At 44.2% G+C, this 142,408-nt stretch overlaps 5 protein-coding genes, 2 non-coding genes and 1 pseudogene across 13 annotated transcripts in view; 3 read left to right on the plus strand and 5 right to left on the minus strand.

Annotated features, from left to right (window-relative positions):
* Positions 1-1,411: 1,411 nt before the first annotated feature.
* Positions 1,412-16,798, plus strand: Tgif2 (TGFB induced factor homeobox 2). Of its 2 annotated transcripts, none has more exons than XM_020175269.2 (3): positions 1,412-1,655; positions 5,084-5,309; positions 14,155-16,798. In XM_020175269.2, the coding sequence occupies exons 2-3, from the start codon at positions 5,118-5,120 to the stop codon at positions 14,674-14,676; spliced, it is 714 nt and encodes a 237-aa protein (XP_020030858.1). In that variant the 5' UTR covers positions 1,412-1,655; positions 5,084-5,117; the 3' UTR covers positions 14,677-16,798. The 2 variants fall into 2 exon arrangements, with proteins under 2 accessions (XP_020030858.1, XP_073930806.1); XM_074074705.1 differs by lacking the exon at positions 1,412-1,655 and adding an exon at positions 2,352-2,474.
* Positions 16,799-23,786: 6,988 nt separating this feature from the next.
* Rab5if (RAB5 interacting factor) lies at positions 23,787-33,905 on the plus strand. The gene is made up of 4 exons (XM_020175270.2): positions 23,787-24,115; positions 25,663-25,766; positions 31,660-31,789; positions 33,367-33,905. Exons 1-4 carry the CDS (start codon positions 24,002-24,004, stop codon positions 33,406-33,408), a joined length of 390 nt encoding a protein of 129 aa, XP_020030859.1. The 5' UTR covers positions 23,787-24,001; the 3' UTR covers positions 33,409-33,905.
* Sla2 (Src like adaptor 2) lies at positions 33,366-53,508 on the minus strand. 3 transcript variants are annotated; one of them, XM_020175265.2, is made up of 8 exons: positions 53,205-53,508; positions 51,024-51,155; positions 46,846-46,945; positions 46,403-46,489; positions 45,583-45,686; positions 36,128-36,277; positions 35,328-35,460; positions 33,366-34,987 (listed from the first exon to the last, which is right to left on the minus strand). In XM_020175265.2, the coding sequence occupies exons 2-8, from the start codon at positions 51,112-51,114 to the stop codon at positions 34,798-34,800; spliced, it is 855 nt and encodes a 284-aa protein (XP_020030854.1). In that variant the 5' UTR covers positions 51,115-51,155; positions 53,205-53,508; the 3' UTR covers positions 33,366-34,797. The 3 variants fall into 3 exon arrangements, with proteins under 3 accessions (XP_020030854.1, XP_020030853.1, XP_020030855.1); XM_020175264.2 differs by having other exon boundaries at positions 53,194-53,508; XM_020175266.2 differs by lacking the exon at positions 46,846-46,945 and having other exon boundaries at positions 53,194-53,508.
* LOC109693740 (small ribosomal subunit protein uS17-like) lies at positions 42,917-43,393 on the plus strand (annotated as a pseudogene).
* A 2,444-nt stretch (positions 53,509-55,952) lies between the features above and the next one.
* Positions 55,953-88,887, minus strand: LOC109693734 (protein NDRG3-like). The gene is made up of 13 exons (XM_020175260.2): positions 88,807-88,887; positions 87,446-87,566; positions 85,714-85,776; positions 83,761-83,821; positions 83,198-83,284; positions 78,165-78,221; positions 69,900-70,003; positions 68,788-68,853; positions 68,623-68,674; positions 66,389-66,436; positions 62,655-62,690; positions 62,510-62,561; positions 55,953-57,589 (listed from the first exon to the last, which is right to left on the minus strand). The coding sequence occupies exons 2-13, from the start codon at positions 87,526-87,528 to the stop codon at positions 57,408-57,410; spliced, it is 891 nt and encodes a 296-aa protein (XP_020030849.2). The 5' UTR covers positions 87,529-87,566; positions 88,807-88,887; the 3' UTR covers positions 55,953-57,407.
* Trnaa-agc (transfer RNA alanine (anticodon AGC)) lies at positions 73,286-73,359 on the minus strand. The gene has a single exon. It is a non-coding gene; the product is annotated as a tRNA-Ala (tRNA).
* Positions 88,888-98,287: 9,400 nt separating the features above from the next.
* LOC141423700 (small nucleolar RNA SNORA57) lies at positions 98,288-98,436 on the minus strand. Its single transcript, XR_012448524.1, has one exon. It is a non-coding gene; the product is annotated as a small nucleolar RNA SNORA57 (small nucleolar RNA).
* A 438-nt stretch (positions 98,437-98,874) lies between these two features.
* The window catches only part of LOC109693737 (protein NDRG3), a 69,699-nt gene continuing 26,165 nt past the window's right edge, over positions 98,875-142,408 (minus strand). For 2 of the 4 annotated variants that reach the window (XM_074074706.1, XM_074074707.1), the window contains exons 3-17: positions 140,133-140,168; positions 130,850-130,955; positions 129,481-129,601; positions 127,746-127,808; positions 125,793-125,853; positions 125,230-125,316; positions 120,183-120,239; positions 112,016-112,119; positions 110,908-110,973; positions 110,735-110,786; positions 106,665-106,712; positions 102,931-102,966; positions 102,786-102,837; positions 101,604-101,642; positions 98,875-100,518 (exon numbers count right to left, since the gene is read on the minus strand). In XM_074074706.1, the coding sequence (XP_073930807.1) occupies positions 100,337-100,518; positions 101,604-101,642; positions 102,786-102,837; positions 102,931-102,966; positions 106,665-106,712; positions 110,735-110,786; positions 110,908-110,973; positions 112,016-112,119; positions 120,183-120,239; positions 125,230-125,316; positions 125,793-125,853; positions 127,746-127,808; positions 129,481-129,601; positions 130,850-130,955; positions 140,133-140,168 (1,110 nt within the window). In that variant the 3' untranslated portion in view covers positions 98,875-100,336. The remainder of the gene's footprint in view (positions 100,519-101,603; positions 101,643-102,785; positions 102,838-102,930; positions 102,967-106,664; positions 106,713-110,734; positions 110,787-110,907; positions 110,974-112,015; positions 112,120-120,182; positions 120,240-125,229; positions 125,317-125,792; positions 125,854-127,745; positions 127,809-129,480; positions 129,602-130,849; positions 130,956-140,132; positions 140,169-142,408) is intronic. The other 2 variants (XM_074074709.1, XM_074074708.1) reach the window with 2 other exon arrangements.

Raw genomic sequence — 142,408 nt, forward strand, 5'->3', positions numbered from 1 at the left:
AGCAACTTTATGTTTCTTACCTTAAACTACCAAGCCTCCCTTTTTCTTTCAGAGGGCTGTGGATAGAGCACCACTTGGCCAAGAAATGGTTTGTGGCTACCACTCTGGGTCTCAGGTTCCCCATCTCTGTAATAGAAAGCACTGGGCAATGTTAACTGACATTTTACATGCAAAGACATCTTGGTTCTAAGTATCTGCAAGGAAGTCTAGCAGCTACAAAGTCCCGGTGCACCTTAAGTAAGAGTCACTTCACTCAGTATTAGGCCTTTTGCAGGTGGGGGGGAGTGGATACTGTTCCCAGAGTTCTTTGCTACTAAAGTGCAATTAGAACTAAAAGCAGCGTGATGCCTGTAGTCTCAGCTATCAGCTACTTGGAAGGTTGAAACTGGAGGATAACAGCCCACGAGTCTGAGATCAGCCTGGACAACTTATCAAGACCCCAAGAAAACAACAAAAATAATAAAAGAAATAAAAGAAAGAATTAAAGAAGCAAAAAGACCAAAAGCTTTTGTTTTCAAGGCTGTTGATTTCAAAGCTCAAGGGCCCTAGATATGTGTGATGAGAAAAGAGGCCAGGAAAAGGCCTCCCCAGGCTTGGGTGAGTGTCGGCCCCTTCGTATTTCAGTGTGGTGGAGAGAGTTAGCCAGTATGTAGAGGCCAAGGAAAACCTCCAGGGGAAAATAAACCGGTCAAGACCGCTGGGAGCACCTAGACTGATCGGACTCTGCTCGGTCCAGGAGCAGCAAGCTCGGGCTCCCTGTCAGACCCACCTGGGCCAAACGACAATGGCAGACTGTGACAAAAGCAAACGCAGACCCTCTCTGCGGCTCCCAGATAAGCAAGCACTACCCGTCACCGAGGACTGGGTGGGATGGTAAAGTGCGGTGGGTATCACCACCGCTTCTTGAGCCCTGCCCCCTCGTGCGTGCTAGGCCTTAGCTACCTGCTTGGGGTTTTGTCCCACGAGGCCTTCTCCCCCACCTCACGAGCTGAGGCCTGAACAGGCGTTGCATTCTGGGCCAGGTCTCTTACCAGCTGGGGGTAAGTCTCCGGACTAAGTGGACCTCAGTTTCCCCCTCCGTGCAATGGGAACCATCCCCGCTCCGACTGCAGACCCGAAGGAGGGAATGAACTTCCAGAGGTCGGGGCTGGCACAGTTTGTCCCTCCGGTAGCGCCCCACCCCCGGCGAGGAGCACACAGTAGGCGCTCCGGAAACGCTCGCCAAGGAGGAGCGGGCTACTTCCTGCCCCCAAACGGACTCCCGGGGTCCGGCTCCCACCGCTCCCTCCCCAGACCATGTGGCATTCCTGAGGGGGGGTGGGCGCAGGAAGAAGGTGCCCGCGCCCGCCCCCTCCGGCGCGGTGGGCGGGGCGAAGCCCCCCGGCGCCTCGGGCCCGCCCCGCGGGGGTGGGCGTAGCTGGCCGCGCTCCGCACAAAGTTTGTTTCGGCCTCCGGGCGGTGGGGGAGGGCGCGGCGAGCGCGAGGGGAGGAGAGGGGATCTGACGTCAGGCCGCGAGGTGCTTTCCAGCCGCGAGCTGTCAGGCGGGTGTCAGGCCCGGCAGGTACGCGGCGCGCTCCCCCGGCGCACCCCGCCTCGGCCGGGACGCCCCCGCACTCCGCCCGAGGCCGCGTGGGCCGGAGAGTCGCCGGGAGAGGTCAGTGCGGGGCGCCGGAGGGGCGGAGAGGGGGGTGGGGGCGCGCGGACAACTTGGAAAGTTTCTTTTCGCGGCCGGGCGGGGGAGGGGGCGTCGTCCTGGCGCGTGCGATGGTGGGTGTGTGAGCCCGGGTGTGTTTGTGAGTCCCGACTGCGCCGCACTGGCGGGGGCCGGCGGGGGCCTCGCTCGGGGCCTCTCGGGGGGGCCCACTTTCCTAGGATCCCACCCTGGGAGACGGGCCGCCGGTGCCCCGGAGCGGGTGAGCGCGCGGGGGGCGGATTTGTTTGGTTTCAAAAGTGCACGTTGCTAACCGCCGGCAGGGCCCCCCCGCCCGCGGCCGAGCCGGGGAGGGGGCCGCAGAGAGTGACAGCTGGGGGTGGCGGCCGCGAGAAGGGCCGCGAGCGGGGAGGGCTGGGGAGCCCGCGCGAGTTCCCCTTTCCTTTGGAACAAAGGAAAGTCTGTCTCTGAGGCATCTGTCACTCCTGGGCGGGCCAAGGCAGCGGGGCGCGTGGGGCCGGCGACGCGGAGAAAGTTTGTGCGCGCCGGGACCCTGGGGCAGGCCGAGGGGGAGCCGAGCCTCCCGCGGGGGAGGCGCGCGTTCCGGGGGCAGGGGGCGGCCAATATGGAGTCCGGGCGCCGGACCGGAGGGGGGGGCGGTGCGGAGGTGGGAGCCCAGCCCCCTCCTCTCCCCTCCCCCTCCGGGCCGAGTTCGGAGCACAAAGCCGAGCGCGCACGCTCCGCGGGCCCCGCGCCCCGAGAGTCAGCGAGCGCCGGAGAAGGGGGTGGGAAGCAAACTTTTTCCTGCCCCGAGACGGACACGTGAGTTTTCTTTCTTCCGGAACCCTCGCCCCCCGCCCCGGGATGGCGGGCCCGCGGGAGAGCTGTTGCGCCCCTTCTGACCCTGGTGGGGGGTCGGGGGGTTGCGAGCGCTCCGAGCGCTGGCCGACTCCTCGCCGCCCCGGGAGCCATGTGCTCCGCTCCGCCTGGGCCGCGGAGGAGGAGGAGGTTGCGCGCTTTGTGTGAGCTACTGGGAACCGGAGCCCGAGTGGCGGCTCGGGGGAGTGTCGCCCCAACTGGGGAAGTTGTCAGAAAGTTCCTGCGGGAGTGGCTGCAGGTGGCCTGGTGGGAGTGTGTAGGAGAGTGCTTGTGTCCAAGGGGTGCCGTCGCGGGCCAGCCGGGGTGGGAACTGATCGTCCAGTTTTTTTTCCTGTCGAAGAGACGGTGGGCGGGTGCAGGAGTTGGGGCCAGTTGCGGGGGTCACGTTCGTTCGTGCCAAGCTGTGTGTGGTGCTCTTAAGTGTCGGTGAAAATCATGGGTGTGCAGGACGTGACCAGAGGGTCCTGCCGGTTATCCGAGAGCTGTTAAACTTGCGTGGCGTGGGGGGTGTGTCTTGGTGAGTAGGGGTGCCTATGTGAGGAAGTCGTTCACTGCAGGCGGGTCTGGAGTGGGCCGAGGTGGAAAGGTTTGTGCAGACTGAGGGGTCATCCCCAGAGCCCACGCCTGGAACCCTGCAGACTGGGTTCTGGCTGGCAGCCAGGGTGGAATTTGTACAGATAACCTTGAGTAAACTTCTCGCAGCCTGCCAGGGCTGCATCCCCGAGGCTGGATCCCAGCTGCCCTGGCGGCTGGAAATGCCTGACCGCAGCAAGCAACCTGCTTTTGGTGCGCTCTGACCAGTGACACCTCTAAACTGTGCTTGTCTCACTTCCAGGTGACCTGGCTGAGGGTAGACCCTTCCCTCGAAAGCCTGGCCTAGGCCGCCCAGAGATCTGGGCTCAGGCCCAACTAGAGGAAACAAAACCTGGGAGATGCCAGTCTGTGTTGGCCGGGCCTGCCAGGGAGCTTTTAAAAGGCTGAGAAGGGAGGAGCCTTGAGATTCAGTCATTGCCTTGGCCTAGAACTTTTTGTTTTTAAAATGTAAATTTTTTTTCTACTTGTGTGATCAGAACTTTGGAGGATAAGCAGCTGAGTTACATTATCTAGGGAAAAACCTTCTTTCAAGTGGAGGAGGAGGCTTCAAATCCACACAGGGGAAGACAGCACTTGCCGGGCTGAGGCAGGAGGATGGAGAGTTCCTGGCTGGCCTGGGGTCCATGGCAAGACCCTGTCTTTAAAAAAAAAAAAAAAAGTTTTATTGCAAAATGACTCACATACCATACAACTTACCCATTCAAAGTATACACATCAGGGGGAGTGGGGAAAGAAAAAATGTACATACATGAGTGGGTTTTAGTATATTTACAACCGTGTGCACCCATCACATCAGTCACTACAGTCCTTTTAGGACATTTTTATGACCTAAAAAAAAAACCACCATACATTTAGCTGTCATCTCTCTGTTCTCCCCAGCCCTAATTAACTGCTAATCTTCCATCTCTGTAAAGTCATCCATTCTGGATATTCCATTATAATGTAGTCTTTTGTGGCTGGCTTCTTATACTTACCATGATGTTTTCAAGGCCCATCGTGTTGTAGCAAACATGAGGATTTTATTCCTTTTTATGGCCAAATAATACTCCATTGAATAGCTCACATTTTGTTTTAATACATCTGTTGATGGACACTTGCTTCTTTCTACTTTTTGGCTATTTGAGTAATACTGTTAGAAGCATTTTCAGATGAAGATTTTTTTTGGGGGGTGGGGATTGGGGTTTGAACTCAGGGCCTCACGCTTGCTAGGCAGGCACTCTACCACTTGAGCCACTCTGCCAGGCCCTGTATGAGGTTTTGTGTGGACCCAGGTTTACATTTCTCTTGGGTAGAAAGCTAGGAGTGAAATTGCCTGGCTATGTGATAACTCTGTGCTTACCATTGTGGTACCTTCGGTAGCATTCTTTTTTGAAACAAGGACTCATTATATAGCTCCAGCTGGACTGGAACTTTTGGTCCTCCTGCCGCAGCTTCCTCAGTGCTGGGATCACAGCATGTACCACCATGCTAAGTCTGCCAGCTTTCTTAGTTCTATTTCTTCCTCTATAAAATGATAAGAATAGTTTCTCCCTCCCAGGGATTTTTGCAACAATTCGTTGAGGTCATAGCACTCAATACAGAGCATGGAAAATAGTAGGCTTCAAATCAGTCATTGTGGTACACCCCTGTAATGCCAGCATCAGAAGGCCATGGCAGGAGTATCTTGAGTTCCCGAATAGCGTGGACCACGTAGCAAGATCTTGTCTCAAATAATCAAAAAAAAAAAAAGGAAGACAGTAAACTTTGGTTGATGGTAGCTATAATTATTTCTAGTCCTGTTCCTACTTAAGAATTCATTTCCTTGAAATGGTGGCCTTTTGCTCAGGTAGTATTGTAGCCTGGGGCTTAGAATTGCAGCTCCTCCATTTCCGGTGTCCCAGGAGCGTTTGGAGACTAGGAACAGGGTGCCTGGCACTGCATGGTAATGCTGTTCTTGTCCCCTTTGTCACTTGTCCCAGGCTCACCTGTGCTCCAGCCTAGCCCCTAGACACGATGTCTGACAGCGATCTGGGCGAGGAAGAGGGCCTCCTGTCCCTGGCAGGCAAGAGGAAGCGCAGGGGGAACCTGCCCAAGGAGTCGGTGAAGATCCTCCGCGACTGGCTCTACCTGCACCGCTACAATGCCTACCCCTCAGAGCAGGAAAAGCTGAGCCTCTCTGGACAGACCAACCTCTCGGTGCTGCAGGTAGGAGGGTCTGGGCCTGGTTCTGTCAGGTGAGAACACACAACTGTCCCTGCTCCCTGCCTCAAGGGAAGACAGCGAGTGCAGTGAGGCATTGCAGACATTGCAGACGGGTTGCAGGCTTTGCAGCTTCTGAAGGGCAAGGGATTGTTAGTGGGTGTTACTATGGACTTTGGATGGTGTGGTAAGGGGAGAAGGCATTGAGTAGCCGGGCCTCTAGTCCTGTTTGGACAAGGACTTGGTTGCAAGGGCAGCCAGGATTCTGCAGTGTGGTTAAGAAATGAGTTGGGGGCTGAGAAAGTGGCTCACATGGTAGAGCCTAGCAAGAGCAAGTCCCTAAGTTCAAACTCCAGGACTGCCAAAAAAGTAGAAAGAAAAATTAGTTGGGGTGGGGCACAGTAGCTCACACGTATAATCCAAGCTAGTTGGGATATCAGGAGGATTGCAGTTTGAGGCCAGCCCTGGCAAAGTTAATGAGACCCCATCTTAACCAATAAAGCTGGGCATGATAGAGTATGCATCTGTTTTCCCAGCTATTGGGGTAGGGTATGTAGGATAATCACAGTCCAGGCCAGCCTGGGCAAAAAAAATGTGAGAAACTACCTGAAAAATAATTAAAGCAAAAAAGGAGGGTCAGTGGAATGGTTCAAGTGATAGAGCACTTGCCTAGCAAGTCTGAGGCTGTGAATTCAAATCCCATTACTACTTAATCAGTCAAGGAAAGCGCAGAAGTTAGAGACTCTGAGTTCAAATCCCAGTTCTGTCATGGAAGATTGTGAGCTGTCTTTATAGCTTTACACAGCTACAAAGTGAGGGTTAGGTTTCTCTCCTGCTTGGTGGAACTGTTACAGGAATAGATTCAGAACTGAATGGAAAAGTGCTTCGTAAACCATGCATGAGCACCATCAAAAGATGAGGTCAAGCCAGGCACCAGTGGCTCACTCCTGTGAGATCAGAAGGATTGCAGTTCGAGGCCACCCTGGGCAAATAGTTCACAAGAAAGACCCCCATCTCTAGAATAACCAGAACAAAACGGACTGGAGATATGGCTCAAGTGGTAGAGTTCCTGTTTTGCAAGTGTGAAGCCCTGAGTTTAAACCCCAATCCCACCAAAAAAGATGAGGTCAGACTCTACAGCAGCCTCTCCTTTGATTCTGCCTGCTTCCAATCTACAGGGGCCTTTGCTCTATACAGAGCAGGTTACCCTGCATCGCCATTGCCTTGTGTTCCATTTGGCTGTCATCTCCCTGGGGATGCATGATAGGCTCTACTGTAGCACTGGACACTCACTTCTACCCATCTGGCCTCCATTACTCCCCCTTTGTGAGCCATCCAGGCCGCTTCCCCCAAGCCTGCTGCCTCCCTTTTGCTTCTGCCCTTATATAGCCCAACCTATGAGCTGTCTCCCTCCTTTACTTTCCTCTGAACCTTCTTCCCAGGCTTCTCAGCTCCTGGCCCTCCTCCATGAGGGGTCACTAAGTATTTGGCCTGTGACTCCAGTCCGCTGGCTTTATACTCAACTGGGTGGTGGTTAACCCAAGTCTGTCTCAAGAAGGGGTCTATAGTTAGAGTTGCTGCCTCTCTGAGCCTCACTGTTTCCTTATCTGAAAACAGGGAGATGCATGTGGCACTCTCAGAGGGGGTGGGGAGGAGGGAGTGAGCACCTCACAGAGCTCACTGTGAGGTGCTTGGCACCAGTGGTGCTTCTGCTCTTCTCATTCTCCCCCTGCGACAAGAAGGCTTAGGGTACCTGGCAGAATAATAAGGAGTATTTCAGTGTGCCTCCGGAGCGAGCACCCACACAATAAGCTAGTCTGGACAGGAGTAGTGGGCAGAATTAGCCACTGGTGTTCACAAAAGTGATCACTGCTGGGACAGTGCAGCAGAGGTGCAGGGCAGGGCAGGGTCTGGGGCCTCAAACAGGCCTCCCAAGAGGGATAGCCTTGAACTTATAAAGCCTGAGAGCCAGCCTCTTTGCTGGTCTACCTGCCTCCAGCCTTTCTCCTTCAATACTTTTTTTTTAATACAAAAGCAAAATTCTGATCATGTCAGACACCCCTGTGAACCCCACTGTCCTCATTGTAGAGTCCACACTCCTTAGGAGCACCCCAGCCTCGTTCTTCCTTTCCTTTCCTTTCCTTTGAACCCTCAGGTCCCTCTTCTTTCAGATCTTCCTTACCTTTCTCACTGCATGTAAACACCTCTGTTGTAGGCACTCTGATCCGCAGCCTGGGTTTTGAGTCACTGCTGTCTGTATTCCCAGGTCACCTCATACCTGTCCTGTCAAACCACTTATCACACTGTGCACACTGTATTGAAAATACTTTTAGTCAAGGACACTATTCCTAAATCTGAGAAATATACCCCTGGGCAGGTGCTCCACCACTTGAGCCACACCCCCAGCCCTCCAACTCCTTTTTAAAAAGATCTTTTTCTTAGGCAGGGCATAATAATGCACACCTGTTATCCCATCACTGGGGAGGCTGCTGAGGCAGGAGGATCTTGAGTTTGAAGCCAGCCTGGGATACCTAGTGAGACCCCGTCTCAAAAAAAAACTCTCACAGACCTACGTTCCCGAAGATGTTAACGTGATCCATTTCTATTGTATTACTTAAGTTTGTACAAACATAAAACTGGGTTAAAAAAAAAAAACTTTATTTTTGGTTTTGCTTATACACGATTATAAAACCAATTTTCAAAGAAGATAAAATTACACCTAACTGTAGGGCACCAGTAGCTCATGTCTGTAATCCTAGCTACTTGAGAGGCTGAGATGGGGGAGGAATGGGATTTGAGGACAGTCTGAGCAAATAGTTCACGAAACCCCCATCTCCAAAAACAAAAATAGACTGGAGGTTTGTTTCAAACAGTAGAACATCTGCTCTGCAAGCTAGAAGTCCTGAGTTCAAACCCCAGTCCCACATTTAAAAAAAAAAAAAATTTCCACCTACCTGCTTTAAGTGGTGGCTGGTATTTTGCTGAGGGCCCTGGGCGGGTAGTAAGACAAAGGGCTGACCTGGGTGAGTGGATGGCTGCAGACCGCTAAGCTCCTACTTGTGGTCAGTGGCACTGGATCCCTCACCTTCCTGCTGCATGCTCTGCCCCCAGCACCTGACCAGGGTCTATTCACTGAGGCTTTTGACTGCTTTTTAGAGGCTCTGAATCCTGCAGGCATGGAGAACAGAGACCTACTTTGGTTTATTGTTGTAACCCAGGTGTTTAGCCCCGTGCTAGGTATCTGGTACATAGAGGCTCAGAAAATAAACTGTTGAAATGACAGACACCCATGATCTAGTGTTGGAAACGTAGAGGCTCCTCAGTCAGGAAAAAAGAAAATTGGTTTAAGTTCTTGGAGGCATCTTTTTTTCTGTCTTTATTTTTGAAATTTTCCTTTATTATTAAAGATGTTTTCAAAATAGCAAGCACTTTACCACTTAGTTACACCCTCAGCCCCAAAGTAAGAGAAAATAAGATGAACCAAGAACCATTGCTGCTGAAGGCATCCGGAATTTTGTAAGCAGGTTTTATCTCTCCCTGGGGGTATCACTTTTGATTGTCTCCTTTAACCGGCCCTGGAGCGGTTTCATTAGCAAGTCAATGAGTCATTTAACTAACTGGTTTGCTGGTACTTGCCCAGGGCAAGGCAGTTGGGAGGGTAAGACCAAAAAAAAAAAAAAAAGTCTCTTGTGAAGGATTTTCTCAGTTCCCTGTGACTCCTAAGCCAGTTTCCAGTCTACAGGGCTGCCTGAGAGGGTTCTGGGCTCCAGTCCTTCACAGTGCAGGACTGGCTACACTATGAGCCAGGTCCAGTGCTATGTGTGGAAGGCAGTAGCAGAACAGGTACCTCCAGGTCACGTCCTGAGAAGTTTTTCCCGGGCCCTGCTGGACAGGCTGCAATCCCTGTGGTAAGACCCTGGGGTGAGAAAGGAGCCTGGGCAGTGGTTGTGGTTGACTGTGTGGGAGGAGTGGCCTGGGGCAGCCAGGGACTATCTTTATGTCCTGGGCTCTCCTCTCTGGCTCCCACAGGCTACAACCTGTCTCCTCACCTCTAGGTCTTTCCAGATGTATTTTTTTCATTTTTTGAGCTTCTGTGTGAGCTTTTTTGCTTAAAGGGCTTGCCCCACAAGATAGGTTACACTGGCAAGGTAAACTGTTGGTTCCTAAGGGTAGTCACAAAGGCTTGTTTAAAAGCACATTCCCAACCCGGGTGCTGGAGGCTCACGCCTATAACCTCAGCTACTTGGGAGGCTGAGATCCAGAGGATCTGATTCGAGGCCAGTCCAGGCAAACAGACTCCATCTCCAAAATAATTAGAGCAAAATAGAGTGGAGGCGTGGCTCAAGTGGTAGAGCGCCTGCTTTGCAAGTGTGAAGCTCTGAGTTCAAACCCAGAGGGGCACATTCCCAGCTCCAGCTCCTCCCTGCACCTGCATGGATCTATGAGGTAGATGGGAAGTAGCTATTTTAAGCCAGGTGTGGGAGGCTCCAGGCCAGCCTGATCTACATAGCTACACCTTGTCTACAAACAAAAAAGCCCAATTTTTAAAAATCACCCAGGGTGATTCCAATCTAGTCAGCAACTTTTTTTTTTTGGCAGTACTGGGATTAAACTCAGGGCCTCAGTCAGGTGCTCCACCACTCCACCAGCCAAGCCCGAAGCTTTTAAGATCACCTGGGTCACCAGGTGTTTGGGAAAGGCTCTCCAGGCCTCCACTTCTGTCCTGTCAGCTCTGCTCTTTCACAGCTGAGAAAGACTCTCTGAGAAGGCACTCTGTCTGCATTCCTTACATGCCCGTTCCCATCCTCCAGGCCTGTGTCACTGGCTCCCTGGTGGTGTGTTTCCCCTGCCCACCCCTAGCCTGGTCCCTGTCCTTCATCTTTGTCCCTGCTCCTTTCACATGGAGTCCTGTTGGATAGCAGAGATCAACTTTCAGGCACCATCACAGAATTCACCTTGGCGTTCCTCTGCCCCCTTCCAGAGGTCCGTGGGCGAGGACAAGTCACCCACTCTTTTCCTGACATGAGTGAGGTGTCTAGTGGGGTACAACCCTTGCCTAATGCCCTCAGAGGTGCATGTTTTAAGGGACACAGACACACAGATGCTAAGCCACCAAGTTTTCTGTAGCAGGGTGAACACTTGGGGCATTGTTTGAAGGGGCTGTTTGTCCGTTCTCTTATCGTAAGCCAAAATGGAGGTGCATCTAGGGGCGAGATACTCAGCCTGGCTGCTGATCAGGCATCCTTCCCCAGCCACACTCCTCCACCCATGGCCTGCATCCAGGGCTGAGGTGTAGAGGTAGGTGCAAGGCCCTCACATAGCACAGGTAGCTGAGGAGGTGGCTGTGGGAGCAGGGAGGGATGTGGAAGGCACAGCTCCAGCCAGGAGGGAGGGAGGGCCTCAGGCTCAGGTCTTATTTATGCTGGCAGTGGTATATGTCTGTCTGGTCAAATTGCAGCCTGTATACTTGTGACCTGGAAGTTCTGGAACCTCCTTGTTCAGGACTTCTGTTTCTGTAGTGGAGCTCACTGCAGAATCCATCCCATAGGCTGCTGAAGGTTAAATGAGTATTCAGATCTAAGCTTGGTGTTTTGTGTTCAAGTGTTGCTGTTGAGCTTAGGTGACTGTCAACTGTCCTGTTCCCATCCTGTGATAGCAAAAGCACAAAGCAGTGGAGGCTACAGCCAGCTCTGCACTCAGAGACTGTGAGACTTCGGGCAAGTCCTTTATCTGTCTGAGCTCCAGCTTTGGGGACACTGTTCCCCACCTCCCAGGTTTGAATGCAGATTAAACATTGAGGTGGCTGGCATGACACCTGGTATCAAAGGTGCTTAGTAAGTTTGTTTCCTTCCTTCCCCCTGATTAACTGTTCAACACTACCTTTCTTTGGAGCTCCCTGGCACCTCTAGCCAGGATTCAGCTCAGCCAGTGCCTGTCGTTGTGTGTGTACCTGGCTACACTGAGAGGACCACACAGTGATGTGGGGCTGCAGAGTCCTTCCATGCTGGAATGGAAAAGAAAGAAGGGCCCCAGAAGCCTCTGGTCCTACCCTGCCTGACAGGGTTTGCCTGTAGAATGAATGCATCCAGCAGCAGCCAGCTAGGGAAGGAGCCACACAAACGAGGCACCAACTCCCATCACAGATGGCTGTCCCTCAGTAGGAAGATAGTAGGTACACAAGGCTTGCTCAGATATAGGCCAAGAAAGAAGTCTGGTGATAGCCAGGGACAGAAACTGATACCACAAGTCCTGGGCATTGCTATAGTCCACTCAGGAGATGGGGAGGGGGATCCTGTCCTTTCTCCTTAGCACAAGTTATAAATGTCTGCTGAACTAAGGAGAGGAGACCGTGGCAGAAGGACCTCGAGTCAAGCCACTGTACAGACCCCTTAGTGGTTTCCCATAGTGTTTTGGGCTAGTAAGGTCCACCCTGTCCAGTAATGAGCTCATCACCAACAATACCTCCTTCCATCAGCTCCTTTTTCTGAGCCATGGTCTTGCCATGTTACACAGGTTGGTCTCATACTTCTGGACTCAAGCAGTCCTGCTTCAGCCTTCCTTGTGGTTGGGACTACAGATGTACATCACTGCACCCAGCCCATTTCCATCTTTTTCCTTCCTTCCACTTACTGATGGTCAGTCATCTACTTGTTTTATTGTCAGTCTGCACCACTAGATGGACTGTCAGTCCCATGGGGCCGAGCGCTTGTTTATCTTTGTTTGCTTGCTTGTTTTCTTGAGACAGGGTCTCCCTGCACAGCCTAGGCTGCCCTTGAATTCACATTCCAGGTGCCTGGATCATAGACAAGCACCGCCAGGCCCAACTCAGTGCCTGTTCAAAAGGCAGCCAGCAAGCACCAAGAACTGGTCTGGCATATAGTAGGCACTCAGATACTTATTTGAATGAGCAAGAAGCCCTGAAAGGGAGAGCAGAGGACTGGGGTTTGAACTCAAGGCCTTGCACGAGACAAGCATTTTACTGCTGACCCATGCCTGCAGCCAAAAAAGGCTTTGGGTTATTTTTTTTGATGGGGTCTTGCTTTTTGCCTGGGCTAATCTGGGACTGAGATTACAACTGACCACCAGCTGAGCTTCAAAGTGTGCTCACTAGGAAAAGGAGTTGGTCAAATTCATCTCGCTAGTTGATGAAGAAAACTGTAGACACACAGTACATGGCAACTTTTGGCAAACTCTGCAGTGGAGGAGGCTCACGCCTGTAATCTTAGCTGTACTCAGGAGGATCATGGGTCGAAGCCAGCCAGGCAAATAGTTCAGGAGACCCTATCTTGATAAACCCTTTACAAAAATAGGGCTGCTGGAGGGGCTCAAGATGAAGTCCCTGAGTTCACGTCCCAGTACCGCATTTTCCAGGAGGAAAAGAGGGCACTCCAGAACAGAGGGATGTGGTAGGCAAAAGACATGGGGCATTTAACAAAGAACAGGAATAAGCACAGGCGAGTAGCTTCACATGCTGCCAGGCTTAGCGCAAGAGGGATGGCGTCAGGGGACTCACAAAGATAGGCTGGGCAGCAGAGGGCTTTAATGCCCAGCCTCTGGAGCCCGGACTGGATCCTGTAGGCAGGAGACAAACAGCAGCCACTGCATTTTAGAAAGACACTGACTACCCCTGAAGAAGCAGCTAGACAGAGCTAAGAAGCTGGGGGATATTCAAGAGTTCAGGGCTCAGGCGTGATGCATGCCTGTAATCTCAGCTAGGATCATGGTCTAAAGCTAGCCCAGGCAAAAACCAAAGCCCTGAATTCAATCCCCAATACTGCCCAAAAAAAAAAAAACGGGTTTAGGAGTACAACTAACTTAATGGTAGAGCACTTAGCTAGTACGAACACACACAAACACACACACACACAAAACATAAAAGAAATCTAGACAGATAAGGGGTAGGGTTCCAGACATGTGTCCCCCAAACCACAGGTACGTTGAGCTTTGTAGCATGCCACAGTGGTGAGGGTCATGCCTCTTCGTCCAAGTATTGCTACAAACAGTAATTTTTCTTCTCCCCAAAAGCTCCTTGGTGTCCCCTTGGCTCTTCCCCAGGTCTGTAGTAAAACTCTGCAGGTCTGGGAGTGAATCAGTCCTCCTCATCCATCCACACCCAGCAGGCAGCAGGTCCAGCACTTCCAGTTTCCTGAACAGATGAAACATTTGTCTTGGGGAGAATGGGGAGATTGAAACAAGGTTTTGCTGTATATGTATAAGCCAGGCTGGACTCACAGTTGCTCAGTAGCCCGGCTGGCCTCAGACTCAGGATCCTCCTAACTCAGCCTCCCTTACTGGAATCTGAACTCCCTGCTTCCAAGTCTCCTGTTTCCAGTCTATTCTGCACCAGGCAAGTAATTTGGGCTCCCTACTGCCCTAAGAGCCCAACCACATAGGCCTACCTTCTGCGTTTGTCACAGGTGCTCTGCTGCCCCCTGCCAGTCCTCCCTCCTCACTTCCTAGTCCAGCAGCTGCTTGTCCTTCAGATCCCTACTGAAGAGTGGCATCGTGAGTCCACTGGCCCTCCTCACCCTTGTCTCCACTAGCACCATGGTGCACAGGTGCAGTTTCCTATGCCACTCTACCAGCTCTTTTTTGTGTTGGATTTTTTTCAAGATAGGGTCTTGCGAACTGTTTACTGGGGCTGGCTTCAAACTGTGATCCTCCTGATCTCTGCCTCCTGAGTAGCTGAGATCACAGGTGTGAGTCACCGGTGCCCAGTGCGTTTGTGTGGTTTCTTCGCTGACTCTACTCCCATAGGAACCTCTGAGGGCTGGGCTGCTGCAGCCTGAAACGTGGGTGCTTCACAGTTGTTTTGGATGGGGTTAGCTGATCAGTCTCTTGCTCCTTCCAGATATGTAACTGGTTCATCAATGCCCGGCGGCGCCTGCTTCCAGACATGCTTCGGAAGGACGGCAAAGACCCTAACCAGTTCACCATTTCCCGCCGCGGGGGCAAAGCCTCCGATGTGGCCCTTCCCCGGGGCAGCAGCCCCTCAGTGCTGGCCATGTCTGTACCAGCCCCGACCAATGTGCTCTCCTTGTCTGTGTGCTCTGTGCCGCTCCACTCGGGCCAGGGTGAAAAGCCAGCAGCTGTCTTCCCACAGGGGGAGCTGGAGCCTCCAAAGCCCCTAGTCGCCCCTGGCAGCACACTTACCCTGCTGACCAGGGCTGAGGCTGGAAGCCCCACGGGTGGACTCTTTAACACGCCGCCGCCCACGCCCCCAGAACAGGACAAGGAGGACTTCAGCAGCTTCCAGCTGCTAGTGGAGGTGGCACTGCAGAGGGCGGCAGAGATGGAGCTCCAGAAGCAGCAGGACCCCGCACCCCCATTGCTGTGTGCTCCCATCCCTCTGGTCTCTGAGAACCCCAAGTAGGTGTCAGCCACCAGGCAGCTCAGGCCGAGCCCACTGTCCGGGGCTTCCAGTTCCTTCCCTTCCATACAGAGGGTTTTCCATGGATCACTGCCAGGCATCAGGATCATCTCCTCTGTCCAGAGGTCCCAGCAGGAAGACGCCAGCGTCACTGCACTGTGACGGGACCTCTCCTCTGCTGACTGCCGGTTCTCCAGGCCTCCTCGGTGAGGGGACCGAGGGATCGGAGACAGGTGTGCTGCTGCTGCTGCTGCTGCTGCTGCTGCTGCTTCTCCAGAGAAACCCGGGACGCCTGTCCCAGCTGCTTCCTGGGCTGGGCTCAGGAAACCTGCCAGGCTCAGACCTCAGTGGGTCCCAACTGCCCTTGAGCTGTGCCTTTGTCAAGCCAGGTGTGCACATTCCAAGTTCATAAGCAGGGACAAAAGAAAAGAACCCAACAGATGTCCCAGAACCGACTCCAGTTGAATGTTTCGATTTTGCTAAACTGTTATTTTTCCCTTTTTGCTGTGGTTTGCATTGATGGCAGTAGTTAGCCTAGGTGTGGGGCAGGAGACCACGTCACATGGTGGAGTCTAATAAAATGGAGATGGCCCACCACGCGACTGCCAATTGTTGTACAAGGAAGGAGGATTTTTATTTGGGGGACCAGCTAAATCTCTGCAGTAGTGAGAAGTTCCAAATGGTTGTTTTATTGTTGGTTTGGTTTACCAAATAAATGGGGGGAGTGTTTAAAAAAAGTATGGGCATTGGCTTTCTTTGCACCAGGCACAGAAGGGGGGGTAAAGCCACAGCCACAGGTGAGCCTGACACTCTGACGACAGCTTCTAGATGTACAGCAGAGAAAGATGATAAAAACCAGAGAGGTGTTTGTTTTTGTTTTTGTTTTTGCTTTTACTGTATTGGGGGGAAGTGGGGGGGAGTTAAAGCTAGACTGCTAGTTAAGCAGTGGATTTTTTTTTTCTTTCTTTCCTTCTTTTTATTGTTTCCCCTTCTTTGTTCTTGAAGGCTTTACCCGCAGCCTGAGTTTTGGATTCCTTTAGGAACTGGGGCTGGAATGTCCTGCTTGGAGGGAAGAGAGCCATCTGCTGGCCAGGAAGCCTTCTACTACTCCAGCAGGGGGTGCTTTTCCCTCCATCCTGGAAGGAGCCCTTCTTGGAGGCCCAGTGCCTGTGGCTGCCTCAGCAGCTGCCTTCACAGGGAGCTGAGCTGCAAATGGGGTAAAAGCTAGGGAGCTCGGAGTGTCTTTGTTTCATCTTCCTTTAAATTGGAGTTGCAAGGGCCATTCCTAAATTTTTCCAGTGAAACATAACCACAGGTGGTCATCATCCCCTCCCTCTCCCTGCTTTTTATTTTGCTGTTTTGTTGCTGATAATGTTCAACAGCAGTATATCTGCCCCATCTTTATATATCCTAAGAAACACTAATCCTAGGTTGTTATTAGCCAAAATATTTTTCTTCTCAGTAACAATGTTCCTGGGCCAAAAAATATGTTTCCCTGAAGTTACCAGGTTGGGCAAGGGAAGGGCTTCCTGGGTGTTGACTGACTTGGGTGAGCCTAGCCAGGAAAAAGGCAGAACACTGCTGTCTTTTCTAGAACCCCTGCCACCCGTGAGGGGCTCCCCACCTCTCCTGAGAAGCTTGGCCCATCCCTTGCTGTGGGAGTGGGAATAGCTATACTCTATAATAGGCAGGCATGTTTCCTACATTCTGCCTCCTCCTGGCCTCCTCCTCCTGAGGTCCAGCTGGGGAAGGATAAACACTGCAGCTTCAAGTTAGCTGAGGCTACTGTTTATCCCCACCTCCAACCCCCCGCAGTGTCTGAGTCCTGTGTGACTGTTACCACGGGATCCTGCAGTAGGTGACTTGGAGTATATCGGGCAGGGGTGAGATTTTCCCTCCCCACAGTGCACTGAGCAGGAAAGGTGGTCAGGGTTCTGGAAGCCATGCTGCTGAATTCTGTTTGGCATTGCCCCCCGGTGTGAAGTGGGGCTGCCTCTGCTTAGGTTTTTGTTGTAAGATAAATGTGGAGGAGCACAGTTACCCATTGAATTATTTGAGCAAAAAACTACTGTAAATAACTTTTGTTTTTGTCTTTTGTCAAATAAAGTTGTTTTGTTTTTGTTTATTTTTAAAGTAGAACTGAGTTCTTGGTTGATCCACCGTGGCTCTGGGGACAGCTGTTTGGGGTTTCAACTGCCTTGCCTCTTTCACTCTCTTGGTAGCTGTCTGTGAGTTTTGTATCCACTACCCAATCCCTTTCCATAGCCCATTTGGCATAGTCTAGGCTTCCTGGGACCAGGAGTTAAGCTTTGGTGTTGCTAAGTGACCAGGGTGTGGATTTGGAACTGGCAACTTCCTCCCTGTCCTCAGTGAGGGAGAGCCCACTGCGTCGGAAGTCAGCCCAGAGCAGCAGATGTGAGACTGATGCTCCAGCTACATCTGAAACCAGGACCCCTCTACTTCCCTGCTGTGTTGGCCAACAAAGTCCCTTTACTTAACCTAGCTGTGGATGCATTTCTGCCACACAAAAAAGTCAATACAGTAATTACAGCCCCAAGTACAAAACCAAAGGAGTGAATGGCTGTGCTGTGTGCCCACTGTGGGAAGTATTCACTCACATTCCGTACATACACATGCAGAAGAAAGATGTGTTACCTTGTAGGTAAAGTAACCAAGTGGAGGTTAGTTACCTAAGCTCAGCCGTTAAGTGTAGAGCAAGGGTTTGAATTCAAGTCTTCAACGTCACTCTGAAGTCTCCCCAAAACCTAGTTGTATTAATTATGAGCAGTGCCACCTATTGCCGTCCAATGGTATGGACTAGCACAAGTTGGCTTTATTGTGACCTTTCCCACAGGCTCCTCCGTTAGGAATTTGGAGAGAGAAGTCCCTGAGATTTCAAAGCCTTCACTCCTTTATCCACTCATCCTAAGTCCCAATCTTCCAGCTTCTGGGCTTCTCTGTCAGTAGCCCCCAAACTGGACACAGCCCTGGGGCTCGTGAAGAATAGAGAAACGCTGGAAGGGCTCTTTTGTTGGCATCTGAAAATGAGTATTAACGTTCTCTTGGTAATGGTTTGAATCTGAAGGCCAGCTGGTGGGCTTTGGGAAGTGACTGGGTGGTGGGGACTCTGACTTCATCAGTGGCTGAGTCCATTGATGAATTCACAGTTTGGGGGCATTATTAGGAGCTGGGACCTAGTAGAAGGGCAGGGGAGGAGGGGCTTGTTCCTGGCAACTTCCTATGTGTCTCCCCCATGCCCCGGGAAGCAGCTTTGCTCCACCGTACGCTAAGACTGAGCCAAAATACAAGCTTTATTCACTCTTTTAAATGGTTTCGCTCAGGAATTTGTTACAGCAATAGAAATTTGACTCGTGCACCCCAAAACAGAGAAGTGCTTCGGATGGTACAGAGGATGCCTAAGGAGAAAAGGCGTCTACAAATACTTTTCAAAGAACTAGAAGCAAAATTCTTGCATCAAATTTCAAACTGATGTGCCCTGGAGCAACTCAGAACAGTGTGACTAGCACTCCTCTGAGACTAGGAAGCGTCCTAACAGCCCCACGTAGGAAAGACTTTTTTTTTTTTTTTTTTTTTTTTTTTGGTGGTATTGGAGTTTGAGCCTCAAGCTTGCTAGCCAGGTGCTCTACCAGTTGAGCCACACCACAGCCCTTTTCATTTATTGCTTTAGTTATTTTTGAGCTAGGGCTTTGAATTTTTGTCCAGGGCAGGCCTCAGACCAGATGCTCCTACCTATGTCTCCCACATAGCTGGGATCACAGGTACACACAACTATGCCTGGCTTGTTGGTTGAGAATGGGGTTTCACTAACTTTTCCTGGGCTGGCCTTCTGGGTGGCTAGAATTACAAACATGCTACCATGCCTGGCCAGGAAAGACTTTTGTTTTTTGAGTCAGGGTCTCAATATGTAGCCCACTCTGGCCTCGAACTTGTGACCCTCTGCTTTGGCTTCCCAAGTGTAGGAGTACTGGCACGTGCCACCATTCCTGCCCAAGAAAGACCTTTTATAGTGCAGTCCCACCCCTAGACTTTTTTGGGTTTTCCTTTTTGTGGTACTGGGGATCAAACTCAGGCCCTCGCATGTACAAGGCAAGCACACTACCGCCAAGCAGCATCCCCAGCCCCCAATCTTTCAAGGTTACAAAGACAAGAAAGAGGGTCCTCCCTGAACCATTTAACTTCTTTGTTCCCAGCAATCTGGTGACCTAAAGGTCATAGGTATCCTCCCTCAGATTTTCAATTAATCACCCCAACCTCCTTATCCATGGGTCCCATATCAGACTCAACCAAAACTGTATCTGTACCAAACATATACAGACTTCTTTCTTGTCATTCTCTAAACAACACAGTATTGTTTTAGGAATTACAAGCATTTTAGAGATTCAAAATACGCAGGAGGACACGCATAGGTTGCATGCAAGTACTGCGCTGTTTGCTATGAGCCTTGAGTAGCTTCAGATTTTGGTATCCACAGGGGCCCGGGAATCAGTCGCCCACACATACCAAGAGACAACTTTAACTGACATTCACTGTACAAGCCTGGTGTGGTGGGGTACGTCTGTAATCCCAGCACTCTGGAGGCTGAGGCAGGAAGATCTGAATTTGAGGCCAGCCTGGACTACGTAGTGACACCCTATCTTAAAAAACAAAAAACAAAAATGCACATTCACTGTACAATAATTAAAAATAAAGGTAACAGAAGGGGCGTTAGGTGTAATGGAGAAGAGCGCAGCAGACATCTGGAGGGAAACGAATGAATAGAAAATACTTAGCAAAGACACTGGCACCTAGTTAGGGCTCACTCAGTACTAGTAAAACATTACTTGTAGGCAAAAATAGAAATGACCAGGATACAAAGACCTCTACTTCATGGCAGGCGCTCTTCGGAGATTTCTGTGATCCACCAACTGCATCATGGAACTGACTAACTTCTACCCCTCATAACAGCTTCCTCTCCACGCCCCACCATAAGCAGCTGGCAGTGACACAGAGCATTCAGCTTGAAGTACCATACCATGTGTTCAACTGGTGCTAGAAAACCTCACGACTCACAAAGAAATTGGTTCTACTTCCAAATCTGTCTTGCACTTCCAAATCTAACTCTTCCCCCTTAGAACACCCAAGATGTGTAGTCTAACCCACTGAATGCACCGGGATCCAGTGAGACTCCCACAGCCCAACATAGGGAAAGGCTTGGCAGAAAGGGAACCAGTGTAAGCCTCATAAATACCTTCTAGACAAAAGCTTACACCCAGCAGGGCTTCCTCTGCTTCTAGAAAGCCAAGAGGAGAGAGATTCAGGTCAGGTTTCAGGTGCCTATTTAACCTCACCTGATGTGACCTTGGATTGCACTGCAGGATCTGAGGACACTTCTAAGAAAAATGCTGACTTTCCCCACTCCTATGTGAACACAAATTTAAGAGCTTCTGAGTTAAGGTCAGACTTCACAATATAATACAAATACAACATACAAACAAGTAGTGTTTTTTTTTTCCCCTGTAGAAGTTACCTGAATTCAAATGTGATCATATATGCAGAAAACCCTACAGATGCCAAGTGCTGGGGCTTGCGCCTGTAATCTAGCTTCTCAGGAGGCAGAGATCAGGAGGATCATCGAGGTTCAAAGCCAGCCCAGGCAAATAGTTCATGAGACCCTATCTCAAAAAAACCCATCACAAAAGGGCTGGCAGGGTGGCTCAAGTGGTAGAGTGCCTTCCTAACAAACGTAAGGCCGAGTTCAAACCCCAGTACCACCAAAAAAAAAAAACTCTCTCTCTCTCTCTCTCTCTCTCTCTCTCTATATATATATATATATACATAAAATCAGTTTCTATAACAATGAACTACCTGAAAAGTTAAAACAATTTTATTTATAATAGCATCAGAAAGAATAAGATACTTAGGAACTAACCAAGCAGGTAAAATTGGAAAATGTAAGCTAAAATAAAAACCAGCTATGTGCCATTGGCTCAGGCCTGTAATCCTAGCTACTTGGGAGGCTGATATTGATTGGGAAGATGGAAGCATGAAGGCAGACTGGGCAAATAGTTTGTGAGATCCCCATCTGCAAAACAACCAGAACAAAAAGTACTGGAGATGTGGCTTAAGCCGTAGAGTGCCTGCTTTGCAAGTGTGAAGCCCTGAGTTCAAATCCCAATCTCACCCCAAAAAATTTAAAACAAAACAACTCACAGAAAGATATTAAAGACAACACAAATAAAAGGAAAGAAATCCCATATACACTTATTGTTAAGACTTAACAGTGTTTAAACATTAATACCACAGGAAGTTATCTACAGACTCATTAAGATCCTAATCCATTAAGATTTTTGGCAGAAACAGAAGAATTTACCTAGAATTTATATGGAAGCCAGGAATGGTAGCAATGACTGAGGCAGGAGGATTGCTTGAGCCCAAGAGTTCAAGGCCAGCCTGTAGGATATATTGAGACCCCTTTCCTAAACAAAATTTATATAGAATCTTAAGAAACTCTGAATAGCCAAAACAATCTTGAAAAAGAATAAACGGGCTGGTGGTATGGCTCTGTGTACCAAACCTGGTTCCAGTCCCCAAAAAGAACAAACTTGGGAGGACTCACACTTCCTGATCTCAAAACTCTACAAAGCTACAAGAATCAAAACAATGTGGTGTTGGCATAAAAACAGATGTACAGACCAACAGAATAGCATACAGAGCCCCAAATAAATACATGGATTGATATGCTCAAATGATTTTCAACAGAGGTGCCACAACCATTCAGTGGAGAAAAAACCAATCCTTTTCTTCTTTTTCCCTCCCTCTTTCCCTCCCTCCCTCTCTCCCTTGCCTCCCAGTTTCTTTTGGTGCTAGGATTTAGACAGTCTTCTCACTAATGGCTCTGGAAAAACTGAATATCCACATTCAAGAGAATGAAACTGGATCACATACAAAAACTAACTCAAGCCTACCACTGGTGGCTCATGCCAGTAAGCCTAGCTACTCAGGAGGCAGAGATTAGGAGGATCGAGGTTCGAAGCCAGCCCAGGCAAATAGTGCACGAGACCCTATTTTGAAAAAGTCCCTAACATAAATAGTGCTGGTGGAGTGGCTCAAGGTGTAGGCCCTAAAGTTCAAACTCCGGTACTGCCAAAAAAAAAAAACCTCAAAATGCATTGCTGAGAACGCAGCTCAGAAGTACAGCATTAACGTAGTGTACGCCAGGATCTGGGTTCAATCTCCAGCTCCAAAACAGAACAAAAAAAAGCTAAAGAGCTGGGGATGTGGCTCAACCAGTAGAGCACCTGCCTCGAAAGTGTGAGACCCTGAGTTCAAACTAGAGTACCACCAAAAAAAAAAAATAGGGTTGGAGGAGTGGCTCAAGTGGTAGAAGCCCTGGTTCAAACCCCAGTACTGAAAAGAAAAAAAAAAAAAAAAAACACCTTTTAGAACTGGGGGTGTGGCTCAAGTGGTGAGCACCTGCCTAAGCAACTGCTAGGCCCTGAGTTCAAACCCTCCAGTAGGAGGAGGGGACACAGTGGCAGCAGAGTCCCAGCTACTTGGGAGGGTGAGGCAGGAAGACTGTTTGGGTCCAGAAGTTAGGGACAACATACCAAGACATCCCTCTTTGTCTCAAAAAAAAATTAAATAAAAATTTTTATTCATCAAAGTACACTATCGGACTGGAGGTGTGGCTCAAGCAGTAGAGTAACTACCTGTCTTGCAAGTATGAAGGCCTGAGTTCAAAACCCCAGTACCACCAAAAAAAAAAAAAAAAAAAAAAGCGAAGTACACTAGTACACTATCAACAGATAAAGAAGCAACCACAGAATGGGGACAAATTGCAAATCACATATAGGCATTAGTATTTAGAATGGGAAACTCTTAAAAATTAGACAATAACCAAACAATCAGTCTCAAAGGTGGGCAACGATCTTGAATAGACATTTCTTCAAAGATATGCAAACGGTCAATATCCACATGGAAGATGCTGAAGTAGAGAACCGCTCATCAAAACCACCATGAGTACTACTGCACACCAGCAGAACTGGCTGTTACCAAAACAACACGCACAAACAGAACCCTGATGTTCTGCTGGTGGGAATGTGAAATGGTGCAGCAGCTCTGAAAAATGGTATGGAGGTTCCTCCAAAAATTAAAAACAAGCATAGTGTTGCGTACCTGTAATCCCAGCACAGGGAGGTGGTTGCAGGGGAATTGGGAGTTGGAGGCCAGCCTGGGAAATATAGGGAGAGATACTGTCTGAAAAAAATAAAGATCTTAGGAGGGGGACTGGAGTGGAAAACGCTAGGAGTGGTATCCTGGACAAAGGAGAATCTATTGCTCGCCTAAAGTGAAGGACTAACTTCACTTTAGTGGATGCTGAAAGGGATGTAGACGTTCTTTAAGACTTAAAATTTAAGCGTTAAGAGAAGAGCGATAGAAGGAGAGCTGCAGGGAGGAAGGGGAGGGATGCAGGAGAACGGCGAGATGGGGGGAGAAAGAAAGCCTGTGCAGAGGGGGACGGGAGGGGACAGCAGAGATTTCAGAGTCAGATAGACCCAGGTGCTAGTCCAACGATTCCAGGCAAGTTTCTTTGCCTCTATAAGCTCACCGCACAGTTGGTCTCTCAACTTACTACATAGCACAATGTGCACTGCACCTACTGGAGGGCTTTTTTTAAACAAAACAAAACAAAAACACATGGTCTCGGTATATAGGTCAGGCTGGCCTCAGCCTCCTGAGTGCCGCGATCCCAAAGTGTGGGATTGCATAACCCACATTTTGAACAAGGTCCTACAGAACTTGCAGGTTTAGGGAAGAACGAGCAGGGGCTAGCTTCCCTGGCGCAGTTTAGGGTTTCCGGGTCGCAAGGCCGCCTCCCAACACGCGGGGGCGCGCTGTGGCTCACTGGGCGACGCTCGCTTCCAACTCCTGCTTTCGACTCAGTTACGCCTCCTGGCGCTGGAGTCGCCACTCTGCCAATCTTGTCCCTTCCCTCTTACCCTACCGCGCACCTGGCGGAAGTTAACGTCACTTCCGTCACGAGGTGCCGCCGCGCTTCCGTTCTGACGGCTGCGTGTCCGTCGATTGGCTGCGCGGGCACGTCGGCCGGAGATGGGCTCATTGCGCTGCCCCGCCCTCCACGGCGCCTGCTCGGTGGAGCGAGCAGAGCCGGGCGGCTTCTCAGGGAAAGAGGACCTGCGGTACGTCTCAGAACCGGACCGCTGAGCCTGTGGCTGCCGCCGCGCGCTGTAACCTGACACCTCAGACTCCGACTCCCCTTGGCTCGGCCCGCGCGCCCCAGGCCCGGCCCGGGCGGCGCGACGGGAGGATGAGCGGCGGGCGGCGGAAGGAGGAGCCTCCTCAGCCGCAGCTGGCTAACGGGGCCCTCAAAGTCTCTGTCTGGAGCAAGGTGCTGCGGAGCGACGCGGCCTGGGAGGACAAGGTGCGGGGGACCTGACGAGGGCGCAGGTTCGAGGAGCCGCTGGAAGTCGGGAGACGCCGGGACGGGCCTGGGCCTGCCCGCGGTAGAGTGGGGCGGTGGGGCGGGTGGCCCAGGAGTACCGGGGCGAACTTGACGGGCACAGGCCTGCAATTCTAAGGGGATAGCCGCCTGGTCTCACGTGGAAGCGGCGAGGTAGGGGCCGAAGAGTTGACATGGGCGGGCTGGACGTGTGCCTGCACGGCGTGAGCGAGCTGAATTCGATTCGGTCGCCGCCTGTTCTTCCTGGCACGATCTGGAGGAAGTTAGCAAATCGGTAACGGTGCCAGGTTTCACCGATCGCTGCCTGTGTGCCAGGTGCTGGCTTTTCATGCACGATCCCCCTGAACCCGCAACCTGACCCTGTAGTGCGGTGCGGTAAAAGTGCTTTAGCACAGGGCGAGGGTCGCTAATGCTCAGCTGCCATGGCTTGAATGAGAAAGTCCACCTGCCTTAGCAAGTGTGAAAGAAAAGAGGGGAAGTCTGAGACCGCTTTTTTGGGGTAGGGGGTGAGGCAGAGGAAGAGGAGTCAGCAGACACGTGTCAGAAATGGTTGGGGCTTCAGGATGTACTTGTCGGTCACATTCCGAGGATCTGAGTGTAGACGCTTCCCACCTCTGCTCCATGATATGGATGGGCAGCTTGGTTCTAGGTGGCTTGAGAAAAATGTTACATTTGCAATCCTTGCTTTATTTCTTGGACTCCTGAAGTTGTGTTTTCCTTCCTCCAGTTCCGGTAAGGGGGGGATGGGAAGCACTTCCTGAAGGTGCCCTTGTCCTGCCCCCAGCCCGGCCCAGCTCTTGCAAAACCTGCAGTATCTGTGATCTGCTGTGTCATTTCTTTCCTAGTATAAGGACTGGTTTCTGGGATCCAGAAACCTAAGCCACCTATGTCCTATGAAATTTAGATTGGTGGCACCTGATCAAGCACTTTTGTTTCTAATTCTTTCTTTCCTCTGTGACTTACTCAAAAATTCAGTGACAGGAAGGTGGTACTGAGTAAGTTATTAGCTCTTCTGCCTGGGACTATCTAGGTCTCCCCTGGTCAGTTAAGAGTTATCTGTGGCTAGTAAGCACAGTTATTATAGCCATATCATTGCAAACTGCTTTGCTTGTGCAGCTTCAAAATAGTAATGATTTTCTAAAATATTTTTTGAAAATTTTAGCAAGGATTTGTTTTAGTATAACAGGATAAAGTATAGACAAGGTGAGGGGAGAAAAACAAACACTTCCTGCTTCCCACACAGGAAATGAGAGCAGAGACTCCTCATTCCTCTAAAATTTGGATTAGAGCACAGGCTCTGGAAGTAATCACTTAGGATGTTTAAATATGTTGTTTCCTACCATGTGTTAGCATCAGAGGCAATGCAAGAACTATATACCATTGCTTTTTGGGGAGAAATCCCTGGAAGATGTGTTCAGTAAAAGCTAAACTCTGTTTACCCCCCATCCCCATGGCTGTCCTGTGGCACCCACTCCAGATAATGCATGTATTATATGTCTTTTCTACAGGATGAATTTTTAGATGTGATCTACTGGTTCCGACAGATCATTGCTGTGGTCCTGGGTGTCATTTGGGGAGTTTTGCCATTGAGAGGTTTCTTGGGAATAGCAGGGTAAGTCTTGGATATTTGGAAAAAATATCCAATGGAAAACCATTTTTATGGTTTTCTCCTTTCTTCCTTTCTCCTTTCCTCCCTCCCTCCCTCCTTCCATCCTTCCCTTCCTTCCTCTCCTTTCCTTTCATCCTCCTTCCCCTCTTTTCCTTCCCTTTCTTCCCCTTTCTGGGAAGTCTATGTAGCCCAGGCTGACCTCACACAGCCCTCCTGTCTTTGTTTCCCACATTCTATTACAGGTATGTGCCACCACACCTGACTCATTTCTTTTTAAATTGAGGTTTTGGAGTGCCCGGCTAGCTCAGTCGGTAGAGCATGAGACTCTTTAAATTGAGGTTTTGTTTTCCTTGATTGGAAAGGGCCATTGCTACTTTGGGGCTGTGCAAAGAAGTGGTCTCAATGATGGTACCCCTGGGTCTGGTGCAGTGCTGCTCAGTTCATCAGGCCCAGGAGCATCTCATTCAGGCAGGCTGCCTTCCTGGTGGCTTGGCCTGTTCTGTTCATTCATGAGTCTAAAGTGACCTCCTACAAGAAGTTACCATATTACTTGTTGCCAACACATACTCTTAATTCTGGTGTAACTTCAGCCTTATGGAAGCCTGTGACATAGAGGAACTTCTAAATTTATGTGTGATGACTGTCTCCCTTGTGTCTGGCATAATGCTGGATGTTCTGAATCTTGGTTGTGGCAGAAGTTATTTCAGGTCCTTACATTCTAAAAGCAGCCAAAGTAGGAAGTTGGGCCTTACATGTTCTCCTTGGTTCCTCTGGTCAGTGCAGCACATTTCACACCAGCCTCTGATCACAGGTCAGTGTGTTAACAACCTACTGAAAGTGAGTCTGTTTCCATTGGATTGAATTAGAAAGATGGGTTGGAATTCTCTTAATATAGGAATAGTGAGCAAGCTGTTGTGGAAACAGAGAGCCTTGCCTTTCGTCTTTTCACCTGGGGAGTACAAGTGTCACACTTCCCCCTGTGGAAAACCACACTGGTTGTTTTAGGGGTGATCACCTCTCGTTCCTTTCTTGTGGGTGTAAGGGGTAAACACATATCAAACACCGAGTTGCCTGTTTTCTCAGAAGATAACCCAAAAGATATATACAGTATATCACCCTATCCATGGCGGGGTAGAGGACATATTCCAAGATCTTCAATGAATGCCTGAAACCACGGAAAGTGTCAGGCTTTGTATATACTGTTTTTTCCTATACTTACGTATCTATGATAGTTTAACTTATAAATTAGGCATATGAGATTAAAAACAATAATACTAAAGTAAGTTTAGCAATATACTGTAATAAAAGTTACCTGAATGTGGTCTCTGTGTCTCAAAATATCTTACTGTTTTATACTCTCCCTTTGGGCATATCTAAATTGCCAGCATCACTATTTTTGCATTTTGAGGCCATTACTAGATAAATAGGGTTACTTGAACACAAGCACTGTAATAGTGTCAGTCACTTTGATAAGCGAGACAACTACTAAGTGGCTAATGGACACGTAGTGTGTGGCAACAAAGGGATGAGACCCATCCTGGGTAGGTGGATTGGGACAGCAGGAGATATTACACGCAACCGGGATCAACATGCTGTTTTAAACTAATAAATTATTTCTGGTATTTCCCATTTATCTGTGGTTGACCATGGGTAACTGAAACAACGGAAAGCAAAATTATGGAAAAGGGGGAACTTTTCCTAAGCAAAAAGGACTCTTAGTTTATGATACTGAGTAAGATATTTGTGCAAGGAAGCAGTGGGCATTTATGCTCTCCCCGATCTTGACAGACTAGGCACTTGAAGAGTGGTTAAGGTGATGATAGTCAGGACCTGAGGTTCTTAGGAGTCTCAAGGTGGGAAATGCTATAGATACATTTTTAGTGTTGGTTGCCCCATTTGGGCTGTCTGTGAGAGAAAAGGTGGAAAGAAAGCTAGAGGAAGAGGAGGCTGACTTAAAGGCACGAGGGTATTTTTCGTCTTCCCAAGGCCACTAGTCTAGGAGAGGAACCATGCTAGTTGAAAGGCCTCTGCAGCTATCCACACTTGCAAGATTCTTAATGGATTTCTCTGAAGTCACCCACACTGGGGAAAAATCTAGTGAGTATCACTGTTAATTCGGTATTTTTCCTAGTGTCCAAACAAAGCTTTTTTGCTTTTTTTTTTTTTTTTTTTTTATAAACGAGAAAGTTCTGGATTCAGGTTCTACCTATGCCACTTTCAAGGTACATGATGCTGGGCTTACCTCTTGAAACAGTTTCCTCATCAGTAGAGTGACTGCTAAGTGAATTAGATGAGATGACAAGTAAATTACTAACTGTAGTGTATAGTACATCACAGGCATTCCATAAGTGGTTCACTGCTGTCCTTACATGGTTAGCTTTATAAGGAGTGGTGGAATATGACTGAGTGAGTAGGGAACAGGATACGTGGGAGTATACGCACTGTGGAGTGGCTCTCCTGTGATGTGTGGTGCACTTTTCCAGGACTGCCTGCCTGTTTTCTGGGATTTGGTCCCACACTGTCTGCCAGAGCCAGTTTCTCCTACTCCAAACAAATCCCTTCCCTCCTTTTGGTTGGCACCTTTTTCCTTGCTCTTGGAAAGGACCAAGGACATTGATGGCTTTGCACATAACTTGTCTCCATCTGTTTGACTCAGCTGTCTGATCTTCAGGCAGAACTGCCCAGGTACTCTTTTTCTGGTGACTTTCTCTACTTCTTGGTAGTTGTCCTCTGTCCAGACTGACCTCCCACCTGGCTTCTCTTTGTTTCATTTTGTTGTGGCTACCAGTTAGGGTTGGCTAAGGTAAAGACACTTCCTCAAGCCTCCTTATTTATAGTTTGCCTGAGAATTGACAGTTCTGCTCTGTCTGCTGAGGGTTTGCATTAGCTGGTGTCTGTCCCCTCCTGCCTCTGGGTTCTCTCAGAGATGAGCACACAATTAGCAGGTACTTAGTTTTAACTGGTGTTTTTTTGTTCTGAGACAGTGTCTTGCTGTGGTTCCTGGGCTGGCTTCAGACTCACAATCCCCATTTTAGCCTCCCAAGTAGCTGAGATTACAGGCACAAGCCACTGTGCAAGACTAAAAAAATTTTTTGAATGAATGTCATTGACCTTTTTTTTTTTTGCTTTTTTGTTCTCATTGACTCTTGAAACAAAGTCTTACGTTATAGTTGGCATGCTGCCTTCTAACTCTGAAAGCGGGTTATTTGTTAAGGATTCATTATCTGTTAAATTTCTGACTGCAGCTGGGTACCAGTGGCTCACACCTGTAATCCTAGCTACTTTGGAGGCTGAGATTGGGAGGATCAAGGTACAAGATCAACTTGGGCAAATAGTTCCCAAGACCCCATTTCCAAAACACCCACAGCAAAATGGACTGGAGGCATGGCTCAAGTGTAGAGCACCTGCTTTGCCAATGTGAAGCCCTGAGTTCAAACCCTAGTCTCTCAAAAGTAAAAATTCTGACCACAGTTTTAGGGTATGATTTTCCTTTCTTTCTTTTTTTTTTTTTTTTTTTTTTTTTGAGGTAGGGAGTGTTCTGGGGATCAAACCCAGGCCCTTGCATATGGTAGACAAGCACTGTCGTTGATTTTTTATTTATTTTATTTATTTATTTTTTTTTGAGACAGAGTCTTGCTTTTGTAGCCTGTGCTGGTTTCAAACTCTCCATTCTGCCTGTACCTCCCAAGTGCTATATACGGGCATGTACCACCATGCCTCAGTACAGCACACTACTTTCTTTGTCTACACATTTGCTGTGGGACTGTCTCCCTTTTTTTTTTCTCTGTGCGTGGCGGTGGGGGGGGTGTGGTTTGAACTCAGGGCTTCATACTTGCTTGGCAGGTACTTTACCATTTGAGGCATGCCTCCAATCCTTTTTGCTCTAGTTATTTTGGAGATAGGGTCTCACTTTTTGTCCAACTCAAAACCTTTTTTCCCAGGCTGGTCTGGAACTGAGATCCTGATCTCAGCCTCCCATGTAGCTTGGGATGACAGGCATGTGCCACTTTGCCCAGCTGCTGGTTGAGATGGAATCTCTTAAACTTTTTGCCCAGGCTGGCCTCAAACCACGAATCTCCCAGTCTCAGCCTTCCAAGTAGCTAGGGTTATAGGTGTGAATCACCATCGCCCAGTTGTCTCCCTCACTTTTATAAAATAGATTATGCCCATCCTTGAAGCTCAGTGTGAGCTTTTCCTGACCCTGCCCCCTAGACCACCTAACATTGGATTAAATGCCTTCATTTCTGTGACTTCTTTCTGCTTGCTATGTAACTTCTGGAGGGCACAGCCCATGTTGGCCCTTTTCTCTCTGTCATCCTGCTCTTTGATTCCATAGTCTTTCTGCTCAGCTCCTTATCTAGGCTTTAAGAGGGTCATTTTCAGCTCCCATCACATCACTCATCTCCATCTAGAGCCACTCAGTCAGCCTGTCCAGAATGAAACTCCTGTCAAGAGAGGCAGCCGGGTGTGGCTGGCAGGAGATAGGATGTGGCCACAATGTGTGAAAGCCAAGAAAAACCTTCTGTGCTTCCTGACTCCCTGCTGGTTACTGGACCCATTGAACTCTCAGGTCCTTAGCTGAAAGCCTTTGGTGCTTCTCACCTCCTCACTTAGCCACTTGCCCATCCCTCTTTTCAAGCTATATTTGTTGTCATGTGCTAAAACATGAGTGCAGGTGTAAACCAGTCTTCCCCACCCCTGCTCCTTTCACTCATGAGAAAGCCCATACTCTCACCACTCACAGACTAGACTCCCGATACCTGCATACCTACCCATTGCCTACCTCTCAGATGCTGGCATACACTCCCAACAGGCACCCTGCACTGCCTGCCACCAGCCCACACTTCAGCCATTGGAAGGAACCATGTGCTCTACCATCAAGCTATCCAATCTGCACTTTCCCAACTCTGCCTTTAGAAGGAATGTGGTGTAAGACACATGGTTCCTTACTAGATGAGATGCAGTAACTGGAAAAATCACAAGAAAGTCTTGATAACTTTATAAAAAGGAAAGGTGAGAGCAGGATGATATGTTTCTGCTCACTGCATTCTAATTCCTGCAGCAGCTAAATAAACACATTGTGGGGGTCTGAGACTTTTCCTGGGGGGCTTACAAACCACTGGTTTCAAACTCCACTCTTGGTGCTGTCCCCAAGGGCATGGATGTCATGTTCACCTGTGCATTGAGCACAGTAGCAGGTGGTAGACGTTCAGAAGTGGTCTCCCCTGGGCAGTTGTACAGGGGCATCGGCTGTTGCTCCCTCATCCAGGCCATGAGGAGGTAGAGAATGTTTGTGTCATAACCATCCCTCAGCTGGCGTATGTGGAGCTCTGTGGCCAGTATAGGTCCTATTTGGGATGGCTCAGCAGCCATTCTCTCTTACTTCAAGATGACTTGGAGAACTGTATTTTTTTTTGTATGGGTGTGGTGTTGGGGATGGAACCCAGAGCCTTGTGCATGCTAGGTAAGCACTCTGCTGCTGAGCTACTCCCCAGCCCCTACTTTACAGTTTTTTTTAATTTTGCTTTTGCTGGTTGACTGAAAATAGTTGTTCCCTTGTTAAATTTGGGTGGGTAGCTCTGTCAAGGGCCTCGACATTTTTGTGTATCGTATCATCTCATTTGCCTCTCCCACCATAATACTCTTTAGCTTCCCCGTTTTACAGATGAAGTGAGACCTATATTGAGACTTGCACAGGGTCTTGTAACAAACAAGTAAAAGTCACACTGAGCCTGTCTTCCTGAGCCTGGAGCTGCTTTCTCTCCAGGTCATATACACTGCCTGGTGGGGGAGACCTCATACACAGTGAGTGCTCTAACAACTGAACAGTGTTGGTGGTAGCTTGAGTCCCTGAAGCTTACGGTTTGTGTTTGGTGCTTGTCCTCCCTCACTCCAGATTCTGCCTGATCAATGCAGGAGTCCTGTACCTCTACTTCAGCAACTACCTACAGATCGATGAGGAGGAATATGGCGGCACATGGGAGCTCACCAAAGAAGGGTTTATGACATCTTTTGCCTTGTTCATGGTATGTGTAGCTGGGAGTTTTATAGCAGGTTCTGTTCATTTTATGTCATCTCATCTCTCTGGGAGCCCACTAATTGACTTACACGATGTGGTTGGAGTGCCATTTTTCAAGAGGCTCCTGTGGTTGAATCCAGGTGCCCAAAAGATGTGCCCTGAGATACTATACAGTCTCCCTGCGATATGCAAATCCAGGGGTGATAGGCAAATCAGATGTCTTCTACGTCTGATTCTCAACGTGGCTATTAGAAAGTAGGGAACATTATTCATAGTGGCTAAAATGTACAGACCATCCAAATGGCCGTCACCTGGTGTGTGGATAAAGTGTGAAGCATACCCACACAGTACATTGTTATTTAGCCATAAGAAGATGTGCTGGTGGCTCACACCTGCCATCCTAACTATTCCAGAGGCATAGGCCAGGAGGATTGCCATTCAAAGCCAGCCAGAGTAAATACTTTGTCAGATCTTATCTCAAAAATACTTCACACAAAAAAGGGTTATGGAGTAGCTTAAGTGGTAGAGAGCCTGCCTAGCAGGCGTGAGGCCCTGAGTTCAAACCCCAATACTACCACCAAAAAAAAAAGATACAAGTTCTGATGCATAATGCAACATGGATGAATCTTGAAAACATTATGCTAAGTAGAATAATCCAGACACAAAAGACCACATAAATCTATTTACATGAAATAATCCAAAATAGGCTTTTTGAAGTGATATTTTGAGACCAGTTAGTGGCGATGTTTGCACAATTTTTGTGAACATATTAAAAGCCCTAAATTGTATACTTTAAAAAAATGTAAACTTTAACAATGTGAAATTACATTTCAAAATTTGGGGGTTTTGTTTGTTTTGTTTTGGTGGAACTGGAGTTTGAACTCAGGCCTCACACTTGCTAAGGAGGTGATCTTATGCATCTCCACCAGCCCTTTTTTGTGATTTTTTGAGATTGGGTCTCACAAACTATTTTCCGAGGCTGCTTTCTAACTGCTATCCTCCTGATTTCCACCTCCTAAATAGCTAGGATTACAGGTGTGAGACATAGTACCCAGCCTCAAAGTTAGTTATTAAAAATTATACACATACACCTATGTGTCCAGACCCTAGCCCAAGCCAATCAAATCTCAGCAATGTGGCACAAGGGCATCTTTGTTTTTTGTTTTTTGTTTTTTTTAAAAAAAAAAAAAAAAAACACAATCCTAGGAGATTGCAGGAGGTTTGAGAACCTCTGCTTGGAAGGGAGCTGGCTAGGCATGCTGGTGCTTTCTTTTCACAACCTAACTCCTAACAGCAATACAGCTTCATTTCTATTGATTCTATGTCTATACCTCCCCTCCCTGGGGTTTGGGCTGCTGTTTGCTAAGGGGAGGGTGTGGGCAGGGGTCACTTGGCAAGCATGAGGTGGCAATCCTGGCCTCTGTTAGAGACAGCTTGATTTCATTGAGACAAAGTAGGCCTCCCAGCAGACTATGCACTGGATAGCCCCTGGGGAGTACTCTGTGTATGTATTATGTCATGTTTGTGCAGTGGAAGGCCTTTGTTGATCCAGGTGACCTATGAACGTTGCTTATCTCCCTCTAGGTCATTTGGATCATCTTCTACACTGCCATCCACTATGACTAATGGTGTACGGCTCCCACCTGCTTCCTGTCCAGTCTAAAGGACCTTCTTAGAGCACAGAAACATGATTGTTGAGGCATCCCTGCCACATGGAACCTGGAAGACCTGTGTTTCTTGGACCAAGAATCAATGTGTTGGGCGTCAGTGTTTTCTGCAAGGGTTGTGACCCGAAACTTTTTAAAGAACCATCTGCCTTTGGGGGAAACATTTCTGGATTTGTCCATCACCAACCATTTCTTCACGGAGACCATCATGTAACAGCCGTTTGCTGAGTGGCACTCTAATTAATTTGATGCACCTCTGGATCCGGATGAAACAAATTTTCTTCCTCAGTTCTCCATCAGGTGTACAGCTTTTAAACTATTGGTGGTATTTCAAGTTTTCTGAAAGCAGTATGGCAGTGTGTGCGTGGTCCATAGCACAGTACAAGCAGCATCTAATAACAGTTTTCATTGTAGAATGTTTTCAGATACTTGAATAAACAAGTCTTTAACTGAGAACCTGTTGATGATACCTGGCAAAGCCGAATTTCCATCCCCTGTTGCCTCAGAACCCAGTAGAAGTGCCAGGGGGGGTGCCTTCTACCCCCACCCTTTCTCTTTCTACTCCCTGTTTCCTTAGTGGCTTTAGCCAGGCCTTTCTTCTTATGGGCAGCAGGGAAATGGGGCTCGAGTTGGTATAGACTTTGGCCTTGGCCTTAGCATTGTGGGGGAAGGGCTTACTACCTTTCCAATACCCCTGTCCAGCATGGAGACAAGTGACTAGCCTACAGTGTATTAGGCTCAAAGGGCGTCATTTTGTATTTGGCCACAAGGTGGCAAAAACAGGGTGGTTGGGAGAGCTTGGTCAGGTCTAAATGAATGGTAAGCCACCAAATGAGGCAGATCTGGGAGCCAAGGCTGTCAAGAGAAGGGACTTGGGGACATTTGAGGACCTAGACTGCCAGCGGCCCTCCTTGCTCTGGGGTTCAAGTGCTGTGGTACGCCGTCAGCCACTCTGTCTTCACCCTCTGAATTGCACTGGTGTTCTGAGTGATACTTATGAATTTTCTGACGATGATTTTTTTCCTCCTTGATGCTAGTAGTGGTTTCTACCCTGTAGTAGGGTGATGAGCAGCTGGGATGCATGCTGAGCTCAGCAGGCCGAGCCTGAAGCTAGTGCTGGAAGTCTAACTCAGGAATGAACAGGGTCAGACCCCAGATATAGTTTATTCACTTGGGATCCCTGATCTTACTTTTAGTTGCCCTCACTTGGACTAGAGGTTGTAGGCAGGGAGGAGGTAAGTGACTTCTTAGCGCCAAAAAAGGAATTTGTAGAGGTTCCAAGTAGAACCCTGAACGCATCTGTATCTCGGCCCTCCCTCCCTGGGAGTACAGCTTTGCCTCTGGGTGCTCAGTCAGGTGGAGCTGAGTTGGGGTTCAAGGTGTCACAGCCTTGGTTCCCCTTTCGTCCTCTGCCTTTGGCCTTGGCATCGTTTAAGGAGACGTCCTCAGTCAGACTGATGTAGGAGCTGAGGGACTCCCGGAGCCCCTCGCTGAGAAGAGATGCCTCTCCTGTGGCAGGTTCTTCCAGAAACACGGAGCTGTGGACAGGAGATGCTTGGTGAGGGAGCCCCTCCTCCCTGTGCTCCTTGTGCACTGCACTCCTGCTGATAAACTCAGGCTCCCCATTCCCTGTCAGATTAAACCCCATCTTGACCTCTCTACTCAGGATTCTGTGCCCCACACCTCAACCTTCCTCTCACCCTGGCTGCGTTGGAGTCCGTGCCTGACAAATCCCCTGCACTCAACATTGCCACAGAGCCTGGGCCGAGCTCCAGGGACTGTCAGAGCTTTTGGTTCCCAGGTGTCCCTGAGCACGACAGGCCCATTCTGGGTCACAGGTTTTCAGGCAGGTCCTTCAACTCCTTTCAGTCCCCTCACCTGTCCAGTTGATTCCAATTGAGCGCTGTCATCTGCACAGTCACAGGTGGGGGTATATCCTTGCCAGGGAGTGGGCCAGCCCTCTGTAGGGCACAAGGCTCCTTGAGGAGGCAACAGATACCATCTGCCAACTCTGAGGAAGATACACAGAACCTTATCATTGCTGACACCTGCCCTGCTTCTTCCCAGCCTCTCCACCCTGGCAGCTTTCAACACTTGGCAGGTAGATGTATGGTCATCAAAGGGTAGTAGGACATGAGTCCCAAGCTGTAGGTCTCACATAGGCTGAGAGGCAGTAAAGGTCATTTGGGGAGACTTAGCTCATGGTATGACTTTGGGGAAGGTGATAGACTTCTTTGAGTTCTGGTTTCTGACTAGGAAAGTATTCTGGGGAGAAGAGGAAACTGGAACATTCAGTCTCTACCTGGAGCCCTGTCAAGAGTCTACTGCATGGAACAGCCCTGCAGAAACCCCTGGTCACATTTCCCTTCTGTCCCTGACCTCGTGCCTTGACTACGGGACAGGTGCCAGCTCAGCCAAATCCCTGTGCAGAGAACTCTGCCAGCTGCTGGGGGCTTTGCTTCAGAACTATGGTGCTGGGTGAAGTGCTGGCTGAGTTCACAGGTGGTCTATAGCTTCTGTCAGCATGGGACAAGGACAGGACACAAGGACTGCAGGAAGAAGGATAGAGGAGAGGCTCCTTTTCTGTCTGGATATTCTCCAGGTCAAGTGTCTAAGCACAACTGTTTACACTCCTGATCCCTCGTCCAGTCTATTATGCAGGCACAAAGAGGTCATACCTGAGTAATGGTCCACCAGGGCCTGGAGTGAGGGGAAGGTGAGGCACGGTGAGATGTACAGCCAGCCATTGTCAAGGCGGTGGATCCTGTAGTGTCTGATCCGATCCCATGATGTGGGGCGGCTGAGTCGGACTGACAGTGAGTAACAGCCTGAGGAGAGAGCAGTCCAAAGGTGGTTCTGAGGCTCTGCTGGGACTCAGCCCCACCCTGGTTGGAGGAAGGAAGAAATAAGCAATGGCCACAGCCCAGGCTTCAGGGAGACAAAGATGCTTTTGTGGTCATAAACGGCAGACTCTGAATAGATAAGGTCTTGTTAGGGCGAGAGATCATCACGCAGCCTCAGGTCAGGTAGGCACAGGGCAAACGAGCTTTAAATGTTGGCTCTTAGTATAAAGAAGGTGGCAGAAGCGTTAGAATGAAAATGTGCCAAGTAGATGTCAACAGAGATAGACAAACAGGAGCTCCTACCCTGCTGGTGGGAGGAGAAACTGTACCAGGTACTTTGGGAAAGTTTAGCTCATATAACCCAGTGAGGGATGGTACATACCTTAAAACCCAGCATGCCTTGACATAAGTGAGTAAGAATATTCACAGCACCATTGTTTGCAAATGGCCCATGGGTGCTCAGTGGTAGAATAAGGAGCTGGGGTGGAGCACAATGGTGGAGTGCACACCTAGCATGCATGAGGCCCTGGGTTCTATCCCCAGCAGCAGGTAGATTATAGAATGGAACACTGTAGCAGCAAACGATAACCGCTCTACACATAAGCATAAATTAAAGTAACAGGCAGAAGCAAGTTACACAGCATGTGTTCAGCATGATTAAATTTCAGAGCCCGCCAAGACTGCAGTGTGCTGCACAGGGGTGTTGTACAGCAAAGCTGTGGAGAAAAGCAATGGAGAGAGAGGAACAGTCAAGTGTGCAAGGGGCTTCGGAGGAATGGCTATGGAACAGTGTCAAGCTGGCCAGAGTACATGGATGTTAGCTTAATACTAGCTTTTTTTGTCACCCCCCTCCCCACCGACAGTATTGGAGTTTGAACTCGGCCTCATGCTTGCCCTTTTTTTAAAAAGAAAAATGTGCCAGGGATTGAACCAGGGCTCGGCACATGCTCCATCACTGAGCTATGTCCACAATCATTAGTTTCTTAAGCAAATGGGAAGAAGGTGCTGAGTGGAGTAATGGAAACCCACCATCACTGCCATCTCACGCCCTTGGCTATCTAGCTTTTCCATTCCAGTGTCCATGCTCTGTGAGATGGTAACAGTTATCCCCTCTACAGATGAGAAAACTGCAGCACAGAAGGCCTAAGGAAGAGGCAGTGACCCTGTTACTTAATCTCCCCATGGAATACCAACAAAGGCAAGAAAGTTTCCCAAACCAAAGGCACTGCTTGGCTTCAGGAAGTATTGGCTTTAGGGCAGAGGTCTAAACACTTCAACTAAAAGGCAGGAATTGGAGGCATGGGGAGAAGCTCAGTGGTAGAGTGCTCACCTAGCACGTGCCATGCTCTGGGTTCCTTTCCCAGAGTGTCCAAAACACCAAAAATTTCAAACTGGTTTTATAAAGCAAAACCTAATGATGTGATATACACACTTGAAATATTAAAACAGCCTAAAACAAAAAGATATTCCATGCAAACAATCACAATTAGAATAGCTATATTAATATCTGACAAAATATATTTCATGATCAAGAATATTACCAGAGATAAAGAGGGACACATCAAAAAGACAGGAAAATGTTAAATCCACATATACTCATTACAGACACTCAAAATAAATGAAGTGAAACTGAAGAACTGGCCAGAGAAATTAGACATCCCTAATTCTAATGGGGAATTTCAACACTCCTCTCACAGGAATTGATAGACCAGAAAACCAATCAGGATTTAGAAGACTTGAACAATGGAAGCGACGAATTTGACTTCATTGACATAGCACCCTGCACCCAACAATACATTCTCTTCTAAGCAAACATGAAATGTTCAAGATAAACTGTAGTCTTTTTTTTATAGTTTTAAAAACAAAAATATAAAAGGACTGAAATCATTGAAAGTATATTCTCTGTCCTCAACAGAAATAAATTTGAAAATTAATATCAAAAATATACTTGGGGGTGGGGGGAGGGGGGAGAAATGACCCAAACATTGTATGCACATATGAATAAAAATATATATATATACTTGGGGGTAAGCATGTTCAAAGTATGCTGTACACATGTATGGGATTATCACAATGAATCCCTTTGTATTATTAATGCATGCTAACTCAAAAATAATTTTTAAAAGATACTTGGTGGTCCAGGCATGGTGTTACAATCTGTAATCCCAGCTGTGTGGGAGGCAGAGATGGAAGGGTCTTAGTTCAAGAGGGCAAAAAGTTAGACTCAACAAATAAGCTGGATGTGGTGATGCTCCTCTGTGGTCAAGCTATTCAGGACGCATAGGTAGGAGAATTTGTAGTCCCAGGTTGTTTAGCCTGGGCAAAAACACAAGACCTTATTTGAAAAACAAACTAAAGCAAAAAACAAAAACAAAAAAGGCTGAGAGTGTGGCTCAAGTGGTAGAGCACCAGACCCTGAGTTTAATCCACAGTATGACAAAAAATATATATATGTACTTGGACTGCTGGGGGAGTACATGCTTAGCCTGAATGAAGCCCTGGGTTCAGCTCCAAGCACTGAAAGAGGGAGAGAGACAGACAGACAGACAGACTTGGAAATAGCACAGATATCAAAAAGAAACTACTAGCAAAATTAGAGTATATTTCTTGTGGGTTTTTTTTTTTTTTTTTTTTTGCAGTAGTGGGGTTTGAACTTAGGACATCATGCTTGATAGGAAGGTGCTTTACTGCTTTAGTCACACCTTCAGCCCTGGAAACTATTTCTAACTAAAATAATAAGCATGTGGCTGGAGATGTAGCCACTGGTAGAGCACTTGCCTAGTGTGACAGGCCCTGGGTTTGGTTCCCAGCACCACGGAAACAAACCAAAATCTACCACACTTTTAGATCAGTGCTTAAAGGCGCACATGTAGCTTTAGATGCTTACATCAGAAGAAAAAACTATTTAAGTTTCCACTTTAAGCTAGAAAGAGAAGAAATTTATGTAGAAGGAAGGAAATGAAATAAATGATACAAGAAATAGAAAGGAACTAATGAAACCAAATGTTGATACTTTGAGAAGAGCCTCAGCACTGGAGAAAAGCAGGTATGGCGGTGTTATTAATTATTACTGGAGATGGTCCTGCTCATGTTTAAAAACCATATTGGTTTCCATCAAAGCAGCACAAACATTTCCTTGCTTAAACTTCCAATGAATTCTTTGGTTGTGTGATACCCCACTGTCTATGACCTCACATGTTTTAAAGATTTGGTTCCCAGTTTGTCATTATTGGGATGTAATAGAACCTTTAGGAGGAGAGGCTTAGCGGGAGCTCTTTCAGTCACTGGGGCATGCTCTGAACCACTTCTTCCTCTCTTCTGCTCCCCCAGCCACTTTCACTATAACTGGCCCCCAAAGCAGTGGAGCCAATCGATAATGGGCTGAATGAAAACTATAAATCTGCGATTAATAAAATTGATAATCCTCCAAAAAGACTGATCAAGGGAAAAAGAAGAACACATATTACTCTATCAAGAATGAAGAGGGTTGGATATGGTGGTGCACACCTGTAATCTTAGTGCTCAGGAGGCTGAGGCAGGAGGATCTCAAATTTGAGGTCAGCCTGAGCTGCATAGCAAGACCCTGTCTAAAAAAAAAAAGAAAATGAGTGAAGAGGGATATCACTGCAGAACCCACATACATTAAAAGGGCAATATGGGTGAAATATGAGCAACTCTACACCTGTAAATCCCACAGGTGGATGAAGTGGTCAAATTCCTCAGCAGACACAGATGACCGAAACCGACACAAAGTAACCACCTCTTCCACACTCTCCTCTCAAGCAAGGGTCCCTGTGATTATAATATTGGGTAGATCTGGATAACTCAAGGTAATGTCCCCACCTCAAAATCCTTCACTTGGGGCTGGGGGTATGGCTCAGTGGTAGAGTGCTTGCCTAGCACATGCAAAGTCCTGGGTTGAGTCATTAAAAAAATATTTTTTTGAGACAGGGTCTTGCTATGTAGCCCAGGCTAGCCTCAAACTTTTGATCCTTCCGCCTCAGCCTGTGCTAGGATTACAGGTGGGTACCACCATGTCTAGTGCTACAAATGCTTAATCTTATGTGTACTCTCTTTTGTAATATAAGGGAACATAGTCACAGGTTCTGAGGGGTTAGGACTTGGACGTTTTGGTGTGGCCATTTTTCTGCCTACAATAGAAGGGTACCTCCTTTCAACCTGATACAGAGCATCTGTGAAAAACCTACGCCATGCCTAAAGGGAAAGATTGAATTTTTTCCTTTTTTGGGGGGGGAACAAAGCAATAACACCTCTACTCCGTGTTGTGCTAGAGGTCCTAGAAAGTTCAGCAGGAGAGTGAAAGGTATGGATGATTAGAAAACAAATGTAAATCTGTATTTGCAGAGAAGATGAATCTTCACAAACATCACTAGAACTGAAGAGAGAATTTAACAAGGTGACCCAAAGTCAATATATTTTGAGTATGAAGTCTGTTTTTTCACTTGTTCTCTTTGTCTGATTCTGAGAGCCCCTTGAACTCTGTACCTTTAAGAAGACTCCCTTCTTGGGCTGGCAGAGTGGTTCAAGAGGTAGAGTGCCTGTTTTGCAAGCATGAAACTCTGAGTTCAAACTTCAGTCCCACCAAAAAAAAAAAAGTCTTTTCTTGAGGTGGTTTGTGACCGTGAAAATGTTCTGTGGTTGAGAAAAGGCTGAATATCTGAAAATAGGCTCTGGAGGCTAACCAACCAGCTAACTAGTGATCAAGACCACATATCTTTTCCGTGGTTCTTCAGCCACCTGGCTCTGGCCACTGTCACTGCAGTTATTAGAGGCAGAAAGGGAGCTACACTAAGGATCTAGCCAGGGGCTCAGAAGAGGCCAGCTCTGCCAACCCCACTGTAAGGACAGCTTACCTGCCAAGGCCTCCTGCAACTGACCCTGATCTGACCCAGCTGCCTGGTGTACTGAAGTTCCTGCTGCATGCTCTAGCCAGTCCCAAAGAGCTACTGACCTCTCCCAGTTGCAGGACATCTGCTTTACAACTCAGACTGCCTGGGTCCCAGTCCCACACAGAGCCACTTTCTACTGTGCCCTGCTGTCTATGCTCACTAGCAGTGTTGCTGGGCACACCATCTGACCTCATGTGTCCATTTCCTCATCTGTAAGGTAGGTGACAATTGTCCTGATCGCTATGAGGATTTAGGTGGTGAGCAGGTGGAGCGTTGGCAAGGCTGGCATGTAGCCATTACCAGGCCTCTGGTCCTTCGCTCGTGCCATTTGTTTCATGGTAGTATTCTTCCATCGGCAAATCGCACACCTTCCTTCTAAGGACAACTCCTTCTAGAACAATCTTCCCTGCCTGGGAGAAACCTCAGTGCTGGGCTTGCCAGACATCAGTGACCCACTTTGCTCTTGTTTGTCTCTCACCTACCCCCAAACCCAATCATGAGTCCTAGGGATGGCACTGATCTACCTCCTGCCATCTGCCCATCTCTGTAGACAGTGCCACCTGCCATCCATCCATCCATCCATCCATCACTAAGCCCCAAACCCTGAAGTCCTCCCTGATTGCTTCCTCTCTTTGTCCTCCCAAAGCTCATGTAATTAAGGCTTGGTCCCCAATGCAGCAGTGTTCAGAGGTGAGGACTTTGGGAGGTAACTGGATCATGAAGGCTCTGAGCTGAGCAATGGATTAATCCATTTATGGATTCAGAGCTTAATAGGCTTTGGGAGAGGGTCTTTGTTATAAAAGTCACCCCCCCACACTGCTTTCTGCCTGCCATGAGGTGAGCTGCTTTCCTCCACTCCACCATGTACTTTCACCATGCTATGCCACTGTGTCACAGGCCTAAAAGCAGCTGTGCCAAGGGACCATGGACTGAAATCATCCCCTTTAAGTTGATTTCTCTCAGATATTTCGTCACAGTGACAGATGTGAGGTATAATGCATATACCTCACATCCAACCTGCCAGAAAGCCCTCTTGGCTACATCAGAGTGCATCCAGAGTCTGACCACGTCTCACCCACATGGAGCCAGTGACAACTTCCCACGTGACTTCATGCTTCCACCTTCCCACCTGCAATCCTCTCTGCAACAGTGGAGGGGTGAGACCATGTCACCCCTCTTTAGAACCCTCACTGTTACATTTAAAAGCAATCCAAAGTGCTCACCATTGAAGGGCTCTGCAGGGCCCCCCTTAGATCTGCCCCCGGCACCCTGGCCAGGCCTGAGATGCTGCTTCCCATGCATGTTCACTCACAGTCCTCCCCGCCCCATCCTGCTCTGTGGTCTCCTCCTGGCTCCTGCCACTGTGGACCCTTTATTTACTGCCCACCTTGACAACGGAACTGCGGCAGGGAGCTCACCTTTCCTACCGAGTCCCTGGGACTTAGAGGGGTGCCTGGTGCTCTTCTAATAAATGAATTCATTCTCTGATAAACCCTCAAACAGACATAACTCTAAGCAGTTTTAAGAAATGCTCATCAAGCCGGGCACTGGTGGCTCACACCTGTAATCCTAACTACTTGGGAGGCTGAGATCAGGAGGATGGCATTGAAAACCGCATTACAAAAAAAGGGCTGATAGCGTGGCTCAAATGTGAAGCCCTGAGTTCAGACTCCAGTACCACCAAAAGCAAAGCCTTTTTTCAGGCAGCTGAAAGATGGTAGACATTCAGACGGAGCAAGCCTACCAAAAACAGCTGACCATCTTTCAAAACAAGAAGAGGGTCTTTCTGGGAAAAACTGGCAAGGGGATGCCAGTTTTATTGCTAGATAAGACAAGAACATCAGTCTGGGCTTTGAGATGCCCAAAGAGGCTGTCAAAGGCACCTACGTTGACAAGAAATGCCCCTTCACTGGTACCATCTCCCTCTGAGGGTGGATCCTGTCTAATGTGGTGACCAAGATGAAGATGCAGAGGACCACTGTCACCCGCTGGGATATCTGCACTATATCCACAAGTACAATTGCTTTGAAAAGTGCCACAAGAACATGTTGGTGCACTTGTCCCCTGCTTCGGGGACATCCAGATCGGCAGCGCTGTGGGCAAGTGCTGGCCCCTGAGCAAGACAGTGTGCGTCAACACGCTCAAGGTCACCAAGGTCACTGGCACCAAGAAGCAATTCCAGAAGTTCTGAGCCTGGAGGAAGCCTGCCTATTCCCAAAACGAAATAAACTTACTTCCCCATTTACTTACAAAGAGAAAAAAAAAAAAAGCCCTCACCATCATTTGCATTCTTATTGCTGTCTGTGGCCACAGATGGTGTTGGATAGAAAAATAGCAAAGAGTAGAGCCCCCATAGCTGGGAGGGGTCCCAAGAGAGAGTTGCCCAGGACAGATTCTTGAAGACTTGTTAATCACTGCATCATTTGAAGCAAACACGATTTGCTAGCCCTGCTGGCCCTGGGTACAGAAGGCTTTCCTGGAACCTCTGGAAGGCAGAGTGCTGTAGTACACATGGACCCAGCTGCTTGACCATGGTTCTCCCCAGTCCTAGAACACGACCAGGTAAACCAGAGGGACTCTGGAAAGATGGGGCCCTCTTCCCACCCAAGCCTGCTTCTTGGGAGCTCAGGGCCCAGGCCTTACTCCTTGGTCCACACAGGCTCAACACCCCTGCAGGATATCATTTCCAGAGCTGCTGCCAGACTACCAGGCCCAAGAAAGTGGACTAGTTATCAGTCAGTCAACGGTTAATGTCGTGCATAATGTAAGCCTCTCCCTCTCTCTGTGCTGGGGACTGAACCCACGGCCTCCCACATGCTATGCAGGTGCTCTAGCATTGAGCCACACTCCAGCCTGACATTGTCTCCTTACTACTTTATTCTAGGTTCCCTAGATTAAAACTGTATTTTCAAATTTAAAAGAACAGAAGATCCACCTAGAGAGCTTGTAAAGGAAGCAGATTTCTGTCCTTTGGCCTCTCTCACCTGATCAGTAAGGTCTGTGGTGGGGCCCAAGAGCTAGCACCGTTGCAAGGTCCAAGCAGCCCAGTGATACTTGTGCACTCAGATCTGGGCCCCAACATTCTGTGATGTCATCAGGGACGATAGAACTTTGGTGTTAAACATTTTTTGACCACAAACCACAGAACAAAACTTTACGCTGTGACCCAGGACACGCTTAGTTATAAATATCTGAAGAGTTTCTTGCATGAGCGTTTGCCTGACCCCAGGTGTGCAGTGTTTCTGCTCAACTCACTATACAAACTACTGTCAGTGGGTCTCCACCCTGGTTGCACAGCAGAGTCACCTGGGGGAGTTGTCTCAGATTCCAGAGCCCAGGACACATTCCTGACGATTCCATCAGAAACTCTGCAGGTGGGGTGCAGGCATCCAGAAGATCTAAAGCTCCCCCAGGTGACTGTAACAGGCAGCCAAGGTCTCAAGCAGCACTTCTCAAAGTGAGGCAGGCGCCCAGGCAGCAGTGGAAGGGCAAGTTCACAGGCCCCGCCCATTCTACTGCTAGAGGACAGGGGAGGTAGGGGAGCATTCTGTGCTCAGCAGTCATACAGGTGATTCTACCGCACCCCCACATTGAGACCAACAGGTCGAGGACTGCTGAACTAAACTGATCTCTTGACCTACTCTTGGGTATAACCTGCAGCATAACAAGCTAGTCCCAAAAGGACCCTGGGGAGAGATCACAGTGGTGCAGTCTTCCCTTTGTGATGACAGCTGTATACAGACCCATCCCCTTTTGGTGTTGGTTATGGGGACCTTAATCCCAGCAATATGTGGATCCTTCCTTATGGCCCTGAAAGATGTTTACGTATCCCTACTGGCTTTCTTCATTATCTCCAGCCAGTTTCCCTTGTATCTGTGCTTGCTTGGGAAAGGGGTAGCAGAGTCTAGGGCTGGTCGCTAGACTCTTGGGCTGATGAGGCAGCTGAGCACCAAGCACTTCCTGTGGCTTCTTCCAGCTCACCAGGTCTTCTACAGGGCCCCTGTCCCAGTCAGCACCAGGGCTGTGGTTTCCTGTTTGTAGCTACTGCACTGGGACCTGTTCCCCCACTCCAGTCAGCCTGTAGGGTGAGGGTGCCAATGCTAACTGGAAATTGCAGGAGGGGCCAGGGTGGGGTCTTTCAGTCTCAGGGGGAGACTGAGCTAGAGAACTAAGGGCACAGGAGGTCTGCCCTCACTCCTGGGTACCTCCTCCCTAGGCTATCACTTGCAATTCCCACAGTATTGGCCCCTGAGGTCAATAATGAAATGAACACTGCTGATCAGAGTAAGTCCCAGTTGCCAAAGTGTTGGCTAATCCTGTCCTCCTCAGGCGTCTCTCCTGAGGCTGCCCTCTCTGGGCATGGGGTCTGAGTTTACCCACCTCTTCTGGTCTGGCTCTCCCGGACGAGAAATGCCCCTCCGGAGTTGCCAGGCAACAACAGCAGTTCCTCAGCTTTCTCCCGGCTCAGGCCCTCATACAGCCACCTGGAAAAGGAAGGGAGAGGGACAGGGGTCAGCCTGGGGTTAGCCTGAGATTAGCCTGGGGGTGGGGTGGGCCAAGACTTTACTTGAATCCCTCCACCCCTCTTCCTGACCTTGATAAGACCTGTCCTTCCTTGCTTTCTGGGCCTCAAAGTTCTCTCTGTACCATGAAGAGTAGGCCTCAGGCTCAGAGGTCCCATCCTGCTTTGTTCTCCTGACCCTGGCTTCAGGGGCTTTAGGGGACAGCCTCAGCTTTTTTTTTTTTTTTTTTTTTTGCTTGGAGAACTTATTCCTGGGTGGTCTGGGAGGGTTGCTTGAAGTGGTCCAGTCCCCTAGCACTTCTATGAATCCACTCACCTTCTGAAGCCTTTACCTCTCCAAGAACTGCCCCACCCCATTTTCTTACCTCAAGATGTTTACACAGACTGTGCCCATCTCCTACATGTCCCCTTCAGCATTTGCCACCTCTAGATCCTGGCCACCATCTAATGCCCGACGATGACACCTCCTCTTTAGACCTTCTCCAGCTCCCCCTGGGCACCCATCTCACAGCTAACCATGCTAGAATTGGCTGTTGTCTGCTCCTCAGGACAGCAGGACCTGAGCCTTCCTTTCCTTATTCCCCAGCTTTGCTTAGTATGGGACACAAACAAAACAAAAACTCTCCTGGGAGAGACAGCAGGAGGGTCCCTGAACGTGGGCCTGGGGCATGTACTCACCCATGGGAGACTTTGGCCACGTTCCCACTTGGGATGTTATACTCTCTGCCTGAGACTTCTGACAGCACCATCCACCAGTCTCCATCCCTGGGGAGAGAAGGCCAAGGGCCCCACCCTTCAGAAGTGCCAAGGCCCTGGGAACTACTGGATCCTGCAGTTTCCTGTTCACATATTTCCCGGGTTTCCTTGTGCCAGCCAATCTAGGACCTATTCAGGCCAGGGCCATGCACATGACAGATGGCATGATCCAAGGCTCCCTTTTACCAGGCCCTTGGCCCCTTGCCTCTCTCTGTAGGTGTGTCAAGCTATATGAAACTCACCATAGGGTCAGGGTCAGGGTCATGTGTGAGTGCTTCAAAAAAGGCCTGTCATTTCCTGCTGGTAGGGAAAGGACCCCTTCTCCCATTTGTGCATCTTCAGGAGCCCAGTGCCCATGGACTTACTCAGACACGATGGTCAGTGGCTCCCCCAGTCTCAGAGACAGCTCAGCCTGCCCGCCTGATGGGAAACTGCCCAGTGCCACGGCTGTGACCTTGCTCCTCTCTGGATGGAGGGACAGAGATAGTCACTCTCTTGGGCACTCTTCCCTTCAGATGTGAGGTCCAAAGCAGTCTGGCCTGGGCCTGGCCCAGATTTGCCCTTCCACAGATGCACTGCAGACAGGCTACCCTGGAACCTGAAGTCTGTCTAGCAGGCTCTGTAGGTCCCAGGGGAGCCAGACAGCTCTCGGGATCCCCAAGGAGGGCTGAAGCTCATGTGGCAAGAGGAATGGGGCTCCTGGCTATGATCCCCTCTTATGTACAGTTCTTTACAGGGATTTCCATGAGAAGATTCTGTGCTCAGAAACAAACCCAACAGCCCTGGGGCTCCAGTGGTGGAGCACTTGCCTAGTGTTGCAAGACCTTGGGTTCAAACCACAGTACCACAAAGCAAACAAACAAAAACAAACCTACAGCTAGCTCTAAGCTGGTATGTTTGTGGCCCTCTCAGCTTCTGTGAGGTACTGGTGGATGACGAGTGGGCTCATAGGCTCTTGGGCTGGGGAAGGAACTCAGGAAAGGTTTGCTGTGGGCCTGGGTCCACAGTGATGAGTGGCACTAGGGTAGACGTGGACAAGTACCAGCGCTGAGCATGCACTGTTGAAAGACAGGATAGCAGGCTCCAGAGGCTGAGGGTGATGTTCCTTTCCTGTCACACCCCTCATTCCTGGCCTGGCTTCTAGTGGAGCCAAGTCCAGCCTGCTGGAGGGGCTGTGAGATCAAGGACATGAATGGCTTTGTAACTCTAGAGGTGGAAAGTGGCTTTCCTGCAGCTTCTGTCCAAGGCAGCCAAGAAGAGGTGCCACCCCAGGCCCTGTTTCTGGCCCAGAGTGGATGCCCCAGTGATGTGTGTGGCACAGTCAAGGTCCAGGCTTCCACCTTGCCATGGCACCTGTGTGTCAGACCCTGCTGGGTCTCCATGCCTCATCTTACTCAGCCCTTACTGCTGCCCCAAGGTGGTCTTCCCTGGGCATCTACACTGTGTAGTGAGTCTCAAGACTCTGATGAGCGAGGCTGTCACAGGAAGTGAGTGACAAATTCCACTCCATACCACCCTGTCTTATAGGCTCAGGATGGAGGGCCAGGGCTGAGCAGCAGCAGCCCCTCTCTGGAAGTGCTCCGACTCTGGGAGACTGAGTCAGATGGGGGAAGGACTAGCCTGGGTCACAGAGCCAGAGAGAGACTAAGGCCCCAGCCACACCAGGAATAGTCCTGAGATTAGGTCAAGGGCAAACACAACAAGGGGATTGGACTTTGAGCACATGATAAAAGCGAGAGTACACAAGGGAGGGCTGAGGATAGGTAAGACGCCTAAAAAACTAGCTAGCATTTGTTGCCCTTAATGCAGAGAAACTAAAGCAGATACCTTAAAGCAACTGAGGCCAATAGGAAAAGGGGACCAGGTACTCGAGAAAAGGTTAGATCAAAAAGAATTAACCTAGAAGGTAACACCCACGCATAGGAAATCAATGTGAGTCAATGCCCTGTATAGCTATCCTTATCTCAACCAGCAAAACCCCTTGTTCCTTCCTATTATGGCTTATACTCTCTCTACAACAAAATTAGAGATAAGGGCAAAATAGTTTCTGCTGGGTATTGAGGGGGGGGAGCGGGAGGGGGTGGAGTGGGTGGTAAGGGAGGGGGTGGGGGCAGGGGGGAGAAATGAACCAAGCCTTGTATGCACATATGAATAATAAAAGAAAAATGAAAAAAAAAAAAAAAAAAAAAGGAATAGTCCTGAGGACATGGTGGCCAGTTTTGAGGCTGGGCATCAGGCGCCTAGCAGCTCTCTCAGCACAGGACTCACACCCTGCTCCCACCAGGGCTCAGCCTGCCCACTCTAACAAAGTCCTCCCTCTGCCTGCCGTGCTTTAGGGACCTGCAAAGCCAGCCTGCAATGACTGCTGAACGCCACATCATGTCCCCAGCCTCCTTTCCGTTCTCCCTTGTCCTTTCTCAGAGAGACTTGCAAGGACATGGATGCATAAGCTGAGAAGCAGTCAAGATCAACAAGAAAGGTCCATCTGTCTCTTAGGAGCTTCTGAAGGAGCCTAGAGGACTCCCTGACACCTCTAGATGGAGCTGAGACTCCAGGAGTGGGGGAGGGGAAAGCAGACAGGGCAGGCAAGAACCCAGAGGCTGGGTGGGGCTGAGGATCTCTGCTGTGGTGGACATGGGCAGAGTGAGGTTGATTCTGGTAATGAACTCGTTCCCACACATCCTCAGACATGCTCAAAGCCCAGGTTCTCTCCTTGACACCCTCTTTGCACACAAGGGCTGGCCCAAAAATGGTGGAGAGAAGTGCCGGATGGTTCAGTAACCAAGCAAACTTGTGGCGCTCACTCTCTAAGGAATATGGGACAAAGAGGCCTGAAAGAGCCCAGTCCCCTCCTGGAAGCCTTGGCCTTGCACCCCTAGGGGCGAGACCCTCTGAATGGTACCCACTCAGTCTGGCATCTCACTCACCTTTACCTCCTCAGAAAGATGCCCTGACTCTCCCCTCTGCATTCTCTCAGTCCCTTTATCACACTGTCACCAAACCTAACACAACAAGCACTCATTATTGGATTAGCTCCTATCTCTGTCCTCAAAGGCAGGGACTGAGCCTGTATTGCCCATTGCTGTGTCCCCAGGTCCTGTCACGTGGCCTGACACATGGCAGAGTATCCCCAGGCTTCAGATGGCAGCAAGGCTGATGGACTGACAGCTCCTGAAAGGAGTCCAAATTGCACACTCCTGCTAAGACAGGGCAGAGTCATCAAGATGCCTCTCTTTCCTGGAGACCAGGGGGAAGGGGGAGAAAAGCCCCTTTTGGCCTCTGTATACCTGCCAGGAGAAGTCACTATCCTCAGCCACCCTAGGCATGACTCACAACAGCCTAGAGACAGTCTGTGGCTAGATTCGCAGGAAACTAGGTAGAGGCTTGTGTGGTTTCCAGATCTGTTCTGAGGGGCCCAGAGTGTAAAGGCCGGTGGGGCCTATGGTGGCTGGTATTAGGGAGATAGGGTCTAGGGTGGAGAAGAGGGAGTTTTGAGGGACAATTCCTGTCAAAACACACACATTCAGACAACATACTCTGTCTCTAGTGTCATTTAGTTGTGTTTGTCTTCCTCCTAAAAGTGCTGCTGGGTTTGGAGTGATGTTGTCTGTGACAGTTAATCCTCTGAATTATTTGATTCAGCCAGAGTACCCAGAAAACATTTGGTCGAACACCAGATCTGTTGGCACACACCTGTAATCTCAGCAATCAGGAGGCAGGGGAAGAAGGAGGCCAGCCTGGGCTACAAGGTTAGACCCTATCTTAAAATGACAACAAAAAACAGTCACAGTCTAGATGTTGCTGTGAAAATGAAATTTTTTAGATGAGATTAATAACATTTTTTTAAAATGAGTAGTCTTTATGTAGTCTAAGTTGGCCTGGAAATATCTATATTGGCCAGGATGGCATCCAACTCCAGATTTCCTGCCTCAGCCTCCTTTTTTTTTTTTTTTTTTTTTTTTGGTATTGAGGTTGAATTTAGGGCCTACACCTTTAGCCATTCCACCTGCCCTTTTTTGTGATGGGTTTTTTGAGTAGGGTCTCACAAACTATTTACCCTAGCTGGCCTCAAACTAAGATTCTCCTGATCTCTGCCTCCCAAGTAGCTAGGATTATAGGTGTGAGCCACCGGCACCTGTCAACCTGTCATGCATCAGTCTCTTGAGTCCTGGGATTACAGGTGTACACCACCATCCTGACATGCAGGCATTCATTCACTCATTCATTCATGGTGCTAGAAATGAAGCAAAGGACCTGGGCATAATAAGCTGGTGCTTAACCACTGACAAACACCCCAACCTTCATATTCTCATATTTTCCTTTTGGTTTAATTTTTTTGCTGCTACTTAAGCTCCATGGGAGCAGGGAGGCTGCCTTTCTGGCTCACTGGAAAGGGCCTGGTATTCGGTAGACATTCATTGATGAATTGGGCTTTGCTGGTCAGTAGCCTCAGAGGTGGTAAAGTCAGGGCCCGTGCAACCTCCTGGAGCTTGGGAAGGGCCTGGCTCCCTTCATTTGCCCTCCCACAGGCCCCATAGCCTACCTGCTTGTGTGGCCAGAGGTCCCTGGTGTCTGACAGAGAGACTCAAGGTGGGGCTTGGCAGGGTTTTCTCTCTGCTGGGCAGACTTCCCATCGTCCCTCAGCAGACTCTCAAAGTACACCACTGGGAGAAATCTGAAAGAGAGGCTGCCATGGGAACAGAACCCATGGCTCCTAGCCTGGCCGCAGACCCCCAGCCCTCCCCAGCTGGGCCCTGATGATCTGTTCACAGACACGGGAATGACCCTCTCCAGTCAGGACCAAGCCCCAGCCCTTCCTCCAAGCTGCGACTCCCAAACACTGAATGCTGTTCCCTGCCCAGCCCATCACCCTCTGCCACGGCCTTGCCCATTCTCTGTGTCTGGGTCTGGGTTCCCTCCATTCCTCCCCCTTGGCCTGTCTGGATCCCACATTTCTCAGGAAGCTTCTATGGAATCTTCTGCCTTTACTGATCTTCACTCGAACTCCTACTACCCACTTGCAATTGTTTTTCTCACCTAGGCTCACATTCTGCCACTGGGGGGCAGGGGAAAATGGCAGGATGGTAAGTTCACTCCAGCCATGCCAGGAGCCAAGTTCAGGGACAGAGGAGGGGCTTGAACTGGAGTCACAGTAAGCAGAGGTGACACTGACACACTGTTCTTGGTGTCCCAGGGCAGATTGAGAAATCATGTAGGAGTCTGCCTACATGACATGGAGTGACTTGCAAGGCTCTGGGGGACTGTGGTGCACTTCCCCCCTCACTGCACTGTTCCCGGTCTGAAAAATGGGGGTAAAGACTCCCAGCAATTGGTCTGAGAGATAATGCCCTGAAAAGCCTGCCAGGGCCGTTTCCTTCTTCTTGTCCTGACCTTACTTCTCAGGCTCTTCCTGGAGGCCTCTTTCTCACTCGAACCATTTTAATTATACATTCATTTATTAAGCTGTTTGTTTTGTTTTGTTTTGTTTAGATGGAGTCTTATTATGTTGCCCAGGTGGGCCTCGAGCTCCTAGGCTCAAGTGATCCTCTTTCCTAAGCTTCCTGAGTAGCTGGGATTGTGGAAGGTCCTGGTCACCACTAAAGCTCCAGCATTTGTTTAATCTGTCATTATCCTGTGGATCCCAGCCCCTCTCTCAGCATTTACTGAGACCCCACAGAAGGTTGTGAGCACATTACTAGGGTGAACAAAGATTTTGATAATTAGTAGGGTGAGCAAAGGAGATGTTTTAGGTCTGTGCATGTTTTAGGTCTTGTCCTTAGAACAAGAGTTCCCAGGTTTTAGAGGAAGGCTGATTTTTCCAACACTACATGAAAGTGTTGGGGAGCAAGGGGGCTGAATTCTCCCTTTCTTTCCAGATGGTCCCATTCTTTTCATCAGAGACAAGGTATAATTACACCTGTCCTGCTCAGGGCCAGACACCTGCCAAGGGCTGGGGGTTGGGATGTGGCGCTCATAGGATGGCACCCATGGTGGCTCCTCCCTTGCCTTGAGCCGCACAATACCCAGATGAGGACAATGTCTATCATTCCCATGGGAAGACTTCTATGGACTCCTGGGCAGTGAAGATCTGGCTCTGCAGAACAGAAGACTCTTTTCTGGGCCAGACCCCCGTCCTCGGTATTCTCAGCCCCACATCCTCGATGGGATCCCAGCACCTGTCTGAGGCTGCCCTGCATGGGGAGCTCAGTGTTCACAGTCACAGAGCTCCGCCACACCAAATGGGCCCATCCCTGGCAAATGGCCCTGACAGCCATTTCCAGATGAGACTTGTGGGATCCTGCAGCTTTGGTGTGTGAGGTGGCAATGCCACCGCCTGAGGGTTTGTACCTCATTGCCAGAGCACCAGCAGTTCAGCTGGTACCTAGTCACACTGCACCTGGCCTTGTCTTGTCCTTTGTGTACAGGCCTATGGCTAAGTGCTGGTGTTTCTACCCACCTTGGGTAGCGTGGGTGATTAACTCAGACCTACTGGTCCCCAGCTATGTGGGGGAAGACTGCAGCTCTCTCTCTAGGAGGCAGGTAGAGGGGAGAGGTGGCTGGGTTCTCTGGGACCTCAGAGGCCACCTCTGTCAGTATGACCACTGCTCTCCTGGATCCCTGGTTCCTCACTAAAAAAGGCCACTCCCAGTCTCCAAGGGAACCATTCTTCCTCCCCGTCCCAAATTGGCAGAAAACAGAGCAAGTATACTCACTGGTTTCTTACCATCAGAGGACTGGGGAGTGAGCCCAGCTAGTTTGCATGCTTTGGCCCAAAAGGGTAGGGTCTGGAAGTCCTTCTGCATGCCAGTCAACAGCCTTGTTCTTAGGATAACCAGAACTCTCGGCTTGGGAGGATCTTCAGAGGCTCCTGGTTTTGAGCTGGGTAGCTCAGCCTCTAGTTCAGCAGTGTGGACACTGGGATGGGCCAGGAGCTCTGCTTCTCAGGGACCCCAGCCCAGTCAGTCTTTTCTAATATAACCGGGTCAGGGTTCTGAGCTGTATTTAGAGGCAAAAGTGCAGATCCTCTGACCTCCAGCTCTTATGTGAAGACTCTGTGGTTCTCACAACCCCCATTTCCTCTGACGGCATCGTGCACCATGGAGGAGCACCTTGTCAGAGTTCCTGTTTCTGGGGGAGCAGCTTCTCCTCAACCTGCTCCTAGAGCAGGAGCTTCTACCTGGCCTTGTGACTTGGTGTGTCCACGGGAGAGAGGCCTTAACATAGGACCGAACTTAATTTTAGCGATTTCTGAGATCCTCTCACACCTTCTGAATCCAGGGATTCAGCAGGGACGCATAGGAATCTAAACCTTATGCCCTCTGAGAGACTCCTTTGCCAAAGCTGGGAAACTCCGCCTTTTCCCTCTTTAATTTTATGGGGATCACTTGGGGATTTTGTTCAACTACAGATTGTGACTCAGGTCTGGCACAGGGTTCAAGACTGCTCTTCTAGCAAGCTCCAAGGCAATGTCCATGTTTCTGGTTTGGGAACTTCATTTTGAATATCCAATTTTGGGGGCTAGGGTACAGTTCAGTGGTACAGTGTGTGCCTAACATGCTTAAGGCTCCAGGTTCGATCCCAAGCACCAAACAATTCTGGACAGTGGTTCTTCAAGTGAGGGCCCTAGACCTGCAGCCTCAGCATAACCTGGAAATTAGTTAGACATGCAAATCCTCAGGTCCCATCTCACATCCTCTGAATCAGAAACACTGGGGAAAGGCTGGCACCTGTTCTCACACACACGCTGTGTGATTGACATATGGCCAAGCTAGAGAATCCCTGGTGCAGGACACAGAATCTGACAGAGCTGTCTTGACTATAGTGCACTAAAACCTAACATGCCCACCTGCTGCCTCCTCCTTGGGTATTTGGTATTCCTGGAGACAGCTGGCCTTGAACTCAAAATGGCCCATTGTGCTGACACTCCCAAATCCAGCTCAGGCTCACAGCTGTTCTTGTTCCTTGCCAGCTGGCACTTGCTCCTGCTCAGGCTCTCCATGCAGTACTGGTCTCCTGATCCTCCTTTGCTCTGGGAAAGGCTGGTTTGATATGTAACTCTGCAGGCCCTTGGCAGAGCTGAAGGAGTGACAGTGGAGACATATCCTCTGTAAGGAAGTTTTAAAAAAAATTTTTAAGCCGGGTGAGGGTGGCTCATGTTTATAATCCTAGTTACTCAGGAGGCTACTCAGAGATCAGGAGAATCACAGTTCTAGGCCAGCCTGGGCAAATAAGTTGCCAAACCTGATCTTGAAAATACCCAACACAGAACAGGTCTGGTGGAGTGGTTCAAGTGGTAGAGCACCTGTCTAGCAAAAACCCCAGTATTGACAAAAAATATATATATATTTTAAATCAGGTTGAGCATGGGCCTAAGGTTCTAAGACCACCTCATTTCCATCTTCTCATGTGAGTGGCAGACTTTCAAGGCTGGTCTTCAAGCGAGGCCAATGAACGAAGTAGGAATTGATCATAACCATCTTTGTTCTCCTCTTAAAAGATCCCACCATAGGGGCTGGGACTGTAGCTAAGTGGCACAGCATGTGTTTAGTATGCTTGAGTTCTTGGGTTCAATCCCCAGCGAGAGAGAAATGAAGGAAGGGAAAGAGAAAGAATCTAGTTGTAGCTGGAGAGGCACCTAAGACCTAGAAAGCTTAAAATCCTCCATCTGCCACAACGATTTAAGAAATATGCATTTGGTTTTCCTCCCTGGCTTCTGGCTGGACCTCCTAAAACCCTTGTAATTTTCTAACCAACAGGAGTGTTAGGGGCATATTTTGTTCTAATATTTGGTTTTTACATGGTTCCTCACACAGTCCTCCTAATCCTTTGGAATTTCCTGGATGATAGGAGTGTCTTTTGTTGTTGTAATGGGGCAACTCTTTTTTTGTGGGAAATTTGAACTCAGGGCTCTGGGCTTGCAAAGCAGGGGCTCTACCACTTGAATCATACCTCTACTTCATTTTACTATGGTTATTTTGGAGACTGAAGTCTCTCAAAGTACTTGCCCAGGCTGGCCTTGAACCTTAATCCTCCCTAATCTCAGCCTCCCAAATAACTAGGATTACAGGTGTTAGCCACCAGCACCCGGCCTTTTTTCTTTTTTTTTTTGAGACAAGGTCTTGCCATGTAGCATAGGCTGGCCTTGAAGTAGCAATCCTGTTGATAAGGTTCCACCCATTGAGAGCCCATGAGTGGCTACCAGAAAGACCAAACCATGATTATGAGCTTGGAGCTTTCAGCACCATCACCATTCTCAGGAAAGGAAGATTTATTTCTGTCTGAGCTTACAGGTTCTGTGACCTTGGACAAGTATTTTATTATGGGGCTTCATTTGTTCCCTATAAATGGCAGTGTCACTGGGGTGATAAGTGATCACAGACATGAAAATGCATAGCCCAGACCAGCTACAGAAACTCAGTTCCTCCCATAGCCCAAGGAAGTGCTTGAGAGAAATAACACTAGCAATCAGGTAACAATGAGACATATACAGCTTTATTTAGTAATTTGTAAAAAGTCACTCTGACAGAGTGCATTCCTCATCTGAGCAGAAAGCAAACAATGTGTCTGAAAAGTCTTTCCAAGATTCAGAACTGTGAAACTCTGAGCTCAACATCTCCGTGCTCCCAAGAGCTGGGTCCTTGCTGTGTGGCAGCTGGCCTCCAGGTCCTTTTACCCTCCTCCCAGCCACTCCCCCTGCCTGCTGGGACTCTCTCACCTACAGCAGATGGGGCTGAAAACCATTTTGCCTGGATGGGGCTGCCTTGCACATTGGCCCCTTCCCTCTTACAAAGGGACTTCTCAGGATTCAAACTTTCTCAGAAATAGGTTCCATATCAATTTAATGTAGCTTCCACTAAGTTGGCTGAAATCAAGGCTAGACTGTTCAAGATGAGATTGTGTAATGGCTCTTCCTCTGCCCCCACTCATATCCTCACAGTAGATGTGATTTTTAGGTCATACCTCTCTCTGTCCTGGGACTCCCTTTTTTGAGAGCCATTCTCTGTCACAGACCTGGGAGGCACTTCCTGTATGTAAAGTGTAGACATCTGCTAAGTGGCATCCCATGTTAGAGCAGCAGCAGTTTTGCTCTGCAGAGCACAGCCAGACATGTTGTTTCCCACCTTCCTGGGCTAAGAGTGTGTACCAATTTGGCTTCTCCTTTGAAGAAAGAAAAGTCCTTGTATCAGAGCCTCATGGTTCATGGACTTCTAGTAGAATATAGCCCTCCCTTTTATTTATAGAACAGCATGTATGAATCCACATGGACAGAGGAGGTGGCTGCCACCCTGTCTACCTCTCTCTGTAACAGGCCACCACTCTTCATTACTGGTCACAGTCAATCAGTGGTCCAGAGAGTAATTATGGTTTCCCATATTCCTCAGAGCTGCTCTCTTCTGAAATCACTCTGCACTTCCTGTTTACCAACTGGAGCCAAAAGGCAATCTAGTGGCTGGCCCCAGCTAGACATCTGTTCTGCATGTTTCCCTTAAAAAAACCATTGAGAATGCAAAAAAAAAAAAAAAAGAAAAGAAAAGAAAAAAGAAGCACTACAGCAAGCACATCTAAAATCACAGAACTAAGCACACACAAACAGACACACATGCTTGCACACACACAGAGTTGGGATAAAAGAATCTTATCAGATACATCGTTGGGCGAGCACAGGAAAGAACTGTCAAGAGAAGAGATGGAGCTCAGCTCAGTTAAAGATGTTGGAATGTTACCATAATGACATGGAAGTGGTTCTTGATACATACAAAAAGGGGTGTGCAGGCAGAGAATGATAAATCCAGGCTACTTGAGAGAGGGTCAGTGACCATGCATGAGTGAAGGACGGTGGAGGCCAGCTGACAGTATGAAATGTTCTATTATGGAGTGGTCATCTGAAGAAGGGGGGACTTGCATGGTCCAGGGAAGGAGCATCTGCTCAGCAGGACACCTCCATGGTCTGGTGTCTGTCCAGGGCATCAGGGGACTCACAGGATTCTTGAGTTCCATCTGACTGATTGCTGGTGACAGACCTGCTGAAGGGACTTTCTCTAGAGCCCATGCTACTCGAGGTTGAGTAGGCTTGTGATCGGGTGAGTCGGGTCACGCTGGCAGACGGTACTGTAACAAAGAACCAAGAGACTAGAATGAGAAGTCTGGTGAAGCTCAGTGATGTGGGAAGCATAAATAGGAGAAATGCAGTTCAGGCTGGTCTGGGAAAAAAATACAAGATGCCATCTCAAAAATAACCAAAGCTAAAAGCTTGACAGGGGTAGAGGGATATGGCTCAAATGGCAAAGTACCTGACTATCCATCACAAAGTCCTGAGTTCAAACCCAGTACCATCGCCAAAAAAAAAAAAAAAGCCAAAAACAAACACAAACAAAAGATATAGATTGGCAGTTTGAATTAAAAGCCAAGATCTGACCAATTGTTGACTATACCAGATGCACCTAAGTGACAAAGACAAAAATAGACTTTGAGTGAAAGGATGGAAACTGAAAGCAAGCAGGAATATTTATAGTAATATCTGAAAAAAGATTTTAAACTGAAATCACTCAGAAGGGACTTGAAGGTCACTTCATTATGATAAAGAAACCAATCTATGAGAAGATATCAAATATAAACATAAATGCACAAACACAGGCACAGTCAAATTCAAAAAGAAAACACTACTGCACATAAAAACACAGATAGACCCTGGCACAATAAAAGTAGGTAGCTTCAATACCACACTATCACAAATAGATAGGTCATCCAGACCAAAAAAATCAATAAGGAAATTTCAGAACTAAACACCACTATAAATCAAATGGACTTAACTACATCTACAGAATATTCCACCCAGCAGCTACAGAATAAACACTCTTAGCAGCCCACAGTACTTTCTCCAAAATAGATCACATTATAGAACATAAATCAAGTCTTAACAAATATAAGAAAATTGAAACAATTTCCTGTATTTTATCAGTCCACAACAGAATAAAACTAGAAATCAATAACAAGAGAAACTACAGAAAATATCCAAACAATCCAAACACATGGAGACTAAATAATTCACTCTCTATTTATTTATTTTATTTTGTGATTGGAACATGAACTCAAGAGTTCTAGTGCTTGAATCACACCTCTGATTCATTTTCCTCTGTTTATTTTGAAGATGGGCTCTTGTGAACTATTTGCTCTGACTGGCCTTGAACCATGATCCTCCTGATGTCAGTCTCCCAAGTACATTATAGGTGAGATTACAGGCATGAATCACAATTGCCCAGCAAAAATTCACTCTTGAATGATCAGTGGGTCTTTAAAAAATGAGGAGCAATAAAAAAGTTCTTAGAATCAAACAGAAACAAAAATATAAGTTAGCAGAATCTTTGGGATATAGCAAAGGCAAGGTAAAAGAGGAAAACCTATTGGTCTGAGTGCCTTCATTAAAAAATCAGAGAAGCTGAGGTACCAGTGGCTCATGCCTGCAATCCTAGCTACTCAGGAGGCAGAGATCAGGAGGATCGCAGTTCAAAGCCAATTTAGGCACATAGTTCTGTGAAACCCTATCTCGAAAAAACCCTTCACAAAAAAATAAATAAATAAATAAAGGCCCGGCAGAGTGGCTCAAGGTGAAGGCCCTGAGTTCAAGCCCCAGTACTGCTAAAAAAATAAATAAATAAAAATCAGAGAGATCCAAAATAAATAACATAATGATGCACCTCACACTGTTAGAAAAATAAGAACAAGCCAAACCCAAAGTAGCAGAAAGAAAAAGATAATTGAGATCAGGGTATAAATAAATTAACTGGAGACTAAAAGAACAATACAAAGAATCAATGAAACAAAAAGGTGGTTCTTTGAAAAGATAAACATGATTGATAAACCTTTAGCCAAACTAACCAAAAGAAAGGGGAAAAGATCCAAATTAATAAAGTTAAAGAGGAGAGAGGAGACATCACAAATACCAATGAAATTCAGAGGATCATTAGGGAATACTTTGAAAACTTATATTCCAATAAACTGAAAAATCTAGAAGAAATGATAAGTTTCTAGATGCTTATGCCTACCTACCAAAATTTAACCAAGAGGCTATAAACCATATAAAGAAATCTATAACAAGTATAGAAATTGAAGCAGTAATAAAGAATCTCCCAACAAAGAAAAGCCCAATACAGGATATAGTCATTGCTGAATTCTATCAGACCTTTAAAGAAAAACTAACGCCAATACTCCTCAAACTATTCACAAAGAGAGAAAGGAAGGAATGTACCAAGTCATTCTGTGAAGCCAGTATTATCTTGATACCAAAACTAGACAAAAAAGTAGAAAATTATAAACCAATTTCCTTGATAAACATAGATGCAAATATTCTCAATAAAATACTTGCAAATGGAATTTAACAACACATTAAAAAGATCATATACCATGATCAACTTAGTTTTATTCCAGAGAGGCAAGGACAGTTTAACATATGCAAACCAATAGATGTAATACAAAGCATAAGTAGAATCAAGGACAAAAATCTCATAATCATCTCAACAGATGCAGAAAAAGCCTTCGACAAAAATCAGCACCTCTTCATGATAAAAGTCCTGGAGAAGCTAGGAATAGAAGGAATGCACCTTAACGTAATAAAGGCTATATACAATAAAACTATAGCCAATATTGTACTAAATAGGGAAAAACTGAATCCATTCCCTCTAAAGTCAAGAACAAGTCAATACTGTTTACTCTCTCCGCTTTTATTATAGGCAAGACAAATAATAGGAATGCAAATCGGAAAGGAAGAAGTAAAATTATCTCTATTCATAGACGATATGATACTATACTTAAAGACCCCAAAGATGCCTGCAAAAAACTCTCAGATCTGATAAACACTTAGGCAAAGTAGCAGGATATAAAATCAACATACAAAAACCTACCAATAATGAACAGCTTGAGAGTCACTATAATTTTATTCACAACAGTCTCAAAAAATTAAATACCTAGGAATAAGCCTAACAAAGGAGGTGAAAAACCTCTATAATGAAATCTATAAAACCCTGAAGAAATTGAAGAAGACACTAGAAAATATCTATGTTCATGAATAAGCAGAATTAATATTGTGAAAATGGCTCTATGAATAAAAACAAACTACAGATTCAATGCAATCCCCATAAAAATTCCAAAGTCATTTTTCACAGGAATAGAAAAATCAGTCCTAAAATTCATATGGAAGCACAAATGACCCCAGATAGCCAAAGCAATCCTGAGTAAAAAGAGCAATGCTGCAGGTTTCACAGTACTTGACTTCCAGTTATACTACAGAGCCATAACAAAAATAACATAGTGCTGTCACAAAAACAGACACATAGACCAATGGAGTCAAATAGAAGATCCAGAAATAAGCCTACATATCTACAGTCATCTGATTTTCAACAAATGTGCCAAAAACATACACTGGAAAAATGATAGTCCCTTTAACAAATGGTGTTGGGAAAACTGGATCTGCATAAGTAGAAGACTGAAATTGGACCTTTATCTTCCACACTGTACAAAAATTATTTCAAAATGAGTCAAGATTGAAGCATAGGGGAAACTCATAAATATATAGGCATAGGTAATGCCTTTTTTTTTTTTATAGAACTCTATATGCTCAGGAAATAAGAACATTGACAAATGGGATTGTATCAAATTTTAAAACTTTTTCACAGCAAAAGAAAAAATTACCAGAACCAAGAGATAACTCACACAATAGAAGAAAATCTTTGCCAGCTATTCAACAGATAAAAGATTAATATCCTGAATATATAAAATGCCAAAAATTAAACACCAAAAGAATAAATAATCTAATTAAAATTAAGGTATTAATTGAACAGATAGTTCTCACAAGAAGAAGTAAAAATGGCATATATATATATGAATAGAACATCCTTAGTCATAAAGGGAATGCAAATCTCACCCCAGTCAGAATGGCTGTCATCAAGAAAACAACAACAAATGCTGGCGAGGATGCAGAGGGGAGGAGGAACCCTCACAACTGTTAGTGGGAATGTAAGTTAGTGCAGCCACGTTGTAAAGCAGTATGGAGGCTCCTCAAAAAACTCAACTAGAACTACTATATGATTTTGCCATAGCACTCCTGGCATATATCCAAGGAATGTAAGTCTGGGTACAAGAGAGATACCTATAGGCTCATGTTTATAGCAGCACTAATCACAATAGCCAAATGATGGAATTAGTCTAGTTGTTCATCAACTGACGAATCGATAAAGAAAATGTAGTATATATTCACAATGGAGTACGACTCAACAAAAGAATGAAATCATGCCATTTGTAAGAAAATGGATGTTTTCTTTCATGTTAAGTGAAATAAGCCATACTAAAAAAGACAAATATTGCATGTTCTTTACAAGAGTGTAAAAAAAGCAGACACTATTTAGGGGGTGGTAAAGCGTAGAAGGGGGGAGAGCATGAAAGGGGGATGAAAGGGGGATGAGTATGAACAAAGTACTTCATATACATGTATGAAAACAGAACAAAGATAGCCACAAAAATTGTTTAAAATGGGGAGAATTAGGAAAGGTAATAGAGGGGCTGTGAATTTGATAATAGTACATTATATGCACTGAGGACACTACCCTTTTCTTCTAGAGTCTCTGCTGTGTTTCTTAGACCAGGAGTTATGAAACAGCTGAGTTCAAATGCAAATCATAACCTCAGTGGCTAAAAATGTGGGCTCTGGAGTCCAAGGTTTCAATGATGGCTGTGCAGTCCAATTGTTGCCCTGGGAAATGTGCTTCCCTCTTTAAGCTTCAGTTTTCTCTCCAACAAAATTGGTCTAACAACACAGTTACCTCTTCAGTCAAGAAGATATGCTGCATGACACAGGTAAGTACTTAATGTTATCTTTTCCTAGACATATGTACAAAACATGTGCCACAAACATTGTGATTTTTTTCTTTAAGGCTGACTAGCACAGATGTTATGCCCTGAGATTCGTGTCTTCCTAGATGTCAAACTGACCCCATTATCTAGAAATCTTTGCTAGGTAGAAAGTTGTATACTACTCACTGTAACCCATTCCCTGCAAAAAGTACTTGAAGGCTTCGGTGAGCTTCCCGGGCTAGGGGGACAAAATGAGAAGTATTAGTTTTTGCATAAGAGAGGGAGAAGTGCAGTGACACCCTTTAAATTATTATCATTAAAAACTCCTTACCTGAACTACTTGGGGCAACCCCCCGCAATCTGCCATCTACAAGAGCAAAAACATCTAGGTCAGCAGGTATTTCACTAAGGGAAATGCTTTGAACATCCCAAGACCTTCCAAAGGACACGGTTGAATTTTTGGTCCCTTAATGTTCAACTGCATGCAAGCTCACCTCTCCTCAAAGCATTCTATACAAAGACTCAGATACTAAAATCCTTGGATAGAAATCTGGAAGAATATTGTATTTACTCACCCACAAGATGCCTGGTCTGGCTTTTAGGCCCATGCAGGTTGCCCTGTGGAGATGGTGAGCTTAGCCAGTTCTTTCAAACCTGGTTTTGCTTTCCTGTGAAGCAGTTACTTTTAGAGCCTAACTACTTAGTGTTTCATGTTTCTAGGACTCCTTTCATCTTTGGGGAGTGGGGCAAGGAAAGGGGTTTGTAATGCTCCCATGATGGGCTTGAACTTGTGATCTTCCAGCTACAGCCTCCCAGGTAGCTGGGAATATGGGCATGCACCACCCCCACACCCCATGCCTTGCTTTCTAAGTCTCCTTTAAACTCTATATTGTCCTCCCTGTATGATAAATGGAGTCATCCAACCAGGAGTCAGGGTAAATCCCACCAATCTGCCTGGACAGACACTGACCTCTCTAGCTCCATCTGGTGGAGCTGATTTCACTTCTGAAGGTTTTACATTGGTTATTCCTAAGGCCTTTCCAGTGTGCACTGGAACTACCAGGTTAAACTCAGATTCTTGGGTTCTTGCCCCAGGGACTCTGAGTGAATAGGTCTGGGTAAGACGGAGATTCTGCTGTCTACAGAAAGTCCAGCTCCCAGCACAAGGGGCCAAAGACCCAGCCTCTTCCAGGTGCTGACTCTCACCTCAGAAGATCCTATTTAGCTGCCTGGCATTTTAAAAAAAGGCACATGAATCCCGTGGCTTCAATTCACCGGCATTAAAACGATCTTTGAAGGGGAACTTTATTTAAAATGGAAGAAGACCACAGACTTTTTTTTTTTTCCCCTTAGATACCAGGTTTTGCTAGGCAGGCGCTCTAGCACTTGAGCCACTCCACCAGCCCTTTTCTGTAATGGGTATTTTTGAAATAGGGTCTGGTGAAGTATTTGCCCAGGCTGGTTTCAAACAGGGATCCTCCTGATCTCTGCCTCCCGAATAGCTAGGATTACATGCATGAGTCACCATGCCCACCTTAGTACCAGAGTTTGAGGCTGACAAGCAACAGTGCTCTGAATTTCTAGTATAAGACAAGAAACAACATGTATTTAATCTAACCAACATAAAGTAGACCCAACTGCACAAGCTGCATTTTCATGAAGCATAGATGTTAAAAGCTGATCAGAACCGTAACATGGTTCCCATATGCAAATAGAGAATACTGCATTGCTAGGGATTGAACTCAAGGCCTTATTTGTACTAGGCAAGCAATCTATGACTAATCTATACTCCCACCCAAGGAGAAACTATTTCATACACTGATACCCATTTGAGAAACCGTGCAATCTGCCATAAGGAGCTTTCCCTCTGCTACAAGTTGTAGGTGGGCATGTGTACCCAGAAAGTTCCTTGCCTATGGCTGTTCTTGAGTTCAGTTTGTGCATTGGAACAATCTGACTCAAACCTGTGAGGAAAAATTAATTTGAAATCACAAACCTTTTATTCATGCTTTAGATAAGTCCAGCAATCATCTGGAGTCTACAAAACTTTGTGTTTGACTACTGCAGAAATCTAAGCCTATGATATAATTCTCCAACTATGGGTTGCTTCTGGTACGGAGCTTCCCTTCCGAGCGCACTTCATTGAGAAAGGGAAGAAAGCAGAGAAAGAGCTTGTAAACTGAATCCTAGAGCAGTAAGCAACAGAAGATCACCATTTGAATCTCTAATCGTCCAGGCAGGAGGTGAGCTCTCCGCTTCCTAAACATGCCAGCTGGACTTCGGCTGGAGCTCACTCTTATCACTCAGATAAGAGTGTTGCCTGTTATAAGGCCCCCAGGTTCCATCACTAGCACCACAAGAGAAGGAAGTGTTTCTTCCTTAAACATGCCAGCAAAGGCTCTGGGAAATGCTAGCTGAGACAATACTAGGTTGAATACTTGTCGGAGACAAGGCTCCCTTTGTGAGCCATTCTGTCTTGACCTTGCCCTGGAACATTTTGCGGTTGTTTGTCCCAACTTCTCCATCTCCAGCACAAGATGGCGCCGTCCCCGCTTCTCTTCCGGGAGTTTACCTTGCCGCCGGCGCGAACGGGCACCCTATCAGAAGTCCTATAGCAGAACCAGCCAACCAGCCTGCACCTCGTCGTACCCCTCACTCCCTCAGCACATAAATACCCCTGTGTGAACAATGAAATTTTGCAGCTTGATCAGAACTCCTGTCTTGCTGTCTCCTTCGTGTCTCTTGTCCCTTCATTCTTCCCCTTCTAGGTTCGCTACCCACGCTGATGTGTCCTACAGGACGGGACAAATACTAGGAGACAATACTTTCATGTGTTGTCCCCCACATGAAACGGGACAATCTTGATACTAGTCCTAGTAATTTAGTACAAGAGTTACTGACTGCTTGACTTCAAAGAAAGATGTGTCTTCCACGATTACTAGAATATTCTTTATAGCCTCATTACCAGTACAGCAGGATTGCGCTTGTTAAAAATTTCCAATTGTTATCTCATTCTTTCAATAACAATGGATATTTCTATGAAGTTTTCTTTCTTATTATTTGTGTTTGATTTTTTTTTTTCTTTCTAGCTTTTTGTCTTATTTTTTAGTGGTACTGGCGGTTGAACTCTGGCTTCACATTTTCTAGGCAGGCACTCTCACTACTTGAGTCATGGTGCCAGCTCCACTGCCCTTTTTGCTTTAGTTATTTGAGATAGGGACTGTGACCCTCCTATTTACACTTCCTGTGACCTGGACTATAGAAGTGCCCAGTGAATGGTTGAGATGAGGGTCTCACTAATTTTTTCCCCACTCTGACCTGGAACCATGATCCTGACCTTGCCTCTGAGTGACTGGGATTGCAGACGTGATCCACTGGTACACAGCTTGTACTGTTTTTGAAGCATATTCTTAGTATGTAACCCAGGCTGGCCTGGAACTCTCAGTGATTTTGTCTGGGATTTCAGGCATGTACCACTACACCTGGCCTACAAGTTTTTGATGACATGGGAGAATGTTTACATCATAAAATGTGAATAAACAGATCTAGGGTTGTACATACCCTCTGATCTTAGTGATATAAAAATGTATAAACCTGGCAGCAGTGGCTCACACCTGTAATCCTAGCTACTTGGGAGGCTAAGATCAGGAGGAGAGAGATTTGAGGGTAGCCAGAGCAGACAGTTCAAGAGACCACATACCAGAATAACAAAGCAAAGAGGACTGGAGGTGGAGCTCCAGTAGAGCATCTGCTTTTCAAGCATAAAGAGTCAACCCCAGACCAAACAAACAAACAAAAAAAAATATGCAGAAAAAACACACCAGTATTTCACCATAGGTTACCTTTGAGAGATAAGATTATGACCTAATTTTAAAACTTTTATTCCTTATGTTTTTCTCCATTTTAAGATCTTTTATATTTTCAGAAATAAAGTATGTTAAGAAAAGACTGGTGAACTAATACAAAGACGCTTTGCTTCTTTCTGTGTAGTTATTCTAGAGAACACTAATTTGAAGCCTGTCTAATTTACTCACAGGTGGCTGGCAGTGAGGGAAGACATCTTACCTTCAGCAAAGTTGTATTAATTGGGTTGAGGCGAGAGTTGCATTCAACCTGAAAAACAGACGAAACAAATTTTATAAATTGTTAGAAAAATAAGAAATAGTTTGGCAAGACAATGGTCTTACGAGATCCACAGCTCAGTTTGCCAATGGCTGGACCAGCCAAAGATCTCCAAACCACACAGTGGAATTATATAGGGTGCGTGTTATAGCTGACGGTTGACAACACATCTAAAACTCTGGCTAATTTCATTTTCTGAATCTGTTACAAGTAGGCCTTAAAGCAGGTTGTGCTGAATCTAAAGATTCTGCATCCTGGCTACATAACACATGGACAAGGCACCTTGACTTCTCTGAGAGGTGAACTGAACCTTGACCCTGTCCTGCTGGGATTTCTCAAATGCCTTCCCAGCACTACTGGTCCGAACAACTGAGTCCTGAGCACCTTCCGAGAGCCTTCTTTCTCACTCCTCCCTTGGGCCCTGGAGTGCAGCCTTTGCAGTTCTTATACCCTGACTCTTCTGACTCAAGATCTTTGGCTTTGCAGCGTAACACTGAACTCCTGGAGAACTGTTGTCTCACAGTAGTCATCATAATTGAGGATGACAGCCCAATGCACTGACACCTTTACTATCTTCTACATTTATATCCATATGAAGGCAGAGACCTCAAAGGAAACATTTTGGACAGATCATCTCTGGGTTCGGCAATGGTTTTTGTGTCCTTCCTTCCTTCAAACCCAGGGCCTTGTGTGGACTCAGCACACACTTCAGTATTGAACTGCACACCTCCAGCCCAACAGGTTCGGGAATATTTTTATAGTTAATTTGATGAACTGGCTTTCCCCGTCACATGTTTCCAGGAACACACATATAAAACCTGTACTGAGAACTTAGAATCCAGTGGGGTGAAAATATGTAACACAAAGCAAAAGGAAATCACTTTGAAAATGTCACAGTTGAGCTGAGTGAGCCCAGAAGGATGAGTGGGATTTTCAGAGATAGATCAGGAGAAGAGGTGGGTGTTTGAAGGCTTCCATGCTTGCATGTGTGTGGTGACAGCAGCGAGTGTGAAGTGAGGCTGAGAGCAGACTGGAGCTGACTGTGGAGGGAAGAAGCCACAGGCTTCTGAAGTGACTGGTTTGGAGCTGTTTTAGGGGAGCAGTAAGCCACACAGGGAGTGATCAAGGTTCCTAGGGAGAACCAGCAATCCAGCTGAACTTTGGATTTGATTGCTGATGGGCAGGTATACAAAGCTCTTCTAAAATCAGGAGATGATTAAAAGTCAGGATCACAGAGTCAGAATGTCGATTTGCTCTATACAAGTGACAATATAGACAGTAGCATACAATTGCACCCGTTCAGATCAGTATAGAATACGTATTAACTCAAAAGGCAGAATTTATAAACTCGATTCCTAACTGCCAGGCACAGTGCTCAGAATATAGTAGGTATGCTATAAAATGAACAATAGGGAGTAGTGGGGCAAAGTCAGAATTAACCTTCAGGACAATAAGTTTAAATAAATAATGTTAAATCTACAAAAGTGAATGTTGTTCAGAAATAATGATTTTAGGCTTGGTGTAATTGCTCAAGTGGTAGAGTGCCTGACTAGCAAGTATGAGGCCCTGTGTTCAAACCCCAGGACGGTCAAAAAAAAAAAAAAAGACTTTATAATATGGAAAATGCTTTCCATAGTGTTAAGTAATCTGTCTCCTCAATCTGATATATTTAATATAATCATGTCTATAGTGAAGAAAAATGTAAGTCTGTCTGAGTGATGAGATAATGATTTCCCCATCCTTCTATTTTTTAATGTTTTTTAGAAAGAACCCATCACCTTTATCACTGTGCTCAGTATTTGAGACAGAGGTAGAGAAAGGCACCCAAGCTCTTGGCAGCCTTTTGGCCTGCTGGATTTATGGTGGTAATCTATTCCAGATTGAAGGCTGAGGCTGCCAGAAATCTGACAATAAATAAATGGTGTTTTATTGCACTACTTGCCACAAAGTGAACTGCCCCACACAAAGCAATCAAGGCAATACTGATCCCATCTGATGAAATCTAGTGACCGATGAGCAGTTACTTTTCTAAAATGTGTAAAAGCAAACCCTGATATATACAGTCTGATACAACAAAAGCTAGTATTTACCCATGGTTTCTAGTATGTCTGTAGTGTGCCCTATACATTTGACTACATTTTAATCTCATCCTCCTCACAACATCAGGACATACTTACCACAGCCTCTACAGCCGGTGAGCTGTCCCCTACCACCAGTAAAGTGGAACACCTAGGTACAGGCAGGAAAAGAGGTGTCACTCGGAAATGTTCTTCACTGAACATTGACTCATTTATGACAGGCAAAGATATCGAGCAATTCAATGTGGAAATTGAGGGACTTACTTTAATGTTTTTAATCTGTTGTTATTTTGGCCCGGTTTGGGTCTTTTAATTTTCAGATCTCTGCGTCTAGAAAAACAGAGAGGACAATCTATGCATTTTTCAGGTAAAAGCATGGTACCTCAGGTTATTTCCTGGTTGTGAAACCAGGCCATGTATCAAGGCCTGTGACCACTGTCTTTCCTTCATCCCTAGGGTCAGCAAGGGTCCCTGAACTGTGTTCTTGAGTCAGTGTTTCAATGGCATCCTGAGTGGCACAGAGCAGAAATGAGGGAATCTGTGGGATGCTAAAGACAACTTTAAACCCCATAAGCAACACTGTTGAAATCCTCAAGTCCAAAGTTTTTAATTTTCCAATTAGTTTAGGTATAAACTTCTTAAGAGAAGTGAATGACTTAAATTTTTTTTTTTTTTGCAGGGGCATTTTCCTTGTAACAGTTTAGCACAGGACTTTTAACTTTCCGAAATCTCTAGGAGGCTCTAGAGACCCAATTCAAAATCTGGCTTTGCTCTTTAATGGCTGCACAACTCTGGGAAAGTTACAGCTGACCCTTTTGCATGTTTCCAAAAAGCTATAAGGGACTAACATTTCCACCTTGAAAAAGCTGTCTTTAAGAGAGGAATCAGTGCTCTCCCCTCAAACTACCCTTTGATGGGGAGCGATATGACAGTGAATTCTAGAATATACATACAAGAGAAGTGACTAGTGTCTGTGAGTTACTGCTGCTTTATGAGCAGTTATCAGCGAATAGCAACTAGATCAAGAGCCAGGTCTTCTCTCCTTTGCCTCCCTACATGTGCGTGCCTGTGCTCCCTCAAGTTACTTATGTAGTTTTGTGAGTGTACATAACTTAGATTCCTTTTGTCTCAAAACATCTTAGAAGTACAGCTGGTATCTGAACACAGAGTGGCTTTCAGTTCACACGATCTTCTTGAAAGCTCTTTTTGTATCTGTCTTAAAGGCCTTCCATACCTAGTGTGGTCAAACAGCACAGACCATCCCATTAAACAACAATGGTAAAAGGAATTTATGTGCTCTTCCCCTTTCCCTTAGATGTGAAACATCTTTTTAAACTTAGTCTATAGTTAAGTGAAGGAGTAGGAAACAACTGTACCTGTTGTAGGAACGCAGAAAGAGCTGAAGGTTTTCCTGGTTGATATCTCGGGCAATACAAAGTCTATACCTTTGAATGAGGTCTAAGTTGGTCCGCAACTCTTCCTAGAACAAGTGAAAGAAGATGTGTAAGCTTCCAAATACACACATACCAATAAGCAGGGTTTTTGTTTGTTTGTTTTTTGTGGGACTGGGGTTTGAACTCAGGGCTTTCACGTTTGCAAAGCAGACATTCTAACGCTTGAGCCACACCTCCAGTTCATTTTGCTCTGGTCATTTTGGAGATAGGGAACTTATGAACATTTTTCCCAGGCTGGGCTCCATGATCCTCCCAAACTCAGCTTCCCAAGTAGCTGGGATTATATGTGTGAGCCATCACGCCTAGCTACCAGTAAGCAGTTTTAAGCAGAAGGGAGTATTTTTATGCTGGAGGAAAAACATGAGCCAGTGATAGTTGGAGAGTTAATCTAGAACAGCATGTAAAGTTACCACCAAACCTCACAGATAGAGGTAAGGAAAAATGGTTGATTTTTACCACCACTTGGGTGAAGTGAGACAAGAATACAGTTGGAAACAGACTATAGTCTACCTGAAACTCAAAGATACTGAAATCATTCCCAGGAAACCTGGCCAGGGCTCCAATCTCATTCTAAACATATTACAATAAGAAATATAATAAACATTGATAAGCAGCGGTACAAACTAACTAGAGAAGAAATGAAGGCTCTCCCTTCAAGGTGTGGGAGAGAAGCTTAAGCAGCAAAGTTTGAGATAAGAAAGGGAAGAAATAAGACTACTACAGGAGACAAAAGGGAAATAGACTCTGAGCCCTTGCTATTACCTGTTCACAACATGCTTTCAATAGCTTTGTCATAAAACACCAGATGTGGCCACAAGACCAAAAAGCAACTTATTCACTGACCAAGCTAAAATTGGTAGGGTTCCAGATGACCACACAAATGACAAAGACAAGGGAGAATTGTACTGAGGGAAAACAAATAAATCCTCTGGCTTAACTAGCTCTTCGTTGACTTAAAAATCATCTATTTTGGAGGTCACACAGCTGGGCAATAAGTTATTAGCTTCCCACTAGCTATGCTGTAGATAGGACCTCCTCCATGTGGTTAGGATAACAGTTGCCTCGATTACTTTGCAGCAACTTGAAGGCCACTTTTGTTGAAAACATTAACTTTTCACTTGACCCTTCAGATATCTGATGGATGACTTTTTATTTATTTTTTTGTGGTACTGGGGTTCGAACTCAGGGCCTACACCTTGAGCCACTCCTCTAATCCTTTTTTGTGGCTTTTTTTTTTTCCCCCAAGAAAGGGTCTCATGAACTATTTGCCTGGGCTGGTTTCAAACCACGATCCTCCTGATCTCTGCCTCCTGAGTAGCTAGGATTACAGGTGTGATAAGTGGCACCCTGTGATAAGTGACTATTGTGGGTAATAGGCTTGGCATCTCTGTCTTCATATTGTGTCTGTCCCCTTTGCTGTCTTCACCCTTAGGTCAGTTTCTGCTCAGCCTGCCAGTAGACATGTTGATCAGTTGTTCAATAGTATAATACATGGTTAACTTGACCAGTTGCCCATTGTAGCTGGTGTGTGTTTCTTCTACCCCATGCTTGGGTTCTTTCAGAGATATAGCAGCTCAGGTCAACTGACTTTATCATAAGGCCATGCCAACTACAATGCCAGGACTTTTATGTAAGATGATGATGCCAACAATAGGAGAGAATAAGTTCCTAGGTTAGCCTGCAAGCTTCAAGGACAGGATGTTTCTGAACAAAACAGAAACATCTTTTGAGACTGTGCCATAACCAGTGGAAAGTTATTAAACCTGTAGCCTACACCAGAAAATCAATACAAGCTTGCTGCTCCCTTGCTCAGTGAACTACAGCCTGATCCGCCTCTTGATCACTAATGTTTACTTTTGGCTCTAGCTGATGTTGGCCAGCTGGGCAAAGTTCTAATAATGCCTTGCAGTCTTGTTCATAATGTATGGCTTGGTCTCATTTCCAGCTAAAAGTGGAAGATCCTGCTTTCAGTATCATTGAGATATAAGAGGCAAACTGGAACCTAAGTGCTAATAGAACACGTTAGGCAAAGTTGAATTATAGAAATCTCCCACTCCCCACCAACACATAAGAACCTTTTTAAAAACAGACTTGTAGACATACTATTATGGACTTAATGTTCCACTTAAGTTTGGTAGAGATTCCTTATTAGGACATAAGGAGCTCTCTTGTGTTTTTTACATTTTCTGTTTCCCACACCCCTGCTAGTATCATTGTTTTTGATTTTTGCTTATTTGCTAGATTAAAAAGTGGGAGAGGATCACTGTGTTTTTCTCTCTTATTAATGAGTATGAGCATTAATGTTTTTTTTTTCTTTTATTCATATGTGCATACAATGTTTGGGTCATTTCTCCCCTCTTCTTCCCACCCCCTCCCTTACCTACCCCACCCCCAGCATTAATGTTTAAAAATCATTATGTGCTTCCATTAAAAGCAACAGAAGAATTTGCTTGCTTATAAATTTGCTTGCTTATAAATGAACTCTTGTGTCTTGTGACAATGCATTGTTTATTACCTCACATTTTTCCTGTTTTTTTTTTTTGGTGGTACTAGGGTTTGAATTCAGGTCTTCACACTTGCTAGGCAGGCACCCCTTATTGCTTGTTTAAAGTACACATATAATGTGTAGATTGCAATGTGGAAATGAAAACTTATCACGAAGCTATAGCAGTATAGCTCCTACTGTGGTACTGGCATAAGGCTAGACAAAAACAATAGGATAAAAATGAGAGTTCCAAGACAGATCTTTACATTGGTCAACTTCTATAGTTTGGATCCTGAATATCTCTCAAAGGCTCATGTGTTAAAGGCTTGGTTCCCAGCTTGGTACTTGTGGGAGGTGGTAGAACTTTTAAGAAGTGGGGACTAGTGAGAGTGGTCTTGGTGGGGGTGCTCTTGAAGTGAGTAATAAGATCCCCAGTCCCTTCCTCTTCCTCTCTTTTTCTCTCAGCCATGAGGCGAGTGGTGGTTTGCTCTGCCACTTACTCCTGCCATGATATGCTGCCTTACCACAGGCCCGAAACCAAGGAGGCTAATTGGTCATGGACTGAATGAAACCTCTAAAATAAATCCTTCTTCTTTATAAGTTGATTATCTCAGGTATTTGTTATAGTAACAGAAAACTGACTAACACATTAATTGATTTACAAAAAGGAAGGCAACAAATGGTGCAGGAGACAACTGGACTTCCACGTGAGAAAGAATGAAGTTGGAGTCCTACCTCAAACCACATAGGAAAATTAACTCAAAATGGCTCACAGGCTGAAATGAAAGAGTAAGTTTAAAAAATAATTTTGTCTTTTTTTTTTTGGTGGCACTGGGGTTTGAACTCAGGGCCTCATGCTTGCTAAGCAGGTGCTCTTACCACTTGAGCCACTCCACCAGCCCTAAAAAATAATTTTGAAAAATTATTGGACTATATTTTTTCTTTTCTTTTTTTTTTTCAGTACTGAAGCTTGAACTTGGGGCCTACACCTTGAGCCATTCCAACAGCCCTTTTTTGTGATAGGTTTTTTTCAAGATAGGGTCTTGTGAACTATTTGCCTGGCTGACTTTGGAATACATCTTTTTGAACTTGATTAGGCAATTGTTTATTAGATATGACATCAAAAGGATAAGTAAGCAAAGAAACAAAGTAAATCAGCCTTTATTAAATTTAAAACCTTTTAAGGACCAGCTACATGGGAGGCAGAGATAGGAAGATTGTGATTTAAGGTCAGCCCAGGCAAAAAAGTTAGGGAGACTCTTTTATTTAAAAAACCACTGGATGTGGTAACACATGCTTGTAATCCCCATAAGGTGGGAAGCAGAGGTAGGAGGTTCACAGTCCATGGCCAGGCCCAGGCAAAAAACATGAGACCCTATCTGAAACTAAACCAAAAAGGGCTAGAGGTATGGTTCAAGTGCCAAAGTGCTTGCCTAGCAAGTACAAGGCCCTGAATTCAAACCCAGTACTGCCCTTTAACCCCCCAAAAAGATACCTGTACTCCTAGCATTCAGGAGGTTGAGCAAGAAGGATCATGAGTTTGAGCCCAGTCTGGTCTACATAGTGAAAACCTTCCTCAAAAAATTAAATAAAAACTAAAAAATTTTACACTTCAAAGGACAAAATTAAGAAAGTGAAAAGACAAGACACAAATAGAAAAAATTTGCATATTGTATATCTGACAAGGACAATACAGAAAGAATTCTTATAACTCAATAATACAAAGATAAGTACAAGTTTGAAATGAACCTAAGGGCTGGAGACATGACTCAAGCCATACAGCACCTGCCTAGCAAGCACAAATCCATGAGTTCAAATCTCTATACTGCCAAAAAAAAAAGAACCCACAAAATTTTTCCTTAAGACCTACCAAGCAAGAAATGAACCCAAGATCTTAATAGCACTTCTCCAAAGAAGCTACACAAATGGTTCAACACCATCAGTCACCAGGGAAATGTAAATTAAGACCACAATGAGATACTACTTTATACCCACTAGAATGGGTACAGTTCAAGGCAGACAACATTGTATGGTGGTGAGGATATGGAGAAACTGGAACTCCCACATTGGTGGAGTTGTAAATGGTGAGGTCATTTTGGAAAATGGTTTGGCAGTTCCTTAAAATGTTAAATACAGACTTATCATTTGACCCAGCAATTCCACACATGGGTATACACTCAAGAGGATTGAAAACATATGTTCACAAAAACACCTGTGCATGAATGCTAACAGCCAGCATTATTCATAGTAGGCAAAAGCTGGAAACCACTCAAATAACTCGAGTGATGAACAAATAAACAAAATGTGCTGTATTTATATAATAGAATATTACTCAGCCACATATTGATACATGCTACATGCATGAACCTCATAATACTATGCTGAGTGAAAGAAGTCAGGCACAAATGTTCACATATCATATGATTACATTTATATGCAATGTCCACAATAGGCAAATCCATAGAGAAAAAGTAGATTAGTGGTTGCCAGGAGCAGGAGAAAGGGGAGAATGGGAAAGTGACTCCTAATGGATATAGAATTTCTTTTTGGGGGTGATGAAAATATTCTAGAATTAGGGTTGGTGGGGTGGCTCAAGTAGTAGAGTGCCTGTCTAGCAGGTCTGAGACCCCCACACCACAAAAAAGGAGAAAGAAAATAGTCTAGAATTGGATAGTGGTGATGATTGCACAACTCTTTAAATATACTAAAACAACTGAATCATATACTTTAGGAAGGTGATTTTTATAGGGCTGGAGGTGTGGCTCAAATGTGTGCTAGGCAAGTGCAAGACCCAGAGTTCAAATGCCAGTAAACCTCCCCCCACCCCCCCAAAAAAGAAGGTAAATGTTTTGGTATGTGAATTATATGCCATTAAAGCTGATTTTTAAAAAACAGTTAAAATCCTGTCATTCCACTCCTAAGTATATAGCCAAGACAGATTCTTGTACAGGTACAAGAGAAGGCACATTCAAAACTGTTCACAGTCATCAATAGTGAAAATAAATGAACCACAACATGTAAACATGGATCCTAGCAATTTGACTTGAAAAGGCCCTCCAAGCTACATCAGCTTAACATTTCTGATTAGAAACACACACACACATACACACACACACACACACACAATAAAAGAACATAGAGGCTGGGCATGGTGGCACACACCTGTTATAATCTCAGCTACTTGGGAGGCAGATATAGCATGACTGAGGTTTGAGGCAAGCCCCAGCAAAAAGTTAGTGAGACCCTATCTCAAAATAAGCCGGGTGGGCTGGCAAAGTGGCTCAAGTGTTAGAACACCTGCCTAGCATGCATGAGGCCTTGTACTGGCAAACCCCAGTACTGCCACCAAAACAACAACAAGCTAGGCATGTGGCATGTACCTGTAATCTCAACTACTTGGGGGGCAGAGGTAGGATGATCACAGCCTGAGCAAAGTTAGCATGAAATCTATCTGAAAAACAAACTAAAGCAAAAGGATTGCAGATGTTGGGTACCTGTGGCTCACGTTTGTAAATCCTAGCTACTTGGGAGGCTGAGATTGGGACGATCATGATTCCAGAGCAAAATGGACTAGAGGTGTGGTTCAAATGGTAGAGTGTCTGCTTTGCAAGCGTGAAGCCCTGAGTTCAAACTCCATCCCACCACCAATAGCAACAAAGAGGATTAGGGGACATGGCTCATATGGTAGAGCACTTGCTTAGCAAGTGTGAGATCCTGAGTTTGATTCCCAGTGCCACAAAAATTGAAATAAAGAGAAGAAAACATAAATTCAGCGAGACTATTAGAAAAGATAAGAGAAGGAGGTTACTCTTACTCTCAAACCCTAGTTTTTCACTGGGTAGTAATTTCTTGGGTGTTTATTACATTATTAAAAATAACTAGCTAATTAAATAAAAGTAGGCTGTGTACTAGTCCATGATGGTGATATCTCATGAACCAGAAACTAGGATTACTCTAATTATCCACATTGGTGGTTCAATGGAAAAAAAATTAGCCAGAGCCTCAGATCTACCCCTACATTCTGAGGGACTTCCTTCTTCCCATCTCAGGAGAAGACTAAAGATTTTTTTCCTCAGAAAACACTATATGGTCTTCAAAAAGGGAGCCCACAAGCCCAGGTGGTGAAGATACACCATATTAAAAAGAAGATGGTGAGGTAGGAGAGCCCTTGCCAGGTAAGCATAAGGCCCAGGCTTGATGCCAAACAAAACAGAAATGATACAACAAGAAAACCAATCACACACACACACACCAGGGTGTGACTCGAAAGTGTAAGGCCTCATGCTTGTTCTTCACTTGACTCCAACAATACTAACTATAGCATCTGATATGTAACCTCACAGCTGATCTGGGGAAACAAACTGACCAGTTCTAGAGAAAATATACAAAGGTTCAACATAACGGCTTCCCCAAGGACATGGCCCAGTCTGAATGGCCACAGTGGTGAGCCTCACCTGGCCCATATTGGTCTTCAGTGATGTAGCTCATGAAAGAGAGGCAGCCAATCAGGAGCACTGGTCATTTGGGGAAAGAACCTGAGTCAGTTACCAATTTGTGATTTCTGAGCCTCAAATCCATAAATCCATCCTCTTATATTTTTCCCTTTGCCAGTTCTGTTTAAAAAATGAGCACAGGTGCCAGTGGTTCAATGTGTCAGGAACCCTCAGAGACCAGCTCTAGCTGTGTCTTGGCCAGTGCAGCTTCCACAGCAGCACAGGCCTCCTTTTAGGCAACTGTCTCCCCACATGAAGAGCAGTTCTGGGACTGGCAAGTTTCTTCACTGTTGGCATGCTGTGTCCTGTGGAAATGTGAAGGGTTTGAGGGATTTGGAACTGATCAAGGAAAAACACATGACCAAGAGAGGCAGTGATACCTAAGTACTCCTGGGTGGTCCTGAGAGCAGGAGGAAAAACGGGTGGGCCTGTGTGTCATGGGACTTGTTCCCTATCTTAAAATTCGGCTAACAAACCAGAAAAATAGTCTGTGGGTCTAAAACATCTAAGTGCCTCGCATGGAAATGATCAATACTCAATAAATGCTTGTTTTTCTCCTCATCTACCATTTTGCCTCAGCTACATTTAGAATTTAAACTATGCAGACTCCAACTGAGCATTCATTGCCCCTATTTACACTGTTCTCCTCTCCCAACCCAGGTACCTCACAGTCTCTGACCGCACTGCACACTTATACCACCACTACTTCATATGTTAGCTATCTCACTTTTCAAAAAAGGACTCCCACCCAACAATTATCCACAAGACAACTGTCACTTCCTCTGTAGACTTCAGTTTCTCACCAGTTCATGGACACTGAGTAAGATGATCTCTAAGGTTCTTTCAGCAATAATACTTCATAGTTGGTTTCTTTTTTTCTTGTGAAATTTCCATTTCGGTAAAGCCATTCCCAAGACCTCCCGCTGGCTCTAAAGATGTTTGGTGAGGCATAAGGTTGTTGTCAAGCGTTAACAGATGGCATGCTACTTACAGGGGACAGGTGGGGAGAGATGCTGTTTTCTCTCGTTCTCCAAACACCAAGCTCCAGGTGGCCTGAGACAGTGCCTCCCACTGGAGTGGCCTTTGCAGGGCCATGTGCATCTCTGACTGTACTGGAAGTGTTCTCTGCGAGAATCAGGTAAACTCTAAGGTACCCCTTCCTTCCTGAGGGACAATGTACCCAGCTCTCCTGGTTGCACAGGCACTTACCTGCCCAAAGTGATGAGCCAATATAATGTCCACAACATTGGTTGTCAAGCCTGAGAGCTAAAAATATAAAAACTTCATCAACAGAGTAAGCATATGTACATATTTACCAAGCTGTCCACTTAAAGGTAGTGTACTTTATTGTATATATGTTATCTCTTAAAAAACAAACAAAAGCCACAGTTCAGTGTCACACATTTCCATGAGGTGGTGGTTTTCAAAGACACATGGTAGAGAAAAACAAGTCAGAGAAACAACTAAGTCTCCCTTCTGGGGCAGTAACAGGGCTTGCTTTGAAATAAGGGCCGGAAGCAACACTGGCTGTTCCTTCTTTGAAAACTGGAGACCTGGCACACATGGCTACTTGCTACGTCGTTTCTGCCTGCATTGCTGTATTTACAGTGGACTGATGGCAGATAAAGATCAACTTACAACAAAGCCATCTCAGAGACAAAAACAATTTTTTTCCTTTCTTTCAGTTTTTGCTATTTTTGTTTCAGGGACTGGGAGGACATGGCTCTATGTACAGAATGTTCTTACATTTTGAACATTTTTTCTCCTCATTCTTCCCATTTCAAAGTGCTGCATCTCATGGTCTAATAAATGCAGCAATCTGCAAATGTGCAGACTGTCAATCTATTTTCAGAAACATTTCCAACTCAAATTGTGTTGCTGATTTTCTTTAAGCCTTCTTTCTTGGTTTTGTGTTAGGATTCCTACTGCAGACTTGGGGGATGGTACGGAGAAAAGCAGGTGACAGAGACAGATAAGGACATGGGTGAAATGGGATCGTATACTGAAGAAAGATGTCCTGAAATCGTCCTATGGGTTGTCAAGGATCCACAGTTTGTAAGTTAAGGATGATTAGAATAACCAATCTCACTTCATGTATGTGACACTCATATGTATGTATTCAAAATGCTCATAACTCTGAAGTGTTATATGAATTGTATCAGGTTTTCCTCATTATTAAAATGTGCAGGTAAGTATTAATATACCCACCTAGTAGACAGCAATGAGAATAAATTTTATGTAAGTCAGGCTGTGAGAAAGAATTTCCACAGCATCTGCAATACCATTGCTAATATACTTCATTCAAAGCTAGGTCATCATTTCTCCAAAACTTAAATGTGGGGGTGAGATGGACATACTGTTGAAAATCTGGTCTTCTGGTAGGTAGAATATTTATAAATAATTAGAAAAGTAATATATGACTATTATAAAAAAGTAGGAAAATAGAGAATATGAAAAAAACCATCATTTGTAATATTAGCAGCAAAAGGTAGAACCACTAATAACATTATACTCTCTCTCTCTCTCTCTCTATATATATATATATATATATACACACACACACATATGTGTGTGTGTGTATTGAACAAAATTAGGATTGTATTGCATTTATGGCTCAAGTGGTACAGTGCCTGCTATTGCAATGGCAAAGCCCTGTGTTCAAGCCCCACTCATTCCCACAAATACAAACTATGTGACTACAGTAAAGTTTTGCTAGGTGCCTGTGGCTCATGCCTGTAATCCTAGCTACTCTGGAGGCAGACATCAGGAGGATCACAGTTCAAGGCCAGCGTAGGCAGTTAGTCTACGAGACTATCATGAAAATAAGATAAAAACAGGCTGGAAAAGTGGCTCAAGTGGGAGGGACCTCAGCAAGCTTGAGGTCCATTAGTTCAAACCCCAGGACCGCTAAAAAACCAACAAAAAATAAGAATAAAAAACCGGTATGTTATACAATTTTATGTCTGTTTATCACTTACCATGTGAATTTATACATTTCCTTAAATAACCAAACAACTTTTTTTTTCTTTTTTTTGAGACAGGGTCTCATTATTTAGCCCAGGGTGGCCTAAACAATCTATCCTCTTGTCTCACTTGCCATGTACTGAAATTATACTTGTCACCACATTGGGTCTTAATCATAAAATTTTTTGATTGTGTATTTTTCTATTTATGATTGATCAAGATTTTGTTACCTTGTAATTGGCACTTACACTGTTTCTATCCTTTTGACTTGCAAACAATGTTGCAATTTATAGCTGGGGCTATAACTTTCTAGTTCATGTGACCTTAAGAAATGACTTATTTCTCTCAGGAAGGATAATGTACCACTTTACTGGGTTGTACTAAGAATGATAACTTTAAATATATGTAAAAATGTCTGGTACACAGTAAGCAGTATGTGTTAGTTTCTAAAAGAAGTAATTACCCTCTATTTAAATCTTTATCACTAACTATCCTTCAATTAAGTTCTCCCATACCAAATCGTTGAATCTCATGGCTTTGACTATCAAAGATATGTATATTTTTCAAAGGTACGTTAAATGATCACTTATAGTGACTTGAAAGCATTTAGGAGTAGGCATTTATTTTATTTTATTTATTTATTTATTTATTTATATTTTTTAAATTTTATTATTCATATGTGCATACAAGGCTTGGTTCATTTCTCCCCCCTGCCCCCACCCCCTCCCTTACCACCCACTCTGCCCCCTCCCTCTCCCCCCCCCTCAATACCCAGCAGAAACTATTTTGCCCTTATCTCTAATTTTGTTGTAGAGAGAGTATAAGCAATAATAGGAAGGAACAAGGGTTTTTGCTGGTTGAGATAAGGATAGCTATACAGGGCATTGACTCACATTGATTTCCTGTGTGTGTGTGTTACCTTCTAGGTTAATTCTTTTTGAACTAACCTTTTCTCTAGTTCCTGGTCCCCTTTTCCTATTGGCCTCAGTTGCTTTTAAGGTATCTGCTTTAGTTTCTCTGCGTTAAGAGCAACAAATGCTAGCTAATTTTTTAGGTGTCTTACCTATCCTCACCCCTCCCTTGTGTGCTCTCGCTTTTATCATGTGCTCAAAGTCCAATTAGGCATTTATTTTAAATGAGATTAATAATAAACTAGACATTTTATAGCAGGCAACAAAGACTTAGGTTATTTTTCTCTCAGAAAACATCACTGATTTAATCTAAATGTCCATCTAAATTAAAATAACATACAAATAACATGTGTACTTCAGCAAGAAAATGTTTCAAAACTGCTTCCTTTCCAACCTAAAAAAGGTAAATTATTTTTAGCATAGCTGAGTTCAATGCAAATGGGAACAGAATATATATTTTTTCCCACATCTCTCTTTTACTCTGGTTTAGTATCACGATTGTTTATATATGTAGCCATTAGCATATGTCTTTAGTTTCCTATTTCCTGACATAGTCTTGAAGTCAAACTCATTTTTCAGATAGCAAATAAAAAAATTCACCTATCTTTGGAAAAAGTAGGATAAATAAGCTGTTTGATTTATTTTTAATTTTATTCATTAAGAGTAAAAAGAAAACTATAGGCTAGGACAGACATTTGAGACACATTTGAGAAGGACTTATATGCAGAATATTTTTCTTTCTTTTTGTGGTATGGGGTTTGATCTCAGGGCTTCAGGCTTGCTACTCAGGCATTCTACTACTCGAGCCACTCTGCCAGATCTTTTTATGTGTGTTGAGTATTTTCAAGATAGGGTCTTGACACAGGTTACTCCAGAGGCACCTGCACACCCATGTTTATTGCGGCACTATTCACAATAGCCAAGTTATGGAAACGGCCAAGATGTCCCAGCACTGACGAATGGATTAAGAAAATGTGGTATCTATACACAATGGAATTTTATGCAGCCATGAAGAAGAACGAAATGTTATCATTCGCTGGTAAATGGATGGAATTGGAGAACATCATTCTGAGTGAGGTTAGCCTGGCCCAAAGACCAAAAATTGTATGTTCTCCCTCATATGTGGACATTAGATCAAGGGCAAACACAACAAGGGGATTGGACTTTGAGCACATGATAAAAGCTTTAGCACACAAGGGAGGGGTGAGGATAGGTAAGACACCTAAAAAATTAGCTAGCATTTGTTGCCCTTAACACAGAGAATCTAAAGCAGATACCTTAAAAGCAACTGAGGCCAATAGGAGAAGGGCATCAGGAACTAGAGAAAAGGTGAGATCAAAAAGAATTAACCTAGAAGGTAACACCCACGCACAGGAAATTAATGTGAGTCAATGCCCTGTATAGCTATCCTTATCTCAACCAGCAAAAACCCTTGTTCCTTCCTATTATTGCTTATACTCTCTCTACAACAAAATTAGAAATAAGGGCAAAATAGTTTCTGCTGGGTATTGAGGGGGTAGGGGGGAGAGGGAGAGGGTGGAGTGGGTGGTAAGCGAGGGGGTGGGGGCAGGGGGGGAGAAATGACCTAAGCCTTGTATGCACATATGAATAATAAAACAATAAAAAAAAATAAAAGCAAACATGATCATAAGAAAAAAAAAGATAGGGTCTTGAAACTGTTTGCCTGGGCTGGCTTGAACAGTGATCCTCCTGATCTCTGCCTCTTAAGTAGCTAGGATTACAGGCATTAACCACTGGCCAAAATACTTTTCTCTGTTTAATAGAAGAAGTGTGGTGAAAGACTTGAAAAGGCTCTCTGCAACAGGATATCTAAAAAAAGTACTACCATCACTGCTCCTTAGGGAAATGCAAATTAAAACCAGTATTAAGACAGACATCAACAATTCACAAAGGAAATCCTAACTACTTGGGTGCATTAAACCTACAGAAAGGAATGTGTATCTCTACTGAAAGACAGAAATCCACCTTGTGTCTTCACGGGACATATTTCCTATATGGACTGATGCACAGTAATTAAAAACAGCTACTGCTACCCATATCAAGGATGAGTCTCAGAGACATGATGAGCACAAGAGTACATATGCTATGACCCCAATTATATGAAGTTTCAAACACACAGACCAATCTATGGTGACAGAAGACAGAACAAGGTGAATTCTGGAAAGGAGAGGAGCTGTCAGTTAAGAAAAGGTACGGGGGACTTCCATATGTAAACATTCATCAAGTTGTGCTCTCAAAAAGCTTTACCCTTAAACTGTGTGTACAGGTCAATGAAAAATTTGAAAAGTTCAACTTTTCAGAAGGGACCAAAAGGTGAATCAGTGGACACCTTTGGTTGGTACTTACTTTGGAAGCTGCCCAGTCAATCCAGCCTTTAGCGCACGGGTCAATGTTAATGAGCACAAGGCCTTCCACAAGTTCTGGATGACTGAGCTGAAAAGAGACAAAGACCACAGTATGAAATGTCCACACCCACAGTTCTTCCAAAACAGCGGCATAGGGTGAGTTAATAACGCCATGACTTAATGACTCATGTTTGAAAGAAGACCACAAAGATGCTAGGGGAACATGTGCAAAACAACTCTTGAAATCTGAAACCAGTTTCAAATTGCTACCAATTGATCTTGCCTTGCTTGGATATATAGGGAAGACAAGATTTTCACTGCCTCAGAGAGGAGAGCACACTGCAGTTGTTCAATTCACAGTGGGTCTTTCCGGCTGGACAGGTGCCCCTAGAAATACGTGGCATGAGGGGCTGCTCATGCTTAGGAGGGCTGTTTTGCACTAATACAATTTCCAGAAGAACTAACGTAAGACCCAGAGCAGTGCCTGGTCATTTAACTCAGTAGTCAGAGCTGTGACCTGGGAAGTGCTTCGAGGGTATTGGGACTAATCCTGCATAAACTTACTGCAAATCTGCTGAGGACGTATGCACCAGCTCCAACTCCAATCCCAATGATGCTTTTCATACTGTGAACGGGACACCGACAATTACAAAGTCAGCTTTCTTTACAAGTGGCAATGTATAATGAAATGAATACAAACTGGGTGCATATCCAGACATTCACTGCCTGTGAGTATTTGTATCAGATTTCTTCTTCTTTTTTTGCAACACTCAGGATTGAACACAGGTCTCAAGCTTATAGTCTATCACTGAGATATGCTCCCAGTACTTTTCCATTCAGATGAAATCAGGGATAGCCTCTAACCGCCTATATTCCCTTCCAGAGCAGCTGTTACCACAGCAGTGTGCCACCATGCCTGGCTTGTTTTTGACAAAAAGGTCTTGCTAACTTTTGCCTGGGCTGGCCTTGAACCATGACCCTTGTCCTTGCTGCCCCTGGGAGTAGAGGCGTTTGCACACACAAAGTATTGGACAAGTCTTTTTTAGCTTTCCAAACCCCAGTTTCCTACTTGTATATAAGGATACTACCACTTATTTTCAGGTTCACTTTCATGGTTAAATAAAATATGCCTGAAACCTGAGATTCATCCTCACTCTATTACTCCCTCAACATCCCACCCATCAGACATGCTGTGGAATCCACTCCAGATTTTCTTCTATTACAGTACCCTTCATCCATCTCCCAACAGTGGCCAGCAACAAGCTCTCATTATCTCCTGGCTACACTACTTTAACTGTTTAACTGGTCTCCCCGTATTTTGCTCTCTTACTTCTCCATGAACGATTATAGCAAGAGCAATAACATTTAAAAAAAACTAAAGAGTTTAATTGATGTACAAGTTCCATACCTAGAGCAATTATTTAAAAAAAAAAACTGGGGAGGATATAAGGAAAGTGTGAATGAGGGTGAATATGGTAGATGTATTTTGTATTCATAGATGAAAACAGAATAATGAAACCTGTTGAAACTGTTCTAAGAAGGGAAGGAGGAAGATGAGGGAGAATGATGAAGGGGATGATTCCAACTAAGAGATGTTGTAAACCATATGTAAATGTCAAAATTCATCCCTGAATCCTAGCTACTCAGAAGGCACAGATCATGAGGATCGTGGTTCAAATCTAGCCCAGGCAAACAGCTCAACAGACCTTATCTTGAAAAAACCCATCACACACAAACACACACATAAAAAAGGGCTGGTGAAATGGCTCTCATGGTAGGCTCTGAGTTCCAGTCCCAGTATTAAAAAAGAAAAAAATTTATCCCTCACACAACTATTACATGGTCATAAAAAATAAAAAGGTTAACAAAACCAAAAGCTTACTGTATATCAGTTTTCTGCTTAAAAGACCTCAGAGTCCTTCGCCTAACTTAAGGATAAAATTGCACATTCTTACCTGATCTCATGAACCCATGTAATCTAGTCCTTGTCTTTTTCTCCGGGTTCACCCCATTGTCTTTCTCCCATTGCTCTTACTATTACTCTTTCTGTCTAGAATGCACTTGCCCTGGCTCTCTGTCTACGTAGTTCCTTTTATCTTCCAGGTCTCAGCTTACATTGCACTTTTCTAGAGAGGTATTCCCTAGCTAGCCTTACACATGAGGATCCTGCCCTTCCCTTTCACATTTCCACTGACCTTTCTTTGTTGCTGTGGTCTTGGTGTTCGGGTTCAGCCTCAGGGGACAGTGCACAGAAGCATGTGCTCCATCACTGAACCACAGGTCACTGCCCCACTTCTCTTATGGTACTTTATTGGTATTATTCATTCGGTTACTTATTGACTTAGTCTCCCCAACCCTACTAGCTCAATGAGGACACTTAATATTCTGTTTTGCTCACCATCTTATCCTCTGGCACAGATATAGAGAAGAAAGTCAAAAACAAAGACAAAACAAAAGAGGCCAAACGATGGGGAAAACAAACAAACAATGAAGTGAAAGACTGTAGAATAGTCCCACCTTAAGTGGGCCAAGACTGGAGGCAGCATTTCGGCAAGCTCATCCATCGTGGGGTACTGGTACCTGAAATCCACAAGGACACCTTCTGAGTTAGAAAACACTCTGAGCAGAACACAGTTTCCAACCTGGAATAGCTCAGGAGTCTTACAGAAACACATTTTCTTGTACCAAAGGCTCAAAGGAGCTGATGGGGTACCATGAAACACTTGTGCCATGTTGTGTAACTCTCTATGACCGTCAAGCTAAGAAGAAAATAAAAGAGGCCTCTGGGACCAGAGGAAGCCACATGCAAAGAACTGGTCAGATGGCTCTCTCTGATGCTATTTCCAAACCCATAACAATCTCTTCATTGGGATCCAGGCTCAGTAAACTTCCAGCAACGAGTAGCTCTTACTCGGCTGCTCATATTGCAACAGAAAACAAAGCTTTCTTAGATGTAAGGACAGTTACAGATGCTGACACTTACAGTCAACGCTTTTGTATTTCAGTTGGCCATATATGGTTATTTTATCAATTTCCCATTTGTGACATGAACCCTTGGATTCTAAAATGGTCAGGCAAGCCCAGGAACAGACCCAGAGCACGAAAAGTAATGGGCAGGATGTTAAGATGGCTGGCGTTATATGAGGCAGGATCTGCTCTACAACCAACAGGGAAGTCAGCCTGCCTCTGTGGAACACTCTAAGGCATGGAATGTTCTCAAACCATTTGTGCACAAAGCAGAAAAATATGAACAGAATCCAATCTTATTTGGTATCAACCGAACACGGGCCAAGTTGCCCATGAAGGGCAGAACAACTTGGATACAGTCAACACATTTTCTGGAGCCAGAATGCCTGGGTTGAAATACTACCTCTGCTCCTTGTTATATACTCTCAGCCAGGTTTCTAATTTTCTGGGCCTCAGTTTCTCCAGATGTAGACTGGGAATATGAGTCAATGTGTCCTGGAGGGTTGTGAGGATCTAGTGAGTTGGTAAATGGAAAGCATTCTAAGCAGTGTGTGGAACACTGTTGGGTTCTGTTAGGCACTGGCTGTCACTTGGCTGCAACATCTATTCCGCAGCAAGCACTGGCCAAGGGCAGCTCTGGACATGCGTAGAAGGACAGGTGAAGGGTGAGCACTCCTTAGCTCAGCTTGTGCTCCTGTTCCTTCTCCCAACACCCTCTCCGCAGGCACACCATTGAAGGAACACTCGGGGGGGCTTCTGACTGCCAGGCAAAGCAAGTTTAGGATGACACAGAGATTGCCAAGGCCACTCAGATGGCAGCCCCACATGTCAGGGCAGCTGTCAGTTACCCAGATATTCAAATTCCCACCCTAGATGGGAGCCAACAATGGGAGGAGCTCTGTGGAAGCTCAGAGAGACCTGAGTTTGGGCCTAGGTAGTTGGCAGTTTAGAAAGGAACAACAATAAAAAAGGACGGCTTTAAAACAGATATGGAAGGGGAGAGATCAAAGACAGTGACCATTATGCTTCATCGTTACAGGGAAGAAAATCCCTGCTGTGGAGAGCTATTCCTGGCTCTGGGAAAATATGCAGCTTCCCCCAACAGACTTATACAACAGCCCTCTCAGACCAAGGAGAGAAAACACGAGTACAGTGGGTTGAGGAGCCTTACCTGAAGGCTGATACCATCAAGTGGAGGAAGGGCCCACTATTGCTCCCCCTAGGGCTCAGTCATTGGCTCTTCTGATCACATGCCTCCCAGAGACCTCACCCACAGCCTTACCCTGTTGGGAAGGAGGGTGCCCCTTCCTGCTGCCCTGGGGCATCCACATGACACACAGCAAAGTGCTGGGTGATCTCTTGCATATCCTCAAAGTTGAAGAATGTGTTGAAACAGGATTTATCTATAAGATAAAAATACCCATAAGTGACAAGCTCTACATTTATCTGCACTTTTCCTCTGCTCAGTCAATGCCATATCATTCTTCTCAATGACCTGAAAACAACTAATGCTTAACTCTACATGATATGGGTAGAGCAGAAACTTCTTTACGGATGTTTGTTGCTTTCCTGGTGGTGCACAAAATAATTTTAAATCTGTAGTGCTGTTGCTTTTCATGCACTTGTCCTCTAACCCAGGAAAGTAACTAGGGGTAATCTTTATAGCTGCTTACATGCTTTGTCTCTTGCCAAAACCGCTATGGTGCAGGGAGGGGCTGCAGTTTCAATTTCTACCCTCTTAGTTTAAGGGCTTAAATGACTTCTCATGCTATGACACTACAAATTTCTAGCCCTGGATAGTAAATCCAAACCCAGGCCACCTTGGACAGTCATAGAAGCCTGAAAAAAATACAAGGATTCCGACCTCATGCGCCTGTGACTACATCCAAATCTTATACTACTAATGGAGCATCAATTTCCTGAAATGCTTGGAACTGTTTTGGAGTCTAGAATATTCCCATAAACAATATGAGTTATCTTGGACATGGCACCCAAGTGTAACATGAAATTCATTTATGCCTCACAAAAACCCAATACAAATATTCTGAAGGTAATCTAATACAATAGTTTGGTGCACCTGTGTGTTGACTGTGACCTATCATAGGAGACTGGTGTGGAATTTTCCACTTGTGGTATCATGTCAGTGCTCAAACAGCTTCAGATTTTGAACATTAAGGATTTCGAGTTTGGATTAGTGATGCTCACCTGCACCATGTAGAAAAAAATCTATGTGAAGTTACTGATGAGAAACTGTAGAAAGGATACTTTTATCTCTTCTTTGATGGGCTCACAACAAAGTTAAGTCTAAATTCTTGTTTTGAAATCTGAAGCACATAAAGTTCAGACTTGAAAGAACTGACTTCAATTATACTTTCTTAATTAGTTCCTCAAATCTTCAGTCCTTTAGCAGATGTACACATATGCAAGATATAATTCCAGATTCCTCTAAAACACATTGCCCTGTACACTATTTCCAGGATCTGTAAGCTTGCCATTAATGCCATTAATGAATGTAGCAATAAGGAGAGAAGGTCATGTAAGACAAAAAGGGGAACAACTCTGTACCATTAGCATACTATTGTTTCTTTAATATAAAAGATTATGCACTATGGTAAAAGGGAAGGTGCAAGATCAAATACATACGATTGAGCCCAATGTCATGATATGTCAGGATAACTGGTCGATTTCCCTTTGGTATGCCTCTTGTTGTGACGTGGATCACACCATGGGTTGTTTCTATGTCATGTTCCTTTAACAAGGGAATTTAAGGTTTTAGGAAAGGCAGAATGAACTTTCTATGTTGCCATGGTTTCATCATACCTACTTTACCACCATTTCCTAGTAGTTAGGGCAGGATACATTGATGAATTATAAGCCCATCACAGAGAGCTGTACTGTGCATAGTATTCCTACTTTCTCATTTTTCCATATAGATAGGTAATAGATAAATAAATAAATACATAGAAAAATACATCTTTTACCCTCAAAGCTGACTTAGGAGTCCAGGAAATGGGGAATCTGTTAATATATTTCCTATTGGCTGTGTGTGGGTGATCAGCAAATTTGATAAAGAGTCAGGTACCCCTTAGGGAAAGAAAAGTGAATGACAGAGAAAACATGAAGCCCTTGTTTGGTAAAAAGTCTGAGGGTTCCAAATATCTGAGCTTACACAAGTTCACCCACATATTAAGTTCAGGAGACACCTATGGATATGCCTGCCTAGAATCTCTCTCCTTTCTTTGGAGTGTCCTTCAGTGTCATCTACCTCTGCAGGAGTGGGTCTTGGCTGCAGTGTTTGTAGAACCAACCTTGTGGTCATGGCTTCCTTGGGTTAATAAGGCATCTGGCCATATTGGGTCAGAGTTATTTCCTAGGAATTTGTATTTGAAGTAAAAGAGTCCATCCTCAGTTTGGTGCTTTTCTTGAGAGGAGAAGTAAACTAGGGAGCTTTAAGCAGGCATTTCTACTTTAACCCCTGGGTCTCCCAGAGATATCACTAGTTTGCATCTGGTTTAAGGTAGATTGTATGGGTTTGTTCCATGTACCTTTATTAAGACTCCATCCAAGGCAAAAGTAAAGTTGAGACATAGTAAGAAGGGATTTCAGCTCAGATACCGAGTAAGGTGGAAAAGGATTCAAGTGGTGCTGCTGGGATTAGCTACAGCACTGAAGTGTGATTAGACAACAATGGACAGGGCTGTAAAATACTAGCTGAGGTTTATTCTAGTTGTCACCGGCCTTCATATTTCTGTGAACCAAAAACTACTACACCTGGCCTAGCCATTGATGACATTTGATATTTTTCAGATAAGCCAAGATTAACTCTGTCAATAAAATCCCAAACAAGGCAAATGCTTCCTATTTAATTTCCTATCTGATGATGAGGCTCATCACAGCTTTGGTTTCTTCTCCCATGTGAGAGTCAGAAGATAATTTCTGGCTAATTGGACATTATGATATTTAAATCAGACTCTTCTATGGCCATACCACCCTAAACACACTGGAGAGCTTGCCTGTCAAATCCTAGGCCCCAGACCGGAGCAGACAGATGTTTCTATCAAATAAGCATGTGTGACTCAGTATTTCTGTTAGTCTCTGTTACTGATTTGTCCTATTCAAGCCTATTGAAAGGCTTGAATAAAGGAACTAAGAAATGAAGGATAGAACCAGGTACTGTGAACTGGCCATGAAATGAAGCATAGGGTTTGGGAAGAAATAAATCCCTGTTACTGTATGAGCATTTCTCTTATAATAATGCCAGACTTGTGAGGAACACAACAGCAAGTATTTCCTCAAACGTCTATTTACTGCACCCTTACTACACGCCAGACCCTGTACTGAGCTCTGAGGAAAAATAGCAAACCACAAAGATGTCATTCCTGCTTTTACAGAAATTCTAGATAGGGAGTGTGAACACACAAACCAACCAACCCACAACGGCTTGTGATAAGTGCTATGAGAAAGACAAAACAGGTACTGTGATAGAAAATTTAAAAAGCATTATCTTCACTAGCAATCAGGATCTGTAAATTAAATTCCTTGAGATTCTACTTTTTGCACACCAGAATGTAGAGACATAAGAATCCACACATAACATTGGTACCTGTGCACTAGAACAACTGTCCAGGGGAACAATTTGGTAATTATTAGTGAAGTTAGAGGTGCCAACCCTACAATAATTTTACCCTCAGTTATAATCTAATGAAATTCCCAATCATGGTGATACACACACAAAGACATGCAAAGAGATGTACACTAAGTCTTGCTTATATCACAAAATTAGAAATAGCCCATGTACTCATTCATAGGGAAATTGATAATTACACCCTATTCACTAATGAAATACAAATAAAAAAGACTGAATTAAAACTGAATGTGGAGGTACACTTCTAAAATCTTAGCACGTGGGAGGTGGAGGCAGGAGGACCTCGAGTTTGAGGACATGTGTGGCTACAGAGTGAGATCCTATACAAAAGAAGAAAACATTTAAAAAGCAACTGAACACACAGTATAAGCACTAACAAGAGAGAAAAATCTTGAGGACACAAAGTAAGAGCAAGATGACGCCAGTTGAACTTCTAAGAATGGAGGGAAACACCAGATGACAAGGTTTATGCAGAGGACCTCCCCATGGTCAGGTAGTTGGCAACAGTGTGTGCCAGGAGTGTAAAGGGAGCTATCAGGGAAGTCAGGAAATGCATGAAGAAAAAGGAGCTATCACAGATGGAGTAAAAGAAAACATTTTAAAAGTAGATGAGGAAAAAGCACAAAAGTAAATTGCTTTGTCATGATTCATAATCTGGATGAAATTCAGAGTCAAATTTTGCTCCTTACAAAATCTCATCCTTTTATGGAGATCTCAGCCCCCACTTCCCCATAATATGCCTTCAAATCACGTAACAGCCAAAAAGCATCAAAGGACCATGAGTCTTAGGTTCTATTTGCTGCTCAATGTGGGCCTGCTTACGGCCCGGGGTTGTGGGTATCTCATGAAGTTCCTCATTTTCAAAGCATGTGGGTGTGAATGTTCTGAGAGGAATACAGAATGAAGGAAAGAAGGCACTCACCTCCATGGGGATTGATATATACATCCTTTGTAAACTAGTGCTTGGGCAGCTTGAACAAGAGTCCATGTGGGGATGAGTTGCAGAGACGCTTGCTATGCAGCTGCTTCAGTGGTCAGTCCACTGCAGGGTATGAACTGCTGGTGCCTTGCTTCTGTTGTCTTACTGACTCTTTCTCTGGTGACTTCCACCCCAGTATTCTAGACTATGACCCCACAATGAGAGCCTGTGCTCAAAGGGCGGAGCCTAAGTTAGCCCCCCTGGCATGCTTCGGTGACCTTCTCCAAAACTGTGTACTTGGGGAGCATGATCCCTTTGTTCTCCTGGCTGAAATCACACAGGTCCAGGCACTCTGTATCCCTGGCTCCCTCTCCCTCTCAGTGAAAGCTGTAGTCTTACTCAGAGTCTTTTTAAGAATTTAAGAGTTAGATATTACCATTATCTGATAATAAACAACTTTTATCTGTTTCTGGAGTCTACTCCCGTAAGCTAAATGTGCTGTCACTAGCATGATAAAGTCTGACCTGTTATTTATCTCTAATCTTGGTTCAGTTATGATCCCTTCATGTCAGTTATTCCTCCTTCCCCTCCCTGACCAGTCTGAAATAATTCAGGTAAACTTGTAGGATAACATGCACTAGGACATGTTAACATTTTTGTTAGTTAGAAAATGTGTTTCCAAGGGAGGTAAGAGGATAGGTAAGACAACTAAAAAACTAGATAGCATTTGTTGCCTTCAACGCAGAGAAACTAAAGCAGATACTTTAAAGCAACTGAGGCCAATAGGAGAAGGGGACCAGGAGTAGAGAAAAGATTAGTTCAAGAAGAATTAGTTTAGAAGGTAGCACACATGCACAGGAAATCAATGCTAGTCAACTCCCTGTATAGCTGTCCTATCTCAACTAGCAAAAACCCTTGGTCCTTTCTATTATTGCTTATGCTCTCTCTTCAACAAAATTAGAGATAAGGGCAAAATAGTTTCTGCTAGGTAGTGAGGGGGTAGGGGGAGAGAAGGAGGGGGCGGGGGTAAGGGAGGGGGTGGGGGAAGGGAGGAGAAATGACCCAAACATTGTATGCACATATGAATAAAATAAAAGTTAAAAAAAGAAAAAAAAACCTGTTTCAAATAAGCAGATTTCAGTATGAGCCTTTGGTGTAGTTTCCATTATAGGAGTGTGTGTGTGTGTGTGTGTGTGTGTTGCTGAGTATGGACCCCAGAGTCTTGTGTATGCCAGGCAAGGTCTTCATCACTGAACTACACCCCAGAACAATGTGCAGGAATTTTAGATATAATACCAGGTTATCACTCTCCTGCGTAGAGGTATACAGTTCACGGGCACAATCTCTAATACCATAGCGAAACAATTGGGCAATTACTCAGCCTCTTGCTTATCAATAGATCACATGTTCCTTTTTAAAGTTCCGTGATACTTTTTCCCTACTCTGGTCTTAATTCTCCCCCCTCTTAACTCTCTTACTGCTCACGTTTGTCAGTCTAGTCCAATCAATACTATTTGACATTACTTTAACTTTTCAGCCATCACAACTCTCAGCCTTCTTACAAATACACACTTCATTTGAAAACTTTTGCAATGTGTCAACCTAAAATCTGTCCTTCCTCCTTCAAAGTAAGCCCCATACCTTCTTCATATAGCCTTAGTTGACAATAAGGAGAGAGTAATTGACAATTTAACCAACCTAACAGCTTAGTACACTCTCTGAGCACAAGTGTTTCAGGGATGTGCATATGACCCAGAAACACATGTGACCTATGCTAAGCTCCAGATTGCCACAGACCAAAGACCAGGTGCACTGACTCTCCTCAGGGTCTGCATGTTGCCAGACAGTTCAGACCTGCCAGCCCTACACTCACATGAGCAAATTTCCTATAATAAATTCTTCTACACACACACATACACGCACATACACACACTATAGGCTCTGTGTCTCTGAGGAACCCTACTACCTTCTCTAAACTCCAAATCAGGGTGTGATTTGAGAAAGGATTTGTGGGCTGTTTTGAGGAATAAGTAGACCTGGCCCCTAGTTTTGACATAAAAAAATACCCCAAGAATTTTTAGGATATTTTGATTGTCCAATTGTCCTAACCACTAGGATTTTTAGTCAAATCATCATGGAAACTTAGGCTCAGCATAAGCATTTCTGTGCTATTTTTTGACCATTAATAGAGTCCTGAGGGAAGCATAGCTTAGTGGAAACTTCCTGTGGTCTTGTGCACTGTGGTGGCTGCGGTGGGGGGGGGGAATAAATGTGAGTAAGAACATTCAGACAGCAACCTGGGAGATGGACAGGGCTTCTATTTAACATTTTAAGTACTATACCCCTGTCCATGATGTGCATGTGTGTGTGAGAGAGAGAGAGAGAGAGGGAGAGAGAGAGAGAGAGAGAGAGAGAGAGAGAGAGAGAGAGAGAGAGAGAGAGTCCTGTATTTCACAGGACTCAAGCTTTCTACAATGATAGAAATAACTCTGTGCTGTATGATAAGGCAGTTACTAGTTACATGTGTTTATTGAGCACCTGACATGAGGCTTGTGTCACTGAGGAACTGAATTTTTTTCTGGTGTTAGGGGTGTAAGCCAGGCTATTGGCTGATCCATGCCCAGTGGCCCAGAACTGAACATTTCAAAACTTAAGTTGAGTATGGTGGTTCATACCTGTATCCTGGCTACTTGGGAGGTGGAGGTCAGGAGGATCATTATTGCAGGCTAGCCTCATGAAAAAGTTCATGAGACCCCATTTCAATCAATAAAAGCTAGGCATAGTGGTATGTGCCTGTCATTCTAGCTATGCAGGAAGCATAAATAGGAGGATCACAATACAGGCCTGCCTGGGTATAAATGGCAAATCCTATTTGAAAAATACTTAAAACAAAAAGGGCTAAAGGTGTGGCTCAAATGATAGAGCACTTGCTTGGCCCACCACCTATAATACTAATAATAAAAGAAAAAGAAACAAATTTAAATACCTGCATATGGCTCTCAGCTCCTGTTATGGAGTGTAGCTTTGGAGAATCAGGGAAGCAGGACTGGCAAACTCAGTCTCTAGATAAGCTAGGTGAGGGGGAAGGAAGCCTTGGTAGATGTCAGGCACTATAAAACCCTCCACATATAATTTTGCATAGTATTTGTCATTTTATTTATTTATTTTTTTGGTGTTGGATCAAATCCAGAACTTCTCCATCCTAAAACTAGACTCTATCGCTGATTATATATCCCAGCCCCTTGTATTCTCATATTTTCCTTTTGGTTTAATTTTTTTGCTGCTACTTAAGCTCCATGGGAGCAGGGAGGCTGCCTTTCTGGCTCACTGGAAAGGGCCTGGTATTCGGTAGACATTCATTGATGAATTGGGCTTTGCTGGTCAGTAGCCTCAGAGGTGGTAAAGTCAGGGCCCGTGCAACCTCCTGGAGCTTGGGAAGGGCCTGGCTCCCTTCATTTGCCCTCCCACAGGCCCCATAGCCTACCTGCTTGTGTGGCCAGAGGTCCCTGGTGTCTGACAGAGAGACTCAAGGTGGGGCTTGGCAGGGTTTTCTCTCTGCTGGGCAGACTTCCCATCGTCCCTCAGCAGACTCTCAAAGTACACCACTGGGAGAAATCTGAAAGAGAGGCTGCCATGGGAACAGAACCCATGGCTCCTAGCCTGGCCGCAGACCCCCAGCCCTCCCCAGCTGGGCCCTGATGATCTGTTCACAGACACGGGAATGACCCTCTCCAGTCAGGACCAAGCCCCAGCCCTTCCTCCAAGCTGCGACTCCCAAACACTGAATGCTGTTCCCTGCCCAGCCCATCACCCTCTGCCACGGCCTTGCCCATTCTCTGTGTCTGGGTCTGGGTTCCCTCCATTCCTCCCCCTTGGCCTGTCTGGATCCCACATTTCTCAGGAAGCTTCTATGGAATCTTCTGCCTTTACTGATCTTCACTCGAACTCCTACTACCCACTTGCAATTGTTTTTCTCACCTAGGCTCACATTCTGCCACTGGGGGGCAGGGGAAAATGGCAGGATGGTAAGTTCACTCCAGCCATGCCAGGAGCCAAGTTCAGGGACAGAGGAGGGGCTTGAACTGGAGTCACAGTAAGCAGAGGTGACACTGACACACTGTTCTTGGTGTCCCAGGGCAGATTGAGAAATCATGTAGGAGTCTGCCTACATGACATGGAGTGACTTGCAAGGCTCTGGGGGACTGTGGTGCACTTCCCCCCTCACTGCACTGTTCCCGGTCTGAAAAATGGGGGTAAAGACTCCCAGCAATTGGTCTGAGAGATAATGCCCTGAAAAGCCTGCCAGGGTCGTTTCCTTCTTCTTGTCCTGACCTTACTTCTCAGGCTCTTCCTGGAGGCCTCTTTCTCACTCGAACCATTTTAATTATACATTCATTTATTAAGCTGTTTGTTTTGTTTTGTTTAGATGGAGTCTTATTATGTTGCCCAGGTGGGCCTCGAGCTCCTAGGCTCAAGTGATCCTCTTTCCTAAGCTTCCTGAGTAGCTGGGATTGTGGAAGGTCCTGGTCACCACTAAAGCTCCAGCATTTGTTTAATCTGTCATTATCCTGTGGATCCCAGCCCCTCTCTCAGCATTTACTGAGACCCCACAGAAGGTTGTGAGCACATTACTAGGGTGAACAAAGATTTTGATAATTAGTAGGGTGAGCAAAGGAGATGTTTTAGGTCTGTGCATGTTTTAGGTCTTGTCCTTAGAACAAGAGTTCCCAGGTTTTAGAGGAAGGCTGATTTTTCCAACACTACATGAAAGTGTTGGGGAGCAAGGGGGCTGAATTCTCCCTTTCTTTCCAGATGGTCCCATTCTTTTCATCAGAGACAAGGTATAATTACACCTGTCCTGCTCAGGGCCAGACACCTGCCAAGGGCTGGGGGTTGGGATGTGGCGCTCATAGGATGGCACCCATGGTGGCTCCTCCCTTGCCTTGAGCCGCACAATACCCAGATGAGGACAATGTCTATCATTCCCATGGGAAGACTTCTATGGACTCCTGGGCAGTGAAGATCTGGCTCTGCAGAACAGAAGACTCTTTTCTGGGCCAGACCCCCGTCCTCGGTATTCTCAGCCCCACATCCTCGATGGGATCCCAGCACCTGTCTGAGGCTGCCCTGCATGGGGAGCTCAGTGTTCACAGTCACAGAGCTCCGCCACACCAAATGGGCCCATCCCTGGCAAATGGCCCTGACAGCCATTTCCAGATGAGACTTGTGGGATCCTGCAGCTTTGGTGTGTGAGGTGGCAATGCCACCGCCTGAGGGTTTGTACCTCATTGCCAGAGCACCAGCAGTTCAGCTGGTACCTAGCCACACTGCACCTGGCCTTGTCTTGTCCTTTGTGTACAGGCCTATGGCTAAGTGCTGGTGTTTCTACCCACCTTGGGTAGCGTGGGTGATTAACTCAGACCTACTGGTCCCCAGCTATGTGGGGGAAGACTGCAGCTCTCTCTCTAGGAGGCAGGTAGGGGGGAGAGGTGGCTGGGTTCTCTGGGACCTCAGAGGCCACCTCTGTCAGTATGACCACTGCTCTCCTGGATCCCTGGTTCCTCACTAAAAAAGGCCACTCCCAGTCTCCAAGGGAACCATTCTTCCTCCCCGTCCCAAATTGGCAGAAAACAGAGCAAGTATACTCACTGGTTTCTTACCATCAGAGGACTGGGGAGTGAGCCCAGCTAGTTTGCATGCTTTGGCCCAAAAGGGTAGGGTCTGGAAGTCCTTCTGCATGCCAGTCAACAGCCTTGTTCTTAGGATAACCAGAACTCTCGGCTTGGGAGGATCTTCAGAGGCTCCTGGTTTTGAGTTGGGTAGCTCAGCCTCTAGTTCAGCAGTGTGGACACTGGGATGGGCCAGGAGCTCTGCTTCTCAGGGACCCCAGCCCAGTCAGTCTTTTCTAATATAACCAGGTCAGGGTTCTGAGCTGTATTTAGAGGCATAAGTGCAGGTCCTCTGACCTCCAGCTCTTGTGTGAAGACTCTGTGGTTCTCACAACCCCCATTTCTTTGTACTTGTACTACTTTTTTTCTTTGCCATGGTGGGGATTGAACTCTGGGCCACTTGCATGTTAGAGTTAGATCCTTAGCCCAGGACAAAGTATACAGAATAATTTTATACAATCATCTTGTATACAATCTATCTGGCTACCTCCCTGTCTCTCACAAAGCAGGCACTCGATTTTTCATTTTTTTTTTTTGGAGTGAATGGGAATAGAGTAAAAGTAAGGAATGAGTTGGGTTAGGAGGGCTTGGGTAGAGTCAGGAGTGGCCGGCACAAGGCTATGGTGGGAAAGCAGACAACCATCCACATGGGTGTGACCAAGAAGACAGAGAACCCACCATTGCCATTATATCCACTTAGCTTCGACACTGTGTATCACCGGGAACTCAGCATGTGATCCTACTTGTTCATGTGCATGTGTTTTCTCTCTACCAGATTGGCCTGGGACTTGTCATTGCCTGAATACAGTCCAGGGATGTATAAACCTGAATGTACTTATGGTAGCAGTAGTCTATGGATCATTCAAAACTGAAATTCTTTTTTTTTTCCACCTGTGTCATGGCGTTTGAGGATAGACCCAGAGAACAGGAAGCCCCTGGCACCGAAGACATGGCACCAAGAGGGACGGAGCCCATTCCTTCTGTCTCCATGCATAATGGGAAGTGGGACCACACACCCAGTCCCCGCCAAGAAAAGGAGGGTCAAATTATTCTAGATGGGTACAATAAAGGCTCACTGGTGATGTACAGACTCGTCTCAGTAAGTGGTTGCAGATTATTACAGGATATATGGGATGCAGCAGTTCCACACAGACGTTGAGCTGAGATGTAGAAAAGTCTTCCCAGACTTCAGCTTCTTCTTCATGACCACAGCACTGTTGGGTTTCTTATAATTTTTGATTTGAGGGAAACATGGCTATGTCATATGGACAGGGATTCAGTTTGGCCTGGGCTTAGAGGTACTGTGACCTTGGGCAAGTATTTTATCCTGGGGCTTCATTTGTTCCCTATAAATGGCAGTGTCACTGGGGTGATAAGTGATCACAGACATGAAAATGCATAGCCCAGACCAGCCACAGAAACTCAGTTCCTCCCATAGCCCAAGGAAGTGCTTGAGAGAAATAACACTAGCAATCAGGTAACAATGAGACATATACAGCTTTATTTAGTAATTCGTAAAAAGTCACTCTGACAGAGTGCATTCCTCATCTGAGCAGAAAGCAAACAATGTGTCTGAAAAGTCTTTCCAAGATTCAGAACTGTGAAACTCTGAGCTCAACATCTCCATGCTCCCAAGAGCTGGGTCCTTGCTGTGTGGCAGCTGGCCTCCAGGTCCTTTTACCCTCCTCCCAGCCATTCCCCCTGCCTGCTGGGACTCTCTCACCTACAGCAGATGGGGCTGAAAACCATTTTGCCTGGATGGGGCTGCCTTGCACATTGGCCCCTTCCCTCTTACAAAGGGACTTCTCAGGATTCAAACTTTCTCAGAAATAGGTTCCATATCAATTTAATGTAGCTTCCACTAAGTTGGCTGAAATCAAGGCTAGACTGTTCAAGATGAGATTGTGTAATGGCTCTTCCTCTGCCCCCACTCATATCCTCACAGTAGATGTGATTTTTAGGTCATACCTCTCTCTGTCCTGGGACTCCCTTTTTTGAGAGCCATTCTCTGTCACAGACCTGGGAGGCACTTCCTGTATGTAAAGTGTAGACATCTGCTAAGTGGCATCCCATGTTAGAGCAGCAGCAGTTTTGCTCTGCAGAGCACAGCCAGACATGTTGTTTCCCACCTTCCTGGGCTAAGAGTGTGTACCAATTTGGCTTCTCCTTTGAAGAAAGAAAAGTCCTTGTATCAGAGCCTCATGGTTCATGGACTTCTAGTAGAATATAGCCCTCCCTTTTATTTATAGAACAGCATGTATGAATCCACATGGACAGAGGAGGTGGCTGCCACCCTGTCTACCTCTCTCTGTAACAGGCCACCACTCTTCATTACTGGTCACAGTCAATCAGCGGTCCAGAGAGTAATTATGGTTTCCCATATTCCTCAGAGCTGCTCTCTTCTGAAATCACTCTGCACTTCCTGTTTACCAACTGGAACCAAAAGGCAATCTAGTGGCTAGCCCCAGCCAGACATCTGTTCTGCATGTTTCCCTTAAAAACACCATTGAGAATGCAAAAAAAAAAAGAAATGTCCCTTTTTTGTTTTTGCAGAAGCACTACAGAAAGCATGTCTAAAATCACAGAACTAAGCTCACACAAACAGACACACGTGCTCGCGCACACACACACAATTGGAATCAAAGAATCTTATCAGATACATCGTTGGGCGAGCACAGGAAAGAGCTGGCAAGAGAAGAGATGGAGCTCAGCTCAGTTAAAGATGTTGGAATGTTACCATAATGGCATGGAAGTGGTTCTTGGTACATACAAAAAGGGGTGTGTAGGCAGAGAATGATAAATCCAGGCTACTTGAGAGAGGGTCAGTGACCATGCATGAGTGAAGGACGGTGGAGGCCAGTTGACGGTATGAAATGTTCTATTATGGAGTGGTCATCTGAAGAAGGGGGGACTTGCATGGTCCAGGAGAGGAGCATCTGCTCAGCAGGACACCTCCATGGTCTGGTGTCTGTCCAGGGCATCAGGGGACTCACAGGATTCTTGAGTTCCATCTGACTGATTGCTGGTGACAGACCTGCTGAAGGGACTTTCTCCAGAGCCGATGCTACTTGAGGTCGAGTGGGTTCGTGATCGGGCGAGCCGGGTCATGCTGGCAGAAGGTACTGTAACAAAGAACCAAGAGGACTAGAACAAGGAGCCTGGTAAATCTCAGTGAATCTACAACTTTCACTGCAGGCTTTCTGTTTAGCTTTTCCAGCCTTCCTAAGATGACACCTAGGACAAGATAGAGCCACCCCACTCTGCAGTGTTTGCTCTAGGTAAGAGTCTATATGCAAGGCTGCTTTGATTCTCTGTGTCTGGCTGGTCTTAGCTGATTCTAGTCCACAGTAGAATGGGAGGAAGCCCTAAGTCCAGGCTGCAGCCTCTTAGCTATGCCCATGCCATTCATACAGTGATTAGGAAGGAGGCTTTGGGAACCAGTCACCAAAACCTACAGTGCATGCAAGACTAATCTGAAAAAACAAAGAAAAACCACACAAGAATGAAGGTGCTTCACAAACAGTGCAAGCCCGATACAACGAGACTACCATCCATGTCCACAGGCTATCCTTGCCATTCTGGGAGGAGATATGAGTACAGTGTAGGTAGAAGGGAGGGCAGGTGGCCTGGAGCTGATCTCCATACTTCAATGAGGCACAGGTGGCTAGGTGGGGAACCTCCGCAGCTGATGAACTCAGCTGCCTTCCACTACTTTGACCCTAAGATACTTCCAGCCTGGCCTGGTCAGGCCAAGACCTGATTTAACTTTCTGCCTACTGTACTGAGGCACTGGCCACTCCCCTAGTTGTCATTTTGAACAATGGAGTCAAAAAGATGCCATCACCTTTGTATTTCTCTGGGCCCTAACATTTCTACTTAAGAGTCAAGACTATGCTTCAATCTCTGTGTCCCAGCCTCACCTCTAGGATCAGTGGTTGCAGGTGGAAGGGAATCCCTGCCCACCAGGTTTTAGCTGCTGCTATGATTCTAGATTTAGGATGAGAGGAGAAGGCCTGGGCATTCCAACCTGATCCTTTCCCCCTTCTGGGGGAGCAGGCTGAACCTGTTGGCTAAGCTTTTGGAACACAAGGAGCCCTGTTCTATCGGGCTCTCACTGCACAGGAAAACCGCGGACATGCTGCAGGCAGCCAGTGCAGCAGGGAGAGCATGGCTGGGAGACAGGAAGGACCAGCACAGAGGAAGGTACCTGACTCGGTGCTGAGGTGACTGAGTTGCACATACGGGACTGGAAGCAGGATGGACACAGGAAAAGGCAAGTTAGTGACCCAAAAGGGCCAACTGGCCATGTCTGCCACCTAGTAGACGCTGACAGAATATTCTATGTCAGGGATGACAGTTTCCTTAGAGGTCCCAGAGAGGAAGGTGAGGATGAATGATGGTTAATTATCATCTTGGATATCCCTTCTCTCTAGACAAGGCAGCTGTTCTGCTGCCTCCACTCTATATGGCTGTCCTGCTCGGGATCAGAAACAGGCTGTAGATCAGATGCTTCCTGGGAAGGGATGAGAACACGCTAGGAGGGGACATATGCTGCTCCCAATGAGCCCGAGGGCCATGGGTGTGGGCTCAGTTGGTAGAAGCTCACAGACAGGGACAACACAGTCACTTTAGACAAGACAAACATGGTCTGCCTGGCAGGTACAGAGCTGCACCCAGAGCTGCAAAGGCAGCTCACCAATGCCTGTCACTCAGGTGGTGCCAAAGGTGGGAAATCACCCTGTTGGGAAAAGAGCTCTGTACCTGGCTGAAAGGGTTTTCTTAAAACTCCAGGAAAGGAGCCAGTGGAGTTTTCTGTGACAAATGAGAAAGCTCAGGGGTCTCAGATATGAGACCAGGACAGCAGCACATGATACTGACACATGCTTAGACGTGCCCTGAAATACACGGCCAGCTCATCACCTGTGGTACAATGATTTCACTGAGGACACTACCCTTTTCTTCTAGAGTCTCTGCTGTGTTTCTTAGACCAGGAGTTATGAAACAGCTGAGTTCAAATGCAAATCATAACCTCAGTGGCTAAAAATGTGGGCTCTGGAGTCCAAGGTTTCAATGATGGCTGTGCAGTCCAATTGTTGCCCTGGGAAATGTGCTTCCCTCTTTAAGCTTCAGTTTTCTCTCCAACAAAATTGGTCTAACAACACAGTTACCTCTTCAGTCAAGAAGATATGCTGCATGACACAGGTAAGTACTTAATCAATGTTATCTTTTCCTAGACATATGCACAAAACATGTGCCACAAACATTGTGATTTTTTTCTTTAAGGCTGACTAGCACAGATGTTATGCCCTGAGATTTGTGTCTTCCTAGATGTCAAACTGACCCCATTATCTAGAAATCTTTGCTAGGTAGAAAGTTGTATACTACTCACTGTAACCCATTCCCTGCAAAAAGTACTTGAAGGCTTCGGTGAGCTTCCCGGGCTAGGGGGACAAAATGAGAAGTATTAGTTTTTGCATAAGAGAGGGAGCAGTGCAGTGACACCCTTTAAATTATTATCATTAAAAACTCCTTACCTGAACTACTTGGGGCAACCCCCCGCAATCTGCCATCTACAAGAGCAAAAACATCTAGGTCAGCAGGTATTTCACTAAGGGAAATGCTCTGAACATCCCAAGACCTTCCAAAGGACACGGTTGAATTTTTGGTCCCTTAATGTTCAACTGCATGCAAGCTCACCTCTCCTCAAAGCATTCTATACAAAGACTCAGATACTAAAATCCTTGGATAGAAATCTGGAAGAATATTGTATTTACTCACCCACAAGATGCCAGGTCTAGCTTTCAGGCCCACCCAGGGTGTTCCACTGTGGAAACAGTGAGTTCAGCCACTTCCTGCTTTCTATCTTTCTTTCTTTTTTTTGGTACTGGGTTTTGAACTCAGGGCCTTACGCTACTAGGCAGGCGCTCTACCTCTTTTCTGTGTTGGGTATTTTCAAGATAGGGTCTTGCAAACTATTTTCCTGGGCTAGCTTCGAGCCATGATCCTCCTGATTCCTGCTTTGTGGAGTAGATAGGATTAGAGGCATTAACCACTGACATTGGCCTTTTTTTTTTTTTCCAATGCTGGGATGGAACTCAGGGCCTTGCACATGCCAGGTAAGCAAGCTCTACCACTGAGCTACATCCCCAGCCCCTCAGTCATTTCTTTCAAACCTGGTTTTGCTTTCCTGTGAAGCAAGTTACTTTCAGAGCCTAACTACTTAGTGTTTCATGTTTCTAGGACTCCTTTCATCTTTGGGGAGTGGGGCAAGGAAAGGGGTTTGTAATGCTCCCATGATGGGCTTGAACTTGTGATCTTCCAGCTACAGCCTCCCAGGTAGCTGGGAATATGGGCATGCACCACCCCCACACCCCATGCCTTGCTTTCTAAGTCTCCTTTAAACTCTATATTGTCCTCCCTGTATGATAAATGGAGTCATCCAACCAGGAGTCAGGGTAAATCCCACCAATCTGCCTGGACAGACACTGACCTCTCTAGTTCCATCTAGTGGAGTTGATTTCACTTCTGAAGGTTTTACATTGGTTATTCCTAAGGCCTTTCCAGTGTGCACTGCAACTACCAGGTTAAACTCACAGATTCTTGGGTTCTTGCCCCAGGGACTCTGAGTGAATAGGTCTGGGTAAGACGGAGATTCTGCTGTCTACAGAAAGTCCAGCTCCCAGCGCATGGGGCCAAAGACCCAGCCTCTTCCAGGTGCTGACTCTCACCTCAGAAGATCCTATTTAGCTGACTGGCATTTTAAAAAAAGGAACATGAATCTCTTGGCTTCAATTCACCGGCATTAAAACTATCTTTGAAGGGGGACTGTTATTCATAACAGAAGAAGGCCACAGAAGGCATAGTAGTTCATCTGAAATTCTGGGCATAAGATGAGAACCATACATTTAATCTGACCAGTATAAAAACAGAACCAACTAGAACAGGCTGTATTTTCATGAAGTACAGTTGCTAAAACCTGATCCGAACCATAAAATAGTTCCCATATGCAAATTTATGATACTAGGAGGACCTAAATTTTTTCTTTTTTTTGTATTCCTGGGTATTAAACCCAAGGTCTTACATGTGTTAGGTAAGCACTCTATGACTGATATATACTCCCAGCCCAGGAGAAACTATTTCATACATTGGTACTCATCAAATAGTTGAGAATCTGTGCAATCTGCCACAAAGAGCTCTCCCTCTGCTCCACGCTGTTGGGGATGGATGTGTATTACCCAGAAAGTTCCTCACCTATGGCTGTTGTAGAGCCATAGGTTTTTGTGCATTAAAAAAAATTTTTTTTTGAGGCAGGACCTTGTACTTGCTAGGTAAGTTCACTACCACTTGAGCCCCATTTCTAGCCCTTTTCGCTTTAGTTCATTCTTTATGTAGGGTCTCACTTTTGTCTGGGGCTGGCCATGATCCTCCTACCTTTGCTCTTGCAGAGCTCATATTATAGACATGGAACTCTATACCCAGGCCTAAATTTTTTGCTAAGGATGGGGTCAAACTGTGACCCTCCCATCTCTGCCTCCTGTGTTGCTTGCATTACAGGCATTCACCACTATGCCTAATAGTTTGTTCGCTTTTAAACAGTGATTGAAACTTGCAGTGAAAAATTAATTTGAAATGACCAACTTTTTATTCATACTTTATCCAGCAATCATCTGGAGTCTGCAACACTTGTGTTTGGCTACCTCAGAAATCTAAGCCTATGATACAATTCTCCAACTATGGGTTGCTTCTGGTACAGAGCTTCCCTTTCTTTTTCTTTTTTTTTTTTTTTTTTTTTTGAGTTACTGGGGATTAGACTCGGGGCCTACACCTTGAGCCACTATGTCAGCCCTTTTTTGTGTGATGGGTTTTTTCGAGATAGTGTTTTGTGAACTATTTGCCTGGGCTGGCTTTGAACTGCAATCTTCCTGATCTCTGCCTCCTGAGAAGCAAGGATTGCAGGCCACGGGTGTCCAGCTCAGAGCTTCTCTTTCAAGAACACTTCATTGAGCAAGGGAAGAAGGCAGAGAGAGGTTTTGCAGACTAAATCTAAGCAGTAAGCAACAGAAGATCAGCATTTGAATCTCTAATAGCTTAGGCAGGAGGTAGGCTCTCAGCTTCCTAAACATGCTGGACTTGGGCTGGAGCTCCGTAATACAGTGCTTGCCTGGCATGCAGAAGGCCCTGGGTCCATCCCTAGCACCCCAAGTATACAAAATGTTTCTCTCCTAAACTAGCAGAGGCTCTGGGAAATGCTAGGTTGAGACAATACTAACTGCTCACGGTACATGTGAAAGTGGAACAATCGTGATACTAGCCCTAGAACTTTAGTACAAGAGTTGCTATCTACTTGACCTCAAAGAAAGAAAACGTATCCACCTTGATTACCAGAATGTTCTTGGAAGCTTCATGACCAGTACAGCAGAATTTAGCTTAACAAGAATTTCCATGCAATTATCTTAATTCTCATAACAACATTGAATAATGGCTATAAAACTGTTACTGCTATGGGAAAATACAACAAAAATGTGAGGGAAAACAGATATGGGGCTATGAATTCTTTTGATCTGAATGACCAGGAACTTGGGTGTGGTAAATTGATAATCTCAACACTGGAGAGTTAGAGGCAGGAGGATGGTGAGCTAGAGGACAGTTTGGGCTGCACAGACAGTTCTAGGGAACCATACACTATGAGACTCTGTCCTCAAGACCAAAAATAAAACGGAAAGTATAGGAAAAAAAGACATCAACATTTAAAAAAAAGTAAAAGGCAAAAGCCAGGCACAAGTGGCAGGGCCTATAATTCTAGCTACTCAGGAGGCAGAGATCATGGTTCTAAGCCAGCCATGGCAAATAGTTCATAAGATCCTACCCCAAAAAAAAAAAAAATCCATCACAAAAAAACAGCTGGTGGAGTGGCTCAAGTAGTAAGAGTGCCTACCTGCAAGTACGAGGCCCTGAGTTCAAACCCCAGTGCTGCCAAAAAACTCCAAAACAACAACAAAAACAAACAAACAAATCACCAATAATTTACTACAGGTTACCTTTGGGGGTCTGCATTATGAGGAATTCTTAAGATTTTTATTCTTTATGTTTTTCTTTATTTTCCAATCAGAGTATATTCAGAAAACAAATTTAAGAGAGAGATGGACAGAGAACCCTAGAATCATTCAGAGAAGCTTTGCTTCTTTCTGTGTAGCTATTCTAGAGAACACTAATTTGAAGCCTGTCTAATTTACTCACAGGTGGCTGGCAGTGAGGGAAGACATCTTACCTTCAGCAAAGTTGTATTAATTGGGTTGAGGCGAGAGTTGCATTCAACCTGAAAAACAGACGAAACAAATTTTATAAGTTGTTAGAAAAATAAGAAATAGTTTGGCATGACAATGGTCTTACGAGATCCACAGCTCAGTTTGCCAATGGCTGGACCAGCCAAAGATCTCCAAACCACACAGTGGAATTATATAGGGTGCGTGTTATAGCTGACAGTTGACAAAACATCTAAAACTCTGGCTAATTTCATTTTCTGAATCTGTTACAAGTAGGCCTTAAAGCAGGTTGTGCTGAATCTAAAGATTCTGCATCCTGGCTACATAACACATGGACAAGGCACCTTGACTTCTCTGAGAGGTGAACTGAACCTTGACCCTGTCCTGCTGGGATTTCTCAAATGCCTTCCCAGCACTACTGGTCCGAACAACTGAGTCCTGAGCACCTTCCGAGCCTTCTTTCTCACTCCTCCCTTGGGCCCTGGAGTGCAGCCTTTGCAGTTCTTATACCCTGACTCAGAATTCTGACTCAAGATCTTTGGCTTTGCAGCGTAACACTGAACTCCTGGAGAACTGTTGTCTCACAGTAGTCATCATAATTGAGGATGACAGCCCAATACACTGACACCTTTACTATCTTCTACATTTATATCCATATGAAGGCAGAGACCTCAAAGGAAACATTTTGGACAGATCATCTCTGGGTTCGGCAATGGTTTTTGTGTCCTTCCTTCCTTCAAACCCAGGGCCTTGTGTGGACTCAGCACACACTTCAGCATTGAACTGCACACCTCCAGCCCAACAGGTTCGGGAATATTTTTATAGTTAATTTGATGAACTGGCTTTCCCCGTCACGTTTCCAGGAACACACATATAAAACCTGTACTGAGAACTTAGAATCCAGTGGGGTGAAAATATGTAACACAAAGCAAAAGGAAATCACTTTGAAAATGTCACAGTTGAGCCGAGTGAGCCCAGAAGGATGAGTGGGATTTTCAGAGATAGATCAGGAGAAGAGGTGGGTGTTTGAAGGCTTCCATGCTTGCATGTGTGTGGTGACAGCAGTGAGTGTGAAGTGAGGATACATGTAGTGAGGCTGAGAGCAGACTGGAGCTGACTGTGGAGGGAAGAAGCCACAGGCTTCTGAAGTGACTGGTTTGGAGCTGTTTTAGGGGAGCAGTAAGCCACACAGGGAGTGATCAAGGTTCCTAGGGAGAACCAGCAATCCAGCTGAACTTTGGATCTGGGATTGCTAATGGGCAGGTATACAAAGCTCTTTTAAAATCAGGAGATGATATATGGAAATACAAGAGGCCACAAATAGCCAAGGCAATACTCAGTCAAAAGAACAACGCTGGAGGTATCACGATACCTGACTTCAAACTATATTACAAAGCAATAACGATAAAAACAGTATGGTACTGGCACAAAAACAGATATGAAGACCAGTGGAACAGAATAGAGGACCAAGATATGAAGCCACACAACTATAACCAACTTGTCTTTGACAAAGGAGGTAAAAATATACGATGAAGAAATAGCAGCCTCTTCAAAAAAAACTGCTGGGAAAACTGGTTAGCAGCCTGCAAAAAACTGAAACTAGATCCATGTATATCACCCTATACCAGTATTAACTCAAAATGGATCAAGGATCTTAATATCAGGCCACAAACTCTAAAGTTGATACAGGAAAGAGTAGGAAATACTCTGGAGTTAGTAGGTATAGGTAAGAACTTTCTCAACGAAACCCCAGCAGCATAGCATAGATAAATGGGACCTCATAAAACTAAAAAGCTTCTGTTCATCAAAAGAAATGGTCTCTAAACTGAAGAGAATACCCACAGAGTGGGAGAAAATATTTGCCAGCTACACATCAGACAAAGGTCTGATAACCAGAATATATAGGGAACTTAAAAACCTAAATTCTCCCAAAACTAATGAACCAATAAAGAAATGGGCAAGTGAACTAAACAGAACTTTCTCAAAAGAAGAAATTCAAATGGCCAAAAAACACATGAAAAAATCCTCACCATCTCTAGCAATAAAGGAAATGCAAATTAAAACCACACTAAGATTCCACCTCACCCCTGTTAGAATAGCCATCATCAGCAACACCACCAACAACAGGTGTTGGCGAGGATGCGGGGAAAAAGGAACCCTCTTACATTGTTGGGAATGTAAACTAGTACAACCACTCTGGAAAAAAATTTGGAGGCTACTTAAAAAGCTAAACATTGATCTACCATTTGATCCAGCAATACCACTCTTGGGGATATACCCAAAAGACTGTTACTCCAGAGGCACCTGCACATCCATGTTTATTGCGGCACTATTCACAATAGCCAAGTTATGGAAACAGCCAAGATGCCCCACCACTGACGAATGGATTAAGAAAATGTGGTATCCATACACAATGGAATTTTATGCAGCCATGAAGAAGAACAAAATGTTATCATTCGCTGGTAAATGGATGGAATTGGAGAACATCATTCTGAGTGAGGTTACCCTGGCCCAAAAGTCCAAAAATCGTATGTTCTCTCTCATATGTGGACATTAGATCAAGGGCAAACACAACAAGGGGATTGGACTTTGAACACATGATAAAAGCTTTAGCACACAAGGGAGGGGTGAGGATAGGTAAGACACCTAAGAAATTAGCTAGCATTTGTTGCCCTTAACTCAGAGAAACTAAAGCAGATACCTTAAAAGCAACTGAGACCAATAGGAAAAGGGGACCAGGAACTAGAGAAAAGGTTAGATCAAAAAGAATTAACCTAGGAGGTAACACCCACGCACAGGAAATTAATGTGAGTCAACTCCCTGTATAGCTATCCTTATCTCAACTAGCAAAAGCCCTTGTTCCTTCCTATTATTGCTTATACTCTCTCTTCAACAAAATTAGAGATAAGGGCAAAATAATTTCTGCCGGGTATCGAGGGGGTGGGAGGGAGAGGGAGGGGGCAGAGTGGGTGGTAAGGGAGGGGGTGGGGGCAGGGAGGAGAAATGACCCAAGTGTTGTATGCACATATGAATAATAAAACAATAATAATAAAAAATAAATAAATAAAGACTGGACTAAAATAACCACAGTATATCAAAAGCAAATAAAAAAAATCAGGAGATGATTAAAAGTCAGGATCACAGAGTCAGAATGTCGATTTGCTCTATACAAGTGACAATATAGACAGTAGCATACAATTGCACCCGTTCAGATCAGTATAGAATACGTATTAACTCAAAAGGCAGAATTTATAAACTCGATTCCTAACTGCCAGGCACAGTGCTCAGAATATAGTAGGTATGCTATAAAATGAACAATAGGGAGTAGTGGGGCAAAGTCAGAATTAACCTTCAGGACAATAAGTTTAAATAAATAATGTTAAATCTACAAAAGTGAATGTTGTTCAGAAATGATTTTAGGCTTGGTGTAATTACTCAAATGGTAGAGTGCCTGACTAGCAAGTATGAGGCCCTGTGTTCAAACCCCAGGACGGTCAAAAAAAAACTTTGTAATATGGAAAATGCTTTCCATAGTGTTAAGTAATCTGTCTCCTCAATCTGATATATTTAATATAATCATGTCTATAGTGAAGAAAAATGTAAGTCTGTCTGAGTGATGAGATAATGATTTCCCCATCCTTCTATTTTTTAATGTTTTCTAGAAAGAACCCATCACCTTTATCACTGTGCTCAGTATTTGAGACAGAGGTAGAGAAAGGCACCCAAGCTCTTGGCAGCCTTTTGGCCTGCTGGATTTATGGTGGTAATCTATTCCAGATTGAAGGCTGAGGCTGCCAGAAATCTGACAATAAATAAATGGTGTTTTATTGCACTACTTGCCACAAAGTGAACTGCCCCACACAAAGCAATCAAGGCAATACTGATCCCATCTGATGAAAGCTAGTGACCGATGGGCAGTTACTTTTCTAAAATGTGTAAAAGCAAACCCTGATATATACAATCTGATACAATAAAAGCTAGTATTTACCCATGGTTTCTAGTATGTCTATAGTGTGCCCTATACATTTGACTACATTTTAATCTCATCCTCCTCACAACATCAAGACATACTTACCACAGCCTCCACAGCCGGTGAACTGTCCCCTACCACCAATAAAGTGGAACACCTAGGTACAGGCAGGAAAAGAGGTGTCACTCGGAAATAAACACATGTTCTTCACTGAACACTGACTCAATTATGACAGGCAAAGATATCGAGCAATTCAATGTGGAAATTGAGGGACTTACTTCAATGTTTTTAATCTGTTGTCATTTTGGCCCAGTATGGGTCTTTCAATCTCCAGATCTCTGCGTCTAGAAAAACAGAGAGGACAATCTATGCATTTTTCAGGTAAAAGCATGGTACCTCAGGTTATTTCCTGGTTGTGAAACCAGGCCATGTATCAAGGCCTGTGACCACTGTCTTTCCTTCATCCCTAGAGTCAGCAAGGGTCCCGAACTGTGCTCTTGAGTCAGTGTTTCAATGGCATCCTGAGTGGCACAGAGCAGAAATGAGGGAATCTGTGGGATGCTAAAGACAACTTTAAACCCCATAAGCAACACTGTTGAAATCCTCAAGTCCTAAGTGTTTAATTTTCCAATTAGTTTACAGGAATAAACTCCTTAAGGGAAATGAATGACTTGAAGCAGGGGCATTTTCCTTGTAACAGTTTAGCACAGGACTTTTAACTTTCCGATTTCATCTAAAAACAGGGAAGCTCTAGAGATACAATTCAAAATCTGGCTTTGCTCCTTACTGGCTGCACAGCTCTGGGAAAGTTACAGCTGACCCTTTTGCATGTTTCCAAAAAGCTATAAGGGACTAACATTTCCACCTTGGAAAAGCTGTCTCTAAGAGAGGAATCAGTGCTCTCCCCTCAAACTACCCTCTGATGGGGAGAGATGTGACAGTGAATTCTAGAATATACATACAAGAGAAGTGACTAGTGTCTGTGAGTTACTGCTGCTTTATGAGCAGTTATCAGCGAATAGCAACTAGATCAAGAGCCAGGTCTTCTCTCCTTTGTCTCCCTATATGTGCGTGCCTGTGCTCCCTCAAGTTACTTGTATAGTTTTGTGAGTGTATGTAACTTAGATTCCTTTTGTCTCAAAATATCTTAAAAGTATAGCTGGTATCTGAACATACAGAGAGTGGCTTTCAGTTCACTGGATCTTCTTGAAAGCTTTTTGTATTTGTTAAAGGCCTTCCACTACTAGTGTGGTCAAACAGCTTAGCAATCCCATCACACAACAATGGTAAAAGGAGTTTATATGCCCTTCCCCTCATTTGTGGATGTCAATCTTTTTTTTTAAGACCTGCTCTACAATTAAGTGATGGAATGGGAAATAACTGTACCCATTATAAGAACCCAGGAAAAGCTGTAGGTTTTCTTGGTTAATATCTTGGGCAATATGCAGTCTGTATGTTTGAATAAGGTCCAGGTTGGCTTGTAATTCTTCCTAGAACAAGGGAAAGAAGACACAAGTAAATTTCTGAGCTGCAGAACAAGTCCATCTTATCTCCATTTTCAATGCCAAAAGCCAACTCTCATTGTCCACAATGGTTTTTGGAGTCAAGGCTGGGAGGTACTAATCTATTGGTAGGCTGCACAGCTAAAATATTTTTTATTTGCCTCGGTCTGGTTTGATGCCATATTCTGGGTCAAATGAGGGCTCTGAAGAACCTACTATGGATTCAAATACTAGCTGGGAATTATAGATTATTTAACCATTCTGAACCCTAGTTTCCTTAATTTGGGTGTGTATGTGTATGTGTTGGTGTTCTGCCACCGACTGTAAAATGGAGATAATAACTGGCTACCTGACAGGGCTATTTTAAAGATTAAATAAGAATAGGTATAAGAACACTCAGTGTCAAATAAATGGAAGGCAACATTTACCCTTCTGTTTTTTTTTTGGAGGGATGGGTTTTCAAACTCAGGACTTTGAGCTTGCAAGGCACCTCTACTGCTTGAGCCACACTTCCAGTCCATTTTATTCCGGTTATTTTTTTTCCTTCCTTTTATTTTATAGTTTTTACATTTACTTACAAGTGTATACATTGTTTGTGCCACCTCCCCCCGCCCCACCCCCATACTCTGGTTATTTTGGAGATGGAGTCTCATGAACTATTTGCCTAGGTTGGCCTGTAACTGTGATCCTTCCAATCTCAGCCTTCCAAGTAGCTAGGATTACAGGCAAAAGCCACACCAGCACCTAGTTAACATTACTCTTAATGTAAGTCAGGGTTGGGGTGCACCTTAGTGGTACAGTGTTTCCCTGGCACTGCAAAAAAAGATAAAAAAGGTCCAGTTGTGTGGGTGGCTCATGCCTGTAATCCTAGCTACTTGGAAGGCTAAAATTGGGAGGACTGCAGTTTGAGATAAGCCCAAGTGAGACCACCATCTCCAAAATAACCACAGGAATAATGTACTGAAGGCATGGCTCAAGCATTAGAGTGCCGGATTTTGCAAGCAGGAAGTCCTCAGTTCAAACCCCAGTCCCACCAAAAAAAAAGCCACAAATATGTACAATTATCTACATTTTCACTGATATAATCTGTGTATTACCAATTCAAATACTAACACTTCATATTATACATTATAGAATTATATATTACTTGCCACATAACATTTTATTGATCTAATGAATTTAACATTTGTTTTAACCTCATTATCTATACCTGGTAAAGTATATTAAGTGGGGGGCAAGGGATGTAGCTCAGTCATATAGTATTTCTTAGCATGAGGAAGTCCCTGGGTTCCATCCCCAGGACAAGAATTGAAAGGAAAAAAAAAACAAAAACAAAAACAGTAAACAACATGGTCTCCACAGAAAAGTAAGTAATTCTCCACATCACTTACTGGCCAAGTTATTCTGTTTTTGGCCTTTTCAGAAGCCATCAGAATTAGTTGCCAGATTCTTCTGTGCATATGTGTCCATGTTAATATGAACACACATGCGCACATACACAGATCAGTAAGCAGTTTTAAGGAGAAGGGGAAAATTTTTTTTGCAGGGTCTCTTAACTCCCGGGTTAAATGATCGTTCGACCCCTTTCTCCCGAGTAATTAAGACAACAAGCCGGTACACCACTACACACAGCTCAGGAGGGAAAATTTTTACCTTGGATGAAAAAAAGTGTACCTGAGATAATACAAAAGTTAATACATTCAGAGGAGTATATAGGATTACCAAGCTTTGCAGAGAACTAGAGATAAGGAAAAAGCTTTTTTCATTTTCATCACCATATGAGTAAAGTGACTTAAGAATATAGGTCAAAACTGACTGGAGTCTGTCTGGAACTGAAAGCACCAAAATCACTCTGAAGAAACTTGGCCAGGGTCCCAGTCTCATTCTAAACTATTATAATAAGAAAAATAAGGGGCTGGTGGGGTGGCTTAAGCAGTAAGAGCACCTGCCTAGCAAGCATAAGGCCCTGAGTTCAAACCCCAATGCTGCAAAAACAAACAAACAAAAAAAACTAACATGACAAATAACAATACAAATAACAATAATTAAGAGATGAAAGGCTCTCCCCTTGCAGGTCTGGAGAGGAGCCTGAGCAGTAAAGTATAAGATAAAAAGGAAAGAAGTGATATTGATACTTAAGGGGCAAATCTGGGCCTAAGTGCTAATGGAACATTTTAGGCAAAGCTGAATTACATATGTCCCCCATACACACATACCTTTTTTTAAAAACACAAATTATAAGCTGGTGCTGGTGGCTCATGCCTATAATCCTAGCTACTCAGGAGACAGAGATTGGTAGGCTCACAGTTCAAGGCCAAGCCAGGCAAAAAGTTCACAAGACCCTCATCCCAACCAATAAGCTGGATGCAGTGGCACATGGTCATCTTAGCTATGCAAGAGCTAAGATCAAGAGGACTGTGCTTCCAGGCCAGCCCTAGCAAAACATTCAAGAGACCAACTCAACAGAAAAAGCTGGGTGTGGTGGTGCCTGCCTGTCATCCCAAACACCATGACAAGCATAAATAGGAAGATCACGGTCCTGGCCAGCGCAGGTAAAAAGTGAAACCCTTTCTCAAAAATAACCACAGCAAAAAAGGCTGGAGGCATGATTCAAGTAGTACAGCACCTGCCTAGCAAGCCCCAAGTTCAAATCCCAGTATTGCCAAAACAACAACAAAAACCCTACAAATTGTATCTTTCCAGATACATTATTATATACTTGCTTTTCCACTTATGTATGATAGAGATTATTCTTTATCAGGACATATGGAGGGTTTTTTTTTTTTTTAACATCATCTGTTTCCTACATCTTTGCCAGTAAAATCACTGCTTTTCATTTTTGCTAACATGGTAGATAAAAAAGTGGGAAGGCTGGTATGATGGTGCATGACCATCATCCTAGCAAGTTCAATGCTACTCTGAGCTACACCAAGAATTTGTCTCAAAAAAACAAGGGCTGGGGGTATAGCTTAAGGGTAGAAAACTTGCCTAGTGTGCACAAGGCCCTGGGTTCAATCTGCAGTATTGCAGGAAAAGAAAAACATGGTAAGGATAGGATGGTATTTTTCCTTATTAGTGAAGATGAAATATTACTTAAGTTTAAAAAAACATAATTGTAGCCAGGTACTGGTGACTCACACCTGTAATCTTAGGCCAGGAGGCAGAGATCAGGATAATTGCAGTTCAAAGCCAGCCAGGGCAAACAGTTTGCGAGACCCTATCTAGAAAATGTCCAGCACCAAACAGTGCTGGCTGAGTGGTTCAAGTGGCAGAGACCCTGCCTAGCAAGTGTGAGGCCCTGAGTTCAAACCTCAGAACACCAAAAAATAAAACAAAATAAAATTTGTTTCCATTCAAAGCAACACAAGTATTTCCTTGCATAAATTTATTTCATTTTATTTTTTTTGGTAATACTGGGTTTTCAACTCTGGGCCTTGCACTTGTTTACCATGCCCCCCAGGCCTCCTTGCTTAAATTTTAAATGAACTCTATGGCTGTGTGACAATCCACTGTCTATGACCTCACATGTTTTAAAGACTTGGCTCCTAGTTTGTCATTATTGGGATGTAATAGAACCATTAGGAGGTGGGGCTTAGTGGGATTCCAGCCACTTCTTACTCTCTTTTGCTCCTGGCATGAGGTTAGTGGGTTTGATTCCCTATCTGCCTCTCCTATGATATGCTATCTTACCTTTGTCCCAAAAGCAATGGGGCTAATGGATCACAGACTGAATGAGAACCCTAAAACTGTGAAACAAAATAACGTTTTTATTTTCTCTTTATGAGTTGACTGTCTCAGGTATTTGTTTTAGTGATGGGAAGTTGACTAACACATCATCTGGTTTTCAAAAAGGAAGCCAATGTAATTCAACATTGCTTTTCCAAGCGTGAATCACTGAGAACTAGTTGCCAGATTCTCTGTGCGTATGTGTCCATGTAAGTATGAGTGCACATGCACACACACAGGCCAGTAAGCAGTTTTAAGGAGAAGAGGAACATTTTTTGGGGGGGGTGGGGGGACGGTCTTGCTATGCCCCAGCTAGTCCCTTAAGTCCTGGGTTAAGTGACTTTCCCACCACTGTCTCCCAAGTAGCTTTTCAATGAACAGTGTTGGAGCAGGCTGGATTTCCACATGACAACCAATGAAATTGGACTCCCATCTTACACCATACACAAAAATAACTTAAAGTGACTCATAGTCCTAAATGAAAGTTAAAATGAAACAATTAAAATAATCTGGGCATGGTGGTGCATGATTGTGATCCCAACTACGTGGGAGGTAGAGGCAGGAGAAGAGAGCTGAGGTTAGTCTGGGCAAAACTAGTGAGATCCTATCTCAAAAACAGAAAGGCTGGGGACATAGGTCACGTGTTAGAGCACTTGTCTAGCAAGCAAGAAGCCCTGAGTTCAATCCTCAGTATCACAACAGAAACAAACAAACAAACTAGACTTCATCAAAATTAAAAAGTTTTATGCTTTACAGGAAAAGATTAAGAAAGATAAGGGATGGGATGTAGCTCAGTGGTAGAGCATTTGTTTATAGAGCACTATAAAACAAAAAAACTGAAAGGACAACCCAAAGAATCAAGAGAAAATATCTGCATATCATATATCTGACAAGAACAGTTATCCAAATGTAAAAAGAACTTCTATAGCTTAATAATAAAACACAAATAGCCAATTACAAAAAACCCAAAAGATTTTTAAATTAATTAATTATTATTTTTTTTTTTTTGGAGACAAGGTCTTACAATGTAGCTCAAGCAGACCTGGAACTTGTTATATAACCCAGGCTGGCCTTGAACTTGAAACCTCTCTGTCTCAGCCTCCCAACAGCTGGGATTACTGACATGAACCACCACGCCTGACAACAAAAGATTTTTAAGATATTTCTCCAAAGACTCACAAATGGCTGATTTTGCCAGAAAAGATGCACAAATGGCTGATCCTCAACACATCAGTCATTAGGGAAATGTACTTTCCACCCTCTAAGGATAGCTATAAACAAAGACAGACAACACAATGTATTGATGAGTTTGTGAAGAAACTGGAACTCTCATACATTGGTGAGAATGTAAATGGTACAACCATTTTTGAAAAAAGGTCTCACAGTTCCTCAAAATGTTAAACACATTTCACAAGAAATTTCACAAGGTATATACTCAAGTGACTGAAAATACAGATCCAACTATATATGAATGCTGACTATACATCAGAGCTAAGAAGTGGAAAACACACAAACAACTATCACATGATGAAGAAATGCACAAAATGTGTAATATCTATATAATAAAATATTATTCAGCCATAAAAAGGAATCAAGTACTGATTCCTCAAAACATGCAAGTAAAGAAGACACAAAGCAGTATACTGAATGATTACATTTATATGTAATGTCTAGATTAGGCAAATCCCAGAGAAAGAAACAGATTAGTGGTTAGCAGGGGTAGAAGAAAGGTGAGAATGGGAGAATGACTCCTAATGGATTTGGGATTTCTTTTTTGGAATATTCTGGAATATTCTGGAATTGGATAATGGTGATGATTGCAAAATTCATAAATAGACTAAAACCACTGAATTGCATACATTAAGAAAGCAAAAATTACAATGTGAATTATATGCCATTAATGCTGATTTTTAAAAAAGTTAAAATCCTGTCATTCCACTCCTTAGTATATAGCCAAGAGAGATTCTTGCACAGGTATAAGAGAAGGCACATTCAAAACTGTTCACAGTCATCAATAGTGAAAATAAATGAACCACAACATGTAAACATGGATCCTAGCAATTTGACTTGAAAAAAGTCCCTGGATGGGGGTGTAGATCTAACCAATTACAATATAAGCCTATTTGGAATTGTCACTATGAATCCCCTGTGTACAATGAATATATCCTAATAAAAAATTTTATAAAGAAAAGATACCTAAGCTACATATTACCATACTTTTATTACTAGAAATATATATAGCTATATAAAATATACAGATATATAATATGAAAGAAAACATAAATTCAGTGAGACTACAAGAAAAGAAAGGCAGATAAACCAAGGATAATAGTTTCCTTAGAGTGAGGCTTGCAGGGGAAATGTGTTAACTCAGAGTACCATGTACTCAAACCCAAGCTTTTACATTGGGTAGGAATTTCTTGAGTGTTTATTACATTATTAAAAATTAGATAATTAACCAAAAAGAAGTTGGCTATGCACAAACTAACCATAGTGGTGCACAATGAACCAGAGACAACTATTATTTTAATTAGCCATATTTGTAGTCCAATGGGGGAAAAAATTAAAAAGGAGCCAGAACCCAGATAATGCTAATGCATTCCGTGATACTTCTTTTTTCCCATCTCAGAAGAATACTAACAATTTATTCTAAGAAACAGTAAAAGCCTTCAGACTGTAGACCACAAGCAAAGGTGGCAGATATATACCATACTGATAAAAGGGACATCAGGAGCAAGGATGTAGGTCAGCAGTAGAGCACTTGTCTGGCATGGATTAAGCCTAGGATTGATTCCCAACATAAAAAAATCAATACAATAACAAAACTCCCAATAACAACACATACATGCATGCAAACACATACACACACAAACCATGGCAGTGACGAGAAAGTTTAAGGCCTCATGCTTGTTCTTCACTTGACTCCCAACAATACTAACTATAGCATCTGATATGTAACCTCACAGCTGATCTGGGGAAACAAACTGACCAGTTCTAGAGAAAATATACAAAGGTTCAACATAACGGCTTCCCCAAGGACATGGCCCAGTCTGAATGGCCACAGTGGTGAGCCTCACCTGGCCCATATTGGTCTTCAGTGATGTAGCTCATGAAAGAGAGGCAGCCAATCAGGAGCACTGGTCATTTGGGGAAAGAACCTGAGTCAGTTACCAATTTGTGATTTCTGAGCCTCAAATCCATAAATCCATCCTCTTATATTTTTCCCTTTGCCAGTTCTGTTTAAAAAATGAGCACAGGTGCCAGTGGTTCAATGTGTCAGGAACCCTCAGAGACCAGCTCTAGCTGTGTCTTGGCCAGTGCAGCTTCCACAGCAGCACAGGCCTCCTTTTAGGCAACTGTCTCCCCACATGAAGAGCAGTTCTGGGACTGGCAAGTTTCTTCACTGTTGGCATGCTGTGTCCTGTGGAAATGTGAAGGGTTTGAGGGATTTGGAACTGATCAAGGAAAAACACATGACCAAGAGAGGCAGTGATACCTAAGTACTCCTGGGTGGTCCTGAGAGCAGGAGGAAAAAAGGGTGGGCCTGTGTGTCATGGGACTTGTTCCCTATCTTAAAATTCGGCTAACAAACCAGAAAAATAGTCTGTGGGTCTAAAACATCTAAGTGCCTCGCATGGAAATGATCAATACTCAATAAATGCTTGTTTTTCTCCTCATCTACCATTTTGCCTCAGCTACATTTAGAATTTAAACTATGCAGACTCCAACTGAGCATTCATTGCCCCTATTTACACTGTTCTCCTCTCCCAACCCAGGTACCTCACAGTCTCTGACCGCACTGCACACTTATACCACCACTACTTCATATGTTAGCTATCTCACTTTTCAAAAAAGGACTGCCACCCAACAATTATCCACAAGACAACTGTCACTTCCTCTGTAGACTTCAGTTTCTCACCAGTTCATGGACACTGAGTAAGATGATCTCTAAGGTTCTTTCAGCAATAATACTTCATAGTTGGTTTCTTTTTTTCTTGTGAAATTTCCATTTCGGTAAAGCCATTCCCAAGACCTCCCGCTGGCTCTAAAGATGTTTGGTGAGGCATAAGGTTGTTGTCAAGCGTTAACAGATGGCATGCTACTTACAGGGGACAGGTGGGGAGAGATGCTGTTTTCTCTCGTTCTCCAAACACCAAGCTCCAGGTGGCCTGAGACAGTGCCTCCCATTGGAGTGGCCTTTGCAGGGCCATGTGCATCTCTGACTGTACTGGAAGTGTTCTCTGCGAGAATCAGGTAAACTCTAAGGTACCCCTTCCTTCCTGAGGGACAATGTACCCAGCTCTCCTGGTTGCACAGGCACTTACCTGCCCAAAGTGATGAGCCAATATAATGTCCACAACATTGGTTGTCAAGCCTGAGAGCTAAAAATATAAAAACTTCATCAACAGAGTAAGCATATGTACATATTTACCAAGCTGTCCACTTAAAGGTAGTGTACTTTATTGTATATATGTTATCTCTTAAAAAACAAACAAAAGCCACAGTTCAGTGTCACACATTTCCATGAGGTGGTGGTTTTCAAAGACACATGGTAGAGAAAAACAAGTCAGAGAAACAACTAAGTCTCCCTTCTGGGGCAGTAACAGGGCTTGCTTTGAAATAAGGGCCGGAAGCAACACTGGCTGTTCCTTCTTTGAAAACTGGAGACCTGGCACACATGGCTACTTGCTACGTCGTTTCTGCCTGCATTGCTGTATTTACAGTGGACTGATGGCAGATAAAGATCAACTTACAACAAAGCCATCTCAGAGACAAAAACAATTTTTTTCCTTTCTTTCAGTTTTTGCTATTTTTGTTTCAGGGACTGGGAGGACATGGCTCTATGTACAGAATGTTCTTACATTTTGAACATTTTTTCTCCTCATTCTTCCCATTTCAAAGTGCTGCATCTCATGGTCTAATAAATGCAGCAATCTGTAAATGTGCAGACTGTCAATCTATTTTCAGAAACATTTCCAACTCAAATTGTGTTGCTGATTTTCTTTAAGCCTTCTTTCTTGGTTTTGTGTTAGAATTCCTACTGCAGACTTGGGGGTTGGTACGGAGAAAAGCAGGTGACAGAGACAGATAAGGACATGGGTGAAATGGGATCGTATACTGAAGAAAGATGTCCTGAAATCGTCCTATGGGTTGTCAAGGATCCACAGTTTATAAGTTAAGGATGATTAGAATAACCAATCTCACTTCATGTATGTGACACTCATATGTATGTATTCAAAATGCTCATAACTCTGAAGTGTTATATGAATTGTATCAGGTTTTCCTCATTATTAAAATGTGCAGGTAAGTATTAATATACCCACCTAGTAGACAGCAATGAGAATAAATTTTATGTAAGTCAGGCTGTGAGAAAGAATTTCCACAGCATCTGCAATACCATTGCTAATATACTTCATTCAAAGCTAGGTCATCATTTATCCAAAACTTAAATGTGGGGGTGAGATGGACATACTGTTGAAAATCTGGTCTTCTGGTAGGTAGAATATTTATAAATAATTAGAAAAGTAATATATGACTATTATAAAAAAGTAGGAAAATAGAGAATATGAAAAAAACCATCATTTGTAATATTAGCAGCAAAAGGTAGAACCACTAATAACATTATACTCTCTCTCTCTCTCTCTCTCTCTCTCTCTCTCTATATATATATATATATATATATACACACACACATATGTGTGTGTGTGTGTGTATTGAACAAAATTAGGATTGTATTGCATTTATGGCTCAAGTGGTACAGTGCCTGCTATTGCAATGGCAAAGCCCTGTGTTCAAGCCCCACTCATTCCCACAAATACAAACTATGTGACTACAGTAAAGTTTTGCTAGGTGCCTGTGGCTCATGCCTGTAATCCTAGCTACTCTGGAGGCAGACATCAGGAGGATCACAGTTCAAGGCCAGCATAGGCAGTTAGTCTACAAGACTCTATCATGAAAATAAGATAAAAACAGGCTGGAAAAGTGGCTCAAGTGGGAGGGACCTCAGCAAGCTTGAGGTCCATTAGTTCAAACCCCAGGACTGCTAAAAAAACAATAAAAAATAAGAATAAAAAACCGGTATGTTATACAATTTTATGTCTGTTTATCACTTACCATGTGAATTTATACATTTCCTTAAATAACCAAACTTTTTTTTTCTTTTTTTTGAGACAGGGTCTCATTATTTAGCCCAGGGTGGCCTAAACAATCTATCCTCTTGTCTCACTTGCCATGTACTGAAATTATACTTGTCACCACATTGGGTCTTAATCATAAAATTTTTTGATTGTGTATTTTTCTATTTATGATTGATCAAGATTTTGTTACCTTGTAATTGGCACTTACACTGTTTCTATCCTTTTGACTTGCAAACAATGTTGCAATTTATAGCTGGGGCTATAACTTTCTAGTTCATGTGACCTTAAGAAATGACTTATTTCTCTCAGGAAGGATAATGTACCACTTTACTGGGTTGTACTAAGAATGATAACTTTAAATATATGTAAAAATGTCTGGTACACAGTAAGCAGTATGTGTTAGTTTCTAAAAGAAGTAATTACCCTCTATTTAAATCTTTATCACTAACTATCCTTCAATTAAGTTCTCCCATACCAAATCGTTGAATCTCATGGCTTTGACTATCAAAGATATGTATATTTTTCAAAGGTACGTTAAATGATCACTTATAGTGACTTGAAAGCATTTAGGAGTAGGCATTTATTTTATTTTATTTATTTATTTATTTATTTATATTTTTTTAATTTTATTATTCATATGTGCATACAAGGCTTGGTTCATTTCTCCCCCCTGCCCCCACCCCCTCCCTTACCACCCACTCTGCCCCCTCCCTCTCCCCCACCCTCAATACCCAGCAGAAACTATTTTGCCCTTATCTCTAATTTTGTTGTAGAGAGAGTATAAGCAATAATAGGAAGGAACAAGGGGTTTTGCTGGTTGAGATAAGGATAGCTATACAGGGCATTGACTCACATTGATTTCCTGTGCGTGTGTGTTACCTTCTAGGTTAATTCTTTTTGAACTAACCTTTTCTCTAGTTCCTGGTCCCCTTTTCCTATCGGCCTCAGTTGCTTTTAAAGTATCTGCTTTAGTTTCTCTGCGTTAAGGGCAACAAATGCTAGCTAGTTTTTCAGGTGTCTTACCTATCCTCACCCCTCCCTTGTGTGCTCTCGCTTTTATCATGTGCTCAAAGTCCAATTAGGCATTTATTTTAAATGAGATTAATAAACTAGACATTTTATAGCAGGCAACAAAGACTTAGTTTATTTTTCTCTCAGAAAACATCACTGATTTAATCTAAATGTCCATCTAAATTAAAATAACATACAAATAACATGTGTACTTCAGCAAGAAAATGTTTCAAAACTGCTTCCTTTCCAACCTAAAAAAGGTAATTATTTTTAGCATAGCTGAGTTCAATGCAAATGGGAACAGAATATATATTTTTTCCCACATCTCTCTTTTACTCTGGTTTAGTATCACGATTGTTTATATATGTAGCCATTAGCATATGTCTTTAGTTTCCTATTTCCTGACATAGTCTTGAAGTCAAACTCATTTTTCAGATAGCAAATAAAAAAATTCACCTATCTTTGGAAAAAGTAGGATAAATAAGCTGTTTGATTTATTTTTAATTTTATTCATTAAGAGTAAAAAGAAAACTATAGGCTAGGACAGACATTTGAGACACATTTGAGAAGGACTTATATGCAGAATATTTTTCTTTCTTTTTGTGGTATGGGGTTTGATCTCAGGGCTTCAGGCTTGCTACTCAGGCATTCTACTACTCGAGCCACTCTGCCAGATCTTTTTATGTGTGTTAAGTATTTTCAAGATAGGGTCTTGACACAGGTTACTCCAGAGGCACCTGCACACCCATGTTTATTGCGGCACTATTCACAATAGCCAAGTTATGGAAACAGCCAAGATGCCCCACCACCGACGAATGGATTAAGAAAATCTGGTATCTATACACAATGGAATTTTATGCAGCCATGAAGAAGAACAAAATGTTATCATTTGCTGGTAAATGGATGGAATTGGAGAACATCATTCTGAGTGAGGTTAGCCTGGCCCAAAGACCAAAAATTGTATGTTCTCCCTCATATGTGGACATTAGATCAAGGGCAAACACAACAAGGGGATTGGACTTTGAGCACATGATAAAAGCTTTAGCACACAAGGGAGGGGTGAGGATAGGTAAGACACCTAAAAAATTAGCTAGCATTTGTTGCCCTTAACACAGAGAATCTAAAGCAGATACCTTAAAAGCAACTAAGGCCAATAGGAGAAGGGCACCAGGAACTAGAGAAAAGGTGAGATCAAAAAGAATTAACCTAGAAGGTAACACCCACGCACAGGAAATTAATGTGAGTCAATGCCCTGTATAGCTATCCTTATCTCAACCAGCAAAAACCCTTGTTCCTTCCTATTATTGCTTATACTCTCTCTACAACAAAATTAGAAATAAGGGCAAAATAGTTTCTGCTGGGTATTGAGGGGGTAGGGGGGAGAGGGAGGGGGTGGAGTGGGTGGTAAGCGAGGGGGTGGGGGCAGGGGGGGAGAAATGACCTAAGCCTTGTATGCACATATGAATAATAAAACAATAAAAAAAAAATAAAAACAAACATGATCATAAGAAAAAAAAAGATAGGGTCTTGAAACTGTTTGCCTGGGCTGGCTTGAACAGTGATCCTCCTGATCTCTGCCTCTTAAGTAGCTAGGATTACAGGCATTAACCACTGGCCAAAATACTTTTCTCTGTTTAATAGAAGAAGTGTGGTGAAAGACTTGAAAAGGCTCTCTGCAACAGGATATCTAAAAAAAGTACTACCATCACTGCTCCTTAGGGAAATGCAAATTAAAACCAGTATTAAGACAGACATCAACAATTCACAAAGGAAATCCTAACTACTTGGGTGCATTAAACCTACAGAAAGGAATGTGTATCTCTACTGAAAGACAGAAATCCACCTTGTGTCTTCACGGGACATATTTCCTATATGGACTGATGCACAGTAATTAAAAACAGCTACTGCTACCCATATCAAGGATGAGTCTCAGAGACATGATGAGCACAAGAGTACATATGCTATGACCCCAATTATATGAAGTTTCAAACACACAGACCAATCTATGGTGACAGAAGACAGAACAAGGTGAATTCTGGAAAGGAGAGGAGCTGTCAGTTAAGAAAAGGTACGGGGAACTTCCATATGTAAACATTCATCAAGTTGTGCTCTCAAAAAGCTTTACCCTTAAACTGTGTGTACAGGTCAATGAAAAATTTGAAAAGTTCAACTTTTCAGAAGGGACCAAAAGGTGAATCAGTGGACACCTTTGGTTGGTACTTACTTTGGAAGCTGCCCAGTCAATCCAGCCTTTAGCGCACGGGTCAATGTTAATGAGCACAAGGCCTTCCACAAGTTCTGGATGACTGAGCTGAAAAGAGACAAAGACCACAGTATGAAATGTCCACACCCACAGTTCTTCCAAAACAGCGGCATAGGGTGAGTTAATAACGCCATGACTTAATGACTCATGTTTGAAAGAAGACCACAAAGATGCTAGGGGAACATGTGCAAAACAACTCTTGAAATCTGAAACCAGTTTCAAATTGCTACCAATTGATCTTGCCTTGCTTGGATATATAGGGAAGACAAGATTTTCACTGCCTCAGAGAGGAGAGCACACTGCAGTTGTTCAATTCACAGTGGGTCTTTCCGGCTGGACAGGTGCCCCTAGAAATACGTGGCATGAGGGGCTGCTCATGCTTAGGAGGGCTGTTTTGCACTAATACAATTTCCAGAAGAACTAACGTAAGACCCAGAGCAGTGCCTGGTCATTTAACTCAGTAGTCAGAGCTGTGACCTGGGAAGTGCTTCGAGGGTATTGGGACTAATCCTGCATAAACTTACTGCAAATCTGCTGAGGACGTATGCACCAGCTCCAACTCCAATCCCAATGATGCTTTTCATACTGTGAACGGGACACCGACAATTACAAAGTCAGCTTTCTTTACAAGTGGCAATGTATAATGAAATGAATACAAACTGGGTGCATATCCAGACATTCACTGCCTGTGAGTATTTGTATCAGATTTCTTCTTCTTTTTTTGCAACACTCAGGATTGAACACAGGTCTCAAGCTTATAGTCTATCACTGAGATATGCTCCCAGTACTTTTCCATTCAGATGAAATCAGGGATAGCCTCTAACCGCCTATATTCCCTTCCAGAGCAGCTGTTACCACAGCAGTGTGCCACCATGCCTGGCTTGTTTTTGACAAAAAGGTCTTGCTAACTTTTGCCTGGGCTGGCCTTGAACCATGACCCTTGTCCTTGCTGCCCCTGGGAGTAGAGGCGTTTGCACACACAAAGTATTGGACAAGTCTTTTTTAGCTTTCCAAACCCCAGTTTCCTACTTGTATATAAGGATACTACCACTTATTTTCAGGTTCACTTTCATGGTTAAATAAAATATGCCTGAAACCTGAGATTCATCCTCACTCTATTACTCCCTCAACATCCCACCCATCAGACATGCTGTGGAATCCACTCCAGATTTTCTTCTATTACAGTACCCTTCATCCATCTCCCAACAGTGGCCAGCAACAAGCTCTCATTATCTCCTGGCTACACTACTTTAACTGTTTAACTGGTCTCCCCGTATTTTGCTCTCTTACTTCTCCATGAACGATTATAGCAAGAGCAATAACATTTAAAAAAAACTAAAGAGTTTAATTGATGTACAAGTTCCATACCTAGAGCAATTATTTAAAAAAAAAAACTGGGGAGGATATAAGGAAAGTGTGAATGAGGGTGAATATGGTAGATGTATTTTGTATTCATAGATGAAAACAGAATAATGAAACCTGTTGAAACTGTTCTAAGAAGGGAAGGAGGAAGATGAGGGAGAATGATGAAGGGGATGATTCCAACTAAGAGATGTTGTAAACCATATGTAAATGTCAAAATTCATCCCCGAATCCTAGCTACTCAGAAGGCACAGATCATGAGGATCGTGGTTCAAATCTAGCCCAGGCAAACAGCTCAACAGACCTTATCTTGAAAAAACCCATCACACACAAACACACACATAAAAAAGGGCTGGTGAAATGGCTCTCATGGTAGGCTCTGAGTTCCAGTCCCAGTATTAAAAAAGAAAAAAATTTATCCCTCACACAACTATTACATGGTCATAAAAAATAAAAAGGTTAACAAAACCAAAAGCTTACTGTATATCAGTTTTCTGCTTAAAAGACCTCAGAGTCCTTCGCCTAACTTAAGGATAAAATTGCACATTCTTACCTGATCTCATGAACCCATGTAATCTAGTCCTTGTCTTTTTCTCCGGGTTCACCCCATTGTCTTTCTCCCATTGCTCTTACTATTACTCTTTCTGTCTAGAATGCACTTGCCCTGGCTCTCTGTCTACGTAGTTCCTTTTATCTTCCAGGTCTCAGCTTACATTGCACTTTTCTAGAGAGGTATTCCCTAGCTAGCCTTACACATGAGGATCCTGCCCTTCCCTTTCACATTTCCACTGACCTTTCTTTGTTGCTGTGGTCTTGGTGTTCGGGTTCAACCTCAGGGGACAGTGCACAGAAGCATGTGCTCCATCACTGAACCACAGGTCACTGCCCCACTTCTCTTATGGTACTTTATTGGTATTATTCATTCGGTTACTTATTGACTTAGTCTCCCCAACCCTACTAGCTCAATGAGGACACTTAATATTCTGTTTTGCTCACCATCTTATCCTCTGGCACAGATATAGAGAAGAAAGTCAAAAACAAAGACAAAACAAAAGAGGCCAAACGATGGGGAAAACAAACAAACAATGAAGTGAAAGACTGTAGAATAGTCCCACCTTAAGTGGGCCAAGACTGGAGGCAGCATTTCGGCAAGCTCATCCATCGTGGGGTACTGGTACCTGAAATCCACAAGGACACCTTCTGAGTTAGAAAACACTCTGAGCAGAACACAGTTTCCAACCTGGAATAGCTCAGGAGTCTTACAGAAACACATTTTCTTGTACCAAAGGCTCAAAGGAGCTGATGGGGTACCATGAAACACTTGTGCCATGTTGTGTAATTCTCTATGACCGTCAAGCTAAGAAGAAAATAAAAGAGGCCTCTGGGACCAGAGGAAGCCACATGCAAAGAACTGGTCAGATGGCTCTCTCTGATGCTATTTCCAAACCCATAACAATCTCTTCATTGGGATCCAGGCTCAGTAAACTTCCAGCAACGAGTAGCTCTTACTCGGCTGCTCATATTGCAACAGAAAACAAAGCTTTCTTAGATGTAAGGACAGTTACAGATGCTGACACTTACAGTCAACGCTTTTGTATTTCAGTTGGCCATATATGGTTATTTTATCAATTTCCCATTTGTGACATGAACCCTTGGATTCTAAAATGGTCAGGCAAGCCCAGGAACAGACCCAGAGCACGAAAAGTAATGGGCAGGATGTTAAGATGGCTGGCGTTATATGAGGCAGGATCTGCTCTACAACCAACAGGGAAGTCAGCCTGCCTCTGTGGAACACTCTAAGGCATGGAATGTTCTCAAACCATTTGTGCACAAAGCAGAAAAATATGAACAGAATCCAATCTTATTTGGTATCGACCGAACACGGGCCAAGTTGCCCATGAAGGGCAGAACAACTTGGATACAGTCAACACATTTTCTGGAGCCAGAATGCCTGGGTTGAAATACTACCTCTGCTCCTTGTTATATACTCTCAGCCAGGTTTCTAATTTTCTGGGCCTCAGTTTCTCCAGATGTAGACTGGGAATATGAGTCAATGTGTCCTGGAGGGTTGTGAGGATCTAGTGAGTTGGTAAATGGAAAGCATTCTAAGCAGTGTGTGGAACACTGTTGGGTTCTGTTAGGCACTGGCTGTCACTTGGCTGCAACATCTATTCCGCAGCAAGCACTGGCCAAGGGCAGCTCTGGACATGCGTAGAAGGACAGGTGAAGGGTGAGCACTCCTTAGCTCAGCTTGTGCTCCTGTTCCTTCTCCCAACACCCTCTCCGCAGGCACACCATTGAAGGAACACTCGGGGGGCTTCTGACTGCCAGGCAAAGCAAGTTTATGGATGACACAGAGATTGCCAAGGCCACTCAGATGGCAGCCCCACATGTCAGGGCAGCTGTCAGTTACCCAGATATTCAAATTCCCACCCTAGATGGGAGCCAACAATGGGAGGAGCTCTGTGGAAGCTCAGAGAGACCTGAGTTTGGGCCTAGGTAGTTGGCAGTTTAGAAAGGAACAACAACAATAAAAAAGGACGGCTTTAAAACAGATATGGAAGAGGAGAGATCAAAGACAGTGACCATTATGCTTCATCGTTACAGGGAAGAAAATCCCTGCTGTGGAGAGCTATTCCTGGCTCTGGGAAAATATGCAGCTTCCCCCAACAGACTTATACAACAGCCCTCTCAGACCAAGGAGAGAAAACACGAGTACAGTGGGTTGAGGAGCCTCACCTGAAGGCTGATACCATCAAGTGGAGGAAGGGCCCACTATTGCTCCCCCTAGGGCTCAGTCATTGGCTCTTCTGATCACATGCCTCCCAGAGACCTCACCCACAGCCTTACCCTGTTGGGAAGGAGGGTGCCCCTTCCTGCTGCCCTGGGGCATCCACATGACACACAGCAAAGTGCTGGGTGATCTCTTGCATATCCTCAAAGTTGAAGAATGTGTTGAAACAGGATTTATCTATAAGATAAAAATACCCATAAGTGACAAGCTCTACATTTATCTGCACTTTTCCTCTGCTCAGTCAATGCCATATCATTCTTCTCAATGACCTGAAAACAACTAATGCTTAACTCTACATGATATGGGCAGAGCAGAGACTTCTTTACGGATGTTTGTTGCTTTCCTGGTGGTGCACAAAATAATTTTAAATCTGTAGTGCTGTTGCTTTTCATGCACTTGTCCTCTAACCCAGGAAAGTAACTAGGGGTAATCTTTATAGCTGCTTACATGCTTTGCCTCTTGCCAAAACCGCTATGGTGCAGGGAGGGGCTGCAGTTTCAATTTCTACCCTCTTAGTTTAAGGGCTTAAATGACTTCTCATGCTATGACACTACAAATTTCTAGCCCTGGACAGTAAATCCAAACCCAGGCCACCTTGGACAGTCACAGAAGCCTGAAAAAAATACAAGGATTCCGACCTCATGCGCCTGTGACTACATCCAAATCTTATACTACTAATGGAGCATCAATTTCCTGAAATGCTTGGAACTGTTTTGGAGTCTAGAATATTCCCATAAACAATATGAGTTATCTTGGACATGGCACCCAAGTGTAACATGAAATTCATTTATGCCTCACAAAAACCCAATACAAATATTCTGAAGGTAATCTAATACAATAGTTTGGTGCACCTGTGTGTTGACTGTGACCTATTATAGGAGACTGGTGTGGAATTTTCCACTTGTGGTATCATGTCAGTGCTCAAACAGCTTCAGACTTTGCTGAAGGATTTTGAGTTCTTTGATTAGGGATTCTAACCCTGTACCATGTAGAAAATTCTACATAAGGTTATTGATGACAAACTGTAGAACAAACACTTTTCTAATTCATTGAAGGCCTCACAACAAACTTAAGTTTAAATTATTGTTTTGAAACCTAAAACATAAAAAAATCAAAGTATATACTTGAAGAAAACAGACTTCAGTTCTAGTTTCATAATTATATCTTTGTTTAATTTTCAGTCCTTTAGCAGATATGGCACAAACACCATATGTAAATCCAGTATCCTCAAAAACAAACTGCCCTGTACACACTACTTCTAATAAGTTTAAGCCTGGCATTAATGAATGTAGCAATATGGAGGGAAGGTCATGTAAGACAAAAAGGGCAATAATTCTGTACCATTAGCATAGTATTATTTTCCTTCTTTAATATAAAAAGATTATGCACTATGGTAAAAGGGAGGATGCAAAATCAAATACATACGATTGAGTCCAATGTCATGATATGTCAGGATAACTGGTCGGTTTCCCTTCGGTAAGCCTCTTATTGTGACGTGGACCACACCGTGGGTTGTTTCTATGTCATGTTCCTATAAGAAGAGAATTTAAGGTTTTAGGAGAGGCAGAATGAACTTTCTATGTTGCCATGGTTTCAGCATACTTACTTTACCACCATTTCCTAGTAGTTAGGGCAGGACACGATGAATTATGAGCCCATCACAGAGATGCTGTACTGTGCATAGTATTCCTACTTTCTCATCCTTCCATATGGATTATTAAGAAACAAATAAATACATAGAAAAATACATTTTGTCATCCTCAAAGTTCACTTAGGAGTTTAGGAAACGGGAAATCTGTTAATACATTTCCTATTAGTAATCAACAAATTTGATAAAGAGTCAGGTACCCCTTAGGGATAGAAAAGTGAAGGATGGAGAAGCCACTGCTGGGTAAAAGTCAGAGGCTTTTAAACATCTGAACTTAAACAAGTTCACCCACATATTAAATTCAGGAGACACTTATGGGTGTGTCTGCCTAGAATCTCTCTCTTTTTTTTGGAGTGTCCTCCAGTGTCATCTACCTCTATAGGAGTGGGTCTTGGCTATAGTGTTTGTAGAACCATTGTGGTAATGGCTTCCTTGGATATTAAGGCATGTTGGATCAGAGTTATTTCCTAGGAATCTGTATTTGGAGTAAGAGAGTCCAGCCTCAGCTTGGTGCTTTTCTTGAAAGAAGTAAAGTAGGGAGTTATAAGCAGGCTTTTCTACCACTTTAAGCTCTGGGTCTCTCAGAGATATCCCTAGATTGCATCTGATTTAAACAAGATTGTATGGGTTTGTTCCAACCCCATAAGCAGCTCAGGAACTGAGTAAATCTGGAAAGGATTCAAGTGGTGCTACTAGGATTGACTGCAGTATTGCAGAGCAAATGGACAAGAATGGACAGGACTGTAGAATACTAGCTGAGATTTATTCTAGTTGTCACCAGCCTTCATATTTTTGTAAACCAAAAACTACTAAAACTGGTCTAGATGTTGATGACATCTGATCTTTCTCAAAAGGTCTCAAATTAGATAATTCAAGGTTAACTTTGTCAATAAAATCCCAAACAAGGCAAATGCTTCCTATTTAATTTTCTATCTGATGATGAGGCTCATCACAGCTTTGGTTTTTTCTCCCATGTGAGAGTCAGAAGATAATTTCTGGCTAATTGGACATTATGATATTTAAATCAGACTCTTCTATGGCCATACCACCCTAAACACACTGAAGAGCTTGCCTGTCAAATCCTAGGCCCCAGACCGGAGCAGACAGATGTTTCTATCAAATAAGCATGTGTGACTCAGTATTTCTGTTAGTCTCTGTTACTGATTTGTCCTATTCAAGCCTACTGAAAGGCTTGAATGAAAGATAGAACCAGGTACTGTGAACTGGCCATGAAATAAAGCATAGGGTTTGGGAAGAAATAAATCCCTGTTACTGTATGAGCATTTCTCTTATAATAATGCCAGACTTGTGAGGAACACAACAGCAAGTATTTCCTCAAACGTCTATTTACTGCACCCTTACTACACGCCAGACCCTGTACTGAGCTCTGAGGAAAAATAGCAAACCACAAAGATGTCATTCCTGCTTTTACAGAAATTACATTCTAGATAGGGAGTGTGAACACACAAACCAACCAACCCACAACGGCTTGTGATAAGTGCTATGAGAAAGACAAAACAGGTACTGTGATAGAAAATTTAAAAAGCATTATCTTCACTAGCAATCAGGATCTGTAAATTAAATTCCTTGAGATTCTACTTTTTGCACACCAGAATGTAGAGACATAAGAATCCACACATAACATTGGTACCTGTGCATTAGAACAACTGTCCAGGGGAACAATTTGGTAATTATTAGTGAAGTTAGAGGTGCCAACCCTACAATAATTTTACCCTCAGTTATAATCTAATGAAATTCCCAATCATGGTGATACACACACAAAGACATGCAAAGAGATGTACACTAAGTCTTGCTTATATCACAAAATTAGAAATAGCCCATGTACTCATTCATAGGGAAATTGATAATTACACCCTATTCACTAATGAAATACAAATAAAAAAGACTGAATTAAAACTGAATGTGGAGGTACACTTCTAAAATCTTAGCACGTGGGAGGTGGAGGCAGGAGGACCTCGAGTTTGAGGACATGTGTGGCTACAGAGTGAGATCCTATACAAAAGAAGAAAACATTTAAAAAGCAACTGAACACACAGTATAAGCACTAACAAGAGAGAAAAATCTTGAAGACACAAAGTAAGAGCAAGATGATGCCAGTTGAACTTCTAAGAATGGAGGGAAACACCAGATGACAAGGTTTATGCAGAGGACCTCCCCATGGTCAGGTAGTTGGCAACAGTGTGTGCCAGGAGTGTAAAGGGAGCTATCAGGGAAGTCAGGAAATGCACGAAGAAAAAGGAGCTATCACAGATGGAGTAAAAGAAAACATTTTAAAAGTAGATGAGGAAAAAGCACAAAAGTAAATTGCTTTGTCATGATTCATAATCTGGATGAAATTCAGAGTCAAATTTTGCTCCTTACAAAATCTCATCCTTTTATGGAGATCTCAGCCCCCACTTCCCCATAATATGCCTTCAAATCACGTAACAGCCAAAAAGCATCAAAGGACCATGAGTCTTAGGTTCTATTTGCTGCTCAATGTGGGCCTGCTTACGGCCCGGGGTTGTGGGTATCTCATGAAGTTCCTCATTTTCAAAGCATGTGGGTGTGAATGTTCTGAGAGGAATACAGAATGAAGGAAAGAAGGCACTCACCTCCATGGGGATTGATATATACATCCTTTGTAAACTAGTGCTTGGGCAGCTTGAACAAGAGTCCATGTGGGGATGAGTTGCAGAGACGCTGATTCAGTGGTCAGTCCACTGCAGGGTATGAATTGCTGCTACTTTGTTGCTGTTATTGACTCTCCATTTACTGGTTCTTTCTCTAGTGACCTCCACCCCAGCATTCTAGAGTATGACCCCACAATGAGAGCCTGTGCTCAAATGGTATAATCTAAGGTAGCCCTTCCCATGCTCGGGTGACCATCTGCAAAACTGTGTACTTGATGAGCATGATGCGGTCTGACTTATTTATCTGTAATCTTGGTTCAGTTATGATCACTTATGTCAGTCACTCCTTCCCCTCTTTGGTCAGTGTGAAATAGTTTACATAAATTTGTAGGATAACATGCTCTAGAATATGTGAACATTTTTGTTAGTAAGAAGATTTACTGTTTCCAATAATCAGGTTACAGCATGAGCCTTGGGAGTAGTTTCCATTATTATATAGGAGTGTGTGTGTGTGTGTGTGTGTGTGTGTGTGTGTGTGTGTGTGTGTTGCTGAGTATCAAACCCAGAGCCCTGTGCATGCTAGGCAAGGTCTCCATCCATCCTTGAACTATACCCCTAGAACAACATGCAGGAATTTTGGATATAATACCTTACTATTTTAATCCCTAATACATTTTCTCGGACTCTGGCCTTAACTTCCTTTCTTACCTCTCACATTTGTCAGTTGGTCCAATCAATACTATCAGACACTAGTTTTACTTTTAAGCCACAACATCTGTCAGCCTTCTCACAAATACACACTCCATTTGAAAACTTCTTTTGCAATACGTCAACCTAAAATCTGTCTTTTCCTACTTCGAAGCCAGCCACAATACCTTCTACGTGTAGCTTTAGTTGACAATGAGGAAAGAGTGAGTGACTATTTAATCACACAGAACAGCTCAGAACACTTTCTGGCTACAGAAGCACAGATGTGACTCAGAAGCACAGATGTGATTTTACTATGCAAATGAGAGTCTTCTCCTGAGGTTTCCCATAAAGTTAAGTTAAACCTCTTGTTTTAGTGCGGCTGTTAAACACTGATTTTGGGCACTGGGCAGCTCTTACGCATGTGATGTGTCAAGACCTTTTGGAGAAATAAGCCCTATTTACAGGTGAAAAGGGAACTGGGGCTAGGGGCAGTGATAAAAAGGGCTTTAGCTTTTCTGTAATTTTTTTTTTTATCCCCAAAAGAGAGTAAGGTCACCTTATCCTCGGAACCTATTATTCCTCTCCATACATATACACCAAAAAAATAATAACAAAAAGAAAAATCGGGGGCAAAGTTGGGGGGCGACCTCAAGGGGAGGGATGGTGGACAAAAGCCATGAATTGAGAAGGAAAAAAAAGCTCAAGGTGGAAGCAACCTGTAAGTAAACAATAATTCCAGGGGCATGTGAAGGGAAACCAGATGACAGGAGCACGGTCTTTAACACAGATCGCAGGAGGAGGTCAGAACAGCTTTCCCTGAACACCTTTTCCCTGTTGGTGGAACTGGCAGGATATTTATTTCACTTGATTCTTACTTTGTAATAATGCCCATTCACCAAGTTATCTGCAAACCCCCTTGAAGAGACAGTTACATACATCCACTTGAATTATAGTACTAAAAACCTGTCCTGACAGTTGGGTTCTATAAATCAGTTCTTTAACAGCAACTGCAATTAAACAGCCAGCATGAAATTAGTCAGCCTTTGGCCATCCCTAGATAACAAACAAGAGAAGTATTCATTATTATTCTCCTCTATGCGAATGACATATCCTGTCAGACAGCAGCTTTTCACTCTCCATTAATACTTACTGAGTACCCCCTTTGTGGAAGTGGAAGGCAATTTGACAAAATATGTCAAGGGCCTTAATATGCTTATTACAAGGATACATCTAAGAAAATAATGCAAAGGGTGGATAAAATTTATGCACAAGTTCCACGAACTGAACACAAGAAATCAAACTTCCAAAAATAATGGAATAATTAAGTCATGACATGACCATATGATGAAAAATAATAAGCAGCCATTATTATTATTTTTTTTTTGCAGAGCTACAGATTGAAGGCAGAGCCTTCAGCATGCCAGGCAAGCATTCTACCATTGAGCTGAAACCTCAGCCCCTAAAAGAAAAGAGAATACAAAAACGTACATCCAATATGATAAGTCATATAAGGAAAACAATGCATTTGTATAAAAATTTAGAAATATAATAATATGTGGTTATATCTAAGAAGTAGGGTTATGAGCAACCTTCATTTTTATGTTTTTCTTACGTTTGTAAAAATTTTTTGTTTTGTTTTTGGTGGCACTGGGATTTGAACTCAGCCTCATGCTTACCAGGCAGGCACTCTACCACTTGAGCCACTCTGCCAGCCCTTTTTTGTGTTGGGTGTTTTTGAGAAAGGGTCTCACTTTTGTTGCCTGGGCTGGCCTCAACCTGTGATCCTCCTGATCTGTCTCCTGAGCAAGTAGCTAGGATTACAGGCGTGAGCCACTGGTACCTGGCTTCTAAATGGTTGTGATTATTCACAAAATAAGTATTGTTTTTCTTACAGCAATGTATCATATGTACAAACAAGCTACACCATTTTTCTTAGTACTAGTTCCAATTTTGAAGCAGTCTCACAGAAGAGAACAATCAAACTCCACTGAAGTAGATAAACAGACAGTAAGAATGCCTCCTGATTCACTGTTTCATTCTGCAGTAGGCGCCTCTCTCCTTTTTTGTCAATTCTAAGCATGTCACCTTGAATATTTTTCTCCTTCCTCTTCCATTTTATAATTGCTATTTGCTTCAGAGGAACTATAAAGCAATGATGTCACTTAGGATGATCAAAGAATGAAGAGAAACGACATAGATTTAATTACATTTTCATTCCTGAAAAAATCATGTAGTTGATTAGTAAAGAAAATAGAGGGGGAAAAAGGCAGTTTAGATTTAAATTGTGAGCTTGGTTGATGATACTGAGATAATTTCCTGTCAGTATTATCAAATATTCCTTAAATATTTTTCTGAGGCTATACAGACCCAAAGGAAGCCCTGATTAGAAGGTTTCAGTTCACCCTCATGACACAGCTGTTCTAGTCGATAACACCAATACCAAGGGTATGGCATTATATTTAAGTGATAGGGTATGGCATTCCATTTAGTAAAGACTGGTTTTATATTTACTCTTTCTCCTAATAATGCCCAAGGATGTCTGAGAAGCCTTTGGGCAAACTGGATCATTCTCAACTTCTTAGATGACAGTTCTGCCTCCTAGGTCTCCTATCAGCCTATTGCTAGACTCTGACCCAACTGCCCCTTGTCTTCACAACATCTCAGAAGCCTTTTTTTTTTTTTTTTTTTATAGTGGTACTAGTGTTTGCACTGGCTGTGCAGGTGCTCTATCATCTGAGCCACATCCCCAAAGACAGACCAGAATGAAAAAGAAGAGCCTATAGTTTTTCTTCTTCTTCTTTTTTTTTTCGTCATGTTGAGACTCAAACCCAGAGTCTTATGCATGCTAGGAAGCACTCTACCAAAGAGCTACAATGAGCTACATCCCTAGCTGGTTTTTCTTTCTTTTTCTTTTTCTTTTTTTTTTTTTTGGTGTGACTCAGGGCTTTGCACTTGCAAAGCAGGCACTCTATGGCTTGAACCACATCCCCAGTCCATTTCGCTCTGGTTATTTCGGAGGAAGATAGGGTTTCACGAACTATTTTCCTGGGCCAGCCTCAAATCACAATCCTCCCGATCTCAAGTCTCTCAAATAGCTAGGATTACAAGCGTTGAGACACAGAGCCTGGCTCGTTTTTTTTTTTTTTTTCTTTTATTCATAAGTGCATACAATGTTTGGGCTGGCTTGGTTTTTCTTATTTAAGACTCAAAGAATCTGTGCATTTAAAAGTAGTGACAAATATGTAACAATAACAAACACTTGCCATCATTCTATTTATATCAGAACGGAATTAAAAGTTGCATTTCACAAGGCCAGAAGACATTATATTAAAGTTTCCCTCAAAGTACCAAGAATCTTTGCCAAACTATTTTTAAGCCTTAATTTTAAACTCAATTGCAGTTAAATCTATAATTATATTTATGTGGGGAAAAAAAATCTCAGCGGAAAGGGGGATTTAGTTCAGTGGTAGATCACTTGCCACTCATGCGCAAGACCCTGGGTTTGAACTCCAGAACCAAAGGAAAAAAATTTCAAAGAATATAAACAAAATATTAACACTGGTAAAATAACAGGTGATTTTTATTACTTACTTTCTGTATTATTTATTTTGCTATGAACATTTGATTTTTTTATATTCCATGTTTTTTGGAGGAGCAAGGTGTTCAACTTGATGAAAACAAGTGCTTCCACCTTCAGACAGGAGGATACATATACTTTTTCTGGGGTGCCTCACCTTGAATCTTATTGTCACCTTATCTCAAATGATCTCCTTTTAGGCAAATTATATCAATGGTAATCAACCTCAAGTGATTCCACATAGGATCCAAACCATAACTGAAGTCAGATCAAATTAAAAACTACTATAAACTCCACTGCCCCAATTTATCAAAACTGATTTTTTTTTTCTTTTTTGAGATAGGATCTCACTAGCCTAGAACTTGCTGTGTAACCTAGGCTGGCCTTGAACTCAATCCTCTGCTTCTGTCACCCCAGTGCTGAAATTACTGGCATGAACCACCAGGCCTGGTTTGACTTTTTGTTTTTGAGTAAAAGAAATGACTCCCTAATAGTCTGGCTGATTGTGTCATATATATAATCAATTAGTTACACTACAAGGTATTTGGAATTGGAATTCAGAAATAATACCATGAGCCTACCCCTTCTGCAGCAAGCCTCATCTGAGCTCTCAAAAACCTCAGCTTTTAGGATAACTCAACTCCTTACAACATATTATCTCTGGACCTGTTCAGGTAAGAAAAAATAGGCAATGGATTCAGAGAAAATGCATTTTTTTCAACTCCCATGGCAAGTTATAAAACTGATTAATTCATTCACCTGGAAAACAGGGATAATAAAAACCATCTTAGACTGGATACAGTGGCTCATGGCTATAATCCCACCTACTTGGGATTAGGAGATCAGGAGGATCATGGTTCAAGGCCAGACAGGCAAAAAGCTGTGAGACCCTATCTCAACAAAATAAGCCAGGCATGGTGGTATATGCCTGTGATCCAGGGAGGAGGATCATGGTCTGAGGCTGATCCTGAACAAAAACAGGAGACCCTATCTGAAAAATAATTAAAAGCAAAAAAGGGTCAGGGTCCTTGCTTAAGTGGCAGAGTGCCTGCCTAGCAAGCACGAGGTTCTGAGCTCAAACCCCAGTACCTCCAAAAAAGTAAAATAACATTCCATCTTATAATAATAATGCTATGTTTCTCTTAAAACATACATTTGGAGATAATATATGTCTAGTAAATATTCTATAGTAGGTAGGCAATAAATTTTTAGGATATAACTGGTTTGTCCATGTCATAGATATTAGTTCTTCCTTTTGATGCCAATCCTACAGTGATTCTACTTAACATAAAGTACACATATGAAAACAACTACTTGCCTATAGGTATATAGGATAGCTGAATACCAAAAGCAGGAATTTTGTTCCCAGCACTCTCTTTTCCTGCCAAAACCATTTGAGTCTACTTCATGTCACTGCTATGGTTATCTGTTCCAAAGTAGGAAAGTCAGGTTGCATGGGCTTACAAGGTTTCCATATCCATGTACTCATTACTTCTTCCCATTTCTTTCAGGGCCAGTTAACAAAGTAGGTAAATGGAAAACTCCTGGTTTATTTTATTGTTGGTAATAGAGCTACAGGCAAAAGCAGACTAGAAAGAACAGTATCATTTAGGAAAATACTAATGAGTCAGCTTGAATTTTGTATTTCTAATCATAAAGCCAAGAGAAATCTTCAGTTCGTATTAATAACAATTTGGCTTTCTTTTAGGAAAGGATTTTGTTATTGAGATGTCTCTCTTTAAACTGTCAATATCTGAAGTCAAGTGACAACCCTCTATTTGCCACCTGTGACAAATTAGGTTTCCTATTTGTTTTATTTTCAATTTAATTTCTTTTGCAGTACTGGGGTTTGAACTCAGAACTTTGTGCTTGCTACACAGGTGCTCTTCCACTTCAGCCATGCTGCCTTTTGAGGAAAGGAGGTTTTAATTACAAAGAGAAAGTTCAACCCCAAAACCTATCATCATAATACAGGTACCTCACAGGCACTTTTTGAACATAACAACATAATTTTAAATAAACGAGCCAATAACCAAAAGAGCCTTAAGAAGTCATGACTAGCCATGATAAGAGATCCACTTCTGCAAGACCACCACCACAGGAAGGAAGGCACTGTAGAGATCCTGTACAGATCCTCCTTGGTGCTTATACAGTCCTTACCTGACAGTCAAAGTCCTGGAAGTTTCGTGTACCATTCTGTCAACAGAAGGCAGAAAACACAGTCAGTTTCCTCATGTGGTTTTCTAAAATGTGCAAATTCAATTCACAGTGAAAACAGTGCATGTGCACCCTCTTGGCTGCCATAAAACTAAAATGGTTCTCATCAAAAGGCTTCAGAGACAGGGTGGTTTATTGACATGTATTAGTACAGGCTACATTATCAAAGGTAAGATTACTGGTGCGCTTACTGTGAAGATAAAGCCTAGTGTCCCAGAAAATCTTGTAATTTCATGCTTCCCTTCAGAAGGAGAACAGTGAGAATTTGTGGAAAGAGAGTGAAACATCAGAGTACATCCTCAACACACATGGGAAGGGATTGGAAGGAAAGCCATCAGAGGTCAGCCCTAAGAGAGGTAAAACAGATCAGGAGCCAGGGTGTCCAGAGCTAGGAATTAAAGGATTATGAAAAGGACATGCCATGGATGGATGAGTAATGTAAGACCTGAAATCTAACCTTTGTCTGATTTTAAGAAAAGCAGTGCCACTGAAGGAGAGAAAAATAGAACAGAGCTCTGAATATAATGGCATACCTGTTAATGTCCTATGAAACTGCTAAGAAAAAATGACAAATCACCAAATCATTTAAAAATCAGAACATAGTCAAAAGATACAAAGGAAATTCACCAAACTTTTAACAAGGGATTGTAAGATAGTAACGTTTGAGGAAAAAGAAAAGTTAGTGGTGATGACTCAGAGGCATTTTTGCAGCATTTCAGATGCCAAAGATGCAAGAGTATGACATCAGAGGAAAAGAAAAAAACAAAACAACAACAACAAAAAGCCAGTTTTGACTTGATTTTTCATAAAGTATTAAGTTGCTCCCTGAAAAGTCATCTCATTATTTAGAAAATGTTTTTTCTCCCCAACAGCTTCTCAAAGGTGAGGAGTTGCTGATAAACACCTCAAAAGTTGCCCCTCCATAGAAACTCTAGATACCTGATCACAAGAGAATGAATACTAAGCACCCCATCCCACTTTGAGAAGCTCTTCTTGGAAACAGTTCTTCTTTGGGCTAGCTCAATGGTAAAGCATTTGACTAACATACTCCAAGTCCTAGATGTGATCCTGAGGACCACAAAAAAAGGAAAAAGGAAACAGTTCTTCCTGATTCTACCACCTACACTGCTGGCAAGTTCTTCTTAGAAGAACTAGTAGAACAAGCTGGGATGATCTGGAGCTACTCTATTTGGTGTAGTAGTCATCAGCCACATGTACAGTTTAAGTTTTTATTGTAGTTTTGGGGTTGGAGGGTTTTTTTGGAAGATTTTTTGAGTTTTTTTGATGATACTGGGGTTTGAACTCAGGGCTTCTTGCTTGCTAGGCAGGTGCTCTCCCAGGTGAGCCATGCTTTCTGCTGTTTTTTTGAGACAGTCTCACTAGGTAACCCAGGCTGTCCTTGAACTTGAGATTTTCCTGTTCTAATTTTCCAACTGCTGGGATTACAGACACACCCTACCAAGCCCAGCCATTAAGTTTAAAATAAGAAATTCAGTTCCTCAATGGCATTAGCCACATTTGGAGTGCTCATGCTATTGGGCAGTGCACATACAGAACACTTCCATTACTGCAGCAACTTCTACCAGACAGCACTGATCTAGTAACCAAAAGCTTCTGAATGAATAAGATTATAGGTAAGTAGCCCTGGTTTGTCTAAAGGTGGCAGGCAGTAAAGTCATAACAGGTCAAGATTCATATAGAGACTATAGATGACACTGAGAACAAGCAAGACAGTGATAGAGACCACTAGTCTAAGCATTAATTCTGACACAAAATTGTGTTTTTTAAAAAATAAAGTCTTGAGCTCGTATGTAGCATTCATCTATAATCCTACCTGCTCAAGAGGTAGGAGGACTGAGGTCCAAGACTAGCCCAGGTAAAATTAGCATGAGGCCTTATCTGAAAAACAAAAAGCAAAACGAGTGGCTCAAGTGGTAGAGTGCTTGCCTAGCAAGAACAAGACCCTGAGTTTAATACCAGTACCACTAAATAAATAAATAGATAAACTAATAAAGTCTGATGTAGTCACAGAACAAAAAGACAACTAAGACACTGCTGATAAGACAGGATAGCACATTCCAAGGAATAATGCTATAAAGTCATAGTGTTCTATGGCTCCCATTTAATCCTATGAAATGTCTGACAATTTCTTCAGAGAAGTCACTGTGTTTAATTTCCAGTCAGACTATAAGAAACTGAAGGAAGGACCCTAAAGAGAC

The sequence above is a fragment of the Castor canadensis genome, chromosome 5 (genome assembly GCF_047511655.1).
Source record: "Castor canadensis chromosome 5, mCasCan1.hap1v2, whole genome shotgun sequence".
In the NCBI taxonomy this organism is placed as follows: Eukaryota; Metazoa; Chordata; class Mammalia; order Rodentia; family Castoridae; genus Castor; species Castor canadensis.

What these genes read in the sequence shown, in the direction of transcription:
- Tgif2 (XM_020175269.2), top strand. Translation starts at nt 5,118, where the DNA reads ATGTCTGACAGCGATCTGGGCGAGGAAGAGGGCCTCCTGTCCCTGGCA. An exon ending in CCAACCTCTCGGTGCTGCAG is followed by an intron (nt 5,310 to 14,154) that starts GTAGGAGGGTCT and finishes TGCTCCTTCCAG; the next exon opens with ATATGTAACTGGTTCATCAA.
- Rab5if (XM_020175270.2), top strand. Translation starts at nt 24,002, where the DNA reads ATGAGCGGCGGGCGGCGGAAGGAGGAGCCTCCTCAGCCGCAGCTGGCT. An exon ending in ACGCGGCCTGGGAGGACAAG is followed by an intron (nt 24,116 to 25,662) that starts GTGCGGGGGACC and finishes TCTTTTCTACAG; the next exon opens with GATGAATTTTTAGATGTGAT. An exon ending in GGTTTCTTGGGAATAGCAGG is followed by an intron (nt 25,767 to 31,659) that starts GTAAGTCTTGGA and finishes CCCTCACTCCAG; the next exon opens with ATTCTGCCTGATCAATGCAG.
- Sla2 (XM_020175265.2), bottom strand. Translation starts at nt 51,114, where the DNA reads ATGGGAAGTCTGCCCAGCAGAGAGAAAACCCTGCCAAGCCCCACCTTG. An exon ending in ACCTCTGGCCACACAAGCAG is followed by an intron (nt 46,946 to 51,023) that starts GTAGGCTATGGG and finishes CCCTCCATCCAG; the next exon opens with AGAGGAGCAAGGTCACAGCC. An exon ending in CCACTGACCATCGTGTCTGA is followed by an intron (nt 46,490 to 46,845) that starts GTAAGTCCATGG and finishes TTCTCTCCCCAG; the next exon opens with GGATGGAGACTGGTGGATGG.
- LOC109693734 (XM_020175260.2), bottom strand. Translation starts at nt 87,528, where the DNA reads ATGCAAGAGATCACCCAGCACTTTGCTGTGTGTCATGTGGATGCCCCA. An exon ending in CCAGTCTTGGCCCACTTAAG is followed by an intron (nt 83,822 to 85,713) that starts GTGGGACTATTC and finishes TCCCGTTCACAG; the next exon opens with TATGAAAAGCATCATTGGGA. An exon ending in TTTCTGCGTTCCTACAACAG is followed by an intron (nt 68,854 to 69,899) that starts GTACAGTTGTTT and finishes CTGTTTTTCTAG; the next exon opens with ACGCAGAGATCTGAAAATTA.